Source organism: Heterocephalus glaber, unplaced genomic scaffold (genome assembly GCF_053883595.1).
Source record: "Heterocephalus glaber isolate CG9 unplaced genomic scaffold, H.glaber_assembly_v1.0 deba00000071, whole genome shotgun sequence".
NCBI lineage: Eukaryota > Metazoa > Chordata > Mammalia > Rodentia > Bathyergidae > Heterocephalus > Heterocephalus glaber.
In genome coordinates, this window is record NW_028258137.1 from 33,102,040 (window position 1) to 33,246,218 (window position 144,179).

Here is a 144,179-nt window from a genome sequence, read left to right on the forward strand (position 1 = left end):
GTTACTATGGGAATAGATGAGAAGAAACCTGAGTAGCATTGGCCTTGTTAATTTCCATTTGAAGATGCTGTTAATTTGGCTACATTACATATTTTAAATGAGGATCATAATATTTGGATAGGACTTTTCATCACCAGAACTCAAGAGACTTAAACTATAGATAATGTTTAATAGTATCTTCATCTCATCTGGGCAAGAAGAACAAGAGGGGTTAAATTACTTTCACAGATTTCTGAAAGTAGGAGTCTCAGTAAGATTTCTGGTGTAACAGTACATTTAGCTTTAAGGCAGTTATCTTGGGGACCTTCTTGCTTAATATGGAGCCAGATAAAATACAAAAATAAAGTTTTCAGAGTTCTGTCAAGATGTAGCATTTTTATTATTTATAAGTTTGTGTATTTTGCCCTACATTAGAAAGAGATTCTTGGGCGACACCTACTATTCAATTAGAAACAAGGTAATAAGAGTGACAATTTTGACTCAAATCATATGAAAAGCCTAAAGGAATTTTCTTATGCTCAAAAGTTGATTTTGGCTGTATGGATTCTTCTGCTGTCTTTAATCAATAACTGTTAGCACTGTTCAGCATAAATTCAAAGCATATTTAAAATACATTGTTGGGGAAGTTCCTTCAAATTCAAAACTTAGTATAAAGGAAGCCTTTGTCTATGGCATTTCATAAACAACAGTGCTGACAGGCTGAAAAAGGTAATACCCTGAAGATGACAAATAGTGCAACAGTTTCAATTGCCTTAATATTTTGGAGCACTTTTTACACTTTTTAATGGATGGGTTTCAAATCCACTGCAACTCTTAAAGTTAGATGTATTTAAAATGCAATGGACAGTTTAATCAGATCTGTTCTAAATGAGGTAATAATATATAATCACAGTTTTAGCATATACAAAGGGCCTAAAACAGTAGGGTCCAAAGGGCCTTACCTACCCTTCCTTCCTAAGGTAACTTGTTCTTATCCAAACCAGAGGTCTTGGGTACACTCTTCTCAAATTCTCCCTTAACCAGATTCCCTATAAATAATATTTCACTATTGAAAGTCTTCTTTTTCTTCCCACTTCCCCTCCCTCTCTTCTTTCTTTTCTTCTTTCCCAATTTCCTTCTAAGCACCCTTTCTTAAATGAATATTTATTTATTGAAAACAAACTGTATCAAGCATGGTGTGAGGTTCTTGGGATCTTGCAGTACTACCTTCTCCCTTGAGCCTTCTTTTGCAAATTCCATGGAGGCCCAGAACCTGGCATCCTTCACACTGGATGTGAATTTGTTTATCAGATTGCTTCTCTCAGCAGCAGCCACAGCTGTGGCGTGGGATGATCCCCAGGTGACTGGATGGGACAGGGTGCGTGTAATACAATTCATAGTCCCCTTAGGACTTTTGTGTTGAGATTCTCTTTCTCATCCACAGGTTCCTAAAACTGTCTGGCTCAAGATGGGTGCTCAGAATTGGCTGCTGAATGCATGGAGATTGGCTGGGCAAAATGATCAAGTGGGCAGTTTTCCCAAATGACCAATTATTTTTCTCATTCTTATCTTTTGTTTTTCTTTTTGGTACCAGGGATCGAACTCAGGACCTAGCACTTCCAAGGCAGGAGGCAGCACCATTGAGTTAAATCCCCGGCCTTATTTTCCTCATTCTAATGGCCTTGACATGTACATCTTAAGTCTCATCATCCCTCCTCTCTTTAGTTAAAGTCTGTACTCCCAACTGTTGCTCACCTTACATCCTAAATTATAAAAATAAAATGCAGACTGATGACCCCCCCAAAGGTATTTGCTCCCTAACAGGAAAGTGACTTATATAGCTAAAAGCGAAACATATATATATATATATATATATATATATATATATATATATATGCACACACATACAGCCAGGAGGTGGTACGAATGTGCCAGGGTGTTCCTAACCTCTCAGAGCCTCTTGGGAGCAAGTTCTCACTTCAGTTCTGCAACACTCAATGCAACACTTCAGCCCACATGCAATTACACCTAGCCTGGCAGCTAGCGGGATTTCCACTGCAAAGAATATTTGTATTCCTTATCCTGGAGGTCTGATTACAACTTCAGGTTTACTTTCTCTGAAACTTTGATTGTACTTTCCTTCATCCTCTGTAATCAAGTTCACATTGCTCCAGATGTAGGACAGAAAGAGCAGAAGCTGAGGAATGAGTGTGTAAAGAAAGATTCGGTTTCCCAGCTATGTAGGATCCTCTTAAGAGCTATTTGGGGGTGAAAAAGTCTTTTCTGGCACCCCAGGTCGGCAGGCTGCTCCTCTTGTGGCCCGACCCTGCACTATAAGCCATTGTTAAATACTCATAGTTGAACTTAAATGATGTTCTCTTTCCGGACAACAGGTGGCCACTGCAACCTCCAGCTCTGATTGGTGGAAAGGCCACAGTCGCCTAGTGGCCCAGAGAAAGGGCCTCCACTACTGTGTTTCAAGAACTTACTCAATGGGGTGTTGTCCTGATAATATCTCAGCGCACAGCCAATTTGTGCAACCCGCTGGGCCATTAGGGAGCGCCGCTGGGTTGTCAACATTAAATGGAGACTCAGGAGAGGGGACCAAAGCTTTTTTAGGGGGTGGGGGAAGATCAGAGTCAATCCAGGGACAATGTGAACAGTTGTGCCTTCCCTGAACACACACAGCTCTCTCGTGCAGTCTCCTGACCCACGTTTGTGCTAAGAGAAGACCAAATACACACACTTTCACCTAGTTGAAGTTTATTTTTTCAGCTTTGTTCCAGAAAGATCATATTGAGAGAAGGCACACACACAGGTGTTACAAGCGTGAGTGTCTACTTCGAAAAACGGAAGAAATGAAAAGAAAGCCGTGTAATGCTTGTCCGAAAAAAGTTCAGGCCCCGGGACAGCAAAATGTGATCGAAGGACGACACTGTTAGCGAGTGTCAGACGAAATATTTCAAAAATTTTCCCCTACTGTTTAAGCAGCTCACAGATCACTGACTGGGGAAGGGGAGCAGCTCTCCAGCTTCTCTTGCTTCTGCCAAGGCTGAAGTCCAAACTTTCAAATTAACTCAAAGCAATAAAGTCAAGAAAAAAAAACAAACGATGTAGCTTAAAGAAAAAGAAAGAAAGAAAGAGGAGGTGGGTGAGTGCAGTGTGGGGAAGTTAATCACCCAGAACCTTTTAGGAAAATAGGGGCATTTTCTCTTACAGAACAGTGAATGATCCACCTAGATCCAGTTACTCAAATGCCTTTCGAATACAAACAAGAGCAAAGAAAAAACGAAGAGAAATGACAGAAGGCTTAACCCGGGAAGCTTCAAGTCTTCCTACCTGTGAAAGGTCAGGCCCCAACACCCCTTCCGGGAAACACCACAGGTGTACATGGGGTCCAGGGTCCCAGTACCGGGGGGCACTCGTGTAGGCCGGCTGCTGGGCTAGGTGTGTCCAAGAAGGGGACCTTCGGGGAACAGGCGGGGAAGGACGGAGGGGCCCCGGGTCAGGAGTGGGGCGAGCAGACATCGAGGGAGGAGGGGCGAGCCGGGAGTGGACGGCGAGGGGATGTTGGGGCCCAAGGAAGTGGGAATCGGGTAGGAGGGAAGTGGGACTCCAGGGGTGCAGGGCTGGCCGAAGCGGCCGAGGAAAGGAGGGGAGCGAGAAGCGCTGCGAGCCGGCGGGGACAAAGAGGGAAGGGGGGCGAGGTGGGAAGAAGTGGGGACGGGAGAGGGGCGGCCGCGGCGCGGGGCTGGGGACGGCGGGCGAGGGCTGCGCGGGGCGCTCGGAGAGCAGGAGCCCGTGTGGGGCAAGGGCGCGGCGGGGTGGGCGCGCCCCGAGGCGGTGGGGTCTGGCCGGGCCAGGAGCGCACCGGCGGGGCGGGCGGCGCTCCAGCTGCCCGCGGTGGGAGGGGCGGAGAGGCGGCGACGCGGGGAGGGGACCGGCGGCGGAGCAGGAGGGGGAGCGGGAGGGGAGGGGAGGGGCCGGGCCCCTTGTCTCCGCGGCTCCTCTGCTCAGTCCGCCCGGGGAGGAGGAGGAGCGGGGCTGCTGTCGCTCGTCCCAGCCTCGCCCCTCGCACCTGAACTCGCCGCGCCGCCCCGGGCCCCCGCGCTGCGCCCCGAGCGCCCGGCCCGCGCGCAGGCTGCCTCGGTGCCCCGGTGGGGCGCGTCCCCCGGGCCGCCTCCCGTTCTCCCGCGGCTCGCGTGGCCGCGCCTTTGTGTGCCGGAGCCGCGGCTCCCGGGCTCCTTGCGCTCAGGGAGCGACGCCCCTCCAGCGCCGAGTCCCGTGCGCCGGTGCAGGGCGCCCCCGGTCGGACGCCCCCGACGGTGGATCTAGCGACTGTGAGGAGGCGGGCACCGGCCCCAGTGAGCCCCAGCCTCGGCCCTCGGCCCCGGGCCCGGCTCCGGCATGGATGTGAGGTTCTACCCCGCGGCGGCCGGGGACCCCGCCGGCCTGGACTTCGCGCAGTGCTTGGGGTACTACGGCTACAGCAAGGTGACTGGGCCGGGCCGGGGGGACAGGGCCACCTTTCCATCCCGGGCGCGCCCCCAGCCCCAGCTCACCGCCTGAACACTTTTCTCTTCCCTCTTTGCTCCCCTATCCACTCCTTTTCCGTTGCGCCTCCGTCTCTGACCAACTCTCCCCCCACCCCCCGCTTCTCTTTCTGCTCCCTTCCCGCCCCCTTTTTGTCCCTTTGCCGGCGCTCTTCTCTGCTCCTCTGCTTCTCTGCCCACCTCCCCCTAGACGATCCCCTGCCCCAATCCAAGAGCCGCCCGAGGACTGAAAGACCGGACTCGCGTGCGATTCTTTGTTGCTTCTGTTAGTAAACACGATCGCAGCCCCCTGAGTATTTGTGTGTGTGTGTGTGTGTGTGTGTGTGTGTGTGCGGGGGGGGGTGGTCAGCAAGGGGGTCCCTCCTCTCTTGGTCCGAACGTTTCTGGCGCCCCCCCATCTTACCTCCCTCACCCACTCTGAAGCTGGCCCCCAGCTTGAAGAAGGAAAGAACAAACTTTTGAGGTACCCTGGGCAGGGAGGGGGGCCCGAGGTGGTGGGACCCCCGCAGTTGGCCTTTTGCTGGCCTCTCTCTGGAGCGTTTTGGGACCACGGAACCGTGGTGCCCGCCCCTCCCGGGTTAGGGCAAGTGGTGGCTTCTCATCTTTCAATTTTTTTTGGGGGGGGGGTAAGGTTAAGTTTTGCATTTCGAGGATTTCAGAGTTGCAGACCTCCGTACCACGCCCTGGGGTCACCACACCCCCTGCGCCTCCCCCAGCACCAACTTCCAGGTCGGAGCGTTTCAGGTGGCCGAAGGTGGACCTCAGAAGGGCTCGGACGCAGCAAGTCCTTGCAGGAGCCGAAGCCTTGGTGCCAAGGCCTCTCGGACCCCAGGTCTCGTACCCTTCCTGCAGCCCCCAGGGCCGAGCTTTGGCGGCAACACCACCCGGAGGGCGATGTTCAGAGAAGAGCGAGTTCTGGACGGCCTGTGGCTTCTGAGTGTGATTTTCTTTCCCCTTCCTCTGCTCCTCCTTCCTTCCCCCATGTTTTTTCAGATCGTAGTTTGTTTATGATTGCTGGGATAACAGAGGAGGAAATAAGGAGCCTGCTGAAAGAAAGGTGCTATACAAAACTAATGAATAAATAACAGGAGGAGGAGAAATTGTATCTAGACTGAGGAACAGTTTGCTGTGCCTCGTGGCTGGTGGAGGCTCGTGTTCCTTTCTATTTGTTTATACTCCATTTCCAACTCCACGGATGAAGTTTGTAAAACACCATTAGGGTTTCTCTCGTCGCCCTTGTGTCATCTAGGGCCAGCTCCGAGTCTGAAACGCGGAGCCCTCAATAAGGGTAAATGAAGGGACTTTATTCAGTGTTGTTAACCCCTTTGGTCATCGTGGTGGGGTATAAATGTTTTCAGAATTCCAATAGTAATACATTAAGCATTGAAAAACAAGGAAGAAAAGGCCTATGGCTGTAGCCAGAGTTGAGGATTGGGTTCTGTCTTCTGATTTTGGATTTACTCAGGTTATTAAATGCTTTAAAAAGTCCCGCATGTATGCTCAGTCAGGGACTTAGGCAGCCTAATTAAGTATGTAGTGTTTCTGAGAATTCACCTAATTGTTCCAGTGGGGTATTATTTATCTCCTTACAACTTAGCTCTTGTATGCAAGCCTAAAATAAACAGGGCGTGCTCTTATTTTTGGAAGCCATTACCTTGTCTAATGTAACTACTTCTTTTTCTGATTTAAGATCAGCAACACTCGAATGACACCAAAATAGAAACCCATTGTACTAATCCAGTCACTGCAATGCGTGGCAAATCTCTGTTCACTAGAATCCCAAGGGTACTTCAAGGGACCTGAGGAAATTGTGCGTGTTTTGTGTGTCTTTTTTTATTTTCTGAGAAAGGCTATTTTGAGTCAATTTAAACTCAAGAACATTTATTTCACCGAGGGTATATAAAGCTTGAAAACAGTCATTACTTATTGAGATGCTTGTTCAACTTCAGGAGTGTGGATGCAAGCTGGTTTGTGTCATATTTTCTTAATCCAGCTATGTGCCCAAAATAACTTATTCTATTTAGCAATTTGATCATCCTAAGTGCTGTGGGTAAGCAACTTCTGAAAGTTAGATAACATTCCACATTGGGAGGAGCTAAATTGTATTCATTTTCAGGTTTACTTGGTTACAGGTAACAATGTAACAATCTTTATACTGAAACACAAGACTATTTTTTTACTGTTAATTTCAAGAGTGAAAAACCCCCCCCTAGTTTTAGTCTCTAATTTTCCTTTGTACACCTAATGTCTTAGAAGAGGAAATATTAGAATATAAAACAGCAAGTGTTAATTAAAGGTTTATAGCATTTTATTTCACAGCTAACTTGTTTGTCTGAAGTATGCTGTTCATTGTAGATTTATGTTGAGAATATAAAATCTAGCATACAAGACATGCATTATTTCATTTGAAAACACCTGTAATTATTAATCTTTTAAGATAACTTTTGATGACTTCAATTATCCTTCTGATGAGAAATGTTCGATTTCAAAAAAGTATGTTGCTGCCCTTTCTTGTTTTAATGACCATCTGGGAAACTTTAGAAGAAACCCAGAACTTTCCTCTCTCTCTAGGCTTAACAAGTGAAAAGTTGGTGCTTATCTTTAAATTTATTTACAAACCGTGAATAATAGGGTTTTATTCATTTCTCTCCTTAACAAATGGCCAGAGTCTTTTGTATAAATTATACGTGAGTGTATTATCTTTACATTCTGAGTATATGGATCCTTTTTAAATGTCAGCGCTCATGAAAGTGTACTCTGTGGAGAATGGATGAAAGAGTTTTGAGGGTTCAAAAGTCATTGCAAGTAGAATAACTTCAAATAAAATATAGCCAGGATCATTAAAATCAGTTAATAATTCATGAACCAGCCATTGATGTATAAACTTAAAGTCATCTCTATTTTGTAAGGGCTAATTTCCATTTTAATTTCAAGTGGAATATCTACTGTTTGAACATTTCTTTTTCTGATGTGACTAACAAATTAAACTAAAATCTGTATATTTTAAAAAAAGTCCTTATTATGTGACACAAATGAATTGATGATCCAGTGACTATATATCTGGAGTTTTTCTTCCCTGGAGGTTCAGTTAAATTTTTTCACCAATAAGAAAATAATGCATAGAGTATTAATTAGCATACAGTTGTCAGAAGTCTGCTACCCAAGAATAAAGTGTATTTAATGGGGGTGTAAATGAGGTGAAGTCATAAGTAAGTTAATAATGAAATTAGACATTTACTAGGTTTACCAATATATATTTAGGATTTTTCTTTTCCTTTTAAAATATGGATATTGATTTCTTACCTTATGCAGATTAGTCTGTGTTGTTTTTCCTCCCTCAGTCTCAAACTTTACTTTCTAATATTAAGTGTTTTATTTATTGATTACTCTGTTTAATGAAGATATTCTTGTGTTGTTTAAGTCCACCTTATTGGGCTTCTACTTTGGCTAACTTAAAGAATAAGAGAAACTGAAGGGTAATTGGTCACTTGTCTTGTCTTCTTGGGACCGTGGTTCAAATTTGGGATATATAGGGAGAGGAATTTGATGGAACCTTTTCTTATATTGATGTCCTCAACTGGTCTGAAAATTAATTGCTTTGTTTGTAGGGTCTGAATTTTGGGGGTATTGAATTTTGAGAACAGATTGAGAGGTTGCCAAATTTTTCTGTAACAGGTCTTCAAGTACCGTATAGAAGTCATATTGTGAATAAGAAATAAGATTTTTCTAAAAACTTAGACCAGGGCTCATATACTCTAATGTCTACAGAGACAACACTTTCTGGCCTAGTAGAGAACATGCCCCACTTAAAGGGGTAATGTTGCATTAGTAGATTGTTGCCATACCAACATGTGGGGGTCAGTGTCTCCACATTATACAATTATTTCTTTTCAAGAGAACGATAACTTGGATTTTTAAGTGAAATGTCCTGGAATTTAAATGTTGGCAGTAAATTAACAAATAATTAAAATAATTATATGGAACTCTCCAAACATGCTTTTGTGATTTTTCTTTGGAACTTTTAGACAAATTCCTGTGGAGATGAGATTCAGAAATAATTTTGAATAAGCCTATGATCACCTTCAACCATGTGGGCAGTTCGACTCCCATGTCCAGCTGTGGTAGAGAGTTGTATGAGTGAAATTGACCTGAGTAAAGGAGTTTGTTCTAGCTTTAAAGTAGTAGATGAGCCTTATGGAGGATGGCTGGTTTCAGGCTATCCTCAGGGTCCTCTTAGGACTTTGTCAGGCTTCATACATTATTGATCTGGGCTCCCCTCTGTTTCATATCAAACATTAAATATCCTGTATTTAATATGATATGATAACATATCTGAGTTGAACAGTTGATTTTTGTTGACATTTTGTAGGCATTTAATTATCCATTTATTAATATTAATTTTGTAGGTTTTTTTTTTTTGGTGTTGCTTGCATTGGATCATCTTTTCCCCCCTCATTTGCAGCATTTTTGTAGGCTCTTGACAAACTTGTAGACCTAGGTGTATGGTCTGTAGTGATTAAAAGATAAAACAATCCTGCCATTAACTAGAGTCTACAAATTCCCTATTTGGCTTCTCCAAATAGTGGAATGTTGATGAACACCCTGTGCTCGGTAGAGACAAGTATAAAGTTAGCCAAAGAAAATGAATTTGAGTCATTGTAGGTGAAGCCAGTGAATGTATGTGGTCACAGTGTTCAGAGTATGTGTTGATATTTCAAGAACTATCTCCTTAGGGCACAAATTCAGCTGGATGCTGAACCCACTTGAGAACTTGTTTTGTTTAATCTGCACACTATTTTAAATAAAAGCTCAATTAATCATCTGTATCTAAAAATCTTTGCCTAGAAATCAAGATCTCAGCCTTTCTGTAGAAATAATCCTAAATCTGGTGATAGTGCCCTTCTCTGTCCATTCCTGGCTACCTGTGTTGGACCCCTTCCTTCTTGTGAGCATGCATGTCAAGGTTCACCATGGTCCTTTCCACTTCCTGTTCTCCTACAGGGGACCTCTGTGTTTCTGGGAGGCTTCCAGTTTGAAGATTTTGATTAAGAGATCAAATTAAATAAGCAACAAATGATGCTGAAATGTAGTGCAGTGAGGTTACTGTCACTGGAGAAATTACAGACCAAGTACACCTCATAGTATGTAGGGTAAAAATTAATGTGATCAGTTTCTGTCTCAGTGGTTCTCAAACTTTATCACACATGAAGATTGTCTGGAGAGATTGTTACAATGCAGACTTTCAGACTTTACTCCTGGATATGCTGATTCATAGGTCTGATGTGGGGATCCCAGGTAATGTCCAAGTTGTGGGATTGCAGATATGCTAAATAGAGTTTGCTCTTTGTGAGTTTACTAGTTTGAATGCTGTGTGCAGCAGATAACAGAGAACCCAACACAGTGATGTAAACTATAAAGACAGGTTGACTTACAAAGAAGTCTTTAGGAAGGTAGATAGGTCAGGCTTTTTGGACTTCTCAATTATGTCTTCAAGATCTGATTGTCCTTTTATTCTGCCAATCTTGGAATTTGAGCAGTCTTCTCACTGCAGCCCTGGACATCACATCCGCACATGATAGTGCACAAAAATGGAAGTGAGATCTGGTAGGGGTAGGGAGAGTGATAGCAAAGAACATTTTACCCACCTGCACATCTCTTAGCAAGAAGGATGAGATTTTCCACTGGTCTCTTCTCTGTTTTATTGACAAGAGAAGGGTTGCATTGCCCATGTTAGGTGACTCCTTGGCAAAGGAGGAGATGTCTCTGGTGGGTTCAGACCCATCCCATGTCATCTCCTGGGGCTGACCATTGCCCATGGGTATAATTAGTCCTGTTCTCTGTCAGCAAGGAAGAAGGCCATTGGAAAGACAACTAACAGTGTCTACTACCAAGTGCCTTTGATGAATTTTGAGTGGTCTAGTGATTTGGCTGTTGTACTTTGGGAAGATGGTTTTTGACTGGATTCGTTAGGGCCTGACCAGCGCTCTAGGGAGACCATGTAGGATGCCATTACACAATTGTGGTAAAGTGTGAGAAGGATTCAAACCAGGGAGGTGTGAACATGGCTGCAATGCAGAGAAGGGCACTCAACAGAGCATCTCTTAGGTTGGGAAGAGAGAAAGAAGAGAGAGAGATGACTCAGGATCTTTGAACTTTGTGCCTTCTAAGAGCTTGAGCAGAAATAGATTAGACTGGTTTTGAAGGAAAGATAAAGACAACTTTAGATATTTTGATAGAATATGCCCACAGAGATGTGCACTGAGGCTTAAGAGAGAGACTTCAGGGCTGGGGAACCAAAGCTGGAGTCTTCCTGTGTGCAGTATAGTGATGGAAATTGACTTGTGTTCTTCTAGACTGAGCCAGTAGGAGATGCAAGGACAAAGCTGGTCCTGAGAGTTGCTGGTGTTGCTAATTCAACTCCACAGTTAATGAGGCAGTAATTTAGGAAATAATGTGTAGAATTCAGCTTATTTGGAAATACTGCAGTAGTATTAAAATAATCGCATAAAAAAGCCGTGCGCGCGCGCGTGTGTGTATGTGTATGTGTGTGTGTGTGATACCTCTTTATTCTCTTAATAGTTATTTGGAAGGAAACATTCGTAAATGATTATTAAGTTGGAATGTTGCAGAGTTTGCAATAACATAATTTGAAACCATATCAGCCATTTATGAGTGAAACATTTCATTTTTTTTATTGTAAGAAGTACAATTTTAAGTCAGTTTTTGTGAGATGCTATCAATACCCTAAGTATTTTAGAGAATTTGTTTTAAGTGTGGTTAATAAGAAGGGACAGAGTTTTTGTGAAGTATGCTTATCAATTCAAATTTGAATGTAAATTCAGGTCACCTAAAAAAGAAACCCTGTTTTAAAATATGATGAGTAGAGGGTTTTTATTTAAGGTCTGTGTGAGTTTTTGACAAGTTTTACCTTCTGCTATTAAGATAAGTTTATTTTATTTGGTTTCCTAGGTTTATGTCTTTGATCTCATATTAGAGAGGCTGTATTCTCTTAAATATATTCCATGTTTATGTGAAATACATTAACCACTGGAAAAGGGTATTTCTCATATGATTAACATTCTATCTGTAGTCCTAATTTAATTTTGCTTTCTTTATAAAATGATAATTTCCGTGTCCTGATAATCCATAAATTAAACAAATTGGCCAATATTAAGACATGTTTGGATTTTGCTCTAAATACACATTTGAATAATGTAGACTTATTCCTTTGTAGGAACCAGATTTTAAGATGGGTCATTCTGCCGGGGATTTAGTTGAGTGGTTTTGCCGCCTGCTGCACAAGCGCAAGGACCCAAGTTCCATCCCCGGTACCAAAAAAAAAAAAAAAAAAAGATGGGTCATTCTATTCCAAATGTGGCAAGTTTAATGTGGCCTTATCTACGTAGACTAACTTGTTTACCTAAGAGAATTATATTAAAGATGAAGAGGAGTGAGTTTTGAAATTTATTTAAAATTGATGTAATATAAGTAACTGGGCTATAAGATTTTCCAACAACTTCTATAGCTAATATGTAATAAGCTAGGGAGATACTATAGAATAATAAAAGTTCTACAGCTTCCTTTAAAAGATCTCATAGGTATAAGTAGAAATCCAAAATGCTGACCTGACTTGAAAATTTATGTGAAATAAGTATGCTTAGTTGGAAGTTGATTTTTTAAACAAAAGAAGAATTAAATCTAGAAATATTGAACATTTAAAAACAACTCAGTTGATCTTTTACAAACTTCTTGATGTCTATATCTTTAATGAGAAATTTAGCAATTATTATTTGGCTTTTTAAAAACATTTTAATAAAGCTGGGTATGGAATTACATCTGTAATTCCAGCTACTCAGGAGGCTGAGAAAGGAGGATCACAAGTTTAAGGGCAACTTAGAGAGATCATGTCTCAATAAATAAATAAATAAATAAATAAGGACTATGGATGTGTAGTTCAGTGGTAGAGTGCCCTTGGGTTTAATCACCAGTACTAGAAAAAAAAAAAATAGAGTAAAAATGTTTACTGGAGAAGTGGTTAAAACAATTAATTGTATTCATTAAAAATGCTTTTGGTTGCAAATGAGAAAATGTCATCCTACTGAGTCTAATCCAACAGGGACTGTAAGTTTTGTCTCAGGCATAGCTAAATTCAGAGTCTCAAAGGGTCTGGTAGGACTTCATTACCTCTGCTTCTTTATCAGCCACGTAGACCTCAATTGTTGGGAAGATGGGCAGCAGCAGCTCCAGGTCACATTCTCACACCTCAGCCTCCCCAAGAGTGAGATATTCTTTCTTTCTTGTTTCAGTAACTTCTGTAAATCAAATTTCATTGTGTAGACTTGGTCCCATGCTTAGGTCCACAGTCACGTAGCCATCTCCAGAGAGGCTTTTATCCATGTGGAAACCACACCCAGACTAGAGAGCTCTGCATTCCTCAGAGAAGAAGCAAAATGCTGATGTCACAATGGTATAGAGTAGGAAAAAAATCCACATAAGCTGCTTCTTCAAGTGCAGCTTGATGACTTTGAAGCTAAGGATTAGCATTATCCATGTTTATTATATTCTTTCTGGAAACCGGAATCAGACTGTACTTATTTAATGATTATTGTTTATATTAGGAATAAACTTTTTTAGGGACTGCAATTGGATGTGGTCTACTTTCAAGAGATCTCTAATTTGATTGGGTTGATTGAGGAGGCCAGATAAGTATATGTGTATTGATGAAGAGAGAGAGGGAGAGGGAGAGAGAGAGAGGGAGAGAGAGAGAGAATATGACAATATGAATATGCATATATAAGAGAGGTGTTTTAGGCTTAGGCTAATGATGATGTAGGTAAAAAGTCCTCCATGAACCAAAATGGATACAAAAGAAGATTGTGAGGAGGGATTGGTATAGTCAGGAGAAAAAGCCCATGGGGGCTATCAAACTTGGAATGGACAAATTGGAAAGTGGGATTTTAGGGAAGAGAGAGCTAGAGAAGAATTCCAGACAGGATTTGTCACATGAACATGACACCTGAGCAAAAGTCCCAGTAGAGTCCTGTGCAGGGTGGTCCCATGGGACAATCTATGGGAATGGATTGTCCTCTTCCCTTGATGGGAGATGTGGTTGTTTGACACCAAATAATGGAGGCACTGAAATGTCTGATGAAAGATCCAGTCTTTTATTTAGTAGGTGCTAGTAAAATATGTATGCTTTAGTATATTTACCTGTATATGTACATACGTGTTTACATATATGTATGTGTGGACATGTGTGAATGTGTGTGTGTGTGTTTGTAGGTAGATAGAGGCTGACACTTTGAAGTGGGAGCTAGTGAGAAGATGTTTGCAAGACCCTAAGAATGTTTTGGAGGGTTGGTGGGAAGAAAACAAGTGGGTGAGAGTGCTGTTGAATGTTGGGTAATCAAATGATCAGTTGGTGTCTTGTTGAAGACTGTAGATCAAGGGAAGTTAGTCTCCAAATGAAAGCTTGGTAACCATTTCTTTGAGATAAGAAGGAAGAAAAAGAAGATAGCTGAATATTCATTTATCTGTTATATGTATCTATTATATATAATATATATATGATGCTGATATATATATATATATATATATCATATATATGTATGATGCTGAGGAACAGATGAAAAAGAGAAGAGAGGAGAATATGAAGGAGTGTGAACCCTTGGGATTAACAAGCCCAAGATTGATCCCTGCCTATGTCTCCTATCTCATTTTCTCCCCCTTCTCCACTCTACCCTTGCTTTGTCTTTGCCACATCAGCCTTCGTTCCATCCTTTTGCACTCACTATTCCCTTCATATGGAGCCTTCTCCCCAAAGATCTTCTCTTGGGTGGCTTCTTCATTATTCAGGGCTCAGGCCAAATATCACTTTCAAGTGTGGACTGACCATTTAAAAGTATCTCAATCTCTACAATATCTTTTTCCTTTATCCTTCCAGTAGCTGTCTCCCTGCCCTCGTAATTTTATTTCTAGCATGTATCCCTGTTTAGATTTTTTGCTTATTCATTTTTTTCTTGTGTTTCTGGAATATGAACTCAGTGAGGGTGGGACAGTGTGCACTTTAATGACCACTGTACAGATATCATCTAGAGCAGTGCTTGGCACACAAAAGAAAATGTGATAGGGAGTGGAGAAAAAAGATGAATAAAAATACTTTTGAGCAGAACATTTTAATTCTCAAATAAATTTATCACACCAACTATGCATCAGACATTCATAGGCAATGGAAATGTAGACGTGGAGAGTCATTTGTCCTGCTCTTACAGAGCTAATATGTGATTGTAATGATCTCTGTTCAAAATTTTTAGGTTCAAATTTTATTTTTAATTTTCTCTATGAGTCTTTCATATGTTAGTGGCAGGAACAGAGCAGTGGATGTGAAGATGGATTGGTGGTGGATTTTGTCTAAACCCAAGTGAGAGAATAGGAACAGAGGAAAACAAATGAAGGGTTTGAAATGACTGATCTTAATCCAAGCATTCAGGTTGGTGAGAAAATGGTCAAAGGAAAGAGACTGGAGTGCAAGCAAAGAAGGCTGAAGAACTTACATATAACAGAACACACACAACAACAACAACAACAGCAACAACAACAACAAAATGAAAATCTTAGTAGTAGTAGCTTAAATAAGGTAGATGTTCATTTCTCTTTTCTCTAACCATGTCTAGAGAGAAGTAGTCCAGGGCTGGCATAGGGGATGCATAGATATGGGGAAGCTAAGCAGCTTCTAGCTGTTGTGTGATCCTTGTCACATAGTCTCATGAGCAAGAAAGAGGGGGATGACCAAAGACAAAGGGAGGGCTTCAGAAAGTACCATATGACACTTTGCTTATATCTCACTGGTCAGATTGAGTCATATGGTTGTACCAGCTACATAGGAAGTGCAGTCTGTATTGCCCCTGGATATGCCCAGCCAAACACTCCATTACTGTGGAGGAGGGAGTGGGTAGACAGGAAGAGACACCATGTAGTCTAGCAGGGAAGTGAGTGAGTGATGGGTGAGGTTCGCAAAACTCTCCTTGGCTATCTCCAAGTTAGAGATTTTGTGCACAGACTTCAGTCGTCTACTTCTTTCTAAACTTCAGTGGTTTTGCTCTTGTTTCCACCTTGGAGGATCCTATTTTGGTGAGAGAGAGACATCCTGTGATAAGGTGGCCATCTTTTTAGCCCTTTATTCAGGTTTAGGATTTTGTTGTGGGCATACTTAAATACTCAGTGATTTATGTTCTTATTTGCAGGAACTGCAAATTACTATGTCCCAATTTTAACCCAACACTTATTTTAGGCTCATATTTATCTTCTTTCCAAAATGCTTCTTGAATTTTCATAGTGATGTTTTTCAAGTTTGAACTGTTCTTGACAAAGTTTTGAGCACTAGTCAATCTCCAGTCAACATTTTTAAAGCTAGATTCCTTGAAAACTTTTCATCATATCCAGTTTGTTGCTGACTCACTCATTATACCCTACATCTGGGGAGAGAATTGTCTTCAGTAGAAACCCTAGTCCCTTACACTCTTTGCCTGACTTACTCACTAGCTATTTTTGTTAATCCTTGACTCTTCATGACACTTAGACCATAAGGACATGTCTGTGCTACCCAATCTATTGTGTTCACTTCACTTTTGCTGTATACTCTGTGTCAGGCTTCAGTCACAGTCTCATTTCTCCACTTTAGGATACAACTAAAAATGATACCCATTTCCTAGCTAAGAATGATGTTTGACTACACTCAAGCTCTTTCGCTGCATACTCTTTTTGTTCAAGTAGGTCAAGTTTTTCCTACTTTCTCCAAATCTGGAGTAGACCAGCCAAACACACACTCTTCACCAGACTTGATCTTTTCACTTTGTGAAGAATTTGACATCTGCCAAGGATCTCTCATTTCTCATCTACACTTGTCTAAGTCTCTTTTAGAGCAGATCCAGGGAAGAACTGCTCTACTCTTTGGAATAAATACTTTCAGCAGGGTTGTCTCTCCCTTCCTGACTGTAGGGCATTCTTGGTTCTGCAGATACTTCCTGTCTTTCCTGTCTTATTCTTTTCTGCTTTCCGGTATCCCTCGGTGTCTTCTGACCTCCACTGCACATTTTCTAGTTGTCAGTTTCCTAAGTGCTGCCTCATTTGTCACTATTTTTGCTGATTTCTCATTCTGTCCACATTATAAAATACTTTGTATTTTCATTTATTTAAGTTTTTTCTTCAACTAAATTAATGGGAAATTAAGATCACCACAAATAGAAAATCGCATTGCTTTGCCTGTGTAGAAGAAAATCCTAAAGATAAACACATGGAGAGTAAACAATGTTATAGAAATCTCACCAGAGACCTTACTTGCCTAAGGTTCTGCTGTGTGTTTGTGGAAAGGAAAGATTTACAAGTGTTAGGGAGGTATTGAAGATGTGTTAGCACCAAACCAAGACTGTCTTTGATTTTATCTGGGAATTCTGATCCGAAAGACATTCTCCAGATGTAATTAAAGGCTGTCCCTTGCCTTGTCTGTGTACATCATAGAGTAGAGTGCTTCTCTACTCTAGTGTGCTTACCAATCAACTGGGGGTCTAGATAAAATGCAGATAGTAGAGCTGCTGGGATTCCCAACACCTCAGATCAGCCTGGTGTGGCTGGTTCTGGGCTACAGTCATGGTTGTAGAGTCTCAGAGAAAGGACCATCCACATGTGCAATGGTCAGCTGTACTAACCCCTCTTTAACACCTTCTCTGAGGAATTCTTTAAACATGTAACCTCGACTTAGGGTCCTGTGTCCTTTCCAACAGACTCTCCTTACCATTCTCTGGCCCACTTTTGCTCCTCTTTACATTACCAAACTGTCTTCTCGGTTCTTGGTGGGTTTTCCTTGCCACATGAAACTTCATTCATTCACTCAAGAATATGGAATGCCTGTTTTTTCTGATGACTCTTTAAAACCTCCTTCCCTTTCCTTACCCTTGTCCTTTCATGTTCTCCCATCCCTATGTCATTGATGTATATAATATTGTATGTCTGGATGCTTCTCATTGCTTTTGTTCTGCTAGCCCTTTTCCTCTTTCCTTCCAGGGGTAGGGAGTATCCATCCTAGAACTTGGCCTCGTACTCTTACTTATGTACTCTTTGCTTTGTATGTGAGTCTTGTTTTGTATTTTTAGCTCTTCCCTCGCTTATGTTATTTGTATCAGTTATCTCTGGCTTTCTCATAAACCACTTTATAACTCTGTGTCTTAAAACAAAAACCATATATTTTGCTTAGGATGGCACGAGTCAGCAATTTAGCCTGGCTCAGTGGGCAGTATTTTCCTTCTAGATTCTTTGTGTTGGCAGTCAGCTGCAGGATGGCCAGAAGACTTTGCTTCTGGAGGCCTGCTGCCTTTTTGCAGGGGCCCCTCATTTCTCTGACATGTGGCCCCACAGCTCTAGCATACTGGCCTGGGCTTGTTCTCATGGTGGCAGCATTGGAGAGAGTGGAGCCCACGACCGGTAATGTCACACTGTTCCTTCTACCACCTGCCATTGGCCAAAACAAATCAGGAAGCCAAGCCAGATTCAAGGGAAGAAGAAATACATTCCGTTCTTGATGGAAGAAGAAACAAGGGGTGTGGGCGTGGCTACACAGAGGTGTGAAGAATTGTGACCCTTTGTGCAGTCTTCCCAAGGCCTCAAATCTTCATCTCTAGCTTGATCAACATTTTTAGTATCCCATGTAGTAGTTTTCAACAAGTTATCACCACTTCATTGTCTTTATTTCAAATCCAACGTAAGATGCATGTCAAGCTGTGCCCCACTCTAAAACTCTCCTTCAGTATTTCCCTTTTTTCTCAGTGCCACCATAATTTCCAGATAGAGAACCTCAAATTCAGTTTAATTGTTTGGCTTCTTTCATTTCCTTATTGCAATGAATCGTCATGTCTTCTCCATTTTTCCTTCCAGTGGTCTCATTCTCTTCTGACTTCTGTCTCTGTCTTTTTGCTGTCATTATTCTGGTTCAGGCCTCTGCTTTTTAGCCACGGGTTCCTCGGGTTCTTCATTGCCTCTCTCTGTTCTCAGTTTTTTTTTAAACTCCTGTTGAATCTATGCTTTACTTTTGGTTAAACTTCACAACAATATCAGTCTAAGCTGTCATTGTTCTTCTAGATCCAGTTCCAATGGCTCATCTTTGTTTATAGCAAAGCTTTCTCAAACTTCCTGCTTCCATCTTCTCCAAATCTGCCTACCACTGGTACTATTTCCTTGTAGTTTTTACATCAATTTACCTTTTAATTTACATCCTTATTGCATGTACTAGCCTTGTATTGCTCATAATGTATAAAATTATCCCATACAATAAATGCAGAACTATTAATTTTTTTAAAAGTTTATTTATATCCAATTATATTAATCCAATATGTGCATAATAGATAACTGGGAACTCTGGCAGAGTAAATTGCTATGTCTTCAACTTGACATTGAATATCCTTCATATCTAGAATCAAACTTACTACATTAATGCAAAACCTAAATTCCTTAGCAAATAGCTGGTTAATTTCCTTACATAACAGGGTTCTTCTCAGGGTCAGAGTTATGGCTATTTCAGTGATTATAGATCAGTACTACCAACTAGACTTGCCTGCTTTTATATTTTTTGCACCTTGCTTAGATATATTTATTTTTGTTGTATATTAAAGTAGCTGTTTTTTTTCTGTCACCAAGCACAATTGTTCATAGTAAACAAATTCATGGTTGCATAATATCTTCACTGTGTCTGCATTAATAACTTTTTGAATATCCTCTCCAATCCTGGCTTTGGCTTAATGTGTTTCTAATTGCCAGTGGGATAAAATCATACAGTATTAAGTGTTCCCTTTGAATTGCTTGTCTCAGTCCTAGATTCCTAGAAAGTGCTGCAATTATGACTATATAGCTTTGATCATCTGAGCTTCTTTTCTTAGTATAGACACTGAAAATGCTGCAGTTTCAAACAGGTGCAAGATGGCAGGTGTTTCTCCTCAAGCCTGCATGTGAATGACGGTGGATCTTCTGAAAGTCCAAGTAGAAACTAAAGAAAGGAAAACCAAGTCTCATTAAAGGCATTCTGTTGGGCTAGTAAGAAGAGTGATAACATAAGACAAGAAGAGTATAATGGATGAGCAGAATCTAGAAGATTCTTACATAAGGGAAAGAGAATGTTCCAACAAATAGTATCCAGGTGTAAAGAGAAAAAATAAAAGTCTGTATTTTAAAAATGAGGTCAATTCCACCCGAGGTTAACAGGTACATTCAACCTGAGTGCATGACAGTGGTCACTAACCACAATTTCCCATTGTAACACAACCCATACATTAGAATTCAGCTTCCTGGAAAATTTTTTTATCTGATGATGAATTTTACCATTCTATGTAATTGTTGGCAAGAATTTTCATCCTTCAGATTCTTATTAGAAAGTATGATCTTAAAGACTACTGCCTAGCCATATTTAGAAAGTCTGTTGTAAGAAATAATATATTTATGGAGAATGGCCTGACGATGCAATGTATTCATTCATCCAGATAACCTAATTTAATGAGAAGCTGCTGCCAGACTGCGGGAGTTGGATACTCGTGATGACATGTTGTGCACCGCACTCCACAATTGCCAGCACTGGGTCTCTCGCCTTTATTGAACTGCACACTGATTAGGGCTCAGTTTGCATCGAGGGGAATCATGAGTAATAGTTTCATGAACATCCTCCCCTCCCCCCATTCTGTTTAGAATGTAGCCTGTTACCTCTTAGAGTGTCCTTTTTTATGATTTGCTAGAGAATCTTCTTAGAAGACTTTAACAGGAAGATCTGAAAAGGATCCACTTAGTTTATATTGTGGGTATTATTAGTCTTGTCATTCTCATTTCTTCTTTTGCATTGCCTGCCAAGAAGTGGAGTCAAATGTGAAGCGTACTTAGTAGCTGTCCAGAACTGTAGGATATATATTCTTATGGGCTGGTCATTAGATCATATAATTTTCTTAATTTTACTTTTTCTTTGCCTTGATTCTTGTAGCTATTACCCCTCTTTAAAAAATCAAATATACTTTTAAAAGTCACCTCAGTTCCTTCATAGAGAAAAACAGGGTATGAGCAAATACTTAAAGTACTTATGAGTCCAATAAATATTTGTATAATGTCAAGTATACTTATATCTTTCTGAAAGAGCAATTTTCACATTTAAAAAAAAGAACTTAGTCTATGTGTCAATATTGTAAAACTAGAAAACAAACTCTTATCCTTTCTTCTTTTGGTCTTTTTATAAGGTTCATACAATTCTCACTTTGTAGCACTTCCTAGAAATTTGTTTCTTGTTTCCCCCAGAATTATAGAATCTGTTGTAGTAATGAAATAGGGAATTTGGTGTACTCCCTGAGTATTTAATGTTTGAATGCTCTTGTCGTTCACAGAGTATTAATTCCTGCAAATTCACCTCATGATGTAACCAGTATCTCTTTAGATGTCACCTGAAGATTGTGCTAGTATTGTCAGCTATTGTCCAGTGTTGACTGGGTCCATACATGGGTCCATGATCCATAAGTTGGCTTCTTAGAGGTCAATAAGAATTCCTTAACTCACACAGGGCATTTGTCCTTGGAGAAAGTGCCACCATTGCCTTAGCTTTGAAGGCCTGTCTGATGCCTGGTGCCATGTAAACCCTTGTTTAAATTAAGAGAAGCAGTTCACCTCTTTTAAAACTGGCCACCCCCCTTAGATTGCTTTTCAAGTGATTCATAACAATGGAAATGCCCTTTGCCATTGTCTTGGGGTCATTGTTTTGTTTAATCAGTTTTTATAAAATTGGAAAACTTGACTTTGGTAACTTTGGAAAGCAGCCTAACATTCCTCTGTAGGTTGTTGTTGGTTCTGCTTATCTAAGGTCTAATGAGCTTCCATGACTCCAAATATTAGCAGTTGGCAGGCTGGCAGGGTGTGAGACAGAGGCCAGGGAACCAGGCAGGCTGCCTGTTTGAAACTAGGGTTCCACTACTTACTGGCTCAGTGATCTCTAGCACATTGCTGAGCCTCTCCAAGTTATTATTTTGAAAGGAGATTTTACTCTGATGCTGGAGAAACAGTAGTGAGCTAAACTGTTCAAGTCCTGCCCCATAGCACTTACTTCCTAGGGAGTTTTAGACACATCTTCTCTATTCAGTGTGATGAATAAATGTACCTTCTAGAGAACAATAGTAGTATTTACAACACAGGGTTGTTGTGAATACTGACTATAACTCTCCATATTCGCAGCACTTCATTGATGTTAGCTATTAGATTATTATCTTAAGATATTATTATTATCCTAAGACCGGTGTCTTAACATATGGATAGATTGCTGAACAGACTTTGGGAGAAACATTGTGCCTCTGAATATCCCAATATTTTACCAGAAGTACTTGGAAGTCTTTCATCTTGAGCATAGATAGATCGACTCTTAGTGCTAGTGCTTTGATTAATGTATAACCTGAATAGGGTTTTTCAAACACATTACTGTTGATATTTTGGGTTAGATACTTATTCATTGTTGGAGATTGTCCTGTGCATAATAGGAAGGTCAGCAGCATCCCTGGCCTTTCTCCCTATGAGATGCCAGTTGCACTCTCTGATATAACAACCAAAATGTTTCTAGGCATTGCCACATTTCCTCCTTGAGAATCACTGAGCTAGAGGAACATCTTGGAAAACTTCCTGGTTTTGTTCTTTAGAAAGTGGGACCTGGGATGAGTTATTCCTTTGTTGCAAAGGACATTTATCTAAATATAGGGCAGTTACTTCTCTAGGACCTGAAGGAGCTAATGGCTCCATCTTTGTGGGTTCCCCAGAATAGCTAAGGAGGCCAGTGCTCATTGTGAGCAGTAGATGGCCACCAGGGAAGAATGCTTCTGTACACTTGATCTATACCTGCCTTCGCACCTGCCAGTGTTTTCTCTTTTCTTCTCACTCTTTCTGTTTGAGAAGCCTTCTGGGTTAATAAAAATATCTTTTAAATTCATATAGCTGTGTGATACAGTGGACTGAGAAGAGAAGAACTGTGTTCATTAGAGGAAATAATTGTTTATTGACTGGGAATTGGGCTCAATCAGGATCCACCTATGTCTCTGGGTACATGAATTAAATCACAAAGCAATATAGGATGAATTATTAAAACACTACCAGTGATTGGTTCTGTATAATGATTGCATTAAAATAATAAGATCTAGATGTTGAGGATTTTGATTTCTTGTCCCATTATTTCTAACATTGTGGGGGTACACTCAAGTTGATGACTTCATATGTTTGGTTGTTTCCAGGATACCTGCTAGTTATTATTATTATTTTTAAAATCTCAAATCACATTAACCCCAAGCTCAGAAGTCTTTCATTCACTCGTCCATCCATTTTTCACATATTCACAGAATGGCTGCTGTGTATGGTGTGGCGCACCATACACAAGGAAATTTAAGAGGCAGTTTGGCCTCTTGGAACTGTGACTTACAGGGAGGGACCAGCAACCGTGTCTGCACTGTGTGCCGCTATGTCCTCTGTCCCCAGCACTGTGTTCGGCATGCAGGAGAATCTCAGTACATGTCTGGTTTCAAGATTTTATATTAATCTTTGGGGTTCTTAACTTAAAAGATTTCATAAGCTGATTACAGTTTGGGAACAATTGGCAGGATGTCTTACGCAAGCCTGTAGTAATGTGTTTAGAAGAACAAATTCCAAGAAAATGTATTGCGATGTCCAGTGCCTCCCAAGAAGTTAATTGCAAAGCCTACCTGGTAGATCCTTCCCAAGCAGTTGTCCCTGTGACCCTCCTCTCTTTACTATGCCTGGAATTCCCAGAGGAAAGGCAAGTGCTGAAGACAACAATGTCCCCTCTCCGGCTCTGATCAGGGTTTTATTGTCAGGAAATCCCCCTTTTCAGTGACTTCATTGTCTGTGTCCTCTAAACAGCCCTCCCCCACACCCCTGTCTCCTGCCAGCCAATGATTGCAAAGCTTTATGGAAATGAAAAGTTGCTCTTCTTCACAAAAAAGATTGGGTGAGATAAAGTGATTAACACTTATTTTGTTCAGGAATCCATCTGAGCTACCATCCTTGAACACTCATTTGGCTTGTTGGAAGGGTAATCTCTTTCAGAAACACTGGACAGAATTGACCGATTCATTATGTATGTAAGTCTGCTTAAGAATGTTTAATTCAGTGTGCACTCATCTCCTGGCTTCCTAATCTCCTGCCTTGGCTATTCTGTTCTCTTTGAGTTTCTGCAACTCATTTCTCACCCGATTATTGAAGCTTTCCCTGGACATTCCAGGCTCGGTGGAATCTTGATGAATAGATTTATGGGGGGAAATGCCATCCTGTTGTATTTGGTTGTTGATGTCCAGATTGTTCTGGGGTAATTAAACTTGGGGAACTACAAATGTAGACAGAGAGAATGAAAATACTTTAAGCCAGTGGGGAATGTTGGAGAATATCGTAGAAGGAGTATGGAATTCCTATACAAAATAGCTACTTTGGACAACATGGGTAGTTCCTGAATAGCCAATCAAGAAAGATCTAGATGAAAACAGACATTCATTTAGTTCATCATGGTCATACAGATGTTAAAAAACAGGAACAAATAATTGAATTTTAGGCATCTTTCAATGGGATGTATTGTACATTTTTAAATTCCTCTTTTAGATTCACAAGGCAGGTTTCCATAAATGTATTACTGTCATCATCTATAGCAGAGAAAGGAGGAAGTGAAGAAAATACAAAAATACCGGAAAGTGTTGAAAGTGGTGTGTGTTTGTGTTTGTGGACGCATGGACAAACCCTCATTCACATGCACATTCTTGCTTATAGCCACACATGTTTCATAAGACTCATATGGACTTTCAAATGATGCAGAAAAGTGGGTCATGAGAGGAGCCCCTCCCTGAAGTCACTGCCTTTGTAGTTCATGCCCCCACTGTCTCTGATACTAACTATGCAGTGAGATAAACTCATAAATGTTTGACCACAGCCTATGATAGGAAATTAGTGTTTTCCCTTCTGGTGTACTTGGTAAACTCACAGTTGGCAGAATGTATGCTTTTCAGAGAGTGGTCAGGTGCCTGCTCTAAAATTTGATTATACTATTTTGTGTGTATTCCATTGTTTTATAAATTTAGGTAGGTATTCTGGACTCCAGGTAACTTTTCCTTCTGTATCCTTTCCAGTAGGAGGACTTCAGGAAAAAGGACAACTTAAAGTTTTACTCAAAGAACATAACACATACACACACACACACACACACACACACACACACACACTTTGTCAACACTTTCCAGTATTTTTATATTTTCTCCATTTCCTCCTTTCCCTGTTTTTCTTTTTTTTTTTTTTTGGTACCAGGGATCGAACTCGGGACCTTGCACTTGCAAGGCAGGTGGCAGAACCACTGAGCCAAATCCCTGGCCGCTACTTTCCCTGTTATAGATGATGACAGTAATAAATTTATGGAAACCTGGCTTGTGAATCCAAAAGAGGAATTTTAAAATGTACAATAGATTTCCAAAATATGCTCAAATTTTATTCATTAGAAAGAGTCTCAAGTCATTTTATTTACTCTGTGATTAGATTCAATACAACTAGGTCACACAAAGCATAGAATTGTGTGAATTTATTTGTTTTTAAATCATCAAAAGATAGCCTTCTCTCTAATGTCTTGTGCTTTTGAGTTTTGAAACCAGAACAGAAAAAAGTAAGATATTTCTTTTGTAATTATCACTCCAGCTTAGGAGACCTTCTGGGGAATTTTACCTTATGAGGAGAAGGAGAAAATTGGGGGTAAGTGGGCCAGGCAGGGGAGACCAGTATGCAAAGGTATGAGTTCATGACAGGGCAGAAAATGGGGGTTCTCAGAGAGGAGGGTTGAGATCAGATATCAGAAGATCTTACCTGTCATGTTGCAGAGTTTAGGCTTTATCTTTTAAGATGATATAAAAAGCACCAATGTGGATTAAGGTCAGGCTTAGATTTCTGCTTTGGTGGTGGCTCGGCTGGTGTGAGGGATGGACTGGGGAAAGGAAGAAAAGGAGCTGTGGTCATGTTCTTAACAAGAGTTTAGCCTTCTTTTGGAAAGGAGGGCCTGAAAATGTTCATTTCCTTTATGTCATGTTCAATGAATGCCAAAATCTTCTCAATTCTCATTAAGAGACTTTGTAATCATGTACACGTACCCGTGGTGATTGGAAATCATTTGCATTTACTGCTTCATACATGTAAATCATAGTAATTTTAGGAAGAAAGAATTGCAAACATCTAAAAAACTCATTTGAATGCATTTTTAAAATTTCACTTTAATATAGCCATTTCTTTCAGGCAGTCTAATGTCTTAACAGAATTATTTTTAAAAACTGAAATAGACCACTTTTAGGCCCTATTGGATTCAGTGAGTTATTAAATTTCACATCTTCCAAGGTTTTTTTCTGATGCCATAGTTCAAGATAATGTTTTTTTAATACTACATGCAGAATCCCAGAGATTCATAATAGCTTATGACATCTTAATGTCCAGAGTGGCATTCCACTGGTCATATCCAACTGTGATAAACAGCTCTATACTCTATAAAAGAAGGCAGTCACTAAGTAAATGCAGCAAAATGCAAACAGTCCCTCAATCTTATGAATGATGTTACAGATCCTGAATGTTAATTTTGAAGAAAACACATGCTTAGATTTAAAGTTTATGCCTTCAACTCATAGTCCTTTTATTCTTCCAGAGGAAAAAAATATCAAGCAGCTATACTTTAAATGAATTTAATGAACTGCAAAGACTGACATTTTCACTATAAAAGTCACACTTCATTTAATGAGTAGTTAAATATTGATGCTATATTAAAATACAGGCAGAATAAAAATGGCACAATGGATTTCAAAATAGGAATTCAGGGTTCTTTTATGTTGAAAATTTCATGAACTGAAAAAGAAGTATCGTTCATCAGAATGTCTTCATAAACACAAATATTCCAGTGAAATAGAATATTAGCCTGCAGTACATAAGTCTCTGTAGATAAATTGAGATAAGTCTTTCTTTTCACTCTTTGATTCTATGTCAGTCTTGGTTGTCAAGGAATGCAATGACATTAAATATGGTTCCTGTCTTCAGTGGGAGGGGGACTGGGATGATAGAAGATCAAGAATCTAGTTTCTGAACTGATCTACTAGAAAAAAAACACCCCAATATAGATGTTTATGTCTATTCTATAAAAGTAAGTGAGCTGGATCCTATCTTTCCTCTCTTCAGAGCTCTCCAGTGGCTCCTTGGTTCATGCAGAATGAAGGCCGAAGTCTATAAAAGCCCATAACTTGATGACTGCCATTATCTTTTTTATCTCATCTAGGCCTGGCACAGTCTCCTCACTTCATACCCCTCTCCTTATTTCTTGGAAACTCCAGGCTCATTCTCATCCAAGGGCCTCTAGTGTATTTTCTTCTGCCCCAAATCTGGTTTTTCAGATATTTTTTATGATTTCCTTCCTCATCTTCTGTAGGTCCCTCCTCAATATCCCTTCCGAGGGAGGCTTTTATGACCACCTGTCTAAAATTGATTTCTCTTTCCTTTTCCTGATCTTTATCATCTCTGCTTTACTTTTCTCCAAGCACTTACTAGTAGAAAACATACTGTTTTATTTATTTCATTGTCTGTTTATCCCATGTCAGAGTTTAACCTCACAAGGGCAGATATTTTTGTCTCTGTTGGCCCTTGCTATATCCCCAGAGCCAAGAACTGTACCTGCTACAAAGGAGGCATTCAGGAAGTATTTGTCAGCAGGATTTGGTGGCACACACCTGTCCTAGCATTCTGGAATGCTGAGGCACAAGGACTGCAAGTTCAAGCCCAGCCTGGACAATTTAGTGACTTGGTGAGATCCTTCCTCAAACTAAAAAAATAAAAAAGAGCTGGGGGATGTAGATCATTGTGAAGGTCCTGGATGCAATCCCCACTACTGCCCAAAAGAAAGTATTTGTCCAGAACATGATTAAATGAAGGACAGTGTGTTTTAAGGCCAAAGAGGGATTTTCAAGGGAGCTACTCCCTTTGGTAGTTGGAAGCAGAAACCAGACTATCAGGAGAGAATCTAGATTGTAGATTTGAGATCCAACAGCACAGAAAGTGGACCAACTTGTGCAAAATCACGTAGGATTCTTCCAGTTTTAGGGGGTATGACCCATGTCCTGGCAAACTAGGATGGGATAGTCACACTGGGCACAGAGAAACTGCTTGGAACCATGAAGAGTTTACAGGATAAAGGGATCACTGACACAGGTATCACAGGTACCAAGAAGGTAATACATGGCTGCAGCTGACCTGTCTGTGTATGAGACTGAGGGTCCCTAATGGAGGTGGCAACAACTCCACCCCAGCCAATGGTAGCTCTAGGGAATTGTGGGCTAATGTTGTCTGGACATTTTTCAAGGGGAGCCCAAAATTTTGATTTCTGTGATATTTTTCACTTTTTAAAAAAATGTTAACACTAGAAACTGTAAGAATTGCTTATGGCCTATGGGCTGCCATTTGGTTGCCTCTGCAAAGAGCACCCAGGTTTCCAGTTCATTAGGGAACAAGGCCTAGGAACCTTGACTTTAAACACTAAATGAAGAATGTCATCATTAAATACCTTTATTGTTTAGAGAAAAGAAATATCATTAGTAGCTTGAAGTAAAGTTTTGGGTAGTTTACATGGAATACTGCTAACATTTATGCAGTATTTCCTGAACGTTTGTAACTACTTTATGTGTCTTAACAAATTTAATCCTCAGTGCAACTGTAATGTAAGTGCTATGAATGTCTTGATTAATAGAGGAGGTAATGGAAAAGGTTAAGATTAAATACATTATTTGAAGTCTTAGGCTAGGAAGTGATAGATAGGTGTTTCAGACCTGGTGAGCTAGTTCCAGAGACACTGTTCAAGGATTCTCAAACTTTAGTGGGCCCAGAATCACGCAGGGGTATTGTCAAAATCCAGCTCCGCACTTAGTTTTTTATTCAGTAATTCTGGGGCAGTGCCCAAGAGTTTTCATTTCTGACAAGTTCCTAGGTAATGCTCATGCTGCTGTCCTGTATCACAGTTTGAGTACCAATGCATTGAACCATGTCAAGACCTCTAAAGGGACCAGGGATCACTGGAAAGAATCTACCTCTGTCCACTGGATCTCTGCAGTCATATTTGCATATTCAGAAGATAACAGTATCATTGGCACAGATAGCCATAGACAAAGGTACAATATTTAATGTGAATTGTCTAAGTGTGCTTTCTGTTTCTACAACAGAATGCCTGAGACTGGGGTAATTTATAAAGTAAAGAGATTTATTTTGGCTCCTAGTTCTAGTAGCTAGATTGAGGAACTGCTTCTAGTAAGGGCTGTGTGCTACATCAACTCAAGGGGCAAAGTAGAAGGGAATTGAACTTGTATGGAGAAAGAGCATGTGAATTACGGAACAAGAAGAGGTACCAGTCTCACTTTCTAACAATCTGCTCTTGCAAGAGTTAACCCATTCCCATGAGAAGAAATCCTGTCTGGAGAAAACTAATCTAGTCTTCCAAGATAGACATCAATCCGTTCATAAGGCTGGAGCACCTATGATCTAAGCACCTCTCAGAGGCCCTGCCTCCCATCACCATTGACAAATTTCAACCTGAGTTTTGGTGGGAACAAGCCACATTCAAACCAAAGAAGGCATAAAATGGGTTTTATATAGAGTAAAGCACTTCCTGAACCCTTGTAATATTATACAGTACCACTGAAGTTTTATTCAGTTGAATACAGACCTCTATTTGTTTCCAAACATCTAGTAAGACTGTGTGATGAACTGGTAGAGGATTAGAGGAAGCTAAAGCCGGGTGGTGCTGGGCTTCTACCATTGGTAGAGTATTGTGTGATTCTTTAGCTACAAAGATCCATTTTTAAATCATGCTGAATTACATAGAAAGCATTTTCTTGCTATTTCCCATTCATTCTGTTATTACATCAGCAAGAAGATCTCAGTTTGGTGCCAATATGTCTTTAACACCTAATACTTGCTAATCTCTGTTTTTAACAGGAAGAGTGAGAGAAGGAGGGAGAGAGTCTGGGGAAACATGCAGAGTACACTTCCAGACTCTCCTGTAGCTTGATTTAAATAGATTATTTTGCTTTCAGTTTATTTCTTTTGATAGTTATGTTCTATTCATGGCAAGGGATACTGGTTTTCCATTTATGATACACATGTTCCTTTGTTAATAAAAATGCATTTAATTTTATTCACATAGCTGAATTAAAGACAAATGAAGGTTGACAGTACTTTATCCATAATTCCAACATTCTAAATGGTTTGAAAAACAAAGGTTTTTTTTCTCAGTTAAGTTCATGGCAAAACATATACAACAAAATCTGACCTAACTCACTGGTGACCATTTTTGTTTTGTTTTTAATCTCCCTTTGTGTGAAATTCAGACATTTTGTTGCAGAAATATCCATTAGATGTATTATGTAGTAGATGGAATATACTCTGTATTACTTTTGTAAAACTTTAAAACTCTCCAATGCAAAATGCATCTGGCCCCAAGATTGTGGATAAGGAAGACTGTGGTCCTATTTAAGTGGCCAGATGTGTGCAGGTGGGATATCCATAAGTGAAACTGGCAGACATTGATTTAGAAGGAAGAGCTATTATTTGAGGTGAGTATATTAACATGAACAGAACAAATATAACATCTACTAGGGTTTCTTGGCTTTTCCTGACTAGATAGCTAGTAGTGATTTTGGATCTGTGTTTTAAGAAGTAGTGTATTGCATTTTACATAAGATAAGGTGCTAACCTTTCTGCCTCACCTGGTCTTTTAAAATGAAAGTTTCCCAGAAAGATAATGGTATAATAAATTGCACTGTTTCATAGGAAAACAAGGCATTCACTGAAAAGTTAGCTTTTAAATGTCTTTAGAGATCTTCTCTTGGGAATTTTTTAGTGCACTAATTACTTGTGGATCTGCTCTTAATGTTAGGACTTTGCTTACCAATACCTTATATATTTGGACATTTCAGACATATGCTATCTCTAACCATATTCCTGTTTCCTTTGGTCATTGCTCCCTTGCATTTGTAGACCATATTACTACTTCTCATTTGTTAAGAACTGCTGTCTGATTTTTAAGGCTATCTTCTGAGTAGATAGTCTTATCTTCTGATCAGCAGTCATGTCTCTTTCATCCTTCGTTCAGCTAGATTTAACTTCTTTCATCCAACCCCAATCTAGCGTAGGGACAGAACAGACAAATGGTATAGAACACTCAGATACCCATAGAAATGAAGGGGTATTGGGGGCAACCTAGTTTAAGAACCTGGACATGCTCATATAAGCCTTCATTATCCGATAGCCACCCATATAAGAATATAGACCTGATCCTCTGCTACGACTGCCTAATGCATCTTGGTGGTCCAACTGACAGAGTATTTTATCAGTTTGTTTAATGAATGCACTAGCCCTTATATTTCTATTTTAAATAAGATGAAAGTGGTTGGAATAACTAGGTATAGATTTGAATATAACTTCACAAGCTAATGTAGGTTTCATGGGCTTTAAACAATCAGTGGCTCCCAAAATATTGTAGATAACAGAAGACAGTTTAGCCCATCCATCTGTCTGAAGACATTTAGTGCTAGTGAAGGTTGTTTTTACATGCCTTGAGTGATACTGTTTCCCTTTGATCTTCTTGGCAATAGTGGTCCCATAATTCATCCTCATTACAGGGAAGGATTTCCTGGTAAATGACATTTTGCCCTTCCGTACCTTCTTCCAGCTTCTAAATCTAGGGTCATTAATCATTGTACTTTGTGTTTACATTCAAGTTTAAATTTTGGTAGAAAAACAATTGCAATGATTTGCCCAGCCACAGAATATTAAATTATCATTGAAATCAGATTTAAATTCAAAACATATATTACCAGAGAAGAGAATGTTTGGGGATAAAGCTTATTGATCATCATACTTGAGTGATTTGTGAGAAATATATCAAGCAAAGTAGTTGTTCTATATATTATTCAAATGAACATTTAGCCCCTAATTCAAAATTATTATGAGATATTCATCATGTCTTTTCATATAGTATTGTATTTTATCACAGTAAATGTAGATATTTAAGAAATATATTTCTGACAATTCTAGTAAATATTAGAATTCTAAATAAGAATATTGATATTAAAGCTGTATTAGGATTGATACCATTAGCAGCAATATAGAGAAGATATTTTATTAAATACTAATTTCATATGTTATTTAACAAGTAGCTGGCTTTGAACACATTAATCTCTCTTTTTAATTCAAGGTTGATGGTCTGGGTCTTACATATTGTATCTCTGAATAGGCCATTCAATAACTATGCAAAATACCTATTTCTCCCATGGGTATTTGTGCTTTGATATATTCTGATCCTTATTAAATTTAAACAGGATCAAATTTATACAGCTCTGGCAGAGATTTATTAAAATACACTGAATGGACAGCTTGTGGGAGTGCAGTGTACTGTAATAACATATGCCTTTTACCAGAGAATAGTAATTATTGAGAATCAAATAAATCTGTAGGAGGTTAAGTATATGTGGAAAAGATATCAATTGCAGTTCTTCAAAACTAGGCTGAAATATTTGAAGATATGTTACTGTGCAAAAATAATGAATCTCATCTTTTTTAGATTCAAAATATTTAGCAGTATTTGAAAAATGAAAGTTTTTAGTGATGATGGATACCAAAGAGGGAGGTGGGTCAACATTATCAGAAGTGTTACATGTGTTTAGCATACTCCATCTGTAAAGGCACCTGTGTTTTTACTTTACCCTACTTTATATTACATTGAAAGCACATGTATTATCCTGTTTGCAAAAAAATCACCCACCCCTCTTTTTTTTGAAGCAGAAATCTATGTCTCTTTTGGTTGGGGATTTGGGAGAAGGGTTACAGATGAACTAATGACACGTTTTTGATACTCTTAATTTATATTTTTGAAAAACATTGTTTTATTCTGAAGTGTTTTTGTTCATACTTTCTAACAGTCTTGGTGTGCTTACTCTGATCAGATTGAAATAGTCTCATTTTATTAGTTTACTTGGTGGAATGGCATTTTCTGTAAAGGATATTTAGGATTTTCAATACTGAACTTGTAAGTCAGATACATATCATCTGTTCTTTCAGAGCTCTTGTTACTCATATGTTTTATCCTTCATAAATTATGTTACAGTAGTCATTATAATGCTTTCCTCTTCCCCTAATTATAGACTCCCTTGATATGGGCTGGGGCATCACAAGAAGAGAGCCTTCTGTGTGCCAAGAGGGGAATGTTTTGTCATAATAACCCATCCTGGCTTGTCAGCACATTCTTCTCTTTCCAGTATTGGGATGGTTTTGTCTGTCTAATTCTTCCTTGGTAGACACAGTGGCAGGTGGAGGTGGGCTACCCTTTTTCTTTCCTGCTTAGAAAAATATAAATGTCAAGTGAGACCAGGCTTAGGTATTTGGGAACCAAAGGGGTCTCTGAATGGTGGTGTCTAGAGGAGGTATATTTCGCACTCCTCAAAATTCCCCCAATTCTATCCTAAATTACACAGATCATGGTAAGTGGTAGTTACGGCATGGGGTGAGAACTCTGTTTTCTGCTCTATATGATGGTATCTAACAAAATTTTTCTGCTTATTTTTCCTTAACATCGTGTGTGTACACATATGTGTAATTTTATAGGAGAATCCTGTTGATGCATACTTTGTAGCATTATGTTGGGTTGTGATTGATATTTGGATATTCATGATGTTGTTCTTGGTAGATACTTTATAAGAATTATGCCTAGGTCTCATAAAACATTTCGGGTTTTTCGTTTTTGGGCTAGGAACAGATATATTGAGATATAACATCAATAATAAAATTTGCCACTGTTAAGTGTGCTGCTTGATAAATTTTGAATTTATCAAATAATGTGTGTTGTCAAATATGGACATTTCCATCACCACAGAGATCTTTGAGCCCCCTTGCAGTCAGCCCTCTGCCCCTGATCTGCTCTCTGTCTATATGATTTGTGTAATAGGTACTTATTATAAGTTTGCTAAGTTAAACTATATACATGTAAATGTCTACTTACACCCATATTGGTAAGGTTACTATATGTTTCATTTTTTAAAAAATCTTTTGGTACATTTTGGTAATGTATCATTCTTTTTTTTTAATGTATCATTATTAATAGAGAAATTGTCAGAAATTTGGGGGTTAAGAAATTTATATCACTTATAGTGGAAAAGATTTTTAAGTGCCTTTTGGTACTTAGAAAGTGTACTTGGTTCTGTTGCCAGCTTTTTTACTTCATTGTTGCTGTTGAATGAGACAGATTTTTCTAAATACATATCAGTGATGAATCCAGTTCCATTTCTCTTGCAATTACAAGTTCTTATTTATATATTTATTTATGGATGGAGCAAACATTGAATTTGTCTTTTATAGTGTTAGCTAGATCTATAGGACTATTATGGACCTAGTTCCTGAAATTTTAAAATTGATAAAAAGTGATGATTTTTTAAAAAGCCTTAAAGTTCTTAATGTTAATGTTGAGCTATAGTCTTAGGTATTATATCTGCTACCATGTTGGATATCTGTGTGAAATTTAAAAGTTATTTTACCTTTCAGGTAATCTCAAAGACTTGGTCAGAGACTTTAGATCAGATGAACTCTAGTGCCATTTTGGTTCTGAACTACATAAGTTCTTTCAAAGTTCTTTTATTTTAAAAATGCATGTGTGTGTATTTGAATTATATCAGTATATTATACATACATACAGGTTCACACACTTCTTTTATAAAATAATTTTAAATGAGAAAGAAAAGGGAAAATCCCCTAGTGATTGTGTTATTGTCATTTTAGAGTCGGTGGTTCAGAAGACTGACTGTAAATATAAGTAAAATAATAAGTTATAAGCATTTTCGATGTTGCCTAATGCCAATAGAAACAGTGAAGACAAGAGAAAGCTAATGTGTTTCACTGTAGGTATCCTCAATATCAACAACAAGGAAGTCAAAAGGACATAAAGAAAAGAAGATCAGCTTATGCTATTCTGCTGTTTTACCTGCTTCAAATTTAGAGAGTAACATGATCACTTAGCTTCATAAATTCAAGGGCATGTTTTAGTGTTGTCAGAACTTTTGTTTGCACCTGGTGTTGCACTTGATCACTGAATAATTGAGTGATAATGACTGTTATTTTTAAACTGAAGTATAACATCAGGGGAGGATGAGAAACACAAAACACTCCACTTTCTAAAGTGCTCAGGGAAAATATTTGTGTCAAGCATGATAGAATTGTTGAAAAGTACATCAAGTCAGCTATCCAAATTCAGAACATAAGTGATGGAATGATTTTTTTCTGCAATTCAAAAAAGTCAGACTGTTTTCTTTATTTCATGAAGATGGAAAAATTCAAGCAGAGAAAAACTTCTCAACTTTAAACACCTTGAAGCAGGATTAGGAGACTACCATATCTAGCCATGCACAATTATTCAGGACCAAGGACAAGGGCACAGATGTGCCTCTCCCCACTTAAAATTCTTTTAAAAGAAATTTTCGTTTCTATTCTTCTAAGCTACTTGCTTGTTTCATTTTGGAAATTTCCTGTGAAATAACAAGTATATAATGTGATAAAACAAGACAGACTAGAGCTCTGCTTTCATGGAACCTTGTATTCTCTTGAGTCCTTTTATAAAGCTCGCTGTTATATACTCTCTCCTCTTATATACTCTCTCCTCTTTTGGGGCTTGGCTCTTCCAAGTTAATTTTTATCTCCTATATAAATACCTCTTTTCAGATTCTCTATCTACTTGTCTTCCACTACACTCATCCTGCTATAGTTTTCACAAGCCTTCCTTTCAGGCTTTATTGAACTTGCTAGATCTGTTCTTATCTCTGCTTTTACGACCATACTGAGAAAACAATACAGGTACCTATTTTCTTTGTTTCATAAATGGCTTCTCCAATGAAGTATGTAGTGTAAATAGTTTAGTAGCTAAGTGCCAGTTGGAATCTTGCAAAAACTAGCCATCTGTAGTTAAATGTGTATGTACTGCCTCCCGATTCATGATGGAAGTGATACCAAAAATATAAGAAAAGAAGTATAATGTTTAATTTAAAAAGTATCTCCTTAGGCCTAAATAGTTTGTTAAACTTCTGTTTTTGGATGGCAGTCTGATATAGTGGAAAAACAAGGCATTTAAGTATGACAACCCCAAGTTTAACTCCACAAATTTCCATTTATTACCTTTGTGCCTTTGTTTACCTTATTTAATATATCTGAACTATGATGCCTTAAGAAATGAGGAGATAGTAATATTGATCTCAAGTCCATTGTAAGGTTTAATAGTCTATAAACCATCTAGAAAAATTTATGTAAATTCTTTCCCTCCTTTTTCTGAGTGGTAAATGCTATTTTATGAACAAAACTCAGAATAATTTTTCCTGTGCAAATATTTAACTTTTGTAAGCAAAGGTTATCAGGAAAGTAGAGACACATATTTATTGTATCCCAGACATGTGGTCAGTGGATAATGTTGAGAAACTTGCAGGTGACTAGTTTTATATAGGATTACCATTATTTAAAATTTCCACCCAAGAACAAATATATAAAGTGCACAAATTACTAATGTACAATTTTAAGAATTTTCACAGTCATTCAAGTGTTTAGTAAAGCATAGCAGCTAAGTGGTGAACTTCCTCTTATTTTAAAAGTTTGGAAATTTACAGTTCTTAATTTTACACGGGGCACTCTATCCTAATTCAAAGTCCCTCTGCTTTTACTCAGTAACGTTTTAGTTTTAGAAGTCCAATAAAGCATTACAGGTAAGTCATGGCACTTTTATTTTGAACAGGAAGCTAACATTGGCTGTGTCCTGTGGGATTGTAGGTACATTCTCTGTTATGAGCAATGTGTGTAATAGCCCATTTTAATAATAAAAGTCATCAGATTTCAGTGTATTTTCAATTTCCACCTCACCTGCTTGTGTAATTTTAACTCCTACCACTACCCTTGCAGCTGTTCGAATCACATGGATATTTAGGAAGCATGAACCTGGACTTAGGGATATCTGTACACTGAATATACAAAGAGCAAATAGTCATCATCTTTGTAATGAGTATGCCATACTTCTTCAGTTGTCATAAACAGAGTTTTTACAACACAGAGGTAACACTGTATTGTGTGTTGCTTGGAAGATGGTTACTGATAGCGAGGCAGGAATTAAAAATGGAGAACCAGTTGCCTTTCCTATAGCATATGTACTTAATGTCCTCTGGGTAAGGTTGTCACTTATTCAGCTTTGTGTTTGGGGTCTCAACCTCTTCTTTCTTATGTGTCCCAAAAAATCATTTGGTATTTGTATTATGGCCATTCCTTCCTTTGATCCATGCTCTGGGGCAGAATGTGATTGTATATATAATACATACATTATAGCATTAGAAAAAGAAAATTGATCAACTTTTGGATGTGAAGAATGATATTATTTACTTATTTACTTATTTTTCTTACCTTGCCCATACCATGGTGTCTAAGAGCTCTTTCTTTTCTCTCCAGATTTACATCTTAACATTTTCTGGCCTTCACTTTGCTTAAGGGATTTTAATTTTCCTTACCTCCATCCCTCCCTCCCTTCCATCTTTCCTTTTTTGTTTCTGTTTTTGTTTTTGTTTAAACATACCAGGCACATTCCTAACTTAGATCTTTCTCACTTGTTCTTTCTTCTGTAGGAATACTTTTCCAAGCTCTTTGTAAGGCCAGCTCTTTGTCATTTATGTCTCAACTCAGAAATGTCACCTGGTCTGGGAAGCCCTTCCTGTTTGCTCTTTCAGAAGTACACTAACCCTGCAAATCACTTGAAACCACGTAATCTTACTTTATTCGCCTGAAATAATATACTGCCATCTATCTTTGTTCCCACTCATTGGGATGTGATCACACCTTTTTTCATTGCTAGCCATATTGTAAGCACACAGAGTAGTACCTGACATGTAATTATACACAGGGCACTTGTGGCATGGATGGATGTGTTGAGCAGTAATGATGCTCTTGATAAATAAGAAACAGAGACTCGTGTTGGTTGCAACATTCTTAAAGTTCTCAGTGATATAGCATTTTGGGTTGGAATTATTTTGAGTGGGTTGTACACTCAGTCCATCAACTTCCTAGTTTTCCCTTTAAAAACTTCTCAGCATGTTAACAACTATTTCTGGGGCAAATTTTCATCCTTTTGATTCAGCTGAAGCAAAATCAGCTTGAGGTAGTATTTATGTATCTTTTCTAGAATATTCCCAGATTTCTGGGGCATAGTAATAGAAATTATCTTGTGTGTCCATGGTCTATATTATAGATGATCCACCAAATACAGTAAAACAAAGAGAGCCGTAAGCCAAGGAGAATGTTCCTCACACATATGGTTGTAAGGAGACAGGGCAGAGATAACCATTTTTAAAACTGGGGAATAGGCAAAATGTTGCTTGAACCTGGAGCACCTGATTCCAAGTATGCTTCTCCACTGTGTGGACCTGCCTCCCCCAGGGTCCTGATTTTATCCAATGGGGTATTAGCTGTATTGTTTTGTTTTCGATATTATTTGAAATTATAAAGGCAAACATGCTTTAACACTTAAAGAACAAGTTTTAACATACATGACTTTCCAGCTTATTTACAGTTTGGTGTAATGGTTCTCAAATTTCCTGGGTTCTTAAGTCTCACTCTTCATGTTTCCTTACCTTTGTGGACCTATTTGGGTTAGAGTTTTCTGTGTTCATTCTTTCCTATGAGCACACATAGCACAACAGCAAAATCATAAGCCTGTACTTTGAAAAGCAGAGGAGAAACAAGCGTCCAAATATAGGACTACTTTGCCACCTACAGAAATGTATTTTTAAATTTTTAATATCTTCTTTATATTCTCTCTTCTCTTGTATTACAAATGCTTTTTTGGGGCTATACTTTACTGTGTCTATTTTAACTTCCTGGATTCACAGTTTTTTACAAGATGTACTTGTTCTCATTAATTATAATTTGTGTTCTCGTGTTGATGCTCAGATGGTCTCAGCAGGACCTGTCCGGAGAGCCCTTTGAGCTTCCTCCTTGGCCTTGTCAGTATTACCTCCAGGCATTTCTGAAAACATTTGTTTTCTGGCACCACAAAAAGTTCCAGTTAATCTGGATTTTTCTCCTGTCCTTACTCATGGGATTAGCTGTTCTCAGAGCTTCAGTTCCATTTAGTAGAGAATAGAATTAGAGTCCAAAATTTGGGTGCTAGAAGTTCTATTCACCTATGCTATTCAAGGGTTTATGGAGGGAAGAAAGTTCTTTAGGCTAGGAACACACACACACATACACACACACATTTTGGGTTATGAATTCAAATAGCTATTCCCAATTTAAATCCAGCAGTACTGAATCCATTTTTATTTTGTTCTAATATGATTTTTTAACATTTCTGCTCAACATATTTGCTTTCAATTTATAAGGCCCTAACCCTAAGTATTACTTTCATTTCCTTCTCATCTTTAATCTTTATCTTATCCATCACCTTAGCGTATTCACCTTATTGGCACACATATTTTAAGGTTATCCATGCTTGTCATAAGAGAAAGGGGAAAAGCAAATCAAATACCTTGCCTTTTATCTTGTAAGCATCATCATTTATCCCAAGGCTTACTATATCTTTGATATGATCCAGGGAAATGGAGCAGATAGTGTTGGAGGTACAAGGAAAAGGGTCAGGTTTCAAGGGGTTCGAGGATGTGGTAGATTTTGTACCTCAAAGCTCCATCCTCACTATTACAAGTAGGTCTGGTTTCTGGGAGAGATAGAATTGGGGGCACTTCTGGAGTCGTCTCTCAAATACCATCATTTTCCATTGTGTTGTCTTGAGAACCATTGTTATGGATCTTAAATTTTGGACTGAGTAATTCTAATGTAAAGGTTAATTGCATTAATAGGACTGCTAATGACAAATTGTGTTCTATATATAAGTTGGAGTGGTGAAAGTCTGTTTTAATTATTACCTAGCAGGTAATGTGCTTGTATGCATTTAAATATTGTATATGGGCACAACATACACACACACACGCACACATGCACACACAAGCACATTAGGCCACAGTGCATCATCTGGAGGAATTGTGAGTGGGCGTGTGTGATTGGCAAGTGTGAAATTGAATTTAATATGAGATTCTGTGTCTTAGGTAAAATATTTGAGAGAATGTTGATAGTGAAAAGCTGTCTAGCTTTGGAAAAATGGCTTATGTGTTTTGGGAGCAAGAGGTCTGAATGTTAGAATTTCATTTAAATGACAAAACACTTTTAGAATTACACTGAAGAATTTAGTTTTAGTGGGAAAACTTTAATTTGCCTATAACATGAGGTACAAGTTATTAATTGCACCAAAGATAACATGCTAATTAAAAGGTTCATGTATAGTTGTCAGAGGTTAACAGTGAACACTGACAGACTTAGAATAGAAACTAATTATATTATGTTCTCTAAAAGGAGTATTTTTACCCACGAATGTAGATACCTTATTATAGCACTATTTTTTCTTAGCTTGGAAGAAAGTCTTTTAGATGGTCTTTGTAATGAAGCTGCAGTGATAAGCATTCAAACTGATGATGAAGGTATATAAATAGCTTTACTTGCAACATTAGCTTCCAGCATAGTTACAGAGATAATTCCAAATAAACATTTACTCATATTTGCAGCTTAGAAGAAATCTACACAAAGTAGAGCCTTCCTAAACTTTATTATCCTAGGTGGCAAGAATATCAAAATAACCAGGATTTTTAGAAATGCTCTTATATTCCTTTTTACAATGCTTTATCAGCAATAATTGTCTGTTGTCTGTATTCTGGAGAGTTGAATTTATGCACTCTTTCATTAAATTTTTTACCTCTGAATTTAAAGTATGAAATGGATTTTTTATCTGAGAGTATCATTAATGAGTCTGCTTAAAGAAGAATAGAATAAAATGATCACCTGGTTGCCCAGTACCCAACTTAATTGAAAGTTATCAATCATTTTGAAAGATTTTTTAGTTGCAAAACCCTCCCTTCTCCTCTCCAGAAATAGCTACTTTCTTGAATTTTGCATATATCCTTCCCTTGTTTTTTTAAAAAAATTTTACCATTTATCTATTTATTTTTGCAGATTTCAGATCTCTTTTTTAAGTGAAATTATATTATACATCCTCTTTTTTGACTTGCTTTCCCCTTGGCGATATTATTTTTGTCTTATGCATCTAGATTGATGCATGTCTTTAGTTCTGTTTTCAATGTTGTGTGGTGTTCTATTGTATGAATATACCACTTTTGTCAGCAGACATTTGAGCTATTGCTAGCACTCTGCTCTCATGAACAGTATTTCTGCAGACAACATTGTGTATGTACACATGCACAGGAATTTGTGCCTATCCCTTTTTTTTAAATCTTAAATTCTTTTATTGGTACATTTTAGGTATGCAGTACATTTACATATATCATTGGGTGCTTGTACCTGTACATGATGTATCTTGGTTCTTATTTTTTCCCCATTACCTGTGCGCCATTCCCCCGCCCTTCCCTATTTACATAGACTTTGTTTCCATGTTTTTCTTTTCTCGTAATTTTTTCCTTTCCCCTTCCCCTCCCACTTCCCTTACCCCTTTGGACCTTTTCTTCCTATTTCAGTTTATCAATTATTCATTTTAATCATTTTAATCCTTATTTACACTTTCAGTTTCTCACACTAGAGAAACCATTCAGTATTTACACGTGTCCTATTTATTTCACATGAGAGTATGGCCTCAATATGCATCCATTTAGCTATAAATGTCTCTAGTTTCTCAATCTTTATGGCTGAGTAGTACTCCATTTTATAAGAAAAACCACATCTTCTTTATCCAGTTTCCAGGTGATGGGCACTTGGGCTGTTTCCAAGCTTTAGCTATTACAAACTGTGCCACTATAAACATGGGTGCACATATATCACTGTGGTATGATTCTTTTAATTTTGAGAGAAGATACCCAGCAGGGGAATAGCTGGGTCAAATGGGACCTCTAGTCCTAGTTCTTTGAGGTGTCTCCATACTGATTTCCCCAGTGGTTGCACCAGTCTTCACTCCCACCAACAATGGAGAAGGGTTCCTTTCTCCCCACACCCCCGCTAGCATTTGTTATTGGTTGATTTCTTGATAGCAGCCATTCTTTCTGGGGTGAGGTGGAATCTCTCTGTTGTTTTCATCTGCATCTCTGGAATAACCAGTGATGTTGAACGTTTTTTTCATATATTTATTTGCTGCTTTTATTTCTTTGTCTGAGAAATGTCTGTTCATTTCATATGCCCATTTTTGAACTGGGTCTTTAAGTTTGGGGTGTCTGAATTTTTTCAGTTCTTTATATGTTCTAGATAGTAGTCCCTTGTCTGAAATACAGCTGCTAAAATTTTTTTCCAACATTGTAGGTTGTCTCTTAGCTCTGTTGGTGGTTTCTCTTACAGTGCTGAAGCTTTTTAATAAGATGAGATCCCAGTTGTTGATTTTTTGTGTTAGCTCCCGTGCTACTGAGATTTTATTATAAAATCTTTACCTATGCCAATGTCAGCAAGAGTTCTACCTAACTTATCTTCCAGCAAGTTCAGTGTTTCTGTCCTAATATTTAGATCTTTAATCCACTTCGATCTTAGTTTAGTGCATGGTGATAGATATGGGTCTAGTTTTAATCTTTGGCAGGTTGAAATCCAGTTTTTCCAACACCGTTTATTAAAGAGGCTATCTTTCCTCCAGTGAGGGTGGTTGGCTCCTTTGTCAAAGATGAGGTGAATGAGTATGTCTGGAGTTGCTTCTGCCTCTTCTAATCTATTTCACTGTTCCTCGGGTCTGTTTCTTTGCCAGTACCATGCTGTTTTTATCACAGTCACTTTGTAGTACAGTTTCAAGTTGGGGATTGTGATACCCCCTGCCATGTCTCTGTTGCCTAGAATTGCTTTTGCTATTCTAGGTCTCTTCTGCTTCCAAATGAATTTTTGGATTGTTTTCTCTAGTTCTGTGAAGTATATTGTTGGAATTTCAATCAGCATTACATTAAATCTACATAGTAGTTTTGGAAGTATGGCCATTTTCACTATATTGGTTTTACCTACCCAGGATCAAGGAATGTCTTTCCATTTTCTTATATCCTCTTTGATCTCTTTTTTCAGACTGCTGTAGTTTTCAGTGTAGAGGTCTTTGCTTCCTTTGTTAGGTTGATTCCTAGATATTTCATTTTTTTGGATGCTATTATAAAAGGAATTTTTCCCCTAATTTCTCTCTCAGTGAGTCTGTAATTTGTGCATAAGAAGGCTATTGTTTTTTGAGTATTGACCTTGTATCCAACTACTCTACTGAATCTGTCAATTAAGTCTAGAAGTCTTTTGGTGGAGATTTTTGGGTCTTCTATGTAAAGTATCATATCATCAGCAAATAAGGACAGTTTAACTTCTTACTTTTCTATCTTTATTCCTTTTATTTCTTTCTCTTTTCTAATTTCTGTGGCTAATGTTTCCAGAACTATATTGGACAGGAGTGGTGATAGTGGACATCCTTGTTCCTGAGTTTAGTATGAAAGTTTTCAGTTTTTGACTATTTAGTATGATATTGGCTGTTGGTTTTTCATAGATAACCTCAGTCAGGTTGATATAAAGACCTTCTAAAACTATATTGAACAGGAGTGGTGATAGTGGACATCCTTGTCTTGTTCCTGATTTTAGTGTGGAGGATTTCAGTTTTTGACGATTTAGTATGATATTGGCTGTTGGTTTTTCATAGATGGCTTTTATTGGATTAAGGTAGACCCCATCTATTTGAATGTTTTTTTTGGTTTTTATCATAAATGCATGTTGGATTTTGTCAAATGCTTTTTCTGCATCTATTGAGATGATCATATGATTTTTGTCCTTGGCTCTGTTAATATAGTGTATTACATTTATTGATTTACATATGTTGAACCATCCTTTCATCCCTGGGATAAATCCGACTTGGTTATGGTGTATGATCTTCTTGATGACCCTCTGTATTCTGCTTGCCGGTATCTTGTTGAGGATTTTTGCATCTATGTTCATTAGGGAGATTGGCCTGTAGTTCTCTTTTTTGGTTGGGTTTTTCCCTGGTTTTGGAATCAAAGTAACACTTGCTTCCAGGAATGAATTTGGAAGTATTGCTTCCCTTTCAATTTCCTTGATGAGTTTAAAGAGTAATGGCGATAGTTCTTCTTTAAATGTCTTGTAGAATTCATCAGTGAAGCCATCAGGACCGGGGATTTTCTTTGTTGGTAAGTTTTTTATTACATTTTCAATTTCACTCATTGTAATTGGGGTGTTTAGAATTTCTATATCTTCTTCATTTAACTTTGGCAATTTGTATGTATCTAGGAATCTGTCCATTTCTTCTGTGTTTTCCATTTTATTAGAGTACAGGTTCTCAAAGTAGGTATTGATGATCCTCTGGATTTCTGCTGGGTCTGTTTTGACTTCACCATTTTCTTTCTTAATTGCATGGATATGAGCCTTTTCTTTCCTTTTTTTGATAAGATTGGTTAAAGGTTTATCGATTTTCTTTATTCTTTCAAAAAACCAACTCTGATGCATTGATTTTTTTCATCGTTCTTTTAGTCCCCATTGCACTGATTTCTGCTCTGATCTTTGTAATTTCCTCTCTTGTACAAGCTTTGGTGTGCCTATCTTTATTTAGTAATAAAATGCTGGGGCTTTATGGTGTGTGCTTGCTTAGGGAATGCTGAATTTTGTTCCAGAGGGGTTGTGCTAATTTACACTCCTTCCTGTAACATATCTGTGTTACCAATACATTAGCTTTCATAATAAAAATTTACAGATATTTGTACGGTTAACTAATACAAAGGGAACATTTTCTTAAATAATTGAAATTTACAGGAGCTCTGCTATGATAGCATACATCTTTGCTAACAATACTTAGTCAAAAATTAATATTTTGCAATCAAACATGTTTCAATAACATACCTCCAGCTCATTCATGTTGGTCTAGTTATACAGCTTCATTCAGAGATAGTTCAGCCTTGTCATTGACTTTCATTTTCTGGGCATTCTTCTGCCATCTAACATGACTTGAAGCCATTATTTATTTTCAAAAATATAATCTAGAAATACCAATGACAAGAAAAAAAGGGAATTTTAGTACTGGTGAAATGTAATTAAGATCCTAAATACATGGAAAATTATCCAGTATATTTTATCTCTTAGTGTATGACTTCTAGGTGAACTGGTATCTTGGGTTATTCATGGCATTACTTTATTTTATTCATATGAAAATGGTGATTATCTATCATTATCCTTAAAAATAGTTTTTTAAGTAATACTGCTCATCTGTGGCCTAGTTTAATTAATAAGAATGTGCAAACAATTAAACAAATGTATTGAAATGAGGTTGTTAGTGATTCCTGTAGGGTTTGCCTTCATCACAGAAGAATACCTGATGTCTAGAGGAGAGCTGAAGTACTCATATTCTTCAGCATGTGTCACATAGCCTGCAGTAATTTTTTCAAACCTTTAATTTTATTTTTTATTGCAGAGATCTTGCTTCTTTTTCATGGTATCTCTGTGTTGATTGTGATACAAAAGTCTAAGTTCCCTCTCTCCCCATTTTCCTTGAGTAAAATGTACAATTTGGAAAACCATCAAGTTCTTTCTGTAACCCTGGAGGCTTTTAAATGCATACCATAGATAGCCACGCACCTCAGTTTGAAAAGGGAGATGCCACACATTTTAACATTACCTGTGAGCTAGGTGGGTCTTTTCACTTTGAGAGTCAGTGGCTGTGTGGTTGGAGATTTGGAGCTTTTTAAGTAGAATTCACATCTCTGTGGGTGACTGCAATCATGGTTTCCAGCTACTTAAAGCCATGAGCCTCCATGATAACCTTTGAGAATTTGGCATGTACAGTACTGCATTTTAAATGCTACTGCTTCTTGGATGCAGTAGATATAGAAGGACATTCTAAGGAGAATCCAAGTTCTAAGGAAGAGAATGTTAATGTATGATTTAATCTTTTTTTTTTTTTCTTTTTGGTACCAGGGATCAAACTCAGAACCTTGCGCTTGTGATGCAGGTGGTGGCACCACTGAGCTAAATCCCTGGCCCAATCATTTTTTAATCTTTAAAATATGAGTAATATGTCATCAAAAGAGCCCTCCCCGATAATTTCCCCCATCACTCCACTCCTGTTTAAGGATTCTCTTGCCTGCACCTTGCCTGTGGGCTGTGAATCCCTGAGACCCTTGCCAGCCCTTTCATGATTTTCCAGTCTCCAGTCCAGGGTGGCCCATCCCGTGGTGGGCTGGGCTAAGGTAGACACTATTTGTGTTTTGACTTCTCACTTATGAGAGGTTGTTCACCGTGTTGATCCTTAGTGATTCTTTGCCTTTGACTTGCCTGTACAACTTGGGGAAAGTGTTCCTTTTTTTTAATGTGTTATGTTTATTCTTGTCTTTGAGTAGCTAGACATTTGCTGCCTTGGGAAATGAAGCTTTGGACATTTTGCTGTGTTTCAGATGTAAGCCCAATGAAACTTAGTTATTAGTGCCTCGTTTTTAGCATGAGCAGAGTGTTAATCACACCACTTCCAGAACTCTTGGATGCAGACTTCAAGTTTAACATTGAGACCTTTCTTTTGTATTGACTGTAATTTTGTAGGCTTATCGATGTAGGGCTTTACCTAGGTTTAGATAAAAATTGAGATTCTTCTAGAGATCCTTAATTCTCATTCTGTATAAAATTATCAGGTAGTAGTCAAATGTGGTTTTGACTACTTGTAATCTCTGCCTTGAATTTGGGGCTAATCCATAACACTGTTCTCTGGAAACCAAAGCAGGTAGTGATTTTTGTGGCAAATCCAGTCATCAGTTTCATGAAAACCCAATCTAGTTATATTATCTAGCATAATCTGTAATTATTCATGTGGTTCCAGATTGTCAATCAATTTGTTTAATGCATAGTTTGGAGACTGGCATTGAGAGTTTATTATAACCAAAGAAACAGGCAGACAAGTAATTCCTCCAAAGAAATGGATTAGTTAGGTGATTGTTTTTATTGGATGAGAGGTTAATAAAATCAGAACTATGAGCAACACAGATTAATCACTCAGTGATTCCATTTGATTGCTTTGTTCTTAAATGTATTGCAGACTCTTATTTGGAGTAGTGAAACGGGAAGATTCAGAGGTTCCTAGCCAGGTCTTTCTTTCCCACATAGTTCATTCCTGAATAGGTCCTTTTATCTTGCCTCTCTAAAAGTTCCTTTCCTTTTTTTTTGGTGGTACTGGGGATTGAACCCCAGGGTCTGTGCACTAAGCAACTTGCCCAGCTCTTTTTCCTTTTGAACCAGGGTCTAAGTCAGGAAGTTGCTCAGGCTTGGTTTGAACTTGTGATTGTCTTGACTCAGCCTGCCAGGGTACTGGGTCTTCTCTTCTTAGTACATTTCCAGAAACTGCTGTCCTGCTGGACTGACTTCTCTCCCTTTCCTTGGATCAGGTCCTTCTCTTGCCCTTCTGTCTTTCACTGCCCCTTTCCTGTCCACCTCCAAGAGCCTCCTGTATCTTGTAAGTGAAACAAACCACGTTTCTCCCATCCTTTAAATTTTATGTCTGCTTTTGTCATGTGAACAGAAGCATAAGTAGACCTAACTTGGCCTTTCAGCTTATACATATGGGGATGTGTGTGCACACAGATATTTCTCATTTCTCTTGCTTTTAAAGCAGCCACTTCTTATGGGAATATACTGGGACCTTTTAATCCTCTCCCAACAACAAAAACTGCTGTACAACCAGGAATAGTTGGCATATGCTGCCTTCATGTACAATTTTCCTAAAAGAAGCTACTTAATCCCCGGATTATTAAGACCTATTATTTATTAAATATCTCATTTCCTGCTGTGGTGAATATGAAAAGAGTGATTCTTTTGGATAATAAATATCAGAATATGACTACATGACATTAAAAACAATAGAAAAGCAGGCCTTGGAATAATTTCTGTATTATATGGAGTGATTTGTTTATTTAATGTATTTGTTTAAATTATCTAATGTGATTTACATTTGTTCTTGGAGTATTGATTTATAATATTGAAACCGGTTAATTTATGGTGTGTGTCTTGATCCTTTGGTTCAAATAATGTGTTAAAATAACAGCTCTTTTTATTTGCTTTTCATTTCTTATTCTTTGGGAGTTGGAGAAAAACAAATTTATAGAATTTTCTCTAGAAAACCTGTTAATACAGGTTAAATATTAAATATTACTTTTTGTTGCTTTTTTCTTGGTAAAGCATTAACAATTCAGATTATATTTTAATTTGGAAACCAAGGCAAAAGTTCACCATTTCCCTGACTCCATTTATTCTTTCACTTCTTCATTCATTCTGTGTGAGTATCTACTTTGCCTGGCATTGTACTGCATGTTTTTGTAATATTGGTAGCAATAAGCTGGATGAAATTTGATAGCAATTGTTGTGGATAGAGTGGGTGGTATGTAGGGTTATGCATAACTGTGCATAGTGCTTTATACATATTATGTAGTCCTCACAATGGGTGACTCCATGAGATCAGGGCTGTTACCATCTTGATTTAACAAATGAGGAAATGGACATTCAGAGATGGTAGATCACTTGCCCAGAGTAATACAGCCATCCTGGGAATCAGCCATGTTTGACTTCAGAGCTTGAGTCTCTTCTTCATTCTGCACTTTTGTACTATAACAAACAAAGATAATTTTCGTGGTGGAGAGACCTCAATAAGTAACATTTTAAAAATAGATACAAATAATAATTTAAATCGGCGTTAGCAAACTGGCCTGTGAATGATTGCTTGTTTTTGTAAATAAAGTTGTATTTGAACATGGCCACATTCATTCATTTATACATTATCTGCCTTCTGTCATTGCTTTCAAATTAATTCAGTAGTTGCAACATACACTAAGCCCAGTGTAGGCAAGTGTGGTGATACACACCTGTCTTCCCAGGACTCCAGGAGGCTGAGGCAGGGGGATTGCAAGTTCTAGCTCAGCCTGGGCAACCTTTCAAGAGCCTGTCTCAAAAACCAAACCAAAATAAAACAAAACGAACAAAGCAATCACATTGGATGGTCCACAGAACTTAAAATTTACTATTTGGTCCTCTAAGAGAAAGTTTACTGACTCTTATTTAAAGTACTGTGAAAATGGATTCTTCTTCTTAGTAGTAGTAGTAATAGGATTTATACAAAGGAGCCAAAGTTGCACTTACTTTAAGAAGTAATATTGGACAGTGCTTTAGAATTCCCAGATGCTGAATTCTGAGGTTCATTCTCATTAGGATGCATAAAATTCTCGTGTCTTTTAAAAAATAATTTGTAATATTGAAAAATACTGCTGCTTAGTTTTGTTCAAAGTTATACTTGAGAAAACTTTCTGGAGTTTTTCATTCTTACTACAATTAATCTGGCTGAATTTCAATACTAAAGATTTTCTTAAAAACTTTACTGCATTATTATTAGACATGGCAGCTAGGGTCAATGATAATTTTGCTTTTTTGCTATTGAAATATTTTCTCAATCTGTACTTTTTGTTGAGGATGGACTTTTACATTTTGATGGGAAATTGTTTTATTTTACGGAAAACCTGTTCTTGTAGGTTTGGTGCACATAATATTTATTGCTGCTTATCTTGCTGGGAACTGATTTTCTTGCTAGCATGAAAGGAAAGACATTTTAGAAGTGAAATTAAACTTGAATCATGAACAGGTGTGGATTTTATCCATCCATGATAGATTATTATTTTTTACTTTGAAGACTTGTTCCTGAGTGGCTGGAGCTTTTATTTTTGTGTTCCTGGTTTTGCACACAATCTGGCCTCTAGTAGGTGTTCAGGAAATGCTTATTTGTCTCATTGTGGGCTTAGAAGGAACTTTTAGGTTAAAAAGAGCTACAGTGTGTCAGAAACCTGTGTGTTGCTAAGCTAGTTGGGAAAATGTGACTCCTCTCTAGTTTATGAACATGGGCCAAGGTTTTCTTTGATGCCTTCTTTCTGTATCAGTCAGCTTTTCATCACTGTGACAAAATACCTGACATACAGAGTTTAAAGTAGAAAAGGTTTATTTTGACTCACAGTTCCAGAGATTTCAGTCCATAGTCTGCTGGCTCTAAGGCAGAGAGCATCATGGTGAAAGGATATGGTGGAGAAAAGCTGCCCAACTCATGGTTTGGGGGAAACAGAGAGACAGGGGAAGAGCCAAAGTGGAAGGAAGGGGCCAGGGACCAGATATAGTCCCCATGGCCACTCCACCACAACCCACCCGACACACTCAGGAGTGTGCTTTACTTCACTCCTGGGCATCTCTAAAATCAATCAGGTTGACAATTAAGGTGACTTACCACACCCTCCTTCCCTGTTCTGTTGCCTCTTTCCCTCAGTGGTGGCAGGATGCTGAACAGTCCGTTTATGCTATCCCAGGAAGGACAGCAGAGGGAGCCTTAGTTGGTGGTGAGGTAGTCTCTTACAGAGGATGTTACAGGGAGGGTTGTTAAAAGGAATCTGTTTAAATCAGTGGCTGAGGGCAGTAGTTTCCTGGTAAGCTCCACATAGCTCAGGTCATAGAATTGGAGAAGAAAATATTAATAATTCTGTGTGTCTCATCATTCTGCTTTGTTATAATTTTGGTAAGCATAATATCAGGATGGTGATAATCATGTATATAATTTATAAGTAAATAAATCCATGTGTGTTGAAGGTGGAGGCTTGTGATTTTTAGAAAGACAATCCAGTGGCTCAAAATGTGGACACAGGAGCCATTGTCTGCAACACCAAGTGACCGTGTCCAAGATCCTCAGTTTGTTCCACCGTAAAATGGGCACAATAGTCTTACCTGTCTCATTGGCTGTTGAGGAGAACTAATAAATATGGAAAGTGCTTTGAACTGTGTCTGGCACATGATAAGTAATGTGCCCATGATGACTCTTACTGTCTATATGAAACTCTCTAGTAGAGACATGTAATGAAAATAATTAAAGACTACTTTAAGGAAGATTTAAGACTTCAGAATCAAACCATTCTTAGTTTGCGTTCATGTTTCTTGGATAAATCATTTAACCTCTCTGAGGATCGGTTGCTTAGCTCTAATTGGGGATGGTCATAAGAATAAAAGCATATTGCATTGATTAAGGCACACATTTTTTTCACATGTTAGTATGTCTGTATTTGGGTTATGTCTTACAATCAATGGTGTCTTAGATTTTATGAAATATGATAATTTCTACTTCCAAAGGTTGTTCTGTAGGATAAATGAGTGGATGAAAGGAAAATGATTAGCATAATGCCTAACATGTGGAAGGTTTCAGTAAATAGTCACTATTATTGTTATGACTAAAGTATCCTGGCATATGCATTATTGTGAAAGGGAAAGGAGAAGGTAAAATGCAGTGACAATAGCCGGGGTTTGGGAGATCAGCCTTTGTTATCAGGTAGGACTATAGATTTCCACATTCACAACTCTTGGAAATACTCCTGTGGTACTCAGTTTAAGAAGCATGGCAGCATTTTAATGTTCTCCAAAAAGTCTTTGTGACACATTGCTGTGGTGTTATTGGTTCATATGATGAAATGCTATCAATACTCATCAGTTAGGAGAGCATTTGTTGATTCTGAGTCTCTGCCAGGGGTTCGACCTGTGCTGAGGAGGTGACGTGTTGCAGGATACACCTGTTTGACTTACACCCTCCTTGGGTTTTGTTTGTACCACCTCCTCCAATAACAGAAACGTGTACACACAAAGAGGAAATCTGCAGATGGATACAGGGTAAAGTCTGATGCGATGTGACTTCTTTGCTAAGTAAACACTAGTGTTTTTCTTTTTAATCTGGTATAATCTTTTTTTTTTTAATTTTGAGAAAAGAACCATGATCAGCATCCCGTTTCCAATTCAGAACACCCTGTCTCTGCAAAGACTGAAAACTTTTGGCCAACACAAACATACTGCTTGTTACATTAAGTCAGAAGCAGAAACTCATAGTTGTCACTTTGTAGCCGGTGCTTCTTGTGTTCAGGCCAATGCCTCAGAAGCGTGTGGTTTTCCCACTTAGCTCAGATTGGATACTCAGAACCTGTGTACCTGAGGTGGCAGTAGAATTGTTCAGCAGCTTCAGCATTTCCCCACTACCTTCCTGGGCAGGTGTGTATTTGAAACCAAATAGAAAGCATGTTTTTGGCTCAGTAGAACCATGGAGTCCAGGTGTGCGCTTTTCGGCCAGTGGAGAATATCCTGAGGTGGTAAGTCATAGATCCTTCCAGGCTGCTAGGGAGGGGATTGGTTTAGAAATGATGAGATTTTAGCATCTTTGTTATTTGGGGTGTGGGATTCAGAGGTCTTTTGTACGAAACCCTCAAGCATTTCACTTCTCACCTTCCTGATTGTGTTTTTTTAGAATCACTCTGGTCCTAAAAGACAGATTCTAGAAATGATAGATTCTTTGTATTTTCCCAAACATCAGCTCATTTTTGGTTTTGTTTTGGAATCAGAAAATCTAGCATTAATGCTACACTTGAACACTGCCTTAGTTAATTAACATGGATACCAGGAACACATACCATAAAGGAAAACCAAAGAAATACCTTCCCTGTAACTCCCAGGGACTGGGTTTTGCACGTTCTTTCCAAGTAACTGCTGCCTGGCTTTGTTTGAGCAGCTGTCTGCATTGCTAAGACTCTAGTGTGGAGCACCTAATTCCCTTCTGTTGCTTACTGGCTTTCTAATTTTTCCCCTGTGATCATAGTTATAAAACCTAATTTCCAGGGGGTCTTGTGAATCATATTGGTAGCTTTGTGTTATAATAGCAATTTTATATTGCATTGGTATTCATTTTCACTATTACAGAGTAATCAAATCAGCACCTCTCTTATTATGCCGTTGAAATAGAAAATAATGGGACTGTAATGTAAAACTGCTAATGTGATGAAACTCGCTCATTGTGTTAGGGTAAGAATGTCCTCCTTTCTTGTTCCAGCTCACTTGAAACTGTGATTGAGGAAAGAAATGGAAAGCATTTCTACATCTGTGATAAGGCCCAATGTACATCCTTCATTTGAATATGTAATTGTCTTTGGATGGCTCAGGGGGTGCTTGTTCGTGCACTTGGAGGCCTTTCCTGCCACCATGGCAATGCAGTGACAGGAGGAAGGCTGCATGGACCAGTTTTGTACTATAGTTTCATTTTAATCATGAGTAGCATTTAATATGGCTTTGCTTCCAGAGGAATTGTGTGTGCCCTCCTTCCTGCTCATCCAGGGCTTCATCTGGTTTGTTGTTGTTATTTTAAAACATGAAGAGCACATTTAGGCTCCATCATTAGAAAGTACCACAAGGCCCCTAAAGGTTCTGATTTAACAGGGATGTTGGGAGGCAGGTCAAGTGACTGCCTAATGAAGATGAATGAAGAAAATTGCTGGTACCAGGATCACGCAGGGCCTCCCAGCCCAGGTTGTTGGAAGTGTGATGGAATCTCATCGCTTCATTTATCAGTGTCATATTTGGGCTAAAAGTGAGCAGTATTGTTCTCATTTCTCCCAGATGGATAGGTCAACTTTAATATTTATTGCTCTTGTAGAACATTTGTTTGATGTATTTCCATTAGCTAGGCAATAATAGAAAAGCAGTGGAGAGAAACATAAAACAGTTCCTTCCTATTCCGTTGAAATACAGCGTATACTAATGTGTAACTACGGCTTGAAGTGCCATTGATTTTCCCCCCTTTTGGTTGATGACATGATTGTATATATTAAAGATTCCCATGAAAATACTAGGGAAGCAGCATGAATGTAATATATATTGAGAGCAGCTGGTGGGGAATAAATTGTGTTGTCTTTTGATTTTCATGATTTGGTCATATAATTGGTGTATTTCGGTTGTCCATGTATTAAATGCTTAGCCTAATATCATATTTTAGAATGAAAATAATGTGCAATAGATCACATCATCCTCTGAGTTCTTTGGCAAATCTCAATAAAGCTAGAATTTTCTTCACTGTAGAGAGCAAATTGTTTTCCGTTACTGAATAATGTTGATATTTTCTTTACATCTTTGTGGGAGAAAATGCCTTGTTACAAAAAGTCTTTTCCCATATGTTTTGAATATATTAAAGATAAGACCCAAAACATTCAAAAAGATTGGCTCTACAAGGATCGCCAACTCCCGACTTATTAGGAGATGCTCACGTTCTGAAGTAATCTGAACACTGGGCTATTATTTTATACTGTGGAACAAACCTAGCTCTTTGTGAAGTAGGTGTTGTCTTAAGTGCAAAGCAAACATCCTAGCCATATGTTTCTATAATTTAAATTAATTTGGTACAGTCATACTGTTAATCTTTAGTGACTTGTTGATTGGCATTTTGCAGACATATTTCTGGAAGGCTCCCAATACCATTTTCTGCAGCCTTTCTGGCAGTAGCAAAGAGCAACATTTCCACAAATTGGAATCTTGTACAGCACTGGGAAGCGAGCCAAGATTTAAATTAGACAATAACCTCTGCTCTGTATATAGCTTCTATTCTTCAGCTGTAGGCAGAGTGATTTGTTTAATACAGTCAGCCCTGTAGCATATAATAGACTGATATATGAGTCATTCCTTGGCAATGTGTGTTTCTTAAATTTATATAGATTGAACAACTGGTTGGTAATGTACTTAGTTACAGTTGTACAAACAATAACTATTAGCAGGACTGAAACGGCCTGGAAGGGCTGCACTGGGCTGGTGTTTGTGAGGATCCTGAAGTATTGCCGATTTTCAGAATAATTCCCCTTTTGAGGCTGAGACTCTATTTCATAAACATGAGTGTGCTTTTTTAGTAAAATAGCCATAAATTTTTATGTTCTAGTACTCTGCTTCTCATTTTCTATTTGTTTAAAATTGAATTGGGGGAACCTAATTAGCTTCAAAAATTAAACTTAACATCTGTCTACATTTGGGGCAAGATAATTTGGTTGCAGCCTTTTTCTTATGTGTGTGTGTGTTTTTAAAACATTTGTTGTTTCTTTTTAAAGAACATGGGTATAGCTACGTATTTTCCAATTTTTTTTTTCCAGGTTAGAGTGCGTCATTGGCATGAGCTGTTCATAGGTTGAAAGAGATCTTTCTCAAAAACAAAGATCTTTTCTTAAGGGAAACCTTGTGCTTCAAGTTCAGTTCATGTTTATTTAAAAGATTAAAATCATTAGACAAGATCTCACTTTTTTGTCCAAAAGAAAATTGATTTTGCTTCCCATAAAAGTAGGATCTCAAAGAGGATATTCAGGAATACGCAAATAGAGGCGATGTAGAAATCTGTTTGTGCAGCTGAACAAAGCAATTCTGTTTTTACCGCCGAACATTTACTTAGCCTTGGTGTGAAAATTTCTGAACAGAATTGTCACCTGTCTCTAGAAAGAACTTCTTTTGTAAGGGAAAGGGGATCATTTTGATCTGAAATGTTTATTGCGTTTTTGTTTTGTTTTGTTTTACCTCTTGTCAAATGGAGCATTTATAAAATAACGTACCCTGTAAATATTGAACAATACAAAGACATCTTTCGTAACAGTTTATAGTATGTTTCGTGTGCTCGGTGGAAGCCAAGCAGTAGTTAGTGGCAAATGATATGCCAATCAAAAATTATTATTGTGAGTGTAACCTGGTATAATGCGTATCTTATCTGGAAGTGTCAACGTGATATAAGCCAACTCTTTGTCTCTTAAAGTTAAGCTCTTGTTTGCCCTCAGTTAATTCTGTCTCCCAAAGGCTCATTTGAATTGCATAAAGGATAATCTGCTTGACAGTTTTATACATTTAAACAATCTTGATTATATGGTATTTTACATGTTTTTTAAGCTCCCACTTACTATTTTATGTAGGCTTTTAAGTCTTTAGTTGAAAAAGAATGAGAGAAACTGCTAGGTAGAATTCGATACTCTTTTGTGAACAGCATTTAGTAAAACCAGAGAGAGTGTGTGTTTTCACTCCCCATGTGGCTCATGATGATCATATTTGATCACTGATGGTGGGTTGAAGGTGCTTTTCAAAATTACTCATACCCAAACTAGTGAAAATAAAGGAAAGGAAATGTAATATCCAAGTTTCATTGTACGGAGGTAGAGATTTATATGCAATCTTCTCCCCACACATCTTCATGAGTTAATTTGGATAACTTCTAAATAAACTTTGATTCAGGATCAGTTACCCTGCTGCAAGAATTTGGAGAGTTAGGGCTTGTATTCACATGATGGGCAGTGAAGAGTTTACCATCTGGTACCAGTCAGATTAGCTTCAAATCCTATATCCACCACAAGCACACATGCTGTGTGAGTTTTGACCAAGATGATAAACTTCTCTGAGAATCTGTACCTTTAAACAGAGGGAGAGTAATACTTCTCTCATAGGACCGAGGTGAAGTGTCCTGAAATGCTACTACTGTCACGGTCTATCCTTTCAGCACTTGAGGGAGGTTTGGAAAAGCTGGCCCAGAGGGATAACTTTAGTACTTACTTGGCTTTCACTAACACATGATTTGATGATTTGCTTGATTAGTGGAAAGTTACATAACTATTCCCCATATCCTCTGAGGGAAGGAATTTTGAAGTGAGGAGGCATGTGGGAATTGCATTTTGTGGAGATAAGAGGCTCTTCTGTGTTTCTAGGAAAGCCACACAAAGATGCTGTACAGATGAAGGGGATTTCCTTCCATCTCTTCATTGAGCTGGTGAGCAACAATCTGCAAGTTCCGTAGTAGAATTATCTCACTTTATAGAGGAGGAAACGGGAGCTCAGAAAATTTAACAAACTTGTAAAGAGCTTACATAATCCCAGCTGGCAGATGAGATTTGAACTCTTGTTTCCAGACAGCATTTGTATCCATGTCCCTTCAGCCACATAGGCCATATCCCTGTGTCCAGGAGAGTAACTTCTTCATGGTAGATCTAGTAACCTCTGCTAGGTGTAGAGTGCTAGGACACTGTAAATGAATTAAATAAACCATGCTAGCCATTCCACATAAACTCTGTACTCATTGGCGTGCAACAGAGAAGGATAGTTTGTCATGGAAAACAAGCAAACTGAAAAACCCTGTCCTGCAGGATGCTATAGTCAGGTTGGGAAAATAATTGCATCTGACTGATTAAGAGTGCTGAATAAATATTGATTGATGGAGAGACTGAGTGATATAACCAAATACAAGTGAATGTAATGTAATATAAACAATAGGCAAGTATTGAGAGGAGGCTTTTCAAGTGGAAGTTTTATTAGAGAGATGGAGTTGATCAGAGAATTGAAAAATACAGAATGGTTTAAGAAGCATAAAACTATTGAGATGGTCCTTCAAAGATAGAAGTAGAAGTGAATAAATGAGACATGGAGGCTCAGAAGAACCTAACAGCTGTAACAAATAGATCCACAGTGTATGACGGAGAAATCTAATAGAAGTATATTTCTTGTTCACTTGCTGGTTTCAAAGTTGTTTTAATTGGGAGTACAGGAGGAACTGAGCTTGGTGGAGGCTCTACCATCTTATTTTTACCCAGATAGGGTAGAAGCAGAAGTAGACAATGGAGAAGCCACACCTGCATCTGAACTGTGTTGACCCTAAAAGTGAGATGCATCCTCCTGCTCACCTTGAATGGGAGAGAGCTAGTTCAATGGCTCCACCAAAATGCAAGGGGGTCGGAAACAGCCAGAAACTCTATACCATGAAAAGAGGGTTGTAAGGTTTAGAAAATAATTAGCTGTTAGCTGCCACAAAGGACTATCAGATTTGTTTGCTTGACTTAGAGGGTTCTTTGAGGAGTTGGAAGAAGTGATGATAAAATTATTCTTACAGTTGTGGGCAAAGGGTTATAGGGGAGTTTTGGATTATCACTCAGAAAATATCTGTTCTCCTAAGATATAAAATTCAAGCCTTTCAATATTGGTGAAGATAAATGTTTAAAGAGCTTGTGCCCACAGGGAGAATTACAAACAGTGAAGAAGTGACTCACATATTGATATTGAATGTAAGGAGTGTGGTGGTGACTGAGGCACTGTCTGGGTAATTATGTGCTTAAAAGAGATCAGAGTTTGGGAAATCATTACCACTTTTCTTTCAGATAAAGCTGAGGATTTTATAGGAAAGCTGGGAGTTCAAGAAGTGGAGGTAAGGGCCCTTTGGATGAGGTTTGTTCTAAATAAGGCTGTTTTTAGGAAGATTTTTAGGTAGACAGGAATGAAAATAATGACATTGAGGAAATTTTCTTGTGAGAAAAAAAGTGGTTAGGATGGACAAATGAGAGTATTTAGGGTTGTCAAATATTTATATCCAATTATCTGTCTTTATTCTTACCAGTAGATAATTCTCTTCAGATGATACCTGGTATAAAATGTGTTTTATTGCCTTTCATTATGCTATAGTTTATTTATCCATTTATTTTTTAACCTCTTCTGGGACCTCACCATTACTACTTTCGTTTTATGGTCCAGTTTAGGGATATGTTGAACTTGAATCAAAATTGTAGGTCTCACTTTACCAAAGAGCTTATTTCTAGGGGGTCAAAGAGAGGTGATGTGTATGTGTGTGTATGAGTGTGCATGTGAGTGTGGGGCTGTGTGCGTGTGTATGGGAGTCCAAGGTTAAATATTTCTAAATGTTGTGTCTGTTTCTTGCTTGCACTTTATTTTGCACAAGTTATATTGAAGACCCTGTCTCCCTTTGTCCCAGTCTTAAGTCACTGGTTCCAGAGAACTTTCTTTCTCAGGACTGGAGTCCATTGCCTGTGTGATTGTTGACTACGCAGTGGGCAGTGGGAAATTCAGTCCTGTCTGCTTGTTCTGTGGTACAGGGAAAGTACAAAGTACATGTTTGTTTTACTTGTGAGTATAAAGGGGGAAAACTCACCTATTTTACCTTCAGAGTTCTTTTGATGTGACTGTTCTCAGAGCAAAAGCTGGGGTGAACATTTTTGTTTTTCTTTTTCATTTGGATTGTCTGATCTATCCTGTGCCTCTCAAGGAAACAAAATTGGAAGTTGAAGAAGTCTTCTGTTGAGAAATAAAATGAAGATGCTTTTTATCATCCTGCAAATCAGAAGCAAAGACAGGGCCTTTTGTTTTTCCTGTCCTATCCTGTATCACTTGGTAATGTTTGGAGCCCCGACTCTGTGGAAAGGGGAAGGGTGACTTACTTTGGATTGGCTGTCTGTCTTAGGTCCCAGATATTATATGAAAATTCAGTTTCTCATGGAGATTCTATGTGAAACAAAAGACTGAAGGATGTATTTGTAGTTTTAAAAGTGACCGATAACATAGTGTCATGAGAGTTCCCAAATACTACAAAGTAATTTGATATCAAAATTTATTATACACACTTATTCTGAGTGATTCAATTTATTAGGCCCAGAACCTAATAAACATGAAGGAGTCATGTTTCAAAGTCAGCCTTTCGGATCAGAGTCCTTTAAAAGTCAATTGCTTTCTGTTGCTCCTGGTCGCATGGTGGGTATCCCTGAACACAGCTTGGCATGAGGCCATGGGTCCCTTCTTTCATGAGAGGATAGAAAACCCTAGCAAAATTAAAACGGGACAGTGAAACATACTGATGTGTCATCTTCAAGTCTTTGTGAAGCGCCAATCAAGTGCTTGTATTCCATTTTCCTCTCTCCAGAGATGGAGATAACTCTGCTAATGACCTCACAGGATCGGAAAAGGTTTAGTTAGCACCGATGATGTTCCCTACATTGTATGCAGTAGTGAGAACAAAAAAGGAAGCAAAAAGGGATGCAATTCCTTGTGACATTTACAGTTAATGGGTGGGACACATGAATCAAATAATTACTCTCATACCCAAATTGCAATGTAAAATTGCAATTCTGAATATTAAACAAGGTAAACATACAGGCACATCCTTAGCACTCAATAAATGTAATCTGGCGACAAATGCAAAAATAAAAAATCATTCTCACCTTTTGAACAGAATTTGAGTGGCTGTTGTAAGTCTTTAGTGGTGTAATAAGAGGTACGTATTACAGGGGTAGGGTGGGCTGTCAGCCTAACTAAGAAGAAAGATAATGAAACCAATCATTTCTAGTATGGAGGAACCTCCATATTATGATGGCAAGGTGTGGAGTGAGGAAGGAGATCAGAGTGTTGAAAAGAAGCAAGAAGGGAGGGACCATGGGAGTAGAGTTGATGCAGTTGACCATAGAGAGAGAAACAGAGGCTGTGTAGATAAGGTGGAGAAACAGAGGCTGTGTAGATAAGGTGGTGTCAGTATGTGAATATAGTTTTTCTCCAATGAGGACTGGAGTTTGTAATCAATAGGCTACAGGCTATCATTGAAGGATTTTAAGCGTGACAGGGACATGCATGATCAGATTTCCACTTGGAAGGCTAACCTGACTAAGCACTAAATAAATTATGCTGCAGCCATGCCATAGCATACTGCATAGCTATTAAAAAATATATCTTAACTTGGGCATGTGGTGAATACCTGTAATCCCAGCCACCCAAGAGGCTGAGGCAGAAGGATTGAATGTTCGAGCCCAGCCTGGGCGATTTATGTCTCAAAATAAGGGCTGAGGAGGTAGTTCAGTGTGAAGGTTAGGCCTTGGGTTCAATCCCCAGTACAGCAAGAAACAAAGAGGGGGGAGGGAGGGAGGAAGAAAGAGAAAGGGAGAGAGGGAGGGAGGGAGAGAGGGAAATTAATAAAAAGTAATGGGTTGCTAAAGGAGAATATGTGTGAAATTGCTGAAGATAAGCTTTGCATTGTATCTAGTGACTTTAAGTGGTTGGTGAGATATATATGGCAGTATTCAGAGGGAGTTGGAAATTTGAAACCTAGCATAATAGAAGTGATTTAGATTGGTGAGTGGTGGTGGTGGTGGATGCCTTAGGATGCCATGAATTATCAGAGCATGTGTTAAGAAAAAACTGAGAAACCTCCAGGGAGATAATAACATTGGCATAGAGTACTATTTCCTAATGAAAATACTCTCAAAAAGGAAGCAGGTGAAAATGTTAGAGGAGGAAAGGTGATCAACTGAGACAGAGAAACAAAGAGTGAGGTGTGCATGGGATTTGGTAATTAGGAGTTCTCATAGACTTTAATGACAGCAGCTCATTAACTAGAGGAAGATATTGGAAGAGGCTTAAGGAATGAAGGAAGGATCCTGATGTGGAGATCAAATCTGGTTAGTGGGGTTGGAAGAGGGAGTTAAGAAATGAATTTGAGAGGAACTCAGTGATTTTTACTTGCCTCCACCTCAATGATGAATGGGATTTGAGCTTTTTAGCTGAGATGAAGGCGGAAGCATTGGAGTGGGAAAAGCCAAAGAATAAAATGAGAGGTTAATTGATAGAGCTCAGTCTTCTTGGAGGTGGGGTTAGAGTGCAGATGGGCGAACATGTGTTCCTTGGTGAAGGAAGGAAAGGACCATTTAAAATGCTGGTTTGGGGTGACAGTTGAAGAACTACATGCCTGATAGGCTGCATGAGGACCAGAGTCTTTTTTTTTTTTTTTCACTTTTTAAAATTCTTTTATTGGTACATTGTGGGTATACAACACAATTACATTTCTCATTGGCAATTGTACCTTTACATAATGCTTCTTGGTTCTTATTTTTTCCCCATTCCTAGCCCTCCCTTCACCCCCTCCACCCTTCCCTATTTACAAAGACTTTATTTCCATTTTTTCCATTTCTCAGCATTTTTCCTTTCCCTTCTTTTCTTTCCCCTGCCCCTCCCACTACCCCTACCCCTTTGGACCTTTTCTTCCTATTTTGCATTATCAATTATTCATTCTAATCATTGGTACATTTTAGGTATACAATATAATGACATTCATCATTGGAAATTTGCACCTTTACATAATCTCTCTTGGTTCTTATTTTTCACCCTTGCCCAGCCCTCCCTTCAACCCCTCCATTCCTCCCTAATTACAAAGATTTTGTTCCTATTTTTCCATTTTCTCATATTAATCCCATTCCCTTCTATCCTTTCCCCTAGCCCTCCCACTTCCTTTCCCTTTGCCCCTTTTCTTCCTATTTCACTTTACCTATTATACATTTAGTCCTTATTTACACTTTCAGTTTCTCACACCAGAGAAACTATTCAGTATTTATACATGTGTTCCTATTTATTTCACTTAAGAGTATGGCCTCAATGTGCATCCACTTAGCTATAAATGTCTCTAATTTCTCATTTTTTATGGCTGAGTAGTACTCCATTTTATAAAAAAATCCACATTTTCTTTATCCAGTCTCCAGTTGATGGGCATTTGGGCTGTTTCCAAGTTTTAGCTATCACAAACTGTGCTGCTATGAACATGGGCGCACATATATCACTGTGGTATGATTCTTTTAATTCTTTGGGGAAGATCCCCGGCAGTGGAATAGCAGAGTCAAATGGGACTTCCAGTCCTAGTTCTTTGAGGTCTCTCCATACTGATTTCCACAGTGCTTGCACCAGTTTACACTCCCACCAGCAGTGGAGCAGGGTTCCTCCTTCCCCACAGCCCCGCCAGCATTTGTTATTGGTTGATTTCATGATAGCAGCCATTCTTTCTGGAGTGAAGTGGAATCTCAGCATTGTTTTCATTTGCATCTCTCAAATGACCAGTGATGTTGAACATTTTTTCATGTATTTATTTGCTATTTCTACTTCTTTGTCTGAGAAATGTCTGTTCATTTCAGATGCCCATTTTTCGATTGGGTCTTTAAATTTGGGAGGTCTGATCTTTTTAAGTTCTCTGTAGATTTGAGATAGTAGACCTTTGTCTGAGGAAGAGCAGGTGAAGACTTTTTCCCACATTGTGGATTGTCTCTTCACACTGCTGGTGGTTTCCCTTGCTGTGCAGAAGCCTTTTAATAAGAAGAGATCCCACTTGTTGATTGTTTGTGCTAGTTCACGGGCAACTGAGGTTTTGTTCATAAAATCTTTTCCTACGCCGATGTCTTCAAGGGTTCTACCTAACCTCTGTTCCAACTGGTTCAGAGTTTCTATTTTAATATTTAGATCTTTAATCCATTTTGATTTTAATTTAGTGCATGGTGAGAGATATAGGTCTAGTTTGAATCTTTGGCAAGTTGAAGCCCAGTTTTTCCAGCACCATTTATTAAAGAGGCTATCTTTCCTCCAGTGAAGGTGTTTGGCTCCTTTATCGAAGATGAGATGGCTGAGTGTGTCTGGCATTGTTTCTGCATCTAGGACCAGAGTCTTTTAATGGAGGAGTGGGGAAGGATTGGGACAGAGTTAGAAAGGAGGGGTTAAGGTTCCTCAAAGCTGCCCTAGGGAAATATGATTGGAAAGAGTTACAGAGGATTACTGAGTGCTTGGAGAGGATCTGCTGAGATCAGAAACATAACAGTAAGGAGGAGATTGTGCCTATAGGGAGATATACATATTTTTGGTGCTGATGTCTTCAACACTGATTGATCATGTATGTCTCTCTGTCTATATATTCCACAATGAGAGCTCAGTACATGTTTGTTGAGTGAGTCAATTATTGTAGGTTTGCAATTTTTTTTCTACTTCCTGGAACCAAACTAACATAACATCAAACTTTAAATCCCATTTCTTTGTTATGCTTTACTTTATGTGACCTTTATTTTATTTTTCTACAGTTTGTACTTCCTCTTCCACTAAAAAAGAGAGGAAGTTCACACAAGAATGAAAAATGAAATCCTAATACTTAATGTGACCTTTCTATGGATAAAGCATTGTGTGTGGTTTGTGCCTGCAGCAGAATTATAGCTCCAAGGTGTTTCTTGCCCTCAAGTAGCTGCTAGTGTAGCAGGAATAGTAGGTGAGATAGAGCAAAGAAAGAGTTACCTATTGGCAACACAGGCTGAGTGTCATGAAAGAGATGGAAGGAAAGAGCCTTGAAGATAAAGGGGACAGCCAGTCTGGTGGCCTGCAGTAGAGGAGGTAGCTTGTACTGGATCGTGATGAATGCTTGGAATTTCAACAGGAGGCCATTGGGTGTGGACAGAGTTGTATTGGGATGGGGGAGGGGAGAACAAACAACATTTTAGATGGAGGAGATGCTTGCTGTTGGGGAAATGCAGCATGTGTTCAAGAAATAAAATAAATATCAGGCCACATATGCACATAGATCCATATACAGAAAGTTCTGTTAGTTTCTCATGTTCAGGTTTAAGCACTTGGAAGTTTACCTTTTGTATACTCTAATAGAGCTGAAGGTCATCAGATGAAAGGGAGAAAGGTTCAGTGTGGGCAAATTTCATTCCTTATACATATCAGAATCTAAGGGGAAGGCTCTCATTTCCCTGTTAGTCATTCAATTTTTGATTCCCCAAGTTGCAGCTTGTAGGAATTCATATCGCTCCACAGACAAAACTGTCAGTGTAAAAGTGCCCCAACATCAACAGTTATCAATACCAAATTGCTTTGTGAGAAATGGGTTCAAATTTTATTAGAAATATCCTTAAATTTCCAGTTAGTATTAAATACATTAATGTTTAACTAGAAAGTTCAGTCTGATTTTTTTGTTTTTATTTTTTATTTAATTTCTTTTCTTGGTACCAGGGATCAAACTCACGACCTTGCGCTTGTGAGGCAGGCGTGGCGCCACTGAGCTAAATCCCCGGCCCTGATTCTTTGGTTTTTAAAGCACTATTGAGGAAACATGGGGCAATGGCAGTTTTGGCGCTACAAATTTATTGTCCCAGAGTCTAAAGCTGTCCCTTCATTGTGTTTCTTTTAGTAGACGCCATTTTCGTATGAACGAATCTTGACAGTTTCTCATACTTAAAGGATGTGCATGTATAAAACTAGGGTTGGGAAATGTATTTTGCTCAATACCTGTATATTTAATTTTGACCTGTTCTTGATTTAGAATTATAACCTCTTGAGGTGAAATCAGTGCATTATTTTATGATATATACCTTTCTTAGTAGTGAAAGGGTATTAGGAAAGCTTACTTTTCTCCTCTTTGCCCCTACGCACGGTGAAGGGGATGTCTTTTCTTTTCTTATAATCTTTTTGGTTTTGTTTTTGGTCATCTAAGACTCAGCTTTTCTGGAGATTTGATCTCTTGGTGATGGACAGGGATGTGGGTTAGAGGAGTCGGTATGGAGCCCCACTGTGTGTGCTGCTCCCAGAAACCAACAGTTTCTGGGCCTTAAGACTGTTGTCACCTCCCATTGGTGATCAAGGCCTTCTCACAAGCCCCAAAAGATGCACTTTCTGCCTCATTGTAAGAAAATCAATATTGCTTATTTGTTCTAAGGGATTTCCCTTTATTGACACTTCCCTTTATTGTCTCTATGTTCGGAGGGACAATTCAGACAATAAGGACATAGTGCTCATTTTTTTCCCTCATAACAAATCAAGGTCGTAAGGTGGACGTTCACCACATTTTCTATATATACAGAATTCTTCTTTAGACACAAAAGCTCCTCTTGGTCATCCGAGTCTATTCCCTTTGGAACCCAGAGCTGAGTATTTGTGTTCCTCTTAGAAGTGGTTGTATTGCATGTTTGTCTGTTGTGCTTTCATGATTCCTTGAGAGCAGTGGTTACAATCCCTGCCTTGTATTTCTGCTCCATGCTTTTGATATATGCAGAATTTGTGGTGTCACTAAATCCAACAGGTATATTACAGCCTCATCACATTTAAAAGCTTTTGAAGCATTCACCGATATTGATCAGTCTTTCCTTACTGACGTCTTCTCTTGGCATCAGGAGCACTACCCTTTCTGTTCCTCCCCTTTACATCTCTCGTTGCTCTTTCCCAAGCTTCTTTGTTGAATCAACATACTGATCATTAAATATTAGAGTTCTCCAAGTGTAGGGGACAGGGGAAGGGGACGTTACCAGAACCTCTGCAGTTAGTCCTGGTCTCCTGCGAGCCACGGCAGCACACAGCGAATTACAGGAAAGGTAGAAAAATGAGACCGAGAAGAAGCTGAGCTTTGGGTCTGATCAGTGCTACTCTGGGCAGCAAAGACAAAGCCCCCAGCTTACCACACCTTTTATTCAGTACATCGGGAGAAACAAATGTAACAAATGACTTGCAGAGCGTTCAATAGTTCACATTGGGATAAACAAGGTGTAACGGAAGGCTTGCAGAGAGTTCAGTACATCTCCGGCAAACAAGATGTTAATCAGTCCAAGAACAATGAGGAACTGAGCAGATGTTTGTTCTCCCAGGATGTTTCTTGTCCTGGAGAATCAGAGCATCACTGGATCACTGAAGTCTCAGTTGTGACCGGAGGCCGAACTGGAGTTATTCTGTAGCTGGGCTGTAGGCAAGAGAACTAGGCTAACCAAATGATTTATCCCTAGAATTATGTAGCATTGCTCCCAACATCCAAGGTTCTACCCAAGGCTTCTTCTGAGGGTTCTCAATTCCTATCCCATTTACATTCACTGCTTTGTTGAACGCCTGTTCCCATGAGTCTTGCCTCATGCAAAAGAGTCTCAATTCCAGACCTTGGCCTTGAACTACAGACATCTTTTATCACCTCAGTCCCAAGATGTTTCAAGTGGATCCACGAGCCAGCCTATCCCTCAGAGGCTGATTCTGCTTGACTTTTCCCTTTTCAGTGGATAGTGCTGCCACACAAAAAGTTATGGCACCCCAAATCTAGACATCGTCCAAGATAGTCCCTTTTTTTGTCATCCTTCTCAACTCCTCATAAAGTTCAGGAGAAAAATACCTAATAAAATCCTCAGGATCCAACTACGTCTCAGCTTTCACTGCCTACTCCCTTCCATGACATGGCCATTTGAGCTTATGCTACCATCACCTTTCCTACATCTGTTGCATGGTTTTCCTAACTGGTCTTTGGGTATCTACTCTAATTAATTCTCTACCTTCTATTCTTCATGGGTGAAGTTTCACATTTATTCATTCATACATATAATTATCTTATCTAATTTTAAAAGAGCACAGAAAAGCAAAAGGAGAAAAAAATGGTATCAGCGTACCTGGTTCTGAATCATGGTTTTTTCTTATACTGTACCACTTTGCTTTGTCATTCAAAACACTTCAGAATCATTTAACATAGAATCAACAAAGTGAAGCACACAACTTTTTTAGAATGTTTATTTTTGATGCAAGACATGTCTTGAAAAGAGTTTGTTTAAATTTCTCTACAGTGCTGGAGTCTTCAAGAATTGATAAATATATTTAAAATATGTTACATTTTGTTTAATGACAAAAATATGTTTTCTGTAACTGCTGCTGCTTTATAAAACCCCACGTTATTATCTGAACCGTCCATCAAATTTCTCAAGGCCAATGTGAGGATTCCTTGGTCCGTATTTGTCACAAAGCAACACTGTAAGTAGTTCCAGATGAGCCCATAGCACATTAGCTTCAGGTTCTTCTACTAGGAATGAAATCTTGCCTTTTTGGTAAAGTTACTTTTCTGATATTTTTTAAAAAACTGCCTGCCCTGCCTGGCGGGTGGGAAGCAACTTTCACATTTTGCTCAGAAGTGGATGGATAGACATGAGAGAGTTTCATTTTCACTTTTGCTTTCCAGAGACACACAAGGGAAGATTTTAATTGTGTAGTGCTGGAATGAGGTAGCATCAGCCCTCTGTTCCTCTCTGCTATTCAATGAAAGTCAAAGACTTTGACTGTAGCATAACATCTGTCCTGCTATCTCTAGAAGGTTCATTTTCCTATGGACAATTCTGGTCTTTCACGTTGAGAGCTTGCCTTTTATAGGCACCTTTTTGGTGGTGGTCACTTTTCTTATCTGGTTGTGCATTAAAATATCCACCCTCACTTCTTTATAACCTCATTAAAGTTATTAAAACATAAAGCAAGATTGCATGGGTTATACTCATCATTTCCAAGGGTGTGGTTTGTCAGCGAGGGCATATTTTGGTGTGGCGTATTCAGTACAGTGGGGGAAGCAGCAGCTTGTGCCCAGTGCCAGATGGACACCCTTCATGGAATCTGTTACTAATCCCAGGGGCACTATTATATGGGGTTTATTTTCAATATTAATCTTGATATGAAGGCAGCTGCCGTTCTTAAAAAAAAAATCATGCCTCTAACTTATTTTTATTATGGCCAAAGAAATTTATAGATCAGCTTTATAGATGGATTCTACTTTTTTCCCCTCTGTTATTAACCAGCACCATGGAATGTGCAGTAATTTTTCCTATGTGCCACATATATTCTTCCACTAGTAGCAATGAAGAAAAGAATTCTTTTTGTTAGGAATAAATGGAGTCAGAATTGGTTGGTAATATGTGCACTTTGTGTAAGAGTCACTATAAATAAGGTGCTAACATTTTATTTTAGAGCCAAGTAGCTTGCCTCTTTTAAAAGTTTCTAAGCAAGAATTTCCTCTCCAAATATGTTCCATTTTAACTGTGGCATATAAAGAGGGTTAATAAATTTTTAGATGGTATCAGTACTCTCTTGAGCTGAAATGTAGCCTAACTGATCTCCCTTTGTGATTTCTTTAAGATTTTTGCATCTATTTTACTTCTTTTTTGGTCACTTTGGCATTGACAACGTGCTATAATTTGCTTAAATACAGCTGAGTCACTCTTCTGAAATAGAATTTGATTTTTGCTGAAGTGAGCAAAATTCGGTATTTAAGAAGAGCTGCTTACAAATTGCTGTATAATCACATCTTTTTAAATTCATGTAAGTAAATGTTAAGGTAATCTTGAATGTATTAGTAAGTACATAACGACTGGAACCCCAAGAATAAAATGGCTCCCTTATTTAGTAATACTTAAATTCATGGTTATTTATGTAAAATGCTAAAAATAAATTTGAGCTATGCATCAGATTAACATTGACATCTTGCCTGAATTCAAGGGTTTATATTCCAGATGAAAGCCAGTGGCCCCTCCTTTGAAGGGATATTATTTTATAGTTATGTGTAAGAAACCATTAGCATCATATTCAAACTAATTAAACTATAGGTATAGAAAAAAACCTCTCCTTTTAAAATAAATGTAAGATATAAGATCTTAAGTTAAGATTTTGAAATAGTTTGTTGAGAAGAATGTGATTTCCCTCCCTCCTTCCCTAAGAACTCATCAGAAGTAGACATAAAGCCTCATGTGAGCTCTTTCTGCATAAAAGATTTTTAGATACACAAACATCACTAGTAAAATATAGAGAACTAATGAAAGCTATACAATCATCCATCTGGAAAAAAGTTGTTCCTGCAGAATTCAGGTAATCATAAAATCACAGAAAAATGTATGTAATCAAGGTACTCTTGCAGTTTGAGCAAAAGGGCTCTGTCACTAGGCTGTGTACAGTAACCCAGTGTTTCTATAGCTAGACCAGTGTCTGCACCTTGCTACATTGTTACAATTTCTTATCAAACATCCAAGATTTGCTCTTAGAAATGATAGACGTGAATGAATAGACATTAATAGATCTCATATGTAATCCTGTTTGCTTTAAATTATTGCATATCATTCTATGTTATAGATGCTTGCGAACTTATCATTGATGATTTTTGAGTTAAGTAAGCTTCAAGTCTTTGATTTATCAAATATGATTAAGACTGGAAAATAAACATTGAGTTACTCATAATACTTCAGGAAAAATTTATAGGCTTATTGATCTTTTTTTAAATGTTAACCTTAGAAGAACATGTTAAAGTATTTCTTGACTTATTTTCACCAAGAAAAAAAGCAACTGGGTATTTTTTTATGTGGAAAGCTTTTGAACTAACAACCAGCTTGTTGATGTACTGTATGTATTTAAAACATTTCAGGTAAATCTTGAGGGCAGTCAGTTATCTTATAAGTAGATATATCCAACATCAATGTAATGTTCACTTGAAGAAAGAACATTGATTGTGTTTGGATAATATAGAAGCATTAGTTCTGTAATATGTAGTTTAAAATACTTTAAATTTAATCTTATGCTTAATGTGTGGATTTCCACGTTTCTAGGTTTCATCGGGGTTTATTTTGGACAGGATAATTCTTTGTTATGGGGGACTGCACTGTGCATTGTAGGATGTTTAGCAACACCAATGGCCTTTACCTACTGAACACTAGAAACACCCCGTCATTGTGACAATAGAAAAATCTCTCCAGGCTTTACTAAACTTGCCCTGCTATACAATTTTACTACAATTGCTCCTGGTTGAGATCGAGAATCACTAGTGTATGTCTGCATATCTATAGTTGTGTGTGCACCCAGATGTTAGTGTATTTGTTTTAGGCACCTGAACATGATTATGGTTTGAGAGCATTCAGTCTTATATTTTAGAGATCAAAGAATGGAAGACAATATAGGAAGTCATTGATGTTTTGATGGAATTCATACTAAGTCATAATTAGAGGGATTGACTGAAATTAGAGGACATGTTTTTACCATTTCTTAGTGGAGTTTGGTTACTGAACTAAAGAAATTTCATAATTAGTAAAAAGGTTTTCATTTAAAAAACCGAGGAACATTTTACTTACTTTGTTGTTTCTTTTTGTATATGAAATTTTATATGGTGCAAGAAATAATGCCCAGGAGACCTACTAAGGGTATACAGTATAAATATGTCATGTCATTAGAGACCTTAGTTTGTTTTCAGCAGAAAGTCTCGAAGGTCCTTAGTCATTTGATTGCAGTTAGAACTACAAAGTATGGCAGTACAAGGAAAATAACTGAGATTTTATCTCACATGACCATTCACTTCTAGTTTCTTTTGAGGTTTTGGTATTTTTCAGCAAATCGTGACAGCAAAGGTTCACCTGACTTAGATGCGGACATAGTCATCATTTTATGAAACATGAAAATAATAAATGGCTTAGTAAAAAGAAATAGAAATGGCTTTCTAACACAATTTTAACCACAATGAAACCACCAATTGCAAGTACCCATGGGTTGATCCTAAGCCCTTTGCATTAACAGCTGAGATCTTACTGCACAGGTACACCCTCTGCCCTCAGGAATCTAGCAGGGAGTCAAACACTGAATTAAATCATTGTAGAGTTGCACAGGTGTAGCACACGATGCCTTGGAGCTTGGAGGAATCCAGTCTGTCCAAGGGTGGCAAAGATGTTGCCATGGAAGATTTTGTAAGGAACTGTTTTCTGAGCATATTTGAAGACGATACCCAGGGTGTGTGTGTGTGTGTATCAGTGGTACTAGTTATTATACACTAATTCATACTAAAGTGAGCATGGCAGATGATACCTAAATTGTTATTCCTTCCAGTGACACTAGCATTTGTCATAGGTTACAGCCCTTTCTAAGCCCAAGAGCTGCACTGCTGCTTACAGAAATGTGCATGTAAACATCTGATCTTCGGAGCCTCAGAGAAGGGGTCTTTCTGGTTCTTTCCAGCACCATTGAAGAAACCCCCTTTTCCATCTGGACTGATGGTTCTTTTCAGCTCTTCACTGATTCTCACAGAAACCAGAACACAAGAAGCACATTTCTTTTGTAAATTGTGTTCATTGTGTAAGAGATACTCACTAGTTTGCCAAGTACTATAGAAGATATGTGGATTATGTACGCTTGTCTTGTAGAAATTATACTCATTATCTGAACTTTATAGTGTGCTTTAGAGGGCCGATCTTCATTCTTTGGGTACAGTCTTTCCCCCACCTATAAGCGTGTGCAAGACTCCTTATCCATAAGTATGTTCAAGCTAAGCCTCATTGAAGGACAGTCTACACTTGCAGGCTCTTGTTTCAGGACTCCCTCTGTCCTCTGCTGAAAATACATGCATCCCCATTTCTTGGTCTGCTGGGCTATTAGGCCCTTATCCAAGTAGTTTTCTCTATTAGAGTGCTTTTTTCTCAAGGTGAACTCCTACACATTCTTCAAGACCTCACTCAGATGACTCCTCTTACAGTGTTTGGAAACTTCTGCTGACTCTTCAGGGAGAATACTTTGTTTATATTTCGAGTGCAGCATTTGGCATGTGGAGTTGTATCTGGTTTTTCTGTTAGAGTTCTTCTGGAGTAGAAATTTGATCTTATTCACATTTTAAAATCCAGTATCTACCAATGTTTCTTTATATAGTGGGCTCCTAATAAACATTACTTGAAATATTAAATGACCGATTTATTTTCCCCAGATTATTGAATTGCTACCTTCCCAGACCTCTCGCTCTCAACTTTTTGATATTTATCAACTATGTCTTTTGTTTGAGATCCTTTGCTGAAGGTTTGCATTGTCTCATCTCTCCTTACTCAGCCCATTCCCACAAAGTACCACCCTTTCTTCTTTAGAAATGAGGAAATGGAAGTTCAAAGAGGGAACATGGTAGAACTTGCCTGATGACACCTCAGTGGAAGTGACAGAGCTGGGATTTTGAACTCAGATCTCCCTTCCTCCTTCATTCACTCATGCAGTCAACAAACGTGACGTGGGAACCTACTGTGCTGCAGACATCATCCTTAGACCAGAGGAAAGAGCACTGGACTAAGAGAACCCTTGTCTCCATGGGCTGTCCATCTAGTGGGAGAAGAGACAGCAAATGAGTGGGTACCTGCAGTGAAGTCAGTCTGTGGTTGGTGACTGTGTATCTTCCATGACATAAAAGGCGGGCTAATGGGAAAGAGACTGAGGATGAGGTGTGCATGTCACTTAGCTATCTGGAGAGCGTTCCCTGAGGAGAGGATATTGAATGGAAACCTCAGCAAAGTAGGAATCACAGGGAGAGTAGTCCAGGCAGGAGAGCAAGCAGTGCCCTGGCCTGGAGGAGGAACTGAAGAAGGGCCAAGGGCTAAGGAGCCTAGGGCCGAGAGTAGCCCTCTGAGGGAGTTCGAGGAGCAGCCAGCTGCCAGATTAGCTAGGGACTTGTCCCCCATGAAAAAGAGTTTGTATTTTTTTCTAAATATTAGTTGGAACCCTTTGGGGTTCTTCAAGTAGTAAAGCTTTTCTGCTATGTCACACAAGCCATAGGAGTTTCTAGAACAGATTACTCTGTTTTGGTTTTTGCAAGGATTATTAAAATTCCACCTTGGCTATTAGGATAGAAAAGGTGATAGATGCATGAGCCCATTTAATCTTCAAAGCTTCATATGAGGCAAATACTATATTCCTATTTTATAGGTGGGGAAACTGAAGCACACAGAGGCTAAATAACTTGTGTATGATTACACAGCTGCCAAATAGCCCCGCTGGGATTTTGAAGTTGTCCTTAAGACAAATTGGGCAACTTTCGGGCAATCCATGACTCCCTTGGTGAGATTTGAATTCAAAGCCAGTTAGTCTGACTTACGGTTAAGTGCTCTCGATATTTCATCCTTCCTACTCTTGTCTCTGCTGGGTCTAGAACTTATAACCTCATTGTAGCCTTTGGATGTTCTTAACTGGTCTTCTTGCTCCTGGTTTTTCTCAATATTAATCTTGTGCATCTCAGACTATAGATATGCTCAAGCATGGGTTTTATATCCCTCCAACAAAATCATTTGTAGATCTGCCTATTGAATACATCTCAAAATATTAAGGTTGGCCTTCAAGGCTGGGCCAGAGCCTAGTTACCCCCATCTCTCTGGCTTGTTTTTCTTGTCTGTGGCCATATGCTTCCCCGCCTGCTCCTTCAACAGATCCTGTGCACAGTTAGTCTGTGGCATTGTTCCACTGCACTCTCTTTGCCTGGAGCTGCCTCTTCTCCTGCCTTCCTCCTGGGCTCAAGGCTTTTTCCTCTGAGGGGCCATTCCTGTTCGATTTTTCCTACGTCTAAACTTGGAGAGTATTTATGTCACCAACTTGGTCCTTAGCATTGTTACATTTTTTTGTCCCATCACCCCTGCCAAATTGTTATGTGTTAAAAGTAGCAATCATATCCTCTACTTCTATACATCTACAGAGAAGTAGATATATTCTCCAAATACATCCAATTAATGAGCATCTACTAGGTATTCAGTTGACTGTTGGTGAAGCTTCGGGGAGGAGACAGGGGACATAAGATATAATTATGCTTAAGGGGGCTGGGGATTTAGCTCAGTGGTTCCACTGCCTGCCTTGCAAGTGCAAGGTCCTGAGTTCAATCCATGGTACCAAAAAACCAAAACCAAAACATAATTGTGCCTAAGGTGTGGTCACACAGTGTTTGTGTTACTGTTGGCTTTTGGGGGGGCGTGTCTAAGAAAAACTAGTCCTACTCCTGTTCTGTGATCACTTAACCAGTCTCAAAGGTTACTCCATTTTTGCTAAAAAACAAAACAAAACAAAACAACAAAAAAAACACCACCCCCAAAACCTCCATTCTGGATCCTTAGTGTCCTCGTCTCTACTTATACTTGCTTTTTTTATATTAAACAAGTATATTCGAGCTTGAGAGGATTTTTCTCTTGCCACTTTTAACTCATGCAGATGGCTATGCGATTCACAGGCTCAAATGTGTCCAGATCATGAAAGTCTAAAGTGCCCTGTGTTTGAGTTGAGGCCATATGTTTAGGGGATACTGTTACTTGTGTGGGTCCACAGAACTTGTCGAAAACTCTAACAGTGGAACTTGCATTCCCTGCCTGATCCAACTTGGGATGCTCCTGGTTTTCCTCCTGGTGATCAGGGTAGGAGATGGCGGGGGTGAGTGGGCAGCTCACAAATGGTGGCATTTTTCTGTAAGCCAGGAACGGGAGAAGAGAGATGGTGAATACCTGAGGTAAGCTTTTACGGCTGTAAATAACACAGCTCATGTTGTATCAGCGTTATTTCTGTGAGATCACCCTTCGTTGTTTAGAAAAGTTTATTTTAAAAAAGAAATTTCCATCTCATTAGTCAAAAAGGAACCAGGAGGGTACTGTAGTTCTCAAATACTAGTGTACTGTAGAGTTCCCGAAATGCTTTTAAAAATACAGACATTAGAGTCCCACTGCCTTGAGATTGTGATACAGTAAATCGGGAGTGGGGAGCAGGTAATTTGCATTTTTAACAGGCATCTGGTTATTCTCTTGTCCTCGGCATAACACATGCAGAAACACTGATTCAGACTGTGTAGCATTTTGTTAGAATATTTTAAATCAGAAAAAAATGACCTATCAAATTTTATCCTTAAATCCTTGCCCCCCTTGACATTAGCCTGTTGGCTCTCTCTTCTCTGGAGTATTTTGCTTGCAGGAGTGTTTTGCCTCTGATTCTGTGTTGTTCACTGCACCCTTGTCTAACAGCGGTCCCCGCTCCAGTCATTTAGGCCTCTGTGTCTCTTCTATCAAAAGGTCAGTGCACTTTCTTTAATTTTTTAATTTTTAATGGATGGATAGCAATTGTTCATAGATCTGTGTGGTTCAATGAGACATTTCAGTACACGCATGTACTGTGTAATGATCAGATCATGGTAATTGGCATATCTGTTAACTCCGACATGTAATTTTCTTTGTGTTGCCTACATTCAAAATACTCTATACTGGATATTTGAAAATACAATTAATTGTTGTCAACCATAGTTATCCTACTTTGCTAAGAGTACTAAGAGTTATTTCCCCTGACTGGATAGTGAATTTTCGAGAATAAAGCATTTTTCTAGCTAGATATCTCTATATAAATTTTCCCAGTTCTACCTTTTGCCATGTGGATTGGGAGTGGCAGTGGTGGTGGCTCCTGACTTTCTGTATGTCACTTGAATTTCAAGAGTTTATTCTCTGCTAAGATGGGCTTGGAGGGCGATTCTGAGTACTGTTGCTTCACTTCAGGAATTCGTTTGGTCTTTTATTCAGTAGACATTTATTGAACATCTACTATTCACCAACCACTCTGCTTGCTACTGGGGCATCCATGTAAAAAACAGCTCATTCTCATCTTCATTGAATTTACATTCTAGTGGAAGAGAAAGTAATTCTATTTTGTGATGTTGAAAATGCTGATGAAAAAACTAGAGTAATGGGAAAAGAATTTCAAGTGCTGGAGGTAAAAGAGGAGGCTGCAGAGAAATTTGATAGGGTAGACAGCAAGCAGGTGACATATGAGAAATGACTCATGAGGAGGGAAAGGGTGCCATGAGGACGTTCAGAGAATAACAGTCCAGACCGAAGAAGCAGCCAGTGCAAAGGCCCTGAGGTATGTGTGTGGGGGGGGGTGTTGAAGGAGCAGCACAGATACTAGTAGGAAAAAGTATCATGAACATGGGAAGAACACTGGCCAAGAGTCAGAGAAGAAACAGAGGCTACTGTAAGGAAGTGTGTATCTTCCCTGAGCCAGTAGAAAGTTTTGAGCAAAAGACTGACACAGTCATAGATTGTCACAGGCTCTCTTCACTTCGGTGTTGAAAACAGACCATTCAGGGGTTGGGTGGAGCTCAAAGAGCCTGCTGGGAAGCTACTGCAGTGGTCCACACAGGAATGGAAGGCATGGGCTCTGGAGGACCCAGTGGTGATGAAGACGGGGTGTATTTTGGGTGTGATTGGAAGGAGAATCTAACAGAATCTTCTGCCAGTTTGATGAGGGAAAGGGGAAATAGAGTGGGTTCAGTGATGCCTTGGCCTGGTCATTGTACTGAATGAACTCCCCACCAGAGAAGGTGGGGAAGTCCGTGGGGAGCAGGCTTGGGGGAACAGGTGTGGGGTTCAGTGTTGGACATGTGTTTGAGATGCTGGCTGACATCCAAGTGGAAGGGCTGCAGGCAGCCAGCCAGGTGTTGAGTCCGGTGCTTTGTAGGGAATCATTGAGGGTGGTTTGGCATTGTGCAAAGGTGTGTGTGTGTGTGTGTGTGTGTGTAATTATGCATCTGTGTGTAATTCTTTGCATATGTATATATAATTGTTTATATAATTAGCAGAAAAAATATACATATACATATATATATGTTGATTTACATTGGATAGGATTATGTCCTGATAACCTCATTCTACATTGAAAGTATTGTAAGTTGAAAATATCCTAAGTGAAAATGCACTTAAATGCCTAACCTACGAAACATCACAGCACAGCCTAGCCTACCTTTTTGTAATGTCAAATCATCATAAGTCAAACCATTATAAATTAAGAGGTGTGTGCATGCCTGTGTGTGTGAGAGAGATCTGTATGTGTATATGTATATAATATATGATATTTTTCTATAATTGTACTTCATAGTTCATTATTTTTCATTTCCAGACTATTGTCAATCCCCTAGCCTTTGGTGTGGATGGTCTTTATTCACTGTTGTTGTTTCCTAACATGGTGCTCCAGGTCTGCCCATGACGGCCATCAGTATTATTACCCTTTGGCACATGGGTCTTATTTCCACTTCTTTGGGCTTTATAAAACTGAAAGGGATTACCACTGCTGGAAATGGTTAGACCTTGAGGATGCCCTGCCAGTTCTGTTCCAGGGGATAGTACACAGAGCTTATGAGAGGGATGGACTTGCAGGGCTGCCTTCTCCTCAAGGGGCTATGCCTGGCACATTTGATCTATAATGACACAATTCGTTTGTGTAAGCAACTTGACAGATGTCCATAGTGAGGCATCAAATTGGATGGTATCTGCTAACAAATTTAACGAGAAAAAAGAAAAGTGAATTCAAAAGATCACCTTTTTTTTAAGGATTAAATTTGTGCTATTTAGCTGTTTGAGACCCTGTCGTTAATGCTGCTTTATTAGAAGTCTACAAAACTCTTTACATGGGTGTCAAAATAATTTCAGTGAAAATGACGTTGTGTGGACTCACCAGGCTGAAGTATTCACCCTGTGATTACAGATGGGTTTTTGTCTCTGCTGTCCTACTTTCTTCCAAGCCTTTTGCTGGTGGAGCAAGACTTAACAATCTGCATTAATTTACTTTGGCACTTCACACAGTCAGACAGGCCATGAACATGATGGCCTCTAATACATTTCTAAAAAATCCTGTGAGGCTCCTTTTTAATTGATGTCCTTCATAAATTGTGTTTGCTGAAGCTGTAATTACTCGTCAAGCAGCAAAAGCAAATCTACCTCCAAGTACAATGAAGATGTTCTTTCATAAAATGATTAGGACAGAAGTTTGACACGCACAGTAATTTAGTTCTGCTTTATAATGATATCTTTAGGGACTGTATCTTTGGGGATCACATCTATTAGAGCCTGTCAAAGTAGAAAAGGACCCATCACCATTGTGCGCCTTATAAATGCCCCTTCCTTGCAGTGATCATTTCTCCACAGATATGTGCATTAGAACAGTGAGAATGATCTGATTCCTTCAATGGTTTTTGTTTGTTTTTCAGTTTTTGGAGATTGAGTCTCACTATGTAGTTCAAGCTGGCCTCGAACTCATTGTGTAGCTCAGTTTGGCCTTGAACTAGGGATGGTCCTCCTGCCTTTCCCTCATGAATGCTGGGATTATAGGCATGCACCACCATGTCCAGCTCTTGAATGCTTTTATATGCCCGTCAGACTAATTAACTGCATCCCTGATGGTTCTTTAACTTATTTGGAATATTTTGGTGTGATTTTTAGAACAACATAAAAGACTCCTAGATGACTGAGATGGGGATCTTAGAAGGAACATTAGTGCAGGATTATGATCTTGAAAATTTTAAAATAGGTCAAATTAGAGTGAGACAAGATGGATAATTTAGAAATTCTTAGTCAATTAGGATATTAGCTTTTATAGGGGGATTTGGGGAGAATAAAATAATATTGTCAACAAAGGGCTTGCATATAAGGTTTCCCAGAGTGTATGGTTGCGGAGGGAGAAACAAAAGGAAGTGAACTACAGTGTTGTATGTTTTGTTTTGTTTTGTTTTGTTTTAGTTTGTCTATTTATTGTCTCCCATCTAAAGAAAAATGTAAGCTCCATCCAGATACAAGCATTGTGAGCTTTTGCCATTTGGTCTTAGTGCCTAGCACAGCACCTTAAATATAGTCCACTTGTGAATATTTGCTGAGTGATTGAACTGTAGGACTTCTCAGAGCCTCTTACTTCCTAGGGGTATCATGACTCATCAAGGAGCTCTTCCCAGCCTTGCTGGACTGGGGAATCCTTTTCTGGAGGAACATAATGTTAGACTTGGGTCCTGTCAAATAATCTCTGGGAAATTCTAGCTTAGAGCAAAATAGGTGACAGTCAAGTTTTCAAATTGAATTGACCACTGTGGCCAATATTCTAGTATTTGTGGGTCCTGGAATGTAAAGAGCACAGCCAGAGGCAGGAGGGGTGTCAGACATCCATGTGTAACTCTGTCCTCACCAGCCAGCCTCAGTCTACTGATCCATCAAGTAGGGGTCATAATTCTATTTATCTTGCTGGTTATTGGGAAAATAGATTACATTTAGTCCCACTTTGGTAAATTAAATGAAATAATAGATTAGAGGGCTTCCTGGGCTAATATTCATCATTATTTTCATTATTATTGTTATTATTTAAAAGTGAAGTGATAGATGGTTAGCAGGGCCGACTATGAGGCACTCAAGTTCAAATGGGGCCAGCCTCGCTCACTCCTTTTAACAAATCTTGGAGTGCTTCTAATATGCCAAGCATTATTAATTCTGGGGGTGACGGTAGTGAGCACACTTAAGGCCCCTTCCCTGTGGACCTTGAGGGTTTTTGTCATGTAATGTGTTTACAGATGTCACTGTCTTCTAGAACATAAAGTAAATTTAATTGTACACAATTCACTTAAAGTTAATTGTCCTGAGGTCATTATATTAGCGATCTGCCCCAAAGGAGTACTTTTTCTCTCAGAATCTGATCTGTTCTTAACACCAAATGAGTAAAGCAAGATTCATAGGTCACATTTTAAAATAAAAGAAATAAAATGAAGCTAGCATTATGAAGTAGGGTAATCAGATGGAAAGTGTCATCCCTTCCATATGATTAGTTTAACCACTACAGTACAGCAGCCGCAGTTAGAAAATGGAAATACTACGTAACACCCAGTTACACTTGGATCACAGGTAAAGAATACTGTTTTTAGTGTAAACATGTCCCAAATAGTACATTCGAGATACTTGTACTTTCTTTTATTCTTTTAGTTCTATATATGAAAGTCAAATATAACCACAGAGTTCCTGTGTTTTAACGGATCTCCCTATCAGGGGTTCCAGCCACCTGTGCAAGAGAGAGACCATTTTGCCTGCAACAAGTCAATATTTAAAGCCGCCTTTGTACAGGAGGTATATTACCCCAAATGGAATAGAAGCCATTACTTCTATTTGAAATGATTTATAACTGTTTCCACCTGATTGCCAAGTGTTTCCAAATTAAAAGCCATTAATTAAGGCCTTATGCAGATACAAGAGATATGTGAGGAGTGCTTTGTAATTCCAGCTCAGTACTTCAGGTGAGAGCTTTTCAAATTACGTGGACCACTGAAGCCACCTGCTTGACTAAACGCAGCACGGCCGGCGTGTGTCTCATCAGTGTACTGCAGTGCCAGCGTTGTTACTGATTTTTCTCATTTCTCCAGGGCAAATACTAATTAATGGATACAATTCACAGCTGATTAGCTGTAGTTTCTTCAGTAATTACATTCGCATACTAACTGTTCAGAAGAGGATTTCTAACCCAGTTCTTATTTCACTCTAAGCTTAATTTGTTTTTTGAATTGTTTAGGCCCTTAGTTTAATAGCCATTTTATTTTTCTTTGTTGTTTTAGGTGCTATTAGATAATAAGTGAGTTTAATCTTAAAAAAACACTCTCTGATAATGAGCTGTTTGCCTTAAATGGATTTCTAATTCCCCAACAAAACCTACATTTAAATAACGTTATAGTTGTGATACAGGCTGACAAGCAGTTTGAAGGGCCAGGATTGAAAAATTTTCTGCATAAATTCTCATTTATATCCAAGAAACCCATTTGATTCCAGGCCTGAGAGTTTTAATTCTAGCATCATTAATTCAGCAAAAACTACATGGTAGAAATCTGTGTTTTTTTCTTGCACATATTTAACATTGTCGACAAATGGGGGAAATGTGAGTGTTGTGTGTATATGTGGGCACCTGTGCACATGGTTTGATATCTCGTGCTTTAGGGGCTAACATGTACATCTTTGAGGAGTCCTTATAAAGATATTTACCTAAATGAATCTGAACAGTCAAGGAGAGCCTTTCTGATGGCTCATTGCGTATGTTTAAGATGTCTTTTTACATGGTGAGATTTTGCTGCTATAGACCGTAACAGCACTCTGGAACCATTAAAGTCTTTCCTATAAATCCTTCTTAGTTCTTGGATCCCTGACATGATAAAGTGGAGCATGTCAATCCCACTTCCTGCAGGCTCCGAGTCCAGCTGAGAGTGCCCACCCCCGAAATAATGTGTTTGTCAGTTTATTGAGAGGAAGATTATGTGGGTCTTCCCTATCTGTGTATCTGTATCTGTATTCAATATATCCTATCTGTCCATGTATCTGCCTGTGTACCTGTTTATCTCCATCCATCCATCCACCCACCTATCTCTTGGGAAAATTATACATTTAATTTAAATAATTGCTACCTTTTGGTGTATTAGAGAATAGTGAGACCAAACCTATGTTTTATTTGATGCATTAAAGGCAGGAAATAGTATGCTTTACAAAAAGGACACTCTTTTACCAATTTAAAAAATCGTAAAAATAATACAGCTCTAGATAATTATGCCCACAGAGCCTTTCCGTATTGCCAGACTGATAACAGAATGTTTAAAGCAACAAAATGTGCCCACTTATACCATTTGGACCTGAAAATACATTTCTGCCAAAATCCAAGTTTTACATTTTGATAACAGGTCCCTAGAAGTAAAGAGCTTAAGTCTGAAATGCTGATACAGTCTTATTTGTGATTATATGAATGGGCTATTGTGTTAGGAATGAAATAAAAATTGCTGTGTTCATAGGATCCTGCTTATTTTTTAAACCTCTTTTCTATTTAATGTTACATTGAGAGATTAAATATCACTGTTTTCAGCAGCTCTGATGGGTAGAGATATGCCTTCTTTAAGCTCTGTTTGGAGATTTAAAAAATAGTCTTTGGTCTTATTTATTTATATTCATACCACACCTCATTCACTACAAAATAGAATTTGAGTCCTGGGAATTGAATTTTATTCCCTTTAATTCACATTTTAACCTACCCACACTTGTGACATCTGTTCTTGAAAAGTAAGGTATAAAATCCCAACATGCTTTAAAATGTGTCAAGGTGATTTTCTTGGAAAGTCTTTTCTTCCAACTTCTGAAAAATGCCAGTTCAATAAACAAGACACATTGGTGACCAGCTAGCTCCATGTTTATAATTCTCCCCCTTTGCTATTAGTCTTGATGAGAAACAAAACTGTTTTCTAAAATTATTGAGTTAGCTTAATTTCAGGCTTTATTTTCGGAGTGAACTAGCTGGCAGTATAGTGTCGTGTCTGGAAATCTTTCATATTTTGAATTTGATTTGAACAAAATCCCCTTTAATCTCATAACATTGGCATTTTTTCCAAGCATTAAGTAAACAACTAGATTTTTAAAAAAAATATTATTTTCATTAGTACATGTTTGCAGTACGTAACGATTACATTAATTGTGGGGAGTTGGTACATGCATATCACACATCTTAATTCTTTTTACTTCTTTTCTTTGCCTCTCTCCCCCTCCCTCCATCTCTTGGCCACCTTCCTATTTGCAAAGCAGAATTTTTTATTATCCCCACATTAATGTAAAACAATCTATTTTCTTTCAGTTTGGAAATAATAATAACTACATGAACATGGCCGAGGCAAACAATGCTTTCTTTGCTGCCAGTGAGGTAGGTGTGTGTCTGACGGTATCTCTTTATGTTTTGTGTGTTACTTAGATAATTTAATGGGCTTGAAGGGAAAAGCAAAGTACCAAATTTATCTCTCTCTTATGTGGCACAAGGTAACGACTTTGGAGAAGAAATGAGAAAAGCCTATTGGAAAAGAAAATAACCTGACAAGAATTTCTCACTTGTTCATAGGCTGTTGCCAGCATTTGTAACTTCCTATGGATCCCTGAGGGAAGCAATATATATGAAAACAAAGATAAATATAAAAGGAAGTGTGTTAAGCACACACACACAAACACACCCACACACCCAACTGTATTGCTATGGAAGCAGATAAGTAGTTATTTTGGAAACCAGGTTAAAAAGTGAATTAATTAAAAATATTTTAATTTTATATGTTCTAGGAATAATTTCATTAAGTTGCAATAGTTGGGGAAATGATGCATTGGAAAAGTATTATAGTTTCTTGAGAGTTTGGTAGGATGATGTGAAATGAATGTTTTAACTGTTATTAGATCCTTGGGTCTAGCACAATGCCTGGCAGTATTAGATGCTCAATAAAAAAATTATTGAATGAATGAATAGGTGAATGGGTATACTCTGAGACATGGCTGTAGCCGGGAAAATGGAGTGATGGAATCTAAGTGCAGTACCATGTTGGCTCTGAGTTTGTCTTCAGTTTACCCGTGTTGCAAATATTGTCTTGTTGCTGTTGTTTTATTGCATTTCCTATTTTTGATCTAGGACCATTGTCTGGTCTCCCTGGCCTGCCCTCCAAAAAAAGCTTGACCTTGATTAGATTAAGAAAATAGTTTCCTAAAAATGGTAAACCTTTTGAGATTTAAGATCTTCAAACATGAACAAACAGAATTGTGAAATGGGTCCAACTGAAACATTTCCTCTTGCAGCTCATGTAATAAAGTCTTCATTTTCCAAATATATTCAGATATAAGAAAGTGAACTGGCTTGACCCAGAGGACGAAAATAGTAATGGCTTCATAAATGATCTTGATACAGGGAAGCAAGTGATATGAAAGAAATTAACACCGAGAAATGAATAGAATAAATGGGGAATCAAGAATTAAGGATATTTGTAGATTAATCATTTTTACAGTTACCATCATTTCTCTAACCAAGAAGATAGCTTAGATAAGGGAATATTGTTTGGCATTGGCTGCTGTGTTGTTTGTGATAATGAACACAAACCCCATCTGTAAGGACAACATGATGTTTCATTCTGTAGGATTTTTTTCCCCTACATTTGAATCAAACATTGATGAAAGCTCTACTGCCAGCAGCTGTTCAGAGACAATTTAATTCCAGCTGTGATAATTCACCGTGTCAGACATTGGCTGTTATATGTTGATACAACAGTTCTCCAGATTTGCATTTTTATCAAAAGGAACAAATGTTTTGAACATTTCAGTACAGATGGTATTTAACCATGTACACACTACTTTAACATGTTCAAGGTAAACACTGAAAAAGTCAATATCTGTAAAAAACGATCACATAAACTCTCAATGATTAATCTAATATAGGCTATCTGCCATTGTTACCAAAGTTAACCTCTTTTTAAAGGTATTTTAAGATTTAAGCATTTCCTTGCTTATAATGAAGATGTTATCTTACTGTGTTTTTTAATTAGGTTAGAATATGTTAATACCCTGTATTATAATTTTAAATTAATTTATCTTTTAGAAAATTATGCTATAAAGACATTGCATATATGGTCTTTCTATTTCTTAACAAAAATAAAAAGGAAAACCTCTTCAATTTTGACTACCTGGCATGAGACATGCTTTATATTAGTGTTTAAGAAGTAATCTTATGTAATGATTTCACTGTTCATCTCTTGATCAGAAATAAAGCCCAAGTAACTGTTAACACACTGCGTTATAGCATGTGCCTAATTTCCCAATCACTGCCTTAAATGTAAATTTATTTGGTATTTTAACATTTTAATGAGCGCAAACTAATTCAGGAGGACTTTAGGTTTGCATACTGTAAAGTCTAAATTGTGCCTGAAACCAATTCCCTTCATATAGATATGTCCTGTAGATAACACTACAGAGACTAGGATACTCTAAGTTTGAAATTCACACATTAGCTTTATGTTTTCTGTCTGTGTCATGATTACCCTAACCGTTTTTAAAGTACTTTAAATATTTATTGAAATAATATTTCAAGTGTTAATTACAGTGGTAATGAAAACAGCCAAATGCCACATATCTAGAATGAGTGTTTATCCGTATTGTTAATGTGATATGTTAGATTTCATTAAGCAGTAATGGGGTAGCAAATGAGTCACAAATTACAGTTGCATCTGTTACTAGACCACATTAGTGCCAAAATAACGGCAAATGCAGCCATAGGGTTATGTTCATTAGCCAACCACGCTTGTGGCCCATTCATCCCTTTGTTGCTGAGAACTCGGGTGCTGCAGTGAAAACTTGACATCTTAGGGTCATTGTAAGAATACATATGTCAGATGATTTAGTATTTTATTCCTGCTTTCAGATGTATCATTATGATGCAACATTTTGTATTTATTAAATCTGCTAAGAACCTCAAAGTGATCAGTTGTCCAACCAAAGATTCCCATAGTTTGTCACCTCTATTTTTGGTGAGATACAAATAATATTTAGTCAATTCTGTAAGCAAGAAATGTTTTTTGTTGCTCTTCCCCCTTTGAAATTGTGCTTTTCTTTCAAGTGGTTTTTATATAATATCATCAATAATAGTTTGAAAAATGATGATTTTCAGCTCTTAATTAGTTCTCTTTACTGATAATAGCAGACTCCAGTTATCTTGCACTAGTTCATTCTTTCAAATACTATTAATAATAAATGAACTATCACTTTGACCCTCTGAGCTAGGAATAAAAAATATGAGTGCACCCCCAACCCCTTCACCTTACCTAAAAAATATCTTAGACTTGGCATCCCTTTTCCCTCTCCCCAAATCCAAGAGGTCTAAGAAAGATAATTCATGTTGTTGAGCAAGGAAGCCCTGATTTATATCAAAAGCCCTACTTTAAAGCACAACAAAAATCTCAATAGCAGTAAAGGAAAAAATACATTGAGATTTACTTAGGTTTTGGAATATAATACCTGTTTAAGCAAGTAAGCAATATCAATGTAGTTAGTATATTTATATCAATATAGCCCTATCCTCTCTAGGTAGTCTTTAAAAGTTGAAGACTGGTAGAAAATGTTCCAATAAATATATATTAAAATGTTCATATAAGAGAAATAACCCTCCTTAGACTTTAAATAAAAGTATTGGCACCTTTTAATATGAACTATGATAATCCTTGTATAAAACCTTGCACGACACACAGTAACAATTTCCATAGAGACATTCATTGCACTTGGGAATATACCAATAAGGAAATTAAAAAACCAAACCACAAATTTAATATTACTTGTTTTATAGGTTGTGTCAGAAAGTAAATATGTGTAATGTTCACTTCTGGATTAATGTTGTATGTGTGTGCACCACAAAATCGTCAGAATTTTATGAAGCATGTGGATCGCGTAAGCTGTTTGAGCTGTTTCACTAACATATCAATAAAGTGGCAATTTGTTATATAGCCAAATCTAATGTCGCTGATGCTCCAACTAACAACAAAGACAGATGTTGCTAATTAAGTACGCATTAAAAAACTGTTAATACTGATACTCCATTAAAACCATATGATAATGAGACTTAAATCTTTAATCAGAATGATCAGCAAAACTTTATATATGGAAATCTGTGTTTAAGATGTTTTCATTTGAGAAATAAATATTTATCCTAGATATGTAGTGTTTTCATGCAAAGTCTTCTTCCCTCCAAGGAGGAATAAAATATAGGAACAGAATGTGAGGATATCTCTATTTTGTTTCCTTTTAGCAGACATTCCATACGCCGAGCCTTGGGGATGAGGAGTTTGAAATACCACCAATCACACCTCCTCCAGAGTCAGACCCCGCCCTGGGCATGCCTGATGTACTGCTACCCTTTCAAGCCCTCAGTGATCCATTGCCTTCCCAGGGAAGTGAATTCACACCTCAGTTTCCCCCTCAAAGCCTGGATCTTCCTTCTATTACAATCTCAAGAAATCTCGTGGACCAAGATGGTGTGCTTCATAGCAGTGGGTTGCATATGGTAGGCACCACATTTATTGTTTGAAATTATATTTTATCATTTACACTAATCATAGAAAAAATCTGAGAGTCTTTCCATTTTTGTCTATTGATGAACATGTAGATTGTTATTTCTCTTGTCATTTAAATGTAGGTTCAGCATTGGATCAATACCTGATACTGGGCTGATTAACAGTCATGTAAAGGAGGATGATCAACAAAATCCTTTGGATAAGAGATGATTTTTAGGAAGTTTGATTCATTGGTTTTGAGAAGCCAGTCTTCTCTTGCCTTTGCTTTCACACAGAAATGTGTTTGAGTTGAAAGTCAAGCTAGATGAGATTTTGGAAATGGAGGATCTTCTGAGGTGCCTAGGTCTTTTGAACTTGTTGTATTATGACATGACTTACTTGACCGTAACTATAACATGACTTATTTCATTCGACCAAGTCAAATGAAATGCAAACTGTGATACAAAGAAAAGGAAAATAATTGCTTATAACCAGAAAATGTATGATGGATTATTCTGTGAAATACACCTAATTGTGTTATTTGTTGTCATAATCATCAAATAAGGCACTCCAGAGAGCCCAGATTACTAATGCAATAATTTTGGTTCTGTTTTTCTTAGTGTGCAATTGTAGTCAGCAATCACTAGAGTAAATCTGCTTAAGTATTTTAAAGTCTTCTGTGGGGATTGTTTTTTACCCCCCACCAGAGTATATAATGCATTTGTGTCTATCTGGATGAGGTACTAAGCAGACATTTTAAAACAAGGTTAATAGTGTATAGTGCTTGTTATATAAACCCTGATAAAGTGAAACAGATGTTTTGGTATAACAAAAAACAAATCCTATTGCATGTTAACATATTTCTGTGCACATGAGGACCATGCCGGTGATGTTTTTTGGTTTCATTGTTAATTCTCCAGATAACAACATATGATTGCAAAATATGTAATGGATTAGCAGTACAAAGATTCAGTGTGCGCTCTGAAATATAAGATTACTTTCCCAAATAGGATTGCCGCAGTGTAATTTTCTTTGCCTGTGATCTTTTGTATTTGAGCTGAACGTTGGGGGTTTTATTTTTACTTCTTTTTTTTTTGTCAGAAAAAAATGCTGTGAACAATTGGGAAATGGTCATTAAGTATTCATAAACGTCACTCGACATCACAAATAATTGTTTCCTGTGAACTTTCTTATATTTTTGCCCCTTTGACACTGGAATGGAGGGTTCTGTCCTCTCCATCTATAGTCAGGCTTATAATGTTGTGCCTGGAAAATAATAAAAATAAAAAGGGTGTGTAGTCGCTACAGGAGTGTGCCAGGGTTCCCTATCATTCGTAGATGCTCAGTCAGGCTCGTTTAAGTTGCACAAATAGTTAAAAGACCATATAATGTATGCTAAAATGTGTACTTTATTAAATTGGTAAATATTTATTAATAATACAAGAATCTGCCTTTAAATTAAACATCTGATGAATTACCTTGCCTTAAAGCTATAAAACTGTTATTGCTGCTATAAAAAAGTGTAAAGGAGGCATTTTGACTATGAAATTTCATTTCATGGTCAATTGAATTTACTATATTGGAAAGAACTAAAGATGGAATCATAAAATAATTATGATATTCACATACACTTAAAGAACACGGCCTGGCATTGGGAGAGAGGACTCAATTTTTAATGCTTCTTTCATAATGTATGGCTAATCACTAAAGGAGTTGAATTATTTCATTGATTTTTAAAAGTATAGGTGCTTCATCTAAGCTCAGGCTGTTGTCATGGTATTTACATGGACCTCATCACATTTATTGGTGCCTTTTTAAAGTTTTGCTGCACCTGAATGCCATTTATTTTGGCTTGAAACAAACTAATCTTGTTGAAAATTCTAGTAGAATTTCACCTTGAAGAAATGTCATGGGATTTAAAATCACAAATGTCGGAAAAAAATAAAATGTACTAGGACAGAATTATGATGAATACAGTGTGTCATTGGCTTTGTTCTATGGACTACCTGACATGTTCACCTATAAACTTGAATTCAGAATCGCCAGAGGCATGGTTAAAAATAGGTTATGTCAAGGTTCTTCTATATCTCCCTCCGGTTACAGAGTCGGCTGGCTACATCATAATACTCCACAGAAGCCTCCTTGGAGATTTCCCTTAGGAAGGTCACCACAAAAATAATAAATAATACTTTATACATCATGCATTCAGCTTCCTAGTATGCACTGGATATTTCATACCTTATGCAAGTAAGAAGTTTTATTATCCAAATGAATACGGCTGTCTGTTAAGGATTGCTGTGGTGAATTAAGACTATCATACAAGAAGAAAGCCCGCTTGTTTATGTTATATTGAACCAGCTTTTCTTCAGAGCTTCATCGGTTTTCCTTTAAAAAGAGTGACAGTTTGTCACATTACTGATTAGCTGCATTATTGTTGGCAACAAGCACAACATGTTTATCTTCCTTAAATTTATGCCATTATATTTAAAGACAGAAAGCAGAAACAAAAAGGGGGGATTAAAAAGAGTCCAATGATTAGCATTCACATTTCAAAATATGCAAATAATGCCCTAGTATTCAAAAGCGAATTACTGAAAAATTGAATGTCAATGCATTGTGGCTTCAAAGAACAACTTTGATTTGTTTGTTGTGGATACATGTTGTGGATACATGTTTTAAACCAGGATGTGGCTGGCAGGTCAAAATCAACAGTAGATTTTGCTTAAAAAGTTGTTACCTCTAAGCATCATTGTCAGTTCTGATGATCATCTGGAAATTATTTTAATCTACAAAAGACTGCAATTCTAAAAATCTGCAATGTGTGCTCCAAAGGGTTTTTTTTTTTTTAACACCTCACTATAATCTGCCCAGCCCGCTGAGTAGCATTGACATCAGTAGTACATCAATTTCAGAAAGTGGATTATTTTTACTAGACAGCTATTGTGACATATTGGGTCAGTCATAAATGAAAGATATTCATGCAAGCATGCAATACTTGTAATGAAGTCTCACTCTGACCTTCTGTATGATTGATTCTGTAATTTAGTTTTCTCAGGCAGTGCCTGAAATGAAATGAAATCATGTTGAACAAGTTTTGAATACCCACAGTGCACCAGGAGAAGAAAAATCTGCAGCCCTAGAGGGTTGAGAGAGAGCAGATGAACGATTTATCTCTATGCTATTATAGCCTTTGCCAGCATTCAACATTTCTTTTTTTTTTTTTTTTCTTATTTGGCTTAAGTACTTAATTCTGCAGGTAGCTGTAAATGGGAAAATAAAATGCTGTTCAGATTTAAAATGACAGGACAGGAGTATGTGCAAGGGACTGATAAAATATCTTGAATAGAACTGACCTTTCATGTAGCTGAAAGTTACTGGGGGATTCATCCTCATAATTACCATATAGATTATTTTTATTTCTTTCCTGCAATGAAACATTTCAGAGAGCAGTAGTGCTGATTGAATGAAAATTGAACTTGTTAACATTCTTTTCAGCTTAGTCTGTTGTACATAACAGAAGGTTAGCTTTGATGAATTTCAAAATTCTCTTTGATATCTAAGAAACAGACAGTAAAATAATTGTTTCTAGACTGATATTTTGTATGCCTCCAAAAGAGAATTTATAAAACACACTGATAATTCACACACTTTTTCTTCACACATTATATTTCATGTTTAAGGGACTGACATTTTTCTGTTTGATGTTGCTTTGGATTTAATTGTAATAGCACATATTTATATAAATTGCTACACTGGTGCTCTTCTCTAGTAATACCAAGTATGGTATTGGAAAATTGAAAGAAATGGAAGTAAAGGAACTATATTTCAGTATGGAAGTGTCTGTACCTGTTAAGGCAAGAGAAAAAAGTGCTATAGAAGATACTCATGCAGAGAAAAAAATTATGACTTATTAAAATACTCACAACACTCATTATAATCCAGACAGGTATCGCATTTGATCACAAAAATGTGAATTTATTAAATTAATGCATCTAAAATTACTGGGCTTATTTCACAAGTTTTTGTTTTTCGTCACATTGTTTGGCATGGCTCTGATTTTGAAGTTGAATTAATTTTGTCTTTGCAAAATGACTTTCATGCCATTTTTTACTTTAAAAAAATCTTACATTAGGAGAAATGGAAGACTTTCAATTAATACATTGTTTTTAGCAATGTTGCTTAATGTGTTACAGATAAAACAGTTATTTCATGGGTCATTAATGTGTTTAATGCGTGGAACGTTCTATTAAAACAAGCCCTTATTATTATTATGAACATGTTCGTTGCCATTGTCAATAAAGGCTGTACCGCTAAATTCCACAGGACGATTACCATTTAACCATTGTGGAGAGACCAACAATTTCTCAGACAAATTGAACCATTACTTCAGTCATGTATATTTTTGGTAGAGCTACTGTCAAAATGTATTTTTATTGTAAGTTAACAATAAAAAAGGCACAACTTCCAAAAGCAAGCACCTCACATTAAGTGAAAAGGGATCTAACCTGTACAAAGTCAAAATTATAAAATTGAAGCTATATTCACCCCCAACAAGTGTTTACTGAGCACCTATTAAGGGCTGTATGTTGTTCCTCATTATTAGAAATGGGTTATACTTTTATATAATTGTTTTCTTGATTATCACAGTACATACTCTATGGAAAACAAAAACTTAAGTGTCTGAATATTGCTTCAAAGATACCATCAAAAGTCAACTTTAATTTAGTTGTGTGTCCAAGGTGCCTAGGCTACAGACACTTTTACTGCTGCCTTCTGTTGTAGAGCAAAGAGCTTGAAGCCATACAGAGGTTAAAATAAAAAATTTTGTAAAGCCATACAGAGCTTAAAATAAAATTTCTTTATTCCTAATTGGCCTGTAAATACACTGATCTTGATCCTATGGGTGTTGGCTTTCAGGTTAAATTCAGGGCCATCTGTTAAAGTAGGAGTGTGTTTCAGACCTCTACCAAACTCAATTAGCTGTTGTGCCCTGTGGTACATGAGTAATTATGCTATAGTTTAGTCTCCTGTATCTTTTTCTTAGCATGTATCATCCATAGTTGACTATTGCCAGAACATAGTAGTAATTCAGTGATGGTAAAGACACCATATAACATCATTCAGATGCCCGAATAAGTCTGAGATAGCTCAAATATTTTTTTTAGAAGGGTGAAAGTTAGTTCAATTCCTTTTATTCACAGCACTTGCCATCCTTTGGAGTATCTCCTTTGCTTGTTTGCCACCTGTTCCCTCCCCACCAGAATAGAAGATCTAGCAGGACAGTGTCACCTGTCTCTTTACCTGTGTGCTGTCATCCTTGTGCCTGCAACAGTGACAGGGTTTGCACACACTAGGCCCTCAATATGTATTTCATTTGTTCAATCCTTGAACAAATGAAACACTATTGTTTATTAAGAGCATACCATGACTGTTAAATTAAACTGGAGGAAAAGGAGTTTAGGGTATAAATGGCTGTAAAAGTGGAATTCTTTAAAATTTTAAATTAGGATTGATAAATAAGCATGAAGTTGACTTTTTGGGAAAACAAAGCAGTTACAGGATATATGAGTAAAATACCATTAAGCATTGATGATAAACTCTTGAGATTTTTATTTTGCTAAGAAACAATTAACTTTAGGCAACACTTTATTCATAATACTTTCAGGTGTAGGTGTGTTTGATTATAATTCTAGTTGTTAAGGAAAATTCATCTATTTCAATGAAGATATTTTGATGAATATAAAGTTGGAGTGTAGGGCTATAATTATCATTGATATGCCTTTGGCTGAAATATGTATGTTTTAGAGTCTAGTGGGGTTAGAAATATAGTAACTAAGTATAACCATTTGATTGATTGTCATTAATTTGGAAATAAAATTTTAACATTCCTATAGGTCATAACTAAATAATTGAGCATAAAATTACTGACCTGAATTTCATATTTGTAATTACTGTGATATTTATTAATACAAAGTAATTTTTATTACAGCTAATTGTTTAATTACTCCATTTCTCAAGAAATATTGATTGAATACTAGCACAGTAAAAATATATTTAGTCACACTCTATCATATTTGGATTATTTGCTTCTTAATTGGATGTTATCCTCTATTATGAAAACTTGATATTGGATCATTACAGATAGTATTTATTTGTAAGTGTGGATGGAAGGTACATTAAACACATTTGCATATTAGATTTAAAAAGTCTTTTATGATGCAGTCAACCCAGGTAGGAGGAAGCACCATTGTAATGAGTAAAGATAGGTAAAACAGACTAATATTGCATAATATTTAAAGTAAATCGTCAGTTTGAAAGTGTGTACCTCACATTTGCCAACGATATCACCCCCCCCCCACACACACAATACTAGAGAGGGTATATTATGCTACCCAGTGTGAAGCATCCAGATAAATGAATGAATGACTTTGAAAGATTTAATTAGTTGACAAGATGGGATTTTATTGGCTCTGAAAATAAGAATAAACTGCATCCATCCCCTTCTCCTCCCAAAGACAGATCTTTGTAGGACTTACAGACATAATGATTTACACAGTAAGGAAGTTTCTCATCTTTCAGTTTTCTTCCAATCTTTATCAAGCTAAGGAGAAAGTCTCAGTTTGGGGCTAATACATTTTTCATACTTCTCATTTGCTCTTCTTAAATGAGACAAGGGTGAGCTTTAGTTCAGAGGTTTAGGCAGATCCCAGTGTTTACAATAAATATAGTGGTTAAACTTTCTTCTGTTGGTGTTTATTTTCTGTTTGGTCATGGGCAATTCTAGTTTTTCTTTTATGTTAGTGATCTAATACTTTTTCATATAAAATTACCGAGATTTTAGCAATTCAAGCAAATGATTAATGTTCAATAATAATACTGAGTTGTAGGCAATTTAAGAAAATGAGAGACTGCTACCAGAAATAGCCAATCATTGGCTTCCTGTTGGAAAAAGGAAAAAGACAAAGAGCCCCTTTCATCAGGTGGTGAGAGGAGCAGGCTGAGCTGCTCCCCCCCCCCCGTAAGACCCACACAGACCCTAGGCTAGGGCTTGTAGAGACAGGGGGCATGCATTATAGGTGCAGTGCCTTCCTGTTCACAAGAGAACCATAGCCCGTCCATTTGGAATGACCTGCTGTGATTGCAAAAATTAGTCTTTGGGTTCTCTTCAAAGCCTAGATTGAGGTATTAGGCTATACATTTATATTTAAAATAAATCAACATGTCCACAGTTGATTTAGAAGAGTTACCCATGAGGAATGGTCAGTTAATATTTATTGGAAAGAATCACCCCACCAGATAGACAGCATGCCTTTACACATCAATGGCATCCTCCTATGCCGGGAGTATGATCCAGACTTCCTAAAACAGACTACAAGACCTGTGATGGCCAGCCTTGCTTTTCCTAGCACAGTGTCACGGGCCCCTCATTTCCTCACCCATGGTGAGCTTCCTTATGGCACCGTGGGCCATGGCACACGTGCATCTGTGCTTAGGATGCTCTGCCCTCTTTCCTGGTTTAGTACCTTCCATTCCCCTTTATACTTGGCTCAGAGGTCTCCTCTTTGGAGACTCATCTGACATTTCTCCATCTTGGGTGATCTGCCCAGCCTTGTCACATTTCACTCCTTCTCTTGCCCAGCCCTCTTCCAGCTCCTGTGACTCTCTTTCACCTCTCCAGCGTGCCATTACTCTTGCCTATTTCAGAGTGTGTGCATGCTGCTCCCTCTGCCTGGAATGTGCTTTTCCCTGATTCGGTGGTTAGCTCTTCCTCGCTCTCAGTACCAGCACATCTAGATGTCACCTTCTCAGAGAAGACTCTACTGCCCTAATCAAATGCACCCTCCTCTTGCTCCAATAGCTTTTTTTCTTTTGTATAGCCTATTTATTTCCCCAGTGATCCTTGTCACTGTTTAAATCTCATTTACATGCACACTTTCTGCTTTTATGGACAGAACATAGGCTTTGGACATTCACCACCCCCAAGTACATGATTTCCATAATATTTGTCTAACATATTAGTTCTCAACAAGAGATATTTTGACATTTGCCAATGCCTGGAGACATTTTCATGGTCACAACCTGGTGGGAGAAGAGAAGCTACCTGGTAGGGTAGAGGGTAGAGACCAGAGGAGCTGATAAATATTCTAGGATGCATAGAATGCCCCTCCCCCAAAAGAGTTTTCCAGATGGGAATGCCAATTCTGCTGAAGTTGAAAAATTCTTCCTAATATCAGTTAGAGGACAGGATGAGACAATAAAGAAGAGAGAATGAGTTTTTCTGAAATGCTAAACAATTTAGGAAATGGTACAAGTGATCAGTACCCATAAAATTGCAGAGCTGGGTCATTGGTAAAGCACTTCCTAGCATGTATGAAGTCCTTGGTCCAATCCCTAGCACCACAGAAAGAAAACTGAAAAAGCTTCCAGCTTCCAAATCTTATTGCTGGATATGATAGTGGCAGTTTCTTGTAAGCTGCTAGTTTTGTTTCAAGACCTAATTTTAGAAAGTGAGAGGTAATAATGTACCAAAACACATTAAATTTTTGGAAGCTATCTTCATGGTTATGCATTTGCTTATTGTGGCATTGCTACTGGGAAAAAATTGTGAGCTATTTTGGAGGAGTTCATATAAATTGTTCTGGCCTGCACTGTTAGAGTAAGTTTGTTCATTTATTCTAAGTTTTGTTTAGAGTTACGTTTAAAAGAGTCACATGATAACTTACATGTTTTCAAAGATAGGGGCATTGGTATATTGGCCTTGCCTGTGTGGCACATAGCAGACACTCAATAAACACATTTAAACTGAGTTGACATCTTTCTCTTGTTAAGTAGGAATACTAGGTTCAAAGGAAACATCTTTTAAAAGTTAGGGTTTTTTTTAATGGAAAATGATGGGAGCTGTTGGAGATCAAGTTCCCCTAAGCAGTTGTTAATAATTGGTGGCCCTAAAGGAGCTTGAATTTCTAAAGAGACACTTTGACCATTAATCTTCTTATACTATAATCCTTCTGCATAGGAAGTTATTATCGGATAACTGTGGGCCATGGTAAATGCTAGCACATTTTGATGGTTGATTATGTGAGGCAGAGTTACTTGAACACAGTCTAGAGTCTTTGGTGGCTCATGCTGTGTGAGATAAGGATGGGCTGGCAGGTTTTGGGATCTGAGTTTTGACAAGGCCTTGGCCCCACCACCATTTTTCTTTAGGAGTGGTTTCCATGTTGTCTCCACCTGCAGCAGAACCCCACCTTTTTGTAGTGGAAAGGAATGAAGATCTCACCCTGTAAAACTAACAGGAATGAAGTTGATATCTTAAAAGGGGGCTGATAGTGGTGGAGAGTGCAGGCCCATTCTCCTTGCCCTCTGTTGGTGACGTCGACCTCTGGGGGCCCCCCGAATCCCCTAGAGAACAGCTCTTCCAGCAAGTAAGAGTAAGGGTCACTAGAGGACTTGGTGCTCTCAGGCAATCACTGTTATCTGAGAATTGATATAGTCATAGTATCTAAATCCAAAGGGGTTTTAGGGGACTCAGTGAGGAAATTCATGTTAAATTTAACACAAATCCTTGCACAGAGTAAACACCCAGCAAAGGTTCTTTTTTAGGACAGTGGCCCTTGGCTGTCCATCTACAGGAGCTGTCAAGTGGCCAGGTCCATAATGAAGGTGTAATGACAGGTGGAATTCAGGAAGACCTGGTGAGGCCAGGAGGAAACAACCATCTAAACGCTGTAGCTGTTAGTCAACCAAGCATCTGTCTTTGCTGATTTTCACAGGCAGTGGAGCAAAAAGAGCAAAGTAACCCTTCTGTTGAGAAAGCTGCATAAATCAGTTTATCATAGCTTATAGCTGTCAGTGTCCTCTGGAATTTGCTTGTCGACACTTTAAAAATCTAGATTTAAATAAGCCTGAAAATTTAAAAAGCATCCTAGAAGATGTATATGGAGGGTAAAAATAAGAAAACAAGGTAGCTAGCTTAAGTGCCTGTCATTGGAGGGTAAAAGTGACTTAGAAGAACAGTGGTCCAATTTCAGAAGAACAGGAAGAGTGGACAGACAGCTCAAATTTTCTAGGGGAAATGTGCATGTTGTAGGGTAGAATGACAATAAAAAATGAGGACAAACTGTTAACATGTTCACACTTCGGTGACACAAGCCCAAAGAGGGTTGCCTACCGATACTGTGCGATATTTTAGGAAAAAAGGAAGAGAACATTGCTGTCAAACGTGCAAGAGTGACAGTTTTTTCTAAGATTCTACAGTACTGATTCTGAAATTACTGAGAAAATGAGAAATTTATATGATTAACATTAAATCTCCTGTTTAGTTTTTCCTGATGCAAGTGTTTTAGCTTTTATTTGTTTTGTGTTTCAGTCACTGCTGGTCAAAAAAAGTTACACTATGCAAATGGAAAAAGTTAAACCTTTCCCTTTTCCATTCCTCCAGTCCCACCCCTTGTAATGTGATCATTGTTAGTAGTATAGATACACTTTCTTTTATTAAAAAGAAGCTGTACCTCACATTTATTTTGTAACTTCTCCTTTTACTTACTGCATCTTGGATATCACTCTAGATCAGAGGCTCTCCACTGGGAGTGACTTTTGTTCCCCAGAGGGAAATGTCTACAGCCATTTCTTATTATCAGTGACTGGTGGTGGTGGTGGGGTGCTTCCATCATCTAGTGTGGGTAGAGGCTGGGAGGCTGCTGAGGTGCCGACAGCATGCAGGAGGTGCTCAGCAACAAAAATTACCCAGTCCAAAATGTTTGTAGAGGCAAGACTGGGAAACTAATCTAATTCATTTTAAAAAATGACTTTGTAGTAGACCATAATTTGTTCAATTAGTTGCCTATGATACAGCTTCTTACTTAGTGGTGTTTGTATATTTAATATTAAGAAACCATGTGCTCCAATTTATTTATTTACAATTCATTCTGCTCCCTTAAAGAGCAAAAATAAGCCTTCTCAGAAAGACCCAAAAGGATGGTTAAGAATTCTTAGGCTTGTGTATAAAGTTAGATTCTGGGTCACTTGAAGTCCAGAGAATTTGGTTTCAGTAAAATCACAGACTCACTCTAAATAACAAGTCTTAAAGGAAGTCATTTGAAAAGCATGTCTTCATTTTTTGATTCTTTAGAATTTAAAAAAAAGAAAGAAAAAGAAGCATCAATAACTCTAGATCCTTTTGTATGTTCACCAAAAACCAGAGAAGGATACTTTCAAAGTCACTGAAATAATTTACAGAGAAAACTAATTCTGATGTTCTCTACCTTCTTGTTCTTACATATTTTTGAAAATCCGTTAGTACATTGACTCATTGGCAGATTGAACAAAAGTAAACAAAGTAGGTTTAAGGAAAGAAGAGGTGTTCTGAAAGACATTGAATGACTTCCAGATGCAGTTGACAATGTGATTCAGAATTGGAATGACCCTGTGTTAGCCATGGAGGGTGCTACAGAAAGGGTGTCCTAAAGCCAACAGATGTTGCCCAATGAAATCAGAGCTCTGTGTTTCCTTGGCCCATCCTCTTTCTGTCATGTGTATTCCTGGAAGGATACAGTAAAGTGCTAACTCCTCTCCCAGAGCTGGAGAGAGGACAGTGGAACCAGCACTGTATAAGCAAAGGATGCCCACCAGTTGCTGAGCTGGAAAGGATGAGTCTTTGCTTCCGACCTTTCCCTGCCACTAGTTTCCTCAGTAAGTAGGAGTATTAAGGTTTAAGTTTATCTTTTCTTTTTCTTTTTTAAATGACCCAAGAACAGTTCTGTAGTAAAACAGCCTGGGCTAGATACTGGGTTTTGCGCTTCTGACTTTTCAACTTTCTGGCACATGTCCTTCTCTTTAATAAACTCAGAGACCATCATCCTGTAAATAGGTCAGCCCTGTCAACATCACAACAGGTCGAACCTATCTGAGGACCTGCTGACCTCGAACTGTCAAGTTTATTGATACTTGGGAAAACTGAAATACTTTTCCCCCCTGCTGTTGCCTTTGTAGGATCAGAGCCACGCACAAGTCTCCCAGTACCGCCAGGATCCCTCCTTGATCATGAGGTCCATTGTCCACATGACTGATGCTGCCCGCTCTGGAATCATGGCTCCAGCCCAGCTCACCACCATCAACCAGTCTCAGCTCAGTGCCCAGCTGGGCTTGAATTTGGGTGGTGCCAGTATGCCGCACACATCTCCTTCACCCCCAGCAAGCAAATCAGCTACTCCCTCCCCTTCAAGCTCCATCAATGAAGAGGATGCTGATGAAGCCAACAGAGTAAGTTAGCACTGCCTTTACAGGGAATTGGGATCGGCCTCTGCTTAGGGCCGTGGGTTTCATTCGTGGTGTTACCTTCATTTTCTTCATGGATTCAAAGTGGCACTCAAGTATATGATGGTTTACTTTTTTCCCATTCATTTATTTTCAGTGGAAAGGGTATCAAACTGGAAATTGGAAGATTTGGTTTCTATGAGCTGTAAGACATTGTTCAGATCATGTAACTCTTCTGACTTTAATTTTCCTAAATCGCAAAAGGGAAGATCTATGCTCATTTCCTAAAAAGTTCCAGAAAGTGTAGACCTTTCAGAATTTCAAGACTTAGGACTGCTGTGGTTCTAAGTTAGTCTCCATAGGTGCAAGTTTTATGCAATATGTTGGCTGAACTCCAGCCACATTTGACAGCTGTGTGCCTTCGGTGGTGTTTATCATTTAGTACATTCTGATCACTTTCTATCTTTCTGTCAAAGGAAAAACATTTGAAAAATTTACGTAGATTGTAACCATGATTTTTCTGACTGCCCCAAAATGAATAACTTTAATGAAAAAATATTGTAATAGTACATAATTACCCATTATATTTTTAAAAGTTTTATTAGTACATGTTTGCAATACATTATATTTACATTACCCATTACTTTTTTATTAACTCTTTGTTGTACACATACTCTTTTTGGCCTTCTGCTTGGTCCATTGATACAAGGGGTTATAAGAGAATTACTGCCCAAGGGACTTTCCACCAGGGATGAATAGCGATGTCTAAAACTAGCTCCAGATGAGATTAGTGGTATAATGGGTGTATGTAGTGTGCTGAGATTATAATTGATTCTGCTTATGAGAGTGATTTGAGGAAGTCTTTACTGAAAAGGTTGTATTTGAATTAGGTCTAAGAGGATGCATAAAATTTTGTGAGGCAGAAGAGAGAGGCCAGCATTCTGGTAGAGGGATCAGTGAGGAGTGGTGGAAAATACAGTCAATTTATGGGTATCATGAAAGGTGATGGGGGGAGGAAAGTCATTGAAGAAAAAAATAACCTTAAATGTGATGGCCTTTCTTCTGTTCGTAGTTGAGGGCTGATTAATTATTTGCACAGAGGAATGGCATGAGCACATTGATGCTTTAGAAAGTTAATTTTGGCTATTTATAGGGTGCATTGTGAAGGGAGGGATAAGAGAACAGGAAATCAATTAGAAGAACCTTTCATTATGTGTTCTTTCATCAAAGGAAGGAAGGGGCAGGAGGTAGCGGATTAATGAGACATTTAATAGGGGGAATCATTAAGCTATGCTATCTACTGGAATTTGAAGAAGAGATGAACTGGGTTTTAGTTTGAAAGCCAGTATGAATATCAGTAAATGAGAGAAGCAACCTAAAAAGACCTAACTGCTCCCCACCCCCATTGCCCTGTGGGGAACAATGAGTTTAATGTGTCGCAGTTGAATTTGTGGTACTTACATTTGAGTCTAGAGCTCAGTTCATTGGAGCTAGAACTGTAGAGTTGGGAGCCATCGGCATATAGGTGTGCAAGCATGGAAGTAATGGTTTTCTTAGTGTAAGAAACAAACCAAAGGGAGAACTCTTAGCAGCATTCATTTTAAAGTAGCAAATGGAAGAAAAGGAGCTAGAGAAAATTGAGAGTGATGAGGAAGAGGAAGGAGGTTAGAATAATGTTGCAGAAACCAAAGGGATTTCAAGATGGAGAGTTTCATCTTAGAACATCAAATTAGCACTCCAGTGGGTACAGGGATAAATGCAGTGATAAGTGCAGAGTTGATAATACCCATATCACAAGGACTTCATTGTGGTAAAGTGAGAAATAATAGCTGAAGAAACTCAAAAGACATAAAACACAGCTAGCCACTACATATTCATGTGGGGTCCTCTCACTCCATTCCCCTGTCCACTGATCAGCCGTATCTCTGTACTAAACCGAAACTGTCACATCTAAAGAGAATCTTCTATGTGACTCCCAGCTTGTACCATTTTAATGGAGGGTCTAGGTTTTGTGGGAAGACAAGTCCATTTTGTTACCTTTTAAAAGCAACTTAGCTGAGAAAGGAAGATTAAAATGATTATTAATTGCATCTCTTTTGGGTAAATCTCTGGCTTTCTCAACCCTTTTATACACAAAAGTATCTTTTAATCTTGAGCCATTATTTGAATAGTGGGACATTTCTAGTTTATTCTTAAAAAGTAATGATGATTAAGCCAAGTCATAGTTTTCCAAGCGAGGCATCAAAGGCTGTCAACATTTGAATATTGTTTTTACAGAGAATGAAATTGAACTCCTCTGATTTGGAAAAAGCTGAACTGGAAACTGCCATTGGTCGGGGTACTAAGTTGGCGCTAACAGTGCCAGATTTTCTGCCAGGAAAAGAATATAATTGTTTGATTCAACTAGAAAAATATGTGTGTGTATTTTTTTATTGTTGTTAAAATAATATTTTTATTGAAGTAAAATTTGGCCCCAATTAAAACTGTAACTAAAAGGCATCTACTTCCCTTGCTAGCTCAGATTCACAAGTCTCACTTATTCTAAGAACTTAGAAAATTTAGATTTTAGAAAAAAGCCTATAGGATCCAGAGAATTACTGAATTAACTGTGTGAGTTACAAAAGATGGCACTCTGGAGAAGAGGCAAGGTGTACCTTAAAACCATCTGAAGCTTGTAAACTACTTAACAAGCATGGATGGTGTTATCACCCAGACATTGTAAAGCGAGAAGTAGACCTGTGGTTTCTTAACACTCTGACACTTCAGGGCTCTTGGAGAAGTTACTTACCAATATCCTCCCTAAGAATTTTATCAATTGGATTAAGCTGCAAATGACCCTCATTCAGAAAGTAATAATACACTAGGAATATTTGAATTTGGATTTCAAGGCCATTAAAAGCCAATCTGTTAGCAACTTGAATCTATCTCAATTGATCTTGCCCAAGATCAGCTTTTGAAACAGATTTTGTCCAACACTTCAGGATTCTTGATGGAATTAACTGCAAAATTACCGTCATAGTTGTGCTGTAATCTAGGGATAAATAGCAATGTTGATAAGTCATTTCTCTTTGTTTCTCTGATAAGTATGTCATAGGATCAATAGAGTTAGTTGATGATTGTAGATGTTTATGAGATTTAATAGTATATAAATTCGTGGATCTGTACCCATATCATTTTGTGGTGTAGCTATATCTGACTTCAGAGTTCATATTGTGGATATGTGTGGGTCTCTATGGCCATTTTCTTGTGGGCAGGGTTACTACCCATATGTAATAATGTAATAAATCAGAAGATTAGTCTTCTCAGTGTGGTTGATTTTAAGTATCAGCTGTTGCTCATTTACAAGTTTTTAATTTTATGGAGAGTATTAATGTCTTTTCTATTTCTAGTTAAAGTGATTTTGACATTTTTACATTCTTGTTATCCTGTCCTTTAGAAAGTTGCTGTTATTTTAGAAAATAAAGATGACCTTTCCTTTATTGTGCAAGTGTAGCAATTATAGCTAATTTCTATTTGAGTTTCCAGAGTCTCATTACCAACAATAACATTCTGGCAAAATAAAAAAAAAATCAGCCTTAAAAAATCAGTTCAGACCAGTCATACACATGGCATGTAACCATGGTAAGGAACCTCATTAAAATATGTGAATATGGTCAACATCCTGAGTATTATTAGGTTTTACTTCTGAAACTTCTGAAAACGTAAGATATTTTATGTGTGCATGTGCAGCATAGCATATATATAGCATTGCCTGGTACTGAGTGTTCTGTTTTTCATTACTCATAATTGCTATTTAGAGCATATGTTGTGAATGCATTGAAGATACTTCTGGGTCTCATTAATCAATGTTCTAAATGCTAATCTCTGTTGTCCAGTTAACTTGAAGCAAATATGCCCCTCCTCCGCTTTTGGTGGTGATTCATCTGTTGATGATGCTTAACAAAGCCTTCAAAGAACAGTTGTGAGTCTGAGTAAGTCTTGCTACATTCCCCGCAAATACATTCTAGGCAGTGAATTTTCTTCCTGCTTTACAGGCCATTGGAGAGAAAAGAGCGGCTCCAGATTCTGGCAAGAAGCCCAAGACTCCAAAGAAAAAGAAAAAGAAAGATCCCAACGAGCCTCAGAAGCCTGTATCAGCATATGCCCTGTTTTTCAGAGACACACAGGCTGCAATTAAAGGTCAAAACCCCAATGCGACCTTTGGAGAGGTCTCAAAAATCGTAGCATCTATGTGGGACAGCCTTGGTGAGGAGCAAAAGCAGGTAAGGCAAAGGTCTATTATGACTGTATACTAAAAAGTTACAAAAATATTCCTTGTATCTTTTGAGTGCATGCATTTTTTTCATGCATTTTTTAAAATATGATTGCTTCTTATAAAAGCCTTTCTAAGCTATGGCATTAATACACACACACATACATATAAATCCAAACAACTCTGTGGTTACATCGATTTCTCAGTCAGTTGAAGGGTGCATGTTCAGAATCCATTCACAGGAGGCTTGGGAAGAAATCCAGGCAATAGCTTGCAAGCATAAACTTTTTGATGATAATCTTTTCATTTTAAATAATGTGGAATTTTCCCCCTTTGTTCAGAAAGGGCCCTACAAAGGGATTAGGTCCATCCTGTTTGCCTTTCCCTTGATCATCTTTCTGAACCCTTGTGCTATCCTGGTGGGTTTCCAAACTTTGAAGCTGCCTCTGCATGTCTCATTATTGTTACTGGGCATTTGAAATTTTATTCCAAGTTCATTTTAAAGCTAGGCAGTGTGAGAGGTATTCAGAGATTAGCCATGCTGGTAGGAGATGCTTCCTTAGGGGCCTAGTCTCCTCTTCTGCCCCTCACAGCTCCTTCACATAAATGGAGAGAAGAATGGGTTCCTTGGAGGCTGGTCCTCCCCGTGATCCTTGCATGAAAGTCCAATTACCATTAATAGGAGTTAACTTTTAACATATCCATGGAAGAATAGACACCTACTAGTGATAAAATAGAATAATTGTTTCAGGTATGAAGAGTGCAGAACCCTTGATTTTTCTTCACCAGTCATGAACTCAATCCTGGTAGCTTGTTTTATGGGTATAGTGCAGCTGTTGAATTTTCCTGTGTTTGTTTGCCACAATTTTCTTCTTATCTGATTTTTGGTCCCCAAAATGGAATTGTAAGGCACTGGCAAACTGCTGCACCCAAACTTTTACATTCCAGTGAGAATGATAGTTGTACTTTGGTCTATTGCTTAGCCATCAGATCATTTAAAAAAGGGAAGCTCAAATTGTGTTTAATATGCTGGGATTTATTTTTGTAACTTCTTGGTCCCACTAATGAAATTTCCCAGCTTTTATTATTTTCTGACTCTTTTCCTCTCCAAAAGAAGTCTAAGATTAAGAGATTTCCATCGATTCTTCTTTGTTTTCACACACCCTACTTACTGTTGTCTGTTTTTAATCCTCCCATTTGGTACAACATAGAAATATATGTGAGAGAAAGAATACATCACTGGAGAAATGGATCTGTACTACAATTTAAGCCATTTACAACAGAGCTTATTCTTGCTGCCTTATAAATAAGGCTGTAGCATCAACCCTTTAGCTGTGACTCTCAAGAATCTGTAGCAACCTGAGATCTTTTCTCATTTGCAAGAGTAAATATCCAAATTGTGCTCTGGTGTGGGTGGCAGAGTTTTGTTTTGTCTTAATATCTGTGAGCGTGTGTATAACATTTGAAAAAACAAAGCCAAGAAGACCAACTTTTTAGGTGAGTTGTGTTTATGTGACCTAATTTGTGCAGCAGTTATTTTATAGCTGAGAATTTATAGGCTGAAGGTGGTGCTAATTTTGGTCTTTTAATAGGTATATAAGAGGAAAACAGAAGCTGCCAAAAAAGAATACCTGAAGGCCTTGGCTGCATACAGGGCCAGCCTCGTTTCTAAGGTAAATCTGTGTACACTGTGGAAAGCAGCCCTTGAGCATTGAAAACATGCATGCAGCTTCATAAGAGCTGATGAAGAAGCATCTTGAATAACTCAAATTCACTTATTTCCATTAGTGATTAACCGAAGGATGACACGAACAAGAGCAGTTCCTTTAAGCTGCTGAACCTGAGTTGTTACTAAAAGATTCATTGATATTTATGTATATATGCCTATATAGCTAAATTTTACATAGTCTCTCATACTTTCTTTTCATCAGGGATTGGAATCTCAGTTCATGTCCTCACTTTAAAGCTGGGAGATCTGTTTGTCAGGCTTTTTTGGACAGCATATCACAGATTCTCCAGGGGTTACATTAATACAATAGACAGTGGTGCCTTTTTGACCAAACTGTTCCACATCATATAAATAAATAAACCTCATGATTATTTAAAGTAAAATTATGCTCCAAGTACTAAGACAAAAGGTATATGTATTATACATAGAATATACAATGGAACCTAATGTATTCTAAAATCCACTAACATCCCAAAGCAAATGCCACTTTAGATGATTATTATCTTGATCCAAAAGGAGTGTGAGCTGTTAAATTATTATTTCTTTATACGCAGTACTGAGGAATGCAGGACCTCATGCCTACTAGGCAAGCTTTTACCACTGAGCTTCACCCTAGCCCCAAGCTCTTATATTATTTTAACATTTAATTAATATTGTCTTTTGCCTTCCTAGAATTTAGGCTTTGAGTAGTGTCCTTTGAACTAATATGTTTGTGCTATTGATACATTTCTTCTAGGAAGCAAAGATACTATTTCATTGCCATTACTGTTGTCCTGTGTATACCATAGGACCTCAAAGCCATTTTAAAAGGCTTGACTTCCCTTTTTTCATCTCCATCTGAGTTGTTTCTTCTTTATACAAAGATCTTCCACTGGCAGCTGCTCAGACTCAAATCAACACAGGCCCTCCCAGAACACTTCCTACTTCATTACAAAGAGAAAACATTTATGAGGTTAATAGCAAAACTTTTTTTGAGATTCCAGAAGACACACACATTGAAAGATACATTGATTCTGAATGGAGATTTGCACACGGGCAGAAAACAGATCATGTAGGCTACAGATGTTAAGAATTGAGGTAGAGGTGGTTAATTAGATGGAATGTAGTGAATAAACAGTTTGCATGCACTTCTTGCCTGGACCATTTGTTCATTCATTTATCCAGAAGAAGGAGTAGTGAATCTTTGTGCATTAGAGCATGAATAATTGACCGTACATGAATTTAAGCCCAAACCTACTGTCTCAAAAGGAAATATCAACCATGATTGAGCTCATCAAGTTCAAGAGATAATTTAAAAGTTCTAATATGAATCTAGAATCAGGATTCAGACATATTTCTTTTTTGTTGTTGTTGTTGGTTTTCAGACATATTTCTAGTGACCCTAAAAATAAAATCTACAGGACAGAATTTTAAAAGAATAAATCTAAAGTAGTATTAGTTTTTTTAAAACTCAGTAAGTGCTGTTTGCATGGACCCCAAATTTATATTGAAAAATCTAAAATAGTCCATGAGGTATAAGTTTAGAATAATTTCAACCTGATCGCAAAGTGTGAAATAGATGTTAACACAGGGATTTCACAGGAGGCAGCATCTAATTGTGCAGGGTGATGATTAGACCACCTGTGAAGAGTCAGCTCTATTTTGGACTCCACAATTTAAGAGACTGTGATCGCTTGAAGGCTCTCTGGAGTGTTGCTTCCATGCTGGTGAGAACTGAAAATCAAATCCTATCAGGACAATTGAAAGAATCTGGGAGACAAGGATTTGGGGGCAAATATGCTCTTAGTCCTCAAATATAAGGGCCATGATATAAGGGGAGTTAAGTTTGATCTCTGTCTCCCTAGAAAGAATGCTTACCCAAGGGATAAAGTTAAAGGGAGCAAGAGTCTGTCTCAGTGTTAGAAATAACAGTAGGGTTGCTTCATATTTCCACTTAGGCCTCTATGTGCAGATGTCCTTCAAATGTTACTGGACTATTACTTTCTATCTTCAAAGTAATTAATTAATAGATGGTTACTGTTCAGGCATAAGGGAGTAAATCTAGTAGGTAGAAGGAACTCTACAGTCACCTGCCCATCTCCATTCACCATTCAGGTGGCCCCCCTAAAGGTACAGTGATACCATTACCTAGGGGTGATACAGAACTATCTGTGGTGGTTTCTTCCTAAGACTAGCTCAGTGATTTAAAAAAAAATTAGAGTATATAAATGTTGTGTTCGTGTTTATATGTCCAAAACTGTGTGTATTTTACTTTATGGGTCATCTAACGGTCTTTTGAAGGTAATTTTTGGGTAATTACAGCCATCTTCCTACCCTAAAACTTTGGAGTGGGACACTGGGCTTTTGGAATGAAGAGAGCTGTCCGTGGAGGGATGGTACTTTACAATGACAATGTGTGTTTAGTAGAAGACACCAGAGATGGATTTGCCCAAATTAGGTGACTCCATTTATAAGATAATTTCTCAGGTCCTTTCCAAAACCAGGATTTTGTGAACTTGAGTCACAAAAGTCTAGAATACTTCAGATCATTCATGATAGTGGATAGATATTTGATGCCCCCTTCCCTGCTACTTCCCTTCCCTTTTTGAAAACCTTCATTTTGTGAAAAATAAGAGGAAAAAAATAGTCTTTAAAAAAAAAAGTATTCCAATCACTGTTACATTGGTAAAAGAATTTATTTTGGGAAAAGTAATTTTGTGTTTTTAGCACAAAATGGAACAAGTAGTTTTTCTCCATGTGGAGCCTGAGATCTGTTCTGTATTGTATAATAGGTTATTCAGTCACATGGGGATTGAACATTCTCCCTTTATCTATGATCCTTTTGATAAATTCTGGAGATCTTCAAAAATAATTGGTAAACCTAAAAGCTTTATAAAGTTGTAAAGTACAGTACTTCAGTTTAGTCTCTCTGAGGAATCCAATTATGTTTTGCTTATATTCAAGGAAATATTGTTATAAATAATTATGCAAACATGGGATTTTGAAGTTTTCTAGTAGTGGTAGTTTTCATATATCAGTAGTTGTGATTTAATGAAAATAACTAATATTTGTTTTGTTTTTTTTGTTGTTGTTGTTAAATTCTTTTATTGGTACATTTTAGGTATACAATACAATTACATTTCTCATTGGGAATTGTACCTTTACATAATGCATCTTGGTTCTTATTTTTTCCCCATTCCTAGCCCTCCCTTCACCCCCTCCACCCTTCCCTATTTACAAAGACTTTATTTCCATTTTTTCCATTTCTCATCATTTTTCCTTTCCCTTCTTTCCTTTCCCTTGCCCCTCCCACTACTCCTACCCCTTTGGACCTTGTCTTCCTATTTTGCATTATCGATTATTCATTCTAATCATTGGCACATTTTAGGTATACAATATAATGACATTCATCATTGGAAATTTGCACCTTTACATAATCTCTCTTGGTTCTTATTTTTCACCCTTGCCCAGCCCTCCCTTCAACCCCTCCATTCCTCCCTATTTACAAAGATTTTGTTCCTAGAAAATAACTAATATTTACTGAGTGCTTCCAGAGGGCCACACACTGTTCTAAATGCTTAACATATGAATTAATTTAATTCTTATAACCACTGCACATGCTCCATGCCATACAACTCCATGTGATGGAAAAGAAAACTGGGGAATAGATGGGTCAATTAAATGCCCAAAGTCACAAAGTTGTTAAGTAGTAGAGCTGGGGTTGGGGGCATAGGGGCGTAGCTCAGTGCTAGAGCACTTGCTTAGTATGCACAAGGCCCTGGGTTCAATCCCTAGCACCGCTTTAAAAAAATAGTAGTAGAGCTGGATTTGAACTCAGGTAGTCTGTTACACTATAGTCTCTCAAAACAGTATATGGTACCTCTGTGATGAGGTTGACACAGACATAAATGCTGAAGAATTATTGCTCTTAAGTATGAATATCAGTTATCTTTTGCCCCAGTAGTGCTGTGTAACAGTCAGCCACAAAGGCCAGTGATTTACAGATAACTTCAGATCCCATCCTGATATCTGTCTGGGGTCAATTTGCAGGTTGTTGGGGTGGTGGCTGGACTCATTCATGGATGTGGCAGTTGGCCTGCTAGCAGTGAACTGGCACTTGAGTGAGACTTTTGGGCAATGCATCTGTACATATGCACATGGTAGCAATAGGCGCCGAGACAGCAGAAGGGTGCAAGGTCTCTTGAGGCCTCAGCTTAGAAGTGGGAATTGTCACTTTTATCCCATTCCCATGGCCAAAGCAAAGGCACCAGGCCGGCTCAAACTCAAAAGAGTAGGAAATTTGATTCTACCTCTGGGAGGAACCAACCTAGTATATGACTATGTGGATTGAAATGGGGTGGCATGAATAATGATGGCTGTATTTTTAAGCCAATGTATAATAATTTAGAATGCTTAGATATTTTAAATACTTGTGTATTATAAGATGCTGGAATTTTCTTCTTCCACATGCAGGCTGCCGCTGAGTCAGCAGAAGCCCAGACCATTCGTTCTGTTCAGCAGACTCTGGCATCGACCAATCTGACATCCTCCCTCCTTCTCAACACTCCACTATCTCAACATGGAACGGTACCAGCCTCACCTCAGACTCTCCCTCAGTCCCTCCCTAGGTCAATCGCTCCCAAACCCTTAACCATGAGACTCCCCATGAACCAGATCGTCACATCTGTCACCATTGCAGCCAACATGCCCTCGAACATTGGAGCTCCGCTGATCAGCTCCATGGGAACCACCATGGTGGGCTCAGCAGCCTCCACTCAAGTCAGCCCTTCAGTGCAAAGCCAGCAGCATCACATGCAGTTGCAGCAACAGCAGCAGCAGCAGCAGCAACAGCAGCAGCAGCAGCAGCAACAAATGCAACAGATGCAGCAGCAGCAACTCCAGCAGCACCAAATGCATCAGCAAATCCAGCAGCAGATGCAGCAACAGCATTTTCAGCACCACATGCAGCAGCACCTGCAGCAGCAGCAGCTGCAGCAACAGCTGCAGCAACACATCCAGCTGCAGCAACTGCAGCACATGCAGCACTCATCTCAGCCTTCTCCCCGGCAGCACTCGCCCGCCACTTCCCAGATCACATCCCCCATCCCCACCATTGGGAGCCCCCAGCCCTCCTCCCAGCAGCACCAATCACAGATCCAGTCGCAGACGCAGACTCAAGTGTTATCGCAGGTCAGTATTTTCTGAAGATGCATGTGGCAGGTGGATTTGCACTCACCAAGGAGAGTGGCATATGGAGGGGACAGCGTTCAGGGCTGAACCTTATAAGTTGATGTTGGTTATGCAGAAATGTGTAACAGATCAAATGGTCCTCTCAAGTGTCTATTAGATAGGCAATAAGAACTACCGTATAGCTGGGTAACATCTTTTAGCTGACTATAAATCACTTTGTTTTTAAACGAGAAAAGCTGTGCTCTTTTATGTGATGCCTTTTTTATTTATTCAGGCTATACCTACAATATGTGAATCAAACTGTTTAATGAATCCTGGGACATATTGATGATTATAAACTGGCCTCTCTGAGTCATAGAAAATGGCCTTATTTCTCCAGAAGTGAGTAAACCACACTTCCAGGCTATTTGAACTTTCGGAGCCCTAAAAAATAAAAAGCACAGTTGTAACTACCTGAAATAATGAAGATCCAGTTTCATACAAGCATTTGTATGATGTGAATAGTTGATGGCATTTTTTTGTCATGAAAAAATAATGTAAATCACAGGCTTTTGCCAAAGCTCTTATTTTTTTTCGTAAATCTCTCCAGAAAAAAAGCAAGTGATTAGATTCAATTATTGACTCATTTTCACTTTTTATCCATGACTTCTCCAAATCCAACCACAGTATATGTTGTTAACAATATCTATTGACCCCTGTTAGCCCATTATATTCATTCCAATTAGAAGACAAGAAATGTGAATACTATATTCCGTGTTTTGAGTGACAAGTTTCGAGAAATAAAAACACTGTATTTTTAAAAGGGAAATGCACTTAAATGAAAACAGTTATTACAAAAGTTAAGATTTAAAAAGAAAAAGCAAGAGTTTTTATTATGATGTAATACCAGTAGAATATTTAAAAGGCACACTACATCTGAATAATCAATGTAAATATTTTCTTTCAAAGTTGTAAGTTTTCATATCATGTGTTGTAAAGTTTTCCTAAATGAGGCTTTAACGTAAACACTGGTGACATAAACCATTCATTGCTACGTTGCTTATTGTGTTTTTATGCTGTTTTATACTTTTTTATGAGTTACGATAGCAGCAATTAAGTTGTTTGTATTTTGCTTAACTAAAACAAAATGGTTTTATCTTGCTATAGAATAAACACATTTCAGTAAAAACTGTGGTCTGTATTTTGATGCAACAACAAGGAAACTGTTCACTTTTCAAATAAAATGATATGTCAAATTTCACTTTTGGTTCCTTGAATAAGTGTAAGATGGGGAAATATGGCATGTACCAAATTTTGTGTCTGCCCTGGTATCAGCTTCCATTTTCATTGGGAGACTCAATATTTGTGGCTACACATGTGGATTACACATCTGAGAACCAGACCCTTAAATACATATGGGAAATATTTTTGTGATTGTCTTTTTGTTAAGATGCAATAAGGAGGTAAATATATAGAATAAAAGCAATCATCTTCTTTTTGGGTCTAGAACTACCTGGCATTGTGCTGTTTGTTATTGCCATTAAAATGGATAGTGAATGCTAATTTTAAAGCCAAAATAATTATTTCAGTGCCTATTTCTTACCCCCTTTTTTTGCTCTGTAGTGGCTTCTCTTTGAGAGCTGTGTGACCACTATCCCCAGTTGTCTTGCATGATTAATTACAGCATCTGTCCTGTCAGAAGCTATAATGAAGAGGTCTTGATAAAAATTGCAAATTACCACTGGCAACAGTCTTAAACTGCTTATGATAAAATGAAAATTAAAAACAGCAAGTGTCAACCCTGACTAGAATCCTAATCTGGAAAGAATGAGGGTGTGCGTGATGCTGTCCGTAGCTACAGTGAGCAAGACATTCAAAAATAATAGAATATGGATTCCTCCAAGTTGTTGTATTTCAAAGAATATTTACTGTATGTTGTGGGTTATGAATAATGAATTCAGCTTTCAATATTTCATAATCCTCTCAAACTCTGTATTATGTACAAATATTGAACAGCAAGAGATTCTAATTATAAATTTATAGATTTCTTGATGTAGAAAAATTTATGTCTAAATTGAAGCTTTTCATAAGATGTATTAGTTGACAGGTATCAGTGTTCAAACAGTCCTAGAAAGATTCCTAATCACATCTACGAGGAGCGATTGTATTTCACAAAGAAATGCTCAGCTCCCATCAGACCCATCAGAGGCAGAGCTGATGGTAAAAGATTTTCTGTGAATTGAAACTAACATTACATAACAATAAGAACCATTTTATATTCTGTTGTGAAACCTTTAGACAAATGTCTTCAAAATTAATTGCTAAACTACATGTGACAGTAATTGTGTATTAGTTCTGTAATTGTCATTTTGAAAACCCATGAAGTATTGCTTGGAAAAAAAAATGTCACTAGTGATAAGACTTAATTGCAAGTGAAGTCTGTTTTCAACTGTTTGCAGTTAGAGGCAGGTGTTGTAACATCTATTAAATGATTTTATAAAATCTTAGGTTTTATCACATTTGATTAAATGTTGCTAAGCTGCGGATGGTCAATTGCAAGGAAAAAAAAGGTAGTCTAATTACGATAGTTTAAAAAATTAATCACCAGGCAAAATTTACGTATTTAAAATGTCAGAAGGCTTGAATCATGAAAAGAATCCCCCAACCTTGTCACCAAATTATTTTTAACGGGATTCACAAAAGCAAATTATGAATCAGCTTGTATTTTAATTTATACGTGTGACTGGTTTCTGTTCTGGAGATTTAAGTGTCTTTGGTGCTTTTTTATTGTTGTTACAGGTCAGAGATAAATCAGGGTAATGAAAAGTAGGCACGAGAAATGTGGTCTCTAAATGGTATAGGCCTCTTAAATAGTATATAGACATTAATGAGCCACCCCATCACACACACACCTTGTCTCTTCCCCTGCTGTGGGGACATTATTTTATTACTCTGACTAAACACTTTTTATTTTTTTGCATTAACCTGTACTGCTTTAGGATGAAAAAACATAAGGATTTTCATTTTTAGCTGACACGGGGTCATTAGTTCCCAACTCAAAGAACAAAAGCTTAAATGCCTTCGTGCAGCATAATTTCTGCAATATATTACCACCTGATGGAGGTTTGAAGGCTTTCTAGACAGATGGATTAATATCTCAAGTTTAAGTAGGAGTCCTCCACTGTGTCCATTCAGTGGGCTTTAGACATCTGAATGGTTTCTTTCCCATTTCTCACTTCACGGAGCATTTTTCAGCACTGGACTTCAATCTAACCTTTCCCTACCCCCCCCCCACCCCCTTTGTTTGGCTTTTGTTTTGCAACAGCTGTTATTATCGTTTTTGGTCAGCTGTGATTGCTGGAGGCAAAATAGGACCAGATGGTGTTTTGCTATGCATGAATGGAGCGTTAGAGGAGTTGGGATTGAATAGGCCAAGTTTGAATGGTGTCTATGCACCACCTGCCTGCCTTCGCCATGGCGTACACATCACAGTAGCATGATCCGTCTCAGACCTACTAGAATCGGATGGGAAAGTGAAGAGCTGGGGTGGATTTTCCCCATATTTATTGATCTCCCATGCACTAACAGAATAATGCAGTGTACAGTCAATTTGAGTTAATTGGATATGACACAGCATGGACATGTAATCTATCACTCTAGAATCCTGGTTCACTTTAAGGATTTCACTGTTCTCCAACACACACACACACACACACACACACACACACACACACACACAAATAGCAAAACTGAATAGGCTAAGTAGGCACAAGTTAAAAAATAAATCTGTCTAAAATAATGTTCTTAAAAGGTTGAGGTTTGGGAAATGGGAAGATATTTCAAAATATTTCCATCAGCCAATAGTGCAAGGTTAAAAAAAAATCCCATAAGTCTGATATGAGTAGAAAGCTTTCAGGTTTGTAGGTTATCCATCAAATATTGCACCTTTATAAGAAATGAGCATTATTAGGAAAACCACACAGATAAACAACCAGACTTGAATTCTCTTAGAAAATATTCTTAAGTGTGAGTTTTTCTCTTCATTCCCTCAACTATACTTAGTTTTACTACTATCTGAACAAACTGCAAAAATAAACTCTTTGCTTGAATTTGAAGCCAGTGAGTAGGTTTGCCTTGTGTGGATTATGATTCTACAGGTATATAGGTTTCGTGTGTTAGTGTGTGTTACTAAGCAAAAGCTTAACCATCCAAGAGACGGGGAATCAGATATGCAGACAGCTCCATTTGCCTAAGGCCTTAATTACTTAAATTTACTTCTGCAACATGCAAAACACTGTGATAGATCCCAAAGGCGATGGAAAAATAAACAGAGCCTTCTGTTTATTTTGTATATGTTAGAAATTTTCCATAATAAAATTTCCATAATAAAAGATCAAGTAATAAAATAACAAGGCCATCCTTCACTTGAGTATTTTTTGTTGGTATGAGGAAGATACCCACTCCACAGCATGATTTGTGTGCTAGCAGAGACATAAATTGTTCCTGTGTGCTTTAAATCTGAGAAATGAAAATTCATTTAGAAAGATTTTAATTGATTAGGGGTATTAAAGAAAGCTGCATGAAATTATTGGCACTTTGACAGGTGCCTTGAAAGTTGGGCAAGATTTTAATGGGCCAAGAAGAAAGACCCAGGATGGTAGAACCAGGAGGCCTCTCCAGGAAGGAGGGAGGGTGGAGAAGGGCCACTCATGTTGAAAGCACAGGTGCCTCAAAACAGGAGTAGTGAATCCAGCAAAATTGGACACTACTTTTGCAGAAGTGAGCAGGAGAAAGTACTGGAAAGGAAGTCTGGAGTCCAATTGGTTGACAGGAACTGGTGCTTAACTCCGAAAGGTAGGGTGGGAGTGTGGCTCAGTGGTATAGTGCTTGCTGGGTTCCATCCCCAGTAGTGCAAAAAAAAAAAAAAAAAAAGGGATTAAATGTGTGTGATTCAAGTTGACTGTATAAATGGTTTTATCTCATTTTTTGAAAAGGGAATATCCAGTTGGCACTGAAAACTGAAAGAAAAATGGGACAAAATCCTCACTTGAAAACGCATCTCAGTATTTGATTATCCACATGCATAAATAAGGCCACTCTTCATGCTCTTTCACCCACCATTCTCATCTGGTGCAAGAGCACCATCAAGAAAGCCAAATCAAGACATTTTTGTGGCAACAGTAGAATAAGCCTTATCTTTCCATTAGCATGAAGAGAGATCATTTTCTGTGTTTCTGCTGTGAAAAGAAAGCTATTTTCACCACTGGTAAAAAGTACCTCTTGGTGCTTGAACTCAAACATGATGAATGATGAAAAGAAGCCCTTGCTTTGTTGCTGAGTAAAACCTCAGGCAGCAGTGGGAGGGATGTTGGTTATGGTCTCAATTTAATTTCAAAGAAGAACCTTCACAGAAAATGTGAATGTGGATGTATACTTCTTAGCAAAGGAATAATGCTCTTTTGTAAAACATCTCATTATCTCTAGCATTTATATAGCACTCTGTACTTTTCAAAGCAATTTTCTGAGGATTGTTTCATTCTTTTCACTCTAGATGGGATGGGAGTTAACCTCATGTAACAAATTAGGAAACTGAGGCACAGAGAGTGACGGCGTTCGGATACTGCTTTGTTTATAAAAAGCACAGCCAACAGGAGTGGAAATTGTCTCTAGGTTTCATGTTATTTCATTTGCTTTTAAATATTTGTATATGTCTGACATATATTAGATAAATGTTTTTATCTCCCTGCTTGTACATACGATTGTAAATATAGATGACTGAGCATGTAGGTAGGTGATAGAAATCCATCACGATACCAAACAGTAATTAATCCATGTTTTCCTCATGGCTAAGCAGGCAGTAAACCAGAATGAGTGCAACCTAACCCATGCTCTCAATGGGGCATGATGCCACATGCCACTTTTTTTGTGTGTGAATACTTTCCAGTTTGATTGTTTTCCCTTTCTGTCATTATTTTGTATTCAGGCAAACAGCTTTGACTTGTGTTCAAGTGTTAGGACTGCAGGTGCCACACAAGTGCCAAGGCATGACTTTATTTACTCTACATGTTTTTTTTTTTTTTTAAGTAAGTTTCAAAGAAAATTGGAGTGGGTGAGCACCGGGTAGGTGTGCAATGTTTTGCATTATTTAAGGAATCCAATCAATGGATCCAATATTGAGCACAGGAAAACAAAGACAATATAAGGAATCTCCCTAGGGGTTATGCAGTAGCAGTCCTGTACTCTGCTTGTTGAGTTGCAGCTCCATTCCTGAGACCACATGTCCCTTGCTAAGTGGGGCGTAGTCTACCACAGGCAACCACTCGTCAGAGGAGATATATAGACTGCAAATAACAAGACTGTATTATTGTCTTAATTTTAAAAAGGCAGAGCACTAAAGCTATGAGTGGCCATTTGCCGAGAGTGAGTAGCAGGGAATGACAATTCTAGACATACTCACCAAGAATATTTTGGGGTTTTCATTTGCGGCGAGGTATTCAGGTGACTTCGCCAGAGTCAACAGAGTAGTGGTTATTTTGAGATCCTGATCTTAGGTTTATTTTCAGATTTGTGCCCTACTTTTTCTTTCCAGTCAGGTTGCCTTGCATCCAAGGATATAATGTTACCAAGAAGATGCTTTTGATAACATTCCTTGTTACATGTCATTACTGTCATCCTTCTGACATGCAGAGAGAGCCTTAATTTTCAGTTTGTCACAATGAGCAAAAATGATGCCACATCCTAAACCTGCTTTAATTGGTAATTTGCAAATTTGATACAAGATCTTAGTCCAAATTACTCAGGCCTGCTGTTCCACCCCTCACCCTCTCTGCCCATTCTTAATCCTCTCTTCTCTAATTGGTATTGAGTATATGGGATCCCAGGGGACAAATAACAGCATCTGAGGAAATTACCTACATCTAGTCTGACCTCTTGTGTGCTTTTTGGATGCCAAATTAAGACATCCATCTTTGAATGTTTGGACAGTTACCTGGAAAGACTAGCCCCATTTTGTCCCTAATGACGTTTTATAAATTGTGCCCAAATGCTGGCATACCTACCTTGGGATTTTTAATGATGTTCAGAATATTAGGACCAATGAATGTGAATACAACCATGGACCATGGTTCTTTCCAAAGCTGAACCCAATTCCATGGGGAGATGCAGTATACACTTAAATGCAGCAGATAAAATCAGCATTGCTTACATATTTTGGAGGTAGAAATTCCTCTTCCCCTGCCAAAAAAGAATTATGTTTTCTCATAATTTATTGAAATCTCAGTTTGCAAGGTGATCAGGACTTTTGTGAGGAAAAAAACCAAAGATTAAAATATACTAAAATATGACAATGGTATTTGCTTCTAGATCATCAAGAGCTCAGAAGTATGTTGCCTAGGCTCAATTAACTGCTAGACATAACCTATCAAAACCAGAGTGACTTCAGAATGAGCACAAATTATCTTCATTGGATTAGGTTTACTTTTGCTAAGAAGTTCTGTTTCTTTGTAGATGTGTTGAAGTTTGTTTACTTTTGGAAAACAACTTATTTGCTTGTTGAAGAGGAAATATGTACTTTGTTCAATTCTTCTCTGCAGGTCAGACTTTCTTGAGTAGGTTAGGTCCTAGTTATCAAGAAAGGTTTAAATTATTGAGCCAAAAGCTATTCACAGATCAGAGTCATCTTTTAAAAATTGTTACTCTAATTGTTGAGACCTTTTACCTAGTGTAGAGCCTCTTTAGAGGAAAACTTCCTTCGGGGATTTCTAGGGAAATATCCTGGTACTTAAAGACCTTGCTATCCCTTCACAAAGGGAGATTCAGGATGCATCATAGTCGGCCAACTTTAAGTGCTTAGATCTCCTTTTCAGGAAATCAGCAGATCTCTGTTGGAAATCAGCAGATCTCTGCAAAGCAAAATGCATTCAATGCCAAACAAACTACAGCATTCTGGGTACCTGGGCCCTGATTTCTGCAACAAACTTAAACTATAAAGGTAACTAGACTTTAAGTCAGAGAGCAGGGCCTAAGATCACAGAATCATGTGATCTTCCGGGACTCAGGCAATAGCCAGGAAACTTCTTGGCCCTAGAATTTATGAGCTACATTTTGTAAGCCTGTGTTCTTACAACAACTAAGAGTTTTATGTTGGATACAGATGGTGTTTATGTAGAGTATGCGAGCTCAGCGTGAGAAGTAGTCATAAAACAGACTGGGGTTTGGTATAATTATTCACAATTACTATTGTATAATTGAATGCCGTAACTATTATATAAAAAATATTTTCAGAAGTAAACCCTGCTCGTACTTCCACAGTAGTTCTTAATAATAAGTGACATATGATGTAAACATCGTAACATATTTTGAGATGTTTACAAACTTACCCAAGGTTTGGCAAAGTTGCAAATATAAAAGTTGGGTTCTTTTTCTTGCATCCTTAGGGGAACCGATTGCCCTTCTGTTCAGTAGCAAACTCCATTTTCAGTCACCTGTGAGACTTCAGGATTCAATCTTATTAATCTTCCCAAATGAATGGATGGGTGGGAATTACATTATTTTAGCAGTTAGTAGAGAATATGAAAACAGGTCTGCTCTGTGGAGAGTACCCAGTGTTCCAGCTTTCTCCAGGCCAGCAAAGGAAAGTGCTACAGGGCCAAATTCTGCCAATTTGCACAGTAGCAAAATTCTTATTTTAATATTTCTGGATGGAATTGGTAAATCTATAGTATATGATCATTTGATCCACAATCATCTTTTGTCTTCTAATAGGAAAAAAAGACAAGCTTATGTCCCTACTTCTCCCAAGCTACTGAACAACCAAAAAGAATACATTAGAGCTTTCAATGAAATTTCATTTCCTTTTACTTGTGTTTCTAAAACAGTCCTTGTTCATGAGCATGGCAGCTCTTCATGGCAAGGAATAGTAGAACACTGGAAGCAAATTTTTGAACAAATGACTTTAGTAACAGCCTTGTGTTCCAGCACACACGTGATGCACCCGGATATCCATGCAGCTCCCTGGCTCCTCCCCAGGGTGGCATCTGCTGCTGAACTTTTGCCCTTGACTTTTGAGAGTAACTAGCAGGCTTTGATGGTGACAGTCTTTATCACAGTATTGTTAAGGAATTTCCAATGTATACTATGTAGACACCAAGAAATGAGAAGCATATTTATTGTCTAGACATCTCACCGATTTCCATGATACCTAATGCAGAGGAGCCAATGCCAACTCGAAGATCATGACCCATGCAGATCCATCTCCTGTTGTCATAATGACAATGCCCTTGATTATTTATCTGCCAGGTAACAACAGGCAGGACATCATGTGCCTTAGCAGCTTGGGAGAGTGAAAGTAAGTTCCCTTGTTTTGAAGGCTAATACTTAATGTTCCAAGCCTAGATTGAAATAGCCCATTTTAGATATAGTTCCCAAAGGGAATGCTTCCAGATGTCCCTCCTGGCCCTGGAGGAGGAAGGTGGTGAAGTGTGGCTTTAGTATCTTTATGCCTGAGTGTGTAACTTCAACCTTTCAGAAATTCTCAATTGTTGCTGTTTCTACTCCTGCATGATGGCCAGCAATGCTGGTCATTCCATGGGATCAAGAACACATACAACGAATTCCAGGTTTAGATTCCCCTGACCAAAGGAATATGAATGCTTAGTGAACAAGGGTCCTTGGGGTTTTGCCTACCTGGGTATGGACTCATGTAGTATAATTTCTTTTTTATATATGGATAATATGTGCATTTATACACTGTAAAGTTTGACCTATATATTGCAACTGTTTCATTATGAATATACAATTTCTCTTTTTACCAACCAGGCTTAATTCGGTGCTGCCAAGCAGTCCAAAGGACTGTTAATAAAAGAGAACAGTTGTCTTTTGTGATGTTAACCTCAGTGTTTAGGATTTTAATTCAAACACCCTAGCTTCCATTAATATTTCACTGTGCACACATTACCTATTAATTACTCTCACCTTTGCATGTTTACTAATGTTATGGGTTTTCACTAAGCTTTATGAAACAAAGCATCTATTTATTTGACTTCGTGCCCTTTATCCCATCATTTCATTGGCTCAGACATAGGCATAATGTTACTCAAATGAGTCACCCACTCATGCAGTCCTTCAGCAAATATTTACATGGCATTTTCTCTCATGGCCTTATGTTTTGATAGAGGATGCAATTTTATTAATTCTGTAATTATTTCGGTACTCAATAAAATGCTGTGAATAACCATAAGCAGGGGGTGAGACAGGGAGGGGATGGATTGTGTTCAGGATAAATTCTAGGTTTCAGGGAAGGGTTCCTGAAAGAGTGGTGGGTGAAGAGAAGAGCCATATGTCTATTTGGGAGAAGATCATCCCGGGCAAAAGCTCCTGTGGTTCAGGGCAGCCAGTGTGGCTACAGGAGAATGTAAGGGAGGAAATCAGTTGACACAATCTACATGGGAGGTAGGGATGGAGGCTGTGTAGAATAGTGGTTCTCAATCCTCACAGTGCATCACAGCAGCTGTTTGTTCATTTTTCCCCTAGCCTGGGACAATGATATTGTGACTATGTTGGAGGAGGTTAATTTTGTTTTAGCTGAATTCTGAAATATTTACGGATAGAATGAGATGATGTCTGGGATCTGCTCCATAAGTACAAGATGCAGGAAGTGGATGGGGATGTGAAAGGGACAGCACTGGCTCTGAGTTGAGAGATACGGAGGCTGAGTTATGGGTACAAAAAGGTCAGTGGACTGTTGTATCTACTTTTGTGCAAATTCAAAATTATGCGTAGTAATAACGTAATAAAGAATCACCTGAGGATCCTTTAAAAGAAAAAGCAGCTCCAGGAATTGATGTAATTTGGTTTGGTGGAATAGACTTTTTTTTTATGTTTGGTGAGTAGGTTTGGGGTTCTGAGACAGGGTCTCTCTATGAATTTCAGGCTGGCCTCCTGCCTCAGCCTCCCAAGCACTGAGACTACAGGCATGTGGTACTATGCCTGGCTAGATTTTGTTTTAAGCCGCTCTGGGTTTTGTTAATTTCCTGTTAAAATGTGAACATTGGTAGAGGATCTTCCAGGTCATTATCACGACTTGGGGTTTTATTCCAAGTAAGAAATAGAATCACTGGAAAATTTTGAGCAGTAGAATGCCATGACTTATGTTTGAAACAGATCATTCTGGCTGCTGAGTTGACAAAAGACTGTAGGGGAACAAGGGCAGGGGCAGGGAGATCCAGCCAATTATAGACATAAGTAATTACAAAAAAAAAAAAGGTAGAGAAGGCTGCAATAGAGAGAATGTTGGGCACATGGAAAGGTAGGCTAAACGCACATGTTATTACTCCACTTCAACACTGCTGGCATGGAGGGACAGCTGAAAAGCATGCTAGGTTGATGTACTGGGAAGGAGAATGGTATTTCTGGTCCTGGAGAGAATATAGTACGTGAGCAAGTGAGATGACCCAAGGAAACTCCACAGCATGGGAAAAGCACTTGTGCCTTAAGAGCTTTGATTTCTGTTACCTAAAGCAAATAACACTACAGTTACTTTTTCAGTCTTTGATCTAATTTTTGATTTTTAATGAACAAGGCATGGCTTAGGAGGTTAGAAAAAAATGCTTTCAGTCCAACATATTGGAACAAAATGCTTTCGATGCCTTGTGAATTCAAAGCAGTCTTGGAAAATCAAGCCAAACTAGCCAAACCACAGTCTTCAAAAATAGTTCTGATGTTTTCAGGAAATCTTAAAGGTGTAAAAGCATTTCCTATCCTCCCGTGCTGTATCTTCCAAATACTACTTTCAGATACCTTCTTCAGTAAATCTTGTTTGATACACAACTGTATATTGAGTGTACCCTCTGTAAGGCCTTGTACTGAACTTAATAGGGATCAGCTGGCTAATGTAAACTTTGTCTCTGGGGAACTTACATCCTGACCCCCCTAATCTTGAACCAGCCCTTGCACCTCCAGAAATGCACTAAGCACTTGATAGTTATCTAATTTGTTACATAGGTCAATGCTTATTTTAAAGCTCATGGTCTACACAGTCTATGTCTCATTTATGAATATTTGTATTCTCCTCACCACCAAGGTAGATTTATAAGAGATACTCAAATATGTTGGTTGACTGATTTCTAGATTATTTTTATGTGAGATCAATAGTATGACATGCAGTTCAAGAACAGTGCATTTCCTAACAATTCTTATAGGGAGTTGGAAAAATGTCTATAGTGGGTCTAACCTGTCTCAGGAGTATCAGGATAGATCACAAATCCAACTTGCCATAAAGCAAATGAGGAGCGGGAGCTGAATTGGTTAGATTTCCTAGTGGCTAAGAGGATCACAACACTGACCAAAACTCTCAATGCTGTCTCAAGCTTACATCTTTTGGCGCAGCCCCATCTGTCTTACAGGGAAGAAAAGCCAAACTACACAGACCCAGGTTATTTCACCTCCAAGAAAACCCTACCTCCTCCTCCTATGCTGAGCCTTCTCTTTGTATCACCTCAGCAAAGAAAGATGGATTTTGACTATCATTTGACATGCAAAACCCCTTTTATTGCCCTAAGTAGAAGTGATTTTATACCTTGCGCATATATGAACATTGTCTCTCTTTTTCCTTTTTTAATGACTTAGAAGGACAATGTCTTTTAATTCTTTAGAAGCCTACAGCAGGTACTCAATAGTTTTTAAAGAAATGGAATTAACAAAATGAATTATTCTGTTCACTCTTGTTTTAATTAGGACTCTCAATTGCAAGAGATAAAAACCCAAATCAAATTGGCTTAGGGAAGCTTAGGGAATTTATTTGCTTGTATAACTGAAAAGTCCAGGGACAGGACTAGCTTCAGGCACAGCTGGTACCAAAAGCACAAACAAGTCATCAAGATTCATTTTCTCTCCCTGTCTTTGCTCTGACTTCAACTATGTTAATGCTATTCTCAGGTTCCATTCAATGGCTCCCAAAAGCTCTGCTTACAGTATCCTTACTACTAGCACTCCTAGCAGAAAAAAAGAATAGTCTCTTCTTTCAACATTCTAGGAAAATCTCACTGTGTTAAATTGGTTCTGATTGGTTCTTGTGCTCAAATCTAAACTAATACCCATGGGCCAGTGAAATGTCCTCATGTGATTGTGATTAATTAGGCTCAGGTCACTAGAACTCAGGTCTCAGAACTGAGGATGGATTTGAGACCACTTTAAGTAGATAGAATAAGGAGAGGGAGGGGTGGTTCTATAGGGAAAACCAGAGTCCTGTTTCTAGAAGAAGAGTAAGTAGGTGCTGCGTTGCATTAAGAATGCACGTGAAATACTTTCTGCATAGGAAATTCTCAGAGAATTGGCTGATACAAAGCATCCAGCAGAAGTCTCAGAAAAAGAAAACTTGCTTTTGGTGAGCCAAAATAATTAGTTTTATAGCTTTGGGAATGTGTTCTCTCTTACTTTCAGCCTGCCTTTACATGAGGACATTGCCCAGAGTCAACTCTAATAGTTTATCGTTCAAACTGAGGCCATATGACCTGTGAGTTGTTCAGATTCCCTGTCCTAGGTTTTTTACATAAAATAAAGAGGGAAATACTTCCCTGTCAAATTCATGGAACACCCATTTTGACTTGCTTCCTCTGGTTAGTTTTCCTGTGTGGCTCTTGAATAAATGATTGAATGTGGGACAGCACTCAATCTTCCTAACAATAGCCCTCCAAACATTCAACACTGTCAGATGCTTTCCTGGCATTTGAAAATATGCCTGCAGCAAAACCATGCATTGAATTTTCTCTATGACTAAGACTTGTGGACAAAGACAGTTATCTGTTAAACTGCCATCATTTGGCAAAATCAGTTGCCATGGGGCCTCCTGGGGGATGAGCAGAAGACAAGGAAGGTAACCCCTGAAGGCCAGCCAAGAGTGGGGTGCTGGAATTTTCCCAAGCTTGTATACTGATTTGATGCCTTTCATACAGCTCATAAAGGATACACCACAATTTGGGTATATTTCAGGTTACAGGCCTGGGAGCTTGGAAAAGAGGGTGGTCCTCCATAACATAAGTGATATAGTTTTCTTTCTTGGCTTCTTTCCACTTGTTTCATGCAGACTCCTTATCCAGGTTGGATTTACTACTGGAACACTTTCTTCATTTTTCTGGATATTCATGTTACATAATTATTTTAAAAAATTCTGATGTGATGCTTTACAACTCTAGGTTCTAAATCAAATCTACATAACTTTGGCTTTTTAAAAAATTTGAAATAGACACTACTTATACATAGATGCTCTGCTCTTTGGTGATTTCTTCTTCTCTGGTACTGGCCCCTGATACCTTGGATAGTGTCCTCCAATTCAACCCTTTGGGCTGTAGGGATGAAGTTAGGACAGACACTTGTCCCCAGGTTACCCAGTCAGATGAGCCCTTTCTCGGATTTGCCAGTTGGAACAGAGCCTGATGGTCAATGGAGTAGAGTTAATGTTATTATTGTCTGCAGGGCTTCATGCTCTTTCCAGTTAAGTACACAGATTTCAGGCTTATCCTCCCCAAATTCTCATCTAGCAGGTCTGGGTTGGACCCAGGAACAAGTGTTTTAATAAGCACTCCTGGGTAATTCCTATCATGAGCTTATTTGGAAAACACTTGTTAAAGAAGGTCTAGGAATTTCCACTGTGGGATCTTCATGGCAGTCTTGGTCCTTCCTTCCCAAGTCATCAAGTGCTCAACTCTTTATTCCATAAATACACCTACTCCATTCTTTATCTTCAAATTGACCAATGTTAGTTTCCATTGCTTACAACAAAAGATTACTCATTTGAAAATATAACATTCTTTAGAGACCAGCCAAAGAGTATTATGTGTTGAAATCAGAGGACAGAAGAACCCATAAATGAATATGTAAGAAGTAGATGAACTGACTGAATAAAGTCATTAAATGGTTGGGAAAGATTCTATACCATAAAAGGACCTACAGGAAAGGAGAAAACAATAATGAATGAGAGACCCTGACCTTTTAAACAAAATTAACAAACTGTAGATATTACTTTTGAAGACCTCTGTGACCTATTATTATATGCCTGGTGCCTTATTTTTTGTATCATTTCTTTTTTTCAAATGTAATTTTATTGGTACATTTTAGGTATACAATATAATGACATTCATCAGTGGAATGTCACCTTTACATAATCTCTCTTGGTTCTCATTTCTTTCCCCATTCCCCTGCCCTCCCTTCAACCCCTCCATCCTTCTCTACTTATACTTTGTCTCCATTTTTTATTTTCTCATATTAATTCCATTCTCTTCTTTTATTTCCCCTACCCCTCCTATTTCCCCTTCCCCTTTGCCCCTTTTCTTCCTATTACACCTTATCTATTATACCTTATAGTCCTTATTTACACTTTCAGTTTCTCACACTGGAAAAACCATTCAGTATTTACACATGTGTGTCCTATTTATTTCACTTAAGAGTATCACCTCAATGGGCATCCATTTAGCTATAAAAGTCTCTAATGTCTCATTTTTTATGGCTGAGTAGTACCCTATCTTATAACCCCCCCACACACACATTTTCATTATCCAGTCTGCAGTTGATGGGCATTTGGGCTGCTTCCAAGTTTTAGCTATTACAAATTGTGCTGCTATGAACATGGGTACACATATACCACTGTGGTATGATGCTTTAATTCTTTGGGGAAGATACTCAGCATGGGAATAGCTTGGTCAAATGGGACTTCCACTCCTAGTTCTTTGAGGGATCTCCATACTGATTTCCACAGGGGTTGCACCAGTCTATACTCCCACCAGCAGTGGAGTAGGGTTCCTGTTTCCCCACAGCCCTGCCAGCATTTGTTACTGGTTGATTTCATGATACCACCCATTCTTTCTGGGGTGAGGTTGAATCTCAGTGTTGTTTTCATTTGCATCTCTTGAATGACCAGTGATGTTGAACATTTTTTCATATGTTTATTTGCTATTTCTATTTCTTTGTCTGAGAAATGTCTGTTCATTTCAGATGCCCATTTTTGGATTGAGTCTTTAAATTTGGGAGGTCTGATTTTTTAAGTTCTTTATAGATTTAAGATAGTAGACCTTTGTCTAAGGAACAGCAGGGGAAAATTTCTTCCCACTTTGTGGGTTGTCTCTTCACTCTGTTGGTGGTTTCTCTTGTTGTGTAGAAGCTTTTTAATAAGAAGAGATCCCACTTGTTGTTTGCTTGTGTTAGTTCACAGGCAACTGAGGTTTTGTTCATAAAATCTTTTCCTACACCAATGTCTTCAAGAGTTGTACCTAACCTCTGTTCCAGCCAGTTCAGCACTTCTGTTTTAATATTTAGATCTTTAATCCATTTCGATTTTAGTTTAGTGCATGGTGAGAGATACAGGTCTAGTTTTAATCTTTGGAAAGTTGAAAGCCAATTTTTCCAGCACCATTAATTAAAGAGGCTATCTTTCCTCCAGTGAGGGTGTTTGGCTCCTTTATCAAAGATGAGGTGGCTGTGTCTGGAGTTGTTTCTGCATCTTCTAATCTGTTCCACTGGTCCTCAGGTCTGTTTCTTTGCCAGTACCATGCTGTTTTTATCACAGTAGCTTTGTAGTGTGGTTTCAAATTGGGAGTTGTAATACCCTCTGCCATGTCTTTGTTACCTAGAATTGCTATTGCTATTCTGGTTCTCTTCTTGCTCCAAATGAATTTTTGGATTGTTTTCTCAAGGTCTGTGAAGTATGCTGCTGGGATTTCAATTGGAATTGCATTGAATCTATATAACAGTTTTGGAATATGGACATTTTCACTATATTGATCCTTCCTACCCAGGAGCAGGGGATGTCTGTCCATTTTCTGATATCATCTTCAATCTCTCTTTTCAGAGTGCTATAGCATTCAGAGAAGATTTCTTTGATTTCTTTTGATAGGTTGATTCCTAGGTATTTCAGTTTTTTGGATGCTATTGTGAAAGGAATTATTTGCCCTATTTCTCTCTCAGTGAGTCTGTCATTTGTGTAGAGGAAAGCTATTGATTTTTGTGTGTTGACCTTGTAACCAGTTACTTGACTGAATTTGGTTATTAAGTCTAGAAGACTTTTGGTGGAGTTCTTGGGGTCTTCTATATAGAGTATCATGTCATCTGCAAATAATGACAATGTGACTTCTTCATTTCCTATCTTTATTCCTTTTATTTCTTTCTCTTGTCTAATTGCTGTGGCTAATGATTCCAAAACTATATTGAACAGGAGTGAAGATAGTGGACATCCTTTTCTTGTTCCTGATTTTAGTGTGAAGGATTTCAGTTTTTGACCATTTAGTATGATACTGGCTGTTGGTTTTTCAAAGATGGCTTTTATCGGATTGAGGTAGAGACCATCTATTCCAAAGCTTTGTTGGGTTTTTATCATAAATACATGTTGAAATTTTTTTTTTTTGGTACTGGGGATCAAACTCGGGTCCTTGTGCTTGTGAGGCAGGCGCCAGAACCACTGAGCTAACTCCCTGGCCCCAACATGTTGGATTTTGTCAAATGCTTTTTCTGCATCTATTGAGATGATCATATGGTTTTTGTCCTTGGCTCTATTGATATAATGTATTACATTGATTGATTTGCATATGTTGAACCATCCCTGCATCCCTGGGATGAATTCCACTTGATCAGGGTGTATGACCTTCTTGATGATCTTCTGCATTCTATTTGCCAATATCTTATTAAGGATTTTTGCATCTACGTTCATTAATGAATTGGCCTGTAGTTCTCTTTTTCAGTTGGATCTTTCTCTGTTTTGGGGATCAAGGTGATGCTTGCTTCCAGGAATGAATTTGGGACTATTGCTTCCCTTTCAATTTCATTGAAGAGTTTAAACAATAGTGCAGTAATTCCTTTCTAAATGTCTTGTAGAATTCAGCAGTGAAGCCATCAGGACCTGGGCTTTTCTTAGTTGGCAAGTTTTTAATTACATCTTCAATTTCATTGATTGATATTGGGTTGTTTAGAATTTTTAGGACTTCCTTACTTTGGTAATTCATATGTGTCTAGGAATCTGTCCATTTCTTCTGTGTTGTCCATCTTATTGGTGTATAGGTTCTTGAAGTAGGTATTGATGATCCTCTGGGTTTCTGCTGGGTCTGTTGTAATTTCATCCTTTTCATTCCTAATTGCATGGATTTGGGCCTTTTCTTTCCTTTTTCTGATAACGTTGGCTAAGGGTTTGTCAATTTTGTTGATTCTTTCAAAGAACCAACTCTTGGGTTCATTGATTTTTTTGTCTCATTCTCTTAGTCTCCATTGCATTGATTTCTGCTCTGATTTTTATAATTTCCTCCCTTGCATGAGCTTTGGATTTGTCCTTTTCTTCTTCTAGAAGCTTGAGGTTTAGCATTGGCCTGTTTAAGAGCATCACTCTGTTTTCCTAATATGAGTATTCACTGCCCTGAATTTCCCTCATAAGACTGCTTTCATTGTGTCTCATAGATTCTGATATGTTGTATTGTCATTGTCATTTAATTGAACTGTCTGATTTCTTCTTTAATTTCCTCTGTGACCCATTGTTTTTTTCTGAAGTGTGCTGTTCAATTTCCATGTGTTTTTGAAATTCTTGTGGTTTATTTTGCTATTTATCTCCAATTTCATCACACTATGGTCTGGTAATATACAGGGGATAACTTCAATTCCTTTGCACTTACTTAAACATGTTCTATGAGTGAGTATGTGATCTATTTTGGAGAATGACCCATGTGCAGCCGAAAAGAATGTGTATTCTGATTTTGTGGGGTGGAACACTCTGTAAACATCTGTTAAGTTCATTTGTTCAAGAGTTTGATTGAGTTCTAGCATTTTATTGCTTATTTTTTGTCTAATTGATCTATCTGTGACATTGGGGTATTGAGGACCCTCACTACTATTGTATTAGTGCTTATTTGATTTTTCATGTCCATTAGGATTTGTTTTATTTAGTTGTTGGGTGCACTAGTGTTTGGTGCATAGATATTTATGATTGTCATCTCTTCCTCTTGGATTGCTCCCTTTACAAGGATGTAGTGTCCTTCTTTGTCTCTCTTAATCAGTTTTGGGTTGAAATTCACTTGATCTGCAAAGAGGATAGATACTCCTGCTTTCTTTTGGGTTCCTATTGCATGGAGTATTGTTTTCCATCCTTTAACTTTCAGTCTATGAGTTTCTTTTTCAATGAAATGTGTTTCTTGTATGTAGCATATTGTTCTATCTTGCTTTTTGACCAATTCTGCCATTCTATTTCTTTTGATTGGTGAATTGAGACCATTAACATTGATGGTTATAACTGATACACATTGACTTATCATTTTCATGACTTTTTCTTTCTGTTGGATTCTCCCCCTTTGCATTTAATTTCTTGTCCTGCCCAATGCATTCATTCTGCTGGGCTTTCTGGGGTTGTGATCCTCGTCTTTTCATAGAATATTGTCTAAAATTTTTTGGATTGCTGGTTTGGTATTCATGTAGTTCCTAAGGTGCTCTTTGTCATGAAAGTATCTTATTTTTCCATACATTTTGAAAGATAGTTTTGTAGGGTACATCAATCTGGGTTGGAGGCTGTTTTCCTTTAGGGCTTGGAATATGTCACTCCAAGGTCTTCTTGCCTTGAGGGTTTGCTCTGTGAAGTCTGCTGTGATTCTGATGGGCTTTCCTTTGTATGTGATTTGTTTCTTTTTTCTAACTGATTGTAGAATTTTGTTCTTCTGTTGGGTTTCTGGAATCTTAACAATTATATGCCTATGTATAGATTTTTTTTGATCAAGGCTAGTTGGAGTCCTATGTGCCTCACTTATCTGTATGTCAAGTTTCTTCTTCCCTGCTTGGGAAGTTTTCTGCCATCACTTCTGTGAACAGTTTTTTTATGTCATCTGCATGCTCTCCTGTTTCTTCATTGACTCTGATCAGTCTTATGTCATTCTTCTTTGCATCATCTAGCAGCTGCTGGACTGATTTCTCATGGTCCCTTTCAATTTTGAAGCAATTTTTCTTTTCCTGGTCACTAATTGCAATCTTATCTTCTATATCTGAAATTCTGTCCTCACATTGGCTCATTCTACTGTGTACCCTTTCAATGGAGTTTTTAATCTCCTGGAAAACTGTTTGCATCTGCTTTATGGATTCCATTTGTTTCCTATGTTGGGATTCCATCATGTTCCTCAGCTCTTGTATTTTTTTATCTGTGTCATCTCTATACTTATTAATCATGTCTTGCACTATGGGCACAATCTCTGCTCTTATGTGAGAAATTATTTCTGATTTCATTTTTTCCAGATGCTCTCTTGTTGCTAGTTCAGGGAGTCCAGGTGGTTGAGTATCAAGAGTGTCCCATCTCATTTCCTTTTGGGGTTGCTTTAGGTGTTCTGGAAGTCTGGTTTTGAGGCTTGTTTACATGTTTTCTCTTTTTGAAGGGGTGATGGTGCTGTATAACTGGCTCACCTCCTCTGCACTGGGAGTGGTGCTGCAGCAGCCTTTTTTGTATCATTTCAGTTTCAGAAATTAGCAGATATCACAGGTCTTCTTGGTTAATATGTCTTTTGTGCAAGGATGATTATTAATCTTTGGTTATAACATTGACATCGATGGGATAAACCTCTTGCTCAAGTGAAAAAGTACATGGTCTCCTGTTTGACAACTGAGTCAAGAAAGTTCAAAGTATCAAATGGTTTTGCTTTGAGGACTAGTCTGTAGTTCTGTTTTTATTCAGATTCTTAAACCTTAGTAAATACCTCCTGCTTACTTAAATGAGGTGAATATCCTAAGTGCATATGGATGTTCTTGCCAAAGGGTCAAACTCTAGTGGTCTTATTACTTGGACCATCTTTTATTTAATCAGAAATCTACAGCTGAGCCTTCAGTCTTCAACACTGCAAGATTTGTAACACAGTGCTTTCCAAATTAATAACATACAACAAACAAAAGTTTCTGAAATGAATGTTTTCTGTAAGAAAGAATCTCTTAATAAGAAGAAGGCATGTATGCATATTGTAGCATCCCAGGGTACAGGATATCTTTTTCTTGAATTGATTTTTTTCAGAACTAGTATGCTTTCTCTTTTTCTTTAACTATTCTAACATTTGGTATGTGGATGGGATTTTAAATCGCACTAGATTTTCTTAAAAATACCAGTATGTTCTTGGCTGACTGTGCCTGTAGACAGTTCAAGTAATCTTATATAGAGTAACAGTGTCCAGTGTAACTTATCATACCATTCTTCTTATTTCTCAACCTGAACTGCCTTTTTGTCCTGTCTCATACTGACAGCCTGCTATCAATCCAGCAGGGAGAACACAGCCTGTATATTTGTCAGGTAATTAGCTGGCTATAAATCAGCAAGACTTGGCCATTTTATTAAGCACACTCACATCTTGTTAACAGTTCCTCACCAGGGCCTCAGCATTGTGGCTGCTTTAGTTTGTTAATCTAATATTAAGTCTCCAAGGTAATTGGCAGTTGAAAAAGAACATTCAAATAGGGCCCTAGTTGAGTCCTTATTTTTGCATCATACCTCAGTATCAAGTATCAGCTATGTGAACCCACTGTCAGGAAGCAATGTCTACTTACTTTAATTATAGTCCCTATCATCCTCTCTATAGAAGTGTCATAAATTAAAATACAAAATACCAGGAGGACTTATCCCTACGAATTCTGAAAAAATTTTTTTAAATTAAATTCTTTTATTGGTACATTGTAGGTATACAACACGATTACATTTCTCACTGGGAATTGTACCTTTATATAATGCATCTTGGTTCTTATTTTTTCCCCATTCCTAGCCCTCCCTTCATGCCCTCCACCCTTCCCTATTTACAAAGACTTTATTTCCATTTTTTCCATTTCTCAGCATTTTTCCTTTCCCTTCTTTCCTTTCCCCTACCCCTCCCACTACCCCTACCCCTTTGGACATTTTCTTCCTATTTTACATTATCGATTATTCATTCTAATCATTGGTACATTTTAGGTATACAATATAATGACATTCATCATTGGAACTTTGCACCTTTACATAGTCTCTCTTGGTTCTTATTTTTCACCCTTGCCCAGCCCTCCCTTCAACCCCTCCAGACCTCCCTATTTACAAAGATTTTGTCCCTATTTTTCCATTTTCTCATACTAATGCCATTCCCTTCTATCGTTTCACCTAGCCCTCCCACTTCCTTGCCCTTTGCCCCTTTTCTTCCTATTTCACATTACCTATTATACATTTAGTCCTTATTTACACTTTCACTTTCTCACACTAGAGAAACTATTCAGTATTTATACATGTGTGTCCTATTTATTTCCATTAAGAGTATCACCTCAATGCGTATCCACTTAGCTATAAATGTCTCTAATTTCTCATTTTTGATGGCTGAGTAGTACTCCATTTTATAAAAAACCCACATTTTCTTTATCCAGTCTCCAGTTGATGGGCATTTGGGCTGTTTCCAAGTTTTAGCTATTACAAACTGTGCTGCTATGAACATGGGCACACATATATCACTGTGGTATGATTCTTTTAATTCTTTGGGGAAGATTCCCGGCAGTGGAATAGTGGGGTCAAATGGGACTTCCAGTCCTAGTTGTTTGAGGTCTCTCCATACTGATTTCCACAGTGGTCGCACCAGTCTACACTCCCAACAGCAGTGGAGCAGGGTTCCTCTTTCCCCACAGCCCCATCAGCATTTGTTATTGGTCGATTTCGTGATAGCAGCCATTCTTTCTGGAGTGAAGTGGAATCTCAGCATTGTTTTCATTTGCATCTATCAAATGGCCAGTGATGTTGAACATTTTTTTCATGTGTTTATTTGCTATTTCTACTTCTTTGTCTGAGAAATGTCTGTTCATTTCAGATGCCCATTTTTGGATTGAGTCTTTAAATTTGGGAGGTCTGATCTTTTAAAGTTCTTTATAGATTTAAGATAGTAAACCTTTGTCTGAGGAAGAGCAGGTGAAGATTTTTTCCCACATTGTGGATTGTCTCTTCACACTGCTGGTGGTTTCTCTTGCTGTGCAGAAGCCTTTTAATAAGAAGAGATCCCACTTATTGATTGTTTGTGCTAGTTCACGGGGAACTGAGGTTTTGTTCATAAAATCTTTTCCTACACCGATGTCTTCAAGGGCTCTACCTAACCTCTGTTCCAACTGGTTCAGAGTTTCTCTTTTAAAATTTAGTTCTTTAATCCATTTTGATTTTAGTTTAGTGCATGGTGAGAGATACAGGTCTAGTTTTAATCTTTGGAAAGTTGAAAGCCAATTTTTCCAGCACCATTAATTAAAGAGGCTATCTTTCCTCCAGTGAGGGTGTTTGGCTCCTTTATCAAAGATGAGGTGGCTGTGTCTGGAGTTGTTTCTGCATCTTCTAATCTGTTCCACTGGTCCTCAGGTCTGTTTCTTTGCCAGTACCATGCTGTTTTTATCAAAGTAGCTTTGTAGTGTGGTTTCAAATTGGGAGTTGTAATACCCTCTGCCATGTCTTTGTTACCTAGAATTGCTATTGCTATTCTGGTTCTCTTCTTGCTCCAAATGAATTTTTGGATTGTTTTCTCAAGGTCTGTGAAGTATGCTGCTGGGATTTCAATTGGAATTGCATTGAATCTATATAACAGTTTTGGAATATGGACATTTTCACTATATTGATCCCTCCTACCCAGGAGCAGGGGATGTCTGTCCATTTTCTGATATCATCTTCAATCTCTCTTTTCAGAGTGCTATAGCATTCAGAGAAGATTTCTTTGATTTCTTTTGATAGGTTGATTCCTAGGTATTTCAGTTTTTTGGATGCTATTGTGAAAGGAATTATTTGCCCTATTTCTCTCTCAGTGAGTCTGTCATTTGTGTAGAGGAAAGCTATTGATTTTTGTGTGTTGACCTTGTAACCAGTTACTTGACTGAATTTGGTTATTAAGTCTAGAAGACTTTTGGTGGAGTTCTTGGGGTCTTCTATATAGAGTATCATGTCATCTGCAAATAATGACAATGTGACTTCTTCATTTCCTATCTTTATTCCTTGTATTTCTTTCTCTTGTCTAATTGCCCTGGCTAATGTTTCCAAAAGTATATTGAACAGGGGTGATGATAGTGCACATCCTTGTTTTGTTCCTGATTTTAGTGTGAAGGATTTCAGTTTTTGACCATTTAGTATGATATTGGCTGTTGGTTTTTCATAGATGGCTTTTATCAGATTGAGGTAGAAACCATCTATTCCAATTTTTTGTGGGATTTTTATCATAAGTGTGTGTTGGATTTTGTCAAATGCTTTTTCTGCATCTATGGAGATAATCATATGTTTTTTGTCCTTGGCTCTATTGATATAGTGTATTACATTGATTGATTTGCATATATTGAACCATCCCTGCATCCCTGGGATGAATCCCACTTGATCAGAGTGTATGATCTTCTTGATGATCTTCAGCATTCTGTTTGCCAGTATCCTATTAAGGATTTTTGCATCTATGTTCATTAGTGAGATTGGCCTATAGTTCTCTTTTTCAGTTGGGTCTTTCTCTGCTTTGGGGATCAAGGTGATGCTTGCTTCCAGGAATGAATTTGGGACTATTGCTTCCCTTTCAATTTCATTGAAGAGTTTAAACAGTAGTGGCAGCAGTTCCTCTCTAAATGTCTTGTAGAATTCAGCAGTGAAGCCATCAGGGCCAGGGCTTTTCTTAGTTGATAAGTATTTAATTACATTTTCAATTTCATTGGTTAATATTGGGTTGTTCAGAATTTTTAGGTATTCTTTGTTGAACTTTGGTAATTTGTATGTATCTAGGAATCTGTCCATTTCTTCTGTGTTGTCCATCTTGTTGGTGTATAGGTTCTGGAAGTAGGTATTGATGATCTTCTGGATTTCTGCTGGGTCTGTTGTAATTTCACCCTTTTCATTCCTAATTGCATGGATTTGGGCCTTTTCTTTCCTTTTTCTGACAAGGTTGGCTAAGGGTTTGTCAATTTTGTTGATTCTTTCGAAGAACCAACTCTTGGCTTCATTCATTTTTTGTATTGTTCTCTTAGTCTCCATTGCATTGATTTCTCCTCTGATCTTTATAATTTCCTCCCTTGTATGAGCTCTGGGGTTGTCCTGTTCTTCTTTTTCTAGAAGCTTGAGGTGCAGCATCAGGTTGTTTAATTGGGCTCATTCTGTTTTCCTAATGTGCCTATTCACTGCTATGAATTTCCCTCATAAGACTGCTTTCATTGTGTCTCATAGATTCCAGTATGTTGTATTGTCATCGTCATTTAATTGAAGGAACTGTCTGATTTCTTCTTTAATTTCCTCTGTGACCCATTGTTTTTTCTGAAGTGTGCTGTTCAATTTCCATGTGTTTTTGAAATTCTCGAGGTTTATTTTTCTATTTATCTCCAATTTCATCACACTATGGTTTGGTAATATACAGGGGATAACTTCAATTCCTTTGCACTTACTTAAACATGTTCTATGAGTGAGTATGTGATCTATTTTGGAGAATGACCCATGTGCAGCTGAGAAGAATGTGTATTCTGATTTTGTGGGGTGGAACACTCTGTAAACATCTGTTAAGTTCATTTGTTCAAGAGTTTGATTGAGTTCTAATATTTCATTACTTATTTTTAGTCTAGTTGATGTATCTATTTGTGACAGTGGGGTGCTGAGGTCCCCCACTTCCATTGTATTAGTGCATATATGACTTTTCATGTCCGTTAGTATTTGTTTTATATAGTTGGGTGCACTAGTGTTTGGTGCATAGATATTTATGATTGTCATCTCTTCCTCTTGGATTCTTCCCTTTACAAGCATGTACTGTCCTTCTTCATCTCTCTTAATCAGTGTTGATTTGAAATCTACTTGATCTGCAAAGAGGATAGCTACTCCTGCTTTTTTTCGGGTTCCCATCGCATGGAGTATTGTTTTCCACCCTTTAACTTTCAGTCTATGAGTTTCCTTTTGAATGAAGTGTGTTTCTTGTATGCAGCCTATTGTTGGATTTTGCTTCTTGACCCATTCTGCCATTCTATTTCTTTTGATTGGTGATTTGAGACCATTAACATTGATGGTTATAACTGAAACATATTGACTTGTCATTGCCATGACTTTTTCTTTTTGTTGAGTTCTCCCCCTGTACATTTAATTTCTTGTCATGCCAGATGGGTTCATTTTGCTTTGCTTCCTGGGATTGTGATCCTCAATGTCTGTTCCTAGGATATTGTGTAAAATTCTTTGGAGTGCTGGTTTGGTATTCACGAAGTTCCTAAGGTGCTCTTTGGCATGAAAGTATCTTATTTCTCCATTCATTTTGAAAGATAGTTTTACAGGGTACCTCAATCTGGGTTAGAGGCTGTTTTCTTTTAGGGCTTGGAATATGTCACTCCAAGCTCTTCTTGCCTTGATGGTTTGTGTTAAGAAGTCTGCTGTGATTCTGATGGGCTTTGCTTTGTATGTGATTTGCTTTTTTTCTCTAAGTGCTTGTAGAACTTTGTTCTTCTGTTGAGTTTCTGGAATCTTAACAATTACATGCCTATGTGTAGAGGTTTTTGATCAAGGCTATTTGGAGTCCTATATGCCTCACTTATCTGTATGTCAAGCTCTTTTCCCCTACTTGGGAAGTTTTCTGCCAGTATTTCTGTGAAGATATTTTTTATGTCATCTGCACACTCTCCTGTTTCTTCATTGAGTCCAATCAGTCTTATGTTATTCTTCTTTGCATCATCTAGCAGCTGCTGGATTGATTTCTCATATTCCCTTATAATTTTGAAGCAATTTTTCTTTTCCTGGCCACTAATTGCAATCTTATCTTCTATATCTGAAATTCTGTCCTCACATTGGCTCATTCTGCTCTGTAGACTTTCAGTGGAGTTTTTCATGTCCTGGAAGTCTATTTGCATCTGTTTTATGGATTCCATTTGTTTCCTATGTTCGAGTTCCATCGTGTTCCTCAGGTCCTCTCTAGATTTATTAATCATGTCTTGCACTAGGGGCACAATTTCTCCTGTTATCTGAGAAATTATTTCTGATTTCATTTTTTCCAGATCCCCTTTTGTTTCCAGTTCAGTAGGTCCAGGTGGTTGAGTATCAGAGTGTTCCATCTCATTTCCCTTTGGGGTTGCTGTAAGTGATCTGGAAGTCTGGTTTTGAGGCTTATTTATGTGTTTTCTCATTTCAACTGGGGTGGGGACTGTTGGCGAATGCACGGATTACCTCCTCTGAGCTGGGAGAGGTGGGACAGGGGCCCGGAGCCGAGGTAGGGATGGTGGCCCAAAAGCCCTTTCCTGTGGGCTGGGAGCAGCAGGAGGGATGGTGGCCCAGAAGCCCCTTTCTCTGGGCCAGGAGCAGTGGCACAGAAGGTGCCCCAAAAGCTCTATCCTCTGGGCTGGGAGTAGTGGGAGGGATGGTGACTGGGAAGCCCCTTCCTCTGGACCAGGACCAGTGAGATGGTAGCTCAGAAGCCCCTACCTCTGGGCCGGGAGCAGCAGGACTCAGTTTCATGGTCTGGTGGTCCAGTGTCCTCTGTGTCTTTGTAGTGTGGAATCAGGTGTCTGTACCTGAATTCTGAAAATTTTAAACCTTTCTGATGTTTCCTCTACTGTACGAAAACTGCCCTTAGATCTATGCTTAGAGATTTCCTCACGGTTATGTTATCAATCTGTGAAGCTTGCTGTGTGCTTTGCAGCTAAACAATACTTTTCTATTTCTCATGTCTTAATGATTTCACTTATGAACCAGACTAACCTGAATATTTGGGTTATTGGTAGCTGAATAAGGTTTAGTGTCCTGAAATTCCATTCCATCCCATGTTCTAATCTTTTCTATAACCAAAATGAAATAGAATTAGTTCTTGTTTGTGTTGTCTTGTTTGTTATATTAGCTTTCCATCACTATAACAAAGTATATGATTTAATAAGCTTCTGAAGAGAAAAGGTTTAACCTGGCTCTTTTTCTGGAAGCTCCAGTCCAAGACTCAGTGGCCTCATTGCTTTTGCCCTCTTGTGAGGGCAAAAGATACTGGATGGCAATGATGGGGAGTGCATGGCAAATGAAACTGTTTATGTCATGAGCCAAGAAATGGAGTCAGAGATGGATGGGCTGGTCCTACAATCCCCTTCAGGTGCATGAGTCTGGTGACTTAGGGACCTCCCACTCTGTTTTGTCTCTCAAAAGTTCCACCATCTCCCAGTAATGTCACCCTGGGGGCCACATCTTTAATACACAGACTTTTAGGGGGACCCTCATTCAACACGCACCACTTGTCTGATTGCCATTCTCCTTTTGGCAACTGCATCCCAGAATTTTGTTATCTTTGAGGAGATTTCCTACTCCACTTTTGACCCAAGGATGAAAATATAAACCAAGTCTGGCCTATCAGAGCATCACATCCTACTGGCCAGAGGCATAGGCTCAGAGGTGGACATGTGACTCAGTCTATGGGACTGAATCTTGAGAGTGCTTTCTCTCTAAATATCTTAGGGAATGAAAAATCCCTTTTTTCACTAAAGTTTCTCAGGATCAAACATATCTGCTAAGAGACACTCCTTGAGTGGAATGGCATCCAGCAGAGGAAAGTAAAACCAAGAGGTAGAAGAATAAACCTGAGGGTTGTAACATGATTTAGGTTCCTGGGTCCAATTGTGCTTGCAGCGTAAGTTGACATCTCAGTTATTCATGCCAATAAATTCCCTTCTCTGTTTAAGCTATTATATTGAGTTGGATTTTTGACCCTTGTAGCATTGAAATCCTTAGTAACACTCTCACTTCTTTTTATCCTCCTTCACATTTACTATTTTTCCCCATCCCACTTCATTATATGTATTTCTACCAAAATTTGCTCAGCCTCTAAGAATGAATTGTTATGGTCCTGATTAAATGTTTTTCTAATACTTCTCCTAGTTACATGTAATGTTCATTCTTTTCTTTTTCCAAGTCATCCTAATTTCTCCAAAGCATTTTCTGGACATTTACATTTCTGCTTGTTGTAAGCTTTCTTATGGTTCAGTATCCTGGACACTGTAGATATTTAAAAGTGCAGTGAATTGAAATTAGTGCCTTTGGAGGCTGTATGTACTTCCACTTTCTTAGAAAATAATCAGATTAATGATGAGTCCCTAGACCAGCCTTTCCCAAACTGATCCATGAAATACTGGATCACTACAAGGTGATTGTATAACAGGTGCTCAGGTATAAAAGATCTTGTGGTCAAAGAAACCTAAAAAACTCTTAAACAGAATTCAATTGATTCTTCTTAAAGCCTTTATTTTGCTAGCAATAATGGGACACTCCAGGCAGAATGCAGGACATGTGGGTATAAAATGGTATAGTATCAATCAGGCCAAGGCTATATGGTAATTTGAATTAGGAAGGTTTGATATAAAATGATTGTTAGGGCCAGGGATGTAGCATAGTTGTACCATGCCTGCCTGGCAAGTGCAAGGTCCTGAATTTGATCTCTGGTACAGAAAATAAATAAATAAATAAATAAATAAATAAATAAATAAATAAAATGAATATTAACTAGTTTCAGGAGGCTAGATAATAAGGATGAAGAGAAACAGAAAGAATATAGGAAGAAATAAATTTGGGTTCCCCAGGACTGAAATTCACACCTTAAGGCAGATAGTGTGACTGTAATCCACTGGTCTCTGGAAAAGTTCACTCAGCTGCCAAAGGCCAGAGCTGCAAGCTGGAAACCACTGGATGAAATGGTAACAAAACTTTCCTGGGAAATGCCCAGGGAGAACAGTTGAACTTGCATCTCAACCTCACATTCATGAAATTCTTACTTTGAAAAGTGACAAGCTTTAATCTTTCTTGGATCAGATTTACTGGCACTGATAACCTGCCAGTTAAAGATTTTAAGTGGCCCTGAAGCAGATAAAATGTCCTTTTTTCCCTCGGTGTCCCACAGTGCCCTGAAGAATACTGAGTATATAATTTTCCCTTTTCCAACTTTACTAGGAATTATTTGCACTTTGAATTATTTCCGTTTTCTTTTCTTTTTGATCCTGGGGACTGTACCCATGGACTCACACTTGCTAAGCATGTGCCCTACTACTGACCTACAATTCCAGCCCTCTTTATATTTCTTTAGAACAAAATTTAATTTTACAGAAACCTGAAGTTTACAGATTCAAGAAATCCTACAAGCTTAAGCAGGATAAACACAAAGAAAACAACAACTGGTACCAAAAATCAGACAGCTGAAAACTAGTGGCAAAGAGAAGCCTTAGAAGCAGTCACATGAAATATTTTACGTTTTGTGTAGGAGAACCAAGATAAAAATGAATATGAACTTCTCTCAGAAACAGCATTAACCACAAGGCAATAAAAAAGCATCTTTTGAATGTTGAAAGAACAAAAGTCAACCTAGGATTTATATCAACAGCAAAACTCTGTATCAAAGAAAATGTTTTTCAACAATGAAGGATAATAGAAGATATTTTAAAAGTTAATTAAAAGTTAAGAAAGCCCCTATTAGTGATGCTCACAGGAAATAATACCACATCACTCTGTCCTTCCTGGCATCCAGTTCCTTTCAAGAGCTTACTTCTTTTTATGTGATCTTTCTGTGTGATCCAAGCCATCCTCTTTCTGTTTGACTATACCTCCAATGAGATTAAAATGTTTCTCCTCTATGAAATAACACCAGTGTTCTTATTTGAAATTTGAGCCATAGAAACTCCCATATTTAGTTTAATCTTGATATTCTACTATTTCTCAGTTTTTGTTTTTTCACTTCATTCAATCCTTGTTGGATTTATAAACTCATAGAGGGTAGAGGTTATATATTATCTATTTTTGTAGAACTTTTGAGCATAATATGTCCTTTAAAATGTTAATTTATAATTGATATTAGAAAATTAATGAATCAGTATTGTTATTTATTGGGATTATTTTGCCCTTACAAAGTGAGGATTTTTGGTATTAGTATTTCTCTCTCTTTCTCTCTCTTTCTTTGCTTCCCTTCCATTTCCTTTTCCTCCCTTCCTTTCTTCCTTCCTCCCTCCCTCCCTCCCTATCTCTCTCCCTCCCTCTCTCTCTTTCTTCCTAGGAAATTTAGCAGGTAGGCCTTTATAAAAAAAGAAATAATAAAAAAATGGCAATATAACCACCATGGGAAGTATTAATGGAGAAGCAGTGTTGATTTTATTGTGACACATAGATAACTTCCTCCATTAACTTCATGAAGAGAGCTATTTTCACTGTTCTACTCACTACTGTATCCAGAGTACTTAGAAGTGGCCATTCAACAAATCTTTGAAGGAATGAGTGAATACAGCTGTTTAATAATATCTACCCATTAGAAGCTTCCACTCGGGTCATCTAGGAGACCTAGGGAGAGTTAGGACTAAATAGCTTTACACATTTTGGGAAGATAAGAAAACATAGACAGTGGGACTCTGTGTGGGGGTGTGGGCACCTGTTACCTTCAGAATGGGGTAAGCTGATGTTTGAATTTGAATCTTGGTTTCATATCTTGGTAGCTCTCATCTTGCTGAGAGCTTGTTCCCTTATCTTAAAATACAATAATAAACCTTTCTTTGCATGAAGGTTGTATAATAGTGGAAATGTAGTACATCCAGCATAATCCCTTGTTCATAGGATTTAATGGATTGTAGATATTATTTTGAAGAGATTGAGGCTTTCTTCTGCTTTACTAAGACTTCATATGGCCTAACGCCCAAATTCCTTATAATGACCTAAAGGCATTATACAATCTGCCCTCTGAATCCTACTCTGTCCTGACTTACTGCCATTCTTCTGTCTCACAAAAGGAACCACTTCGGCCTCTTTTCTCTGCTTTCCATGTGCCAACCTTGTTCCTGCCTCAGGGTCTTTGCATTTGCTGTTCCCTCTTTGAAAAACTGACTCTTATTCAGCTATAATGTCATCTATTTTGTAAGGCCTTCCTTGACCTTCCAAATGAAATCCCTACCTGCCTCTTCACTTTCTATTAAATCATTCTGTATTATTTTCCTTACGCAACCTAAAAGTCTCTGAAATAATCTCATTTATTTATTTGCTTACTTGGATACTGCTTATGTCTCTGCTAAAATGTCAGTTCTCTCAAAGCAAAACCTTTATCTATCTTAATTTCTGTTAGGGCCCTAGTGCCTATTATAGTGGCTGGCATGTAATAGGCCCGGGAAATATTTGTTGAGTGAATGAATTTTCATCAATTACTATTATCTTCCCTTCCTGCCCATTTGAGCAAACATAACTAAACAAGTCTCAGTTTCTCATTAAGATTTGAGTTGTATATGGAGAATTTGGAAATGTCCAATCGATCATCTAAGAATTAAGGAGATAGAGATATTAAGAAAGAGAAGTCTTGAAGATGAAAACCCTCCAACTTCTTTTCCCCAAAGTAGTACAAATGATTTTCAATGTTTACTTCAGGGACCCTTTTCAGCATTTGTTTTTTTACTCTATCATCAATCATTGTCAATTTCAAAAAGCACAATACTTAGGGTCATTTATCTAGACCTATTGGAGTCTAAAATTATGCAGCTCAGTCAAATATATGTGAATAAAGACTGTCATTTCTGATTAATGACATATGACTTGAATGTCTTAAAAAATCATTTGTGCCATCCAAGCTTTACAGAAAGGTTATTATGTAAGGTCTTCCCCTAATGTTTCTGCTTTTCCCTCTAGGAACCCTAGAGAATCCAGTTTCTCCATCGGAGAAAACACGGATGCTTAATGATTTCAGTTGTAATTGTTACTCAGGTCCTTGGTTTGCTGAACCCAGAGTGCTTTTTGAGTTGAAAATTTTCTTCCACTGGATGGTTAGGCAAGCTTATGATGTTGCTGTTTTGCTATTTTTGTTGCCAATATAGCCTTGCCTATTATTGAAAAAATAATCCATGTAAGACACTAATCTTATTCAGTTGATGCAGAAAAAAGAAAAGTGAAGAACATGCCAATTCTTTGTCAATTACACTTTCCATGATTCATCAACTCTCTTCTTGAAGCATAAAATTCTACTTCAGCATAGTCCCCAAAACATGAAAATGAAAGATTTAGAAAGAAAACTTTGAAGGGGGAAAAAGGAGACTAAAATAATAAAAAAAAAATCCATATGAAGTAATACCATGTCTAATTCACAATGGTATTGGTATTATTCAGTCTCCTCTGACCATTTGTATAAAATGTGGGGAAATTCTTTTCTATCACCAAGAATATAAGAGGAGACCATTAGCAAATGTCAGTAACCTGCTGCTAAGGTATGACTGAAGTAAATGGCTAGGAGTGTGTTGAGGGGTTGGAATGATTTTTTTCTTACCTTCAATGTTTCCTTCAAGGCAGAAAGAACTCCTCAGGTATGTCACTTAAAATCTTCCCCTCACCATTCTTTTCTTGAGAAGGTGAAATAATATTTGACTAAAATGACGGAAATAACTGGAATCATTTGTCTCAGTTCTGACTCTCTTCCTCTGGGAGTAAGTTGTCCATACAGAGCATACTTTCTCTGCTTCTCTTTCTCCTCTAGAGTTGTAGGGATAGCTTGCTTGGTACAGTGCTGCCAAGAGTAGACAGTTAAATCTTCCTGATAAGGGGCCTAGCATTATTGAGCTCACTTAACTATCATTTCTGATGAGTCACCTTCTAACCTTATCTCTATTAATTTAATAAATAATATTTTGGCTTTCAGCTGTTCTCTGTGATTCTGCAGCATTCATAGAACCCAGCTGTGGCTGAAGGCCTCTATTTTGGGGATCTCCTTCAGAGATCCAAATAGGCAGGTCATAGCAAATAGATGACAAACACTTACACCATTATATTTGAAGATATTAAAAGCAACTTAGCTTCCTCCCAAGTGCCCTATGTATAATAAGCACACCTAGTTCATTAGTTGAGAATGTTATACAATAAATTATAAAGTCCCTACTATGTGTTAAGCTCTGTTCTATCATTTGAGATGAGTACAGAAGACCCAAGAAACATGGCCTCTGACTGAAAAACTGTACTTAAAGTTGAAATTCATTTTAAAAAATAAAATACTAGTGATAAACTGATGAAACTGTCAAAGAAAAGAAGGAGGAGATACAGAGAAGGAGGGAGACATGGAGAGACAGAGAGAGAGAGAGAGAGGACTTCATGGAGAGGTCGCTTGAACTGAATCATTAAGGATGAATAGAATTAGAATGAAGAAAGAAAAGCCATATCAGCAGAGTCAGGGTTCTTCCTGTTGCAAGTGACAGAATCAAATTCAAGTGTCTTAAATGAAAAGGAAAATAACTCAGTGCAAATCTAAAAAGTCCAGAGGTAGCACTGGGTTCAGACACGGCTGGATCCAGGATATCTAGAGCTATTCTGAATTTTGTGTCTTTTTCTCCGCTTCTTGATTTATATCTGCTTGGATTTATGTTGGCTTCATTGCCAGGTAGGCTTTCTCTTTTGTGGCTAAATGGCTGCCAGGACTTTTGGACTTAAATCTCATGGTCAACCACAACAAAAAGCAAATTATCTTTCTCTGACAGTTGTAGAAGTCCTGGAATTCAGCATAATGGTTTCTGACTGAGTCATTATCCATCCTTGAAGTAGTCTGGTGGCTGTCTGGTCATGATTCTCTGCTGAGTGAAGATTACAGTGATGTGGATTGACTG

General features: G+C 38.1%; 1 protein-coding gene across 5 annotated transcripts; it reads left to right on the top strand.

Annotated features, from left to right (window-relative positions):
• The first annotated feature begins 3,204 nt into the window (after nt 1-3,204).
• On the top strand, nt 3,205-110,913 carry Tox3 (TOX high mobility group box family member 3). 5 transcript variants are annotated; one of them, XM_087206580.1, is made up of 8 exons: nt 3,984-4,473; nt 82,062-82,127; nt 86,025-86,279; nt 98,260-98,529; nt 102,558-102,785; nt 104,368-104,448; nt 108,957-109,673; nt 109,948-110,913. In XM_087206580.1, exons 1-8 carry the CDS (start codon nt 4,387-4,389, stop codon nt 109,999-110,001), a joined length of 1,758 nt encoding a protein of 585 aa, XP_087062706.1. In that variant the 5' UTR covers nt 3,984-4,386; the 3' UTR covers nt 110,002-110,913. The 5 variants fall into 5 exon arrangements, with proteins under 5 accessions (XP_021116572.1, XP_012928816.1, XP_087062706.1 ...); XM_021260913.2 differs by lacking the exon at nt 3,984-4,473 and adding an exon at nt 3,205-3,327 and having other exon boundaries at nt 108,957-110,913; XM_013073362.3 differs by lacking the exon at nt 3,984-4,473 and adding an exon at nt 3,205-3,327 and having other exon boundaries at nt 86,028-86,279; nt 108,957-110,913.
• Nucleotides 110,914-144,179: the final 33,266 nt, after the last annotated feature.

Coding starts and splice junctions, on each gene's coding strand:
- Tox3 (XM_087206580.1), top strand. CDS start 4,387: ATGGATGTGAGGTTCTACCCCGCGGCGGCCGGGGACCCCGCCGGCCTG. Junction 4,474..82,061: donor GGTACTACGGCTACAGCAAG/GTGACTGGGCCG, acceptor ATTTTCTTTCAG/TTTGGAAATAATAATAACTA. Junction 82,128..86,024: donor CTTTCTTTGCTGCCAGTGAG/GTAGGTGTGTGT, acceptor GTTTCCTTTTAG/CAGACATTCCATACGCCGAG.